Genomic DNA, 121,896 nt, shown 5'->3' on the forward strand with positions numbered 1-121,896 from the left:
AAGAATGGGTAGTTACTAATTTGTAAGAGCCTCGCGGTGATTTTAAGGCTCTAGAGTAATGTATGCTGATGCCTGCTAGTCTGAAAGTCTTTAACCTGAAATGAATGAATCAAGACAATATACTTTAACAATTGAAAAAGCTGGAAAAGTTTGAGAACAGCTTGTCATTCTGTAAGTGTTCATGGCAGCAGTGTAAGTTTTAATTACAGTTCTATAGCTGCTGCATGAGACAGAGAAACCTGGTGAGATTGGTGAACATCAGCCATTTATGCAACTCAGTTGAATTCCTTTGTAAGTAAAGGAAGGTAATAAGTGGGAGTTTGGCAACTTGGAAAAGTTCTAGTTGAAGAATTTTGGAACTGTTGCACAGTTTCTGTGAACTGAGGCTGTTGTTATTTATAGATTTACTTATTGGTATTTATATACAATTTTATAAATTGTGTTGGATAAGGCTGGGAATCATTGTTTGGGAGGGAATTAGCATAGGGACACATAATTATCCATTCTTTTATTTGGGGGTAAGTTAGGGATAACAGAGTTGAAGTAAGAAGTAACGAAGTTTTTTGTGGTTAAGTCAGGGATAAGATAGGGTTTTACTTCCTTTGAGTTTTTGAGTTTAGTGCAGTAGGTTCTACAGTTCCTGGTTCCTGTTCCCTGGCCAGGGATCAACGTGATCGCTCTTCCAATGGTACCCACCGTTCACAGAGAGAGAAAAGAAGGAAAGCTGACCCTGTAAAATTTAGGAAAAGTATCCTTTTCGATTATCACAAAAGTAAGAGAAAATGAAGAGGACAGAATTGTAGAATTTATACTTACCTGAGATCCGTCTGAAGAGGAACCTGGAAGAAAAAAAATAAACAAAGGATCAACTCTTTACAGTGCACCAGTACTACGCTAATTTAATTGCATGCATGATTAATTTAGCAGTTAATTGAAGAGTCACTTATCTGATATTGATATTTTTCTGGACAAATAAACCTGGGGAGGGAATAGAAAAACAAACGTTAGAATTTTCTGGTGTTAAACCTGTGAATGTTTTATTATTAGGTAATTGAGAATAGGGGGCCTTAGGAAATTTAAGCACAGAATTTTAGGTATTAGAATGTTTCTATGAATAGAGTTATTAGTGAATTCTTATTATCTGAGCTGAAGATTAATTTTTAAATAAAAATTTTCTGTAAAAAAAATCATTTCCATCTTGATCTAATTTTTTTTTTGTATTGTTCCCTCTGTTCCTGAGAAATTTTTCCTGAGTGCCTGGCTCGACTACATTAAAGAGGCACTCAGACTTCCTTGTTCGGAGGTTAAATTCTCAGGAGGGGGCGGGGCTTACACTATAAACCAGCATGAGCCCGCTGTTCTAATGTGAGCAGGTTGTGAGATACTCTTTATTATTTTTTTTTTTTTTTAATAAGAGGCAGGAGAGGGAACTGGAGCAAATTTCAGTCAAGGTACATCAAGGCAGAATAGGAGGGGATCGATGAGGGGAGGAAGGGAGAAACCTGGAGTCACCAGGTATACACCAAGACCCTAAGCCTGGGCCTCAACCAAAAAAACTATACCGGACCTGGGGGACCAAGCCAGGAAGCTAAGCAATCCAGAGATGCACAGTTATGACCATCCACCTGCTAGACAGAGAATACTGAAGTTAAGGTGGATGCACATGGCCATATATATAGTAAACCTCTGAAGTTCTCTCTATCTCCACCAACTGGCAGAGAGACATAACCCACAAGTCTCTGGATTAATCTGTGGGACACTATGGAAAAAAAAACTTTTACAAACCAGTGCCAGACCACCCACTCTTTTATCCCGTCTAGGAGAATGAAGTAACTGATAGCTTGAAGGGCATAAATGAGGGATTACAAGACTGTCTGTTTCAGTTAGCCATGCTTCTGATATAAACAAAATTCTCAAATCCAATGAGTCTAAAAGATCACTCAATATCAATATTTTGTTGTTAACAGATTTTGCATTGACATAGATTGCCGGAGCATGAGTCAAAGAGTTCTTAAACAGATTAATATTCTTATTTTTCCCTAATTCTGAAAGAAAGTGGTTATCAGGTTGCCAAAATCGTTTGACTTGTATTTGATCAGCACTCCTCCTATTGCCGACAATCACGTCAATGCTGCGAGGACAAATCCCATTGCAAACCAACAAATTCCTGTAATTGGTATTAATCACAGCTTTAAAATTAGGTTTTCTAACAGTGGTGAACCAAAATGGTATATCACATTACTCAATGCACCACTAAAAATGCCCAAAAGAGCTAAGCTTAAAAGCAGTAACTGCTGCATTTTAAGACAATTAAAACCACTATCAATGCTAATATTACCCCTTACTAACAGTCCAAAGTTGCCCACCAAGGTGAACACTAAGGTGCGGGATACTCCCCTTAAGCATGCCCCTTCTGCGGCGCACCTGAGGCAGCGTGCCTCAGAAATGGCTTGCACATTTTAGCCCCCCAGCACCGCCACCCCCCCCCCCCCCCCGCCATTGCTGACCCCCCCCCGCCACCAACTTTGCCCCCGCCGATGACCTGCTCGACCCCCCCCCCTCCCGCTGTCAACCCACCGTCGCCTACCTTTGCTGGCAGGGGACCCCAACCCCCGCCAGCCAAGCCGAGGTCCTCTTCTTCCCAATCCCGCGCAAGGCTTTGTTCTAGTCTGACGTCCTGTACATTGTACGTGCAGGACGTCAGACTCACAGAAATAGAACAAAGCCATCTTGCAAGGTTTTGTTCTGTTTCTGTTAGTCTGACGTCCTGCACGTACAACGTGCAGGATGTCAGACTAGAACGAAGCCTTGCGCGGGATTGGGAAGAAGAGGACCTCGGCTTGGCTGGCGGGGGTTGCGGTCCCCCGACAGCAAAGGTAGGTGACGGTGGGTTGGTGGCGGAAGGGGGAGGTCGAGAGGGTCATGGCAGGGAGGTCCAGGGGCAAATCTACGGGGACCCAGGCCCCCGTGACCCCATACTGGCTACGCCACTGGAATGGAGTTTAAAAAACAAAAAGCCATGGCATCATGGCCAGGAATGAGAAAGGAAGTGGAGGATTGGGTAGGCGGCTGCCTACAATGTGCACAAGTTAAAGCAGGTCAGACCAAACCAACCCCACTTTTACACCAGAGAAGGGTAGGACCCTGGCACCGGTTACAAATTGATTTCATAGACAATTTACCAGTGACCAGAGAGGGATACAAATACCTTCTAGTTATTGTTGATGCTTTTAGTGGTTGGGTGGAAGCATTTCCTTATAAAAATCATACTGCACAGACTGCTGCTAATAAACTGTTCTCTGAGGTAATTTGCAGGTTTGGCACTCCTCAAATCATCGACTCAGATCGCGGACCAGCATTTGTCGGTGAGATTTTCACAGTCCTATTACAAGCCCTAAATGTAAAACACAAGCTTCATGTTCCATATCACCCACAGAGTTCTGGGCAGGTAGAGAGAATGAACAGGACCTCCGATCTGAAGAAGAAGGGCAACCTTCGAAAGCTAATCAAGAAACGTATTAAGTTATGTCCAATAAAAAAGGTATCATCTAATTTTCTTTTCCATGTTTTATTTTGTTTGATTTCTATTGATAAAAACAAAGCCAGAAACAGGCCAGATGCTTAAGACAAGATTCAATCTGCACAGACATCACATGAAAATAGCCGGTGCCAGTCAAGCCCCCACCCCTGTGGGCCAATACTTCACAAGACCAGAACACTGCACCAGTGATTTCACAGTAAGAATACTGAAAGGTAATTTTAAAACAATACAGGAACATAAGACCTTTGAAATAAGAATGATTGAACATTTTGACATCCAACAAACAGGACTTAATAAGGATCTGGGTTTTCTAACCCATTATAAACCATAAAGCTGTATTTCTCTGTTTATTTCTCTGTTTATTACCCTCCTCTCACCTACCAACACCCATTCTGTTAGAATATCAATGAAATGCTTTGATGTCCCCATGGATACCCCCACCCTCCCACTCTGTCAGACTAACAAAGTAATGCTTTGATGTTTCTCTTATATATACTATCTGCTACCACATTTGCTTATTTCCGATCTGACGAAGAAGGGCAACCTTCGGTGGATTCCATATTCAGTGATTCTACCTAAATAGATAAAGCCACTGAATATCTGGCATAAAGATAAGTAGATAGGTCATTCACTTTACGCGGCAGCCAAGCAGCTAAATATTGCCTCCAGTGTAGATACTATGTTAAAACTAAATTGATGGGGTGGTTTCCTAATTTACCAAGAAATTAAAATGACTTGTGGAGGGGCATAATCGAACAGAAACGCCTATCTCCATGGGCGTTTATCTCCGAGAACGGGTCCGTGAAGGGGCGGACCCAAGCGTATTTTCGAAAAAATTAGACGTCCATGTTTTATTCGCCAAGTTGTGAGCTGGGCGTTTTTGCTTTTCAGCGATAATGGACAATGAAATCGCCCAGCTCAAAAACGAATAAATCCAAGGCATTTGTTCGTGGGAGGGGCCAGGAGTCGTAGTGCACTGGTCCCCCTAACATGCCAGGACACCAACCAGGCACCCTAGGGGGCACTTTTACAAAAACAGAACAAAAGGTAAAAGAGCTCCCAGGTGCATAGCACCCTTCCCTTGTGTGTAGAGCCCCCCAAATCCCCCTCAAAACCCACTGCCCACAAGTCTACACCATTACTATAGCCCTAAGGAGTGAAGGGGGGCACCTACATGTGGGTACAGTGGGTTCGGGGGGGGTTGGACGACTAAGCATTAAGCAGCACAATTGTAACAGGTAGGGGGGGGATGGGCCTGGGTCCACCTGCCTGAAGTCCACTGCACCCCCTAACAACTGCTCCAGGGACCTGCATACTGCTGCCAGGGAGGTGGGTATGACATTTGAGGGTCAAAATAAAAAGTTGTGAAACATCATTTTTTGAGGTGGGAGGGGGTTTATGACCACTGGGGGAGTCAGGGGAGGTCATCCCCGATTCCCTCCAGTGGTCATCTGGTCATTTAGGGCACTTTTTGGGGCCTTATTCGTGAAAAAACAGGGTCCAGGAAAAGTGCCCTAAATTCTAGCTAAAAACGCATACTTTTGTCCCATTATCTGTGAAATGCGCCCATCTCTGTTCGGCAGATAACCACGCCCCAGTTCCGCCTTCGCCACACCTCTGACACGCCCCCATCAACTTTGTCCGCATCCGCGACGGAGTGCAGTTGAAAACGTCCAAAATCGGCTTTCGATTATACCGCTTTATTCGTTTTTGTGAGATAAACGCCCATCTCCCGATTTAGGTCGGAACTTGGGCGTTTTTCTCGTTCGATTATAAGCTGGATAGTGTCATAGACATTAGAAATGTAATTTTTGAAGCCATATTATTCATACTGTACCTGAATGTATACTGCTTTGATAGCTCTCGGGCTTGCAGGTGGTATATAAGAAAATTAAAACAAATAAATGGCAAAGGTCATCTTAAGCAATGTGAACCCTTTGACTGCCAAAATGTTTGTCACCAATTGGACCAAAGGAATATTGTAGGTTTCTAGTAATAACATTTTCACACTGCAGTGGGTTTTTTTTTTATTAGTAGTATTATTCCTCTTTACCTTTGCAAATCGTACTTCATGGTTTTTGGGGTCAACCTAGGTTTCTCATTGGTGCAAAACTCATGAGGCTACCATCTAATGTATATCTATAAACTCTTCATACATGGTGACTATGGGGGTAATTCTATAAGGAGCTACGAAGTTTTAGACAGCAAGGTGGCATAGAAAGGGCAGTATTTTAGTCATTTATGTGTGTGTGCTTGCATGCATAAATAACCTAGATTGCCACTAGCAGAAAAGCAGTCAACATGCTTTGATAGTGCATATGTTGCCAATAGGCATACGCATAGGTGGAGTGTGGGGGGTAGCATAGATGTACATTTGTATTACACAATACTATTATTTACACATATTCATGCATATATCTAGGACAGACCAAAAGTTCATGTGTGGGGACTTTCCAAACAATATACTCTATACTTTGTCCCAAACAACCATGTCTTCTCACACAATTATAACTTTCCTGTTTCTTTGTTATAAACTTCAACAATATATCCCTCTGTAGCAAAAAATTCTCCGACAGTGTAATCATCACTTTTATATAGTAATTTGTACTTCGGGGATCATCAGATAATGATGCTGCTCTCACCCTACAAACACAATATTCAATGTTCACTATCCATCAAGGAAAATGGTTTAGGCGCAAATCTTCATAGATCAACGCATATTAACTTTTTTTTACATTTCTACTGCTTATTTTTTTCAAAAAAAATGTTTAAACATTTTTCTTAAGAGTTGAAAAATCAGATCTGCATTTATCTTTCACACCGGCAACATTTTTAGCAACAGGAGAACCTCCGCCAACATGGCCAAGTTTCAACAAGCAGTAGAAATTTTTTAAAAAGTTAATGTGGGTTGATCTATTCAGATTTACGCCTCAACCATTTTCCTTGATGTACCTGTCCTCTTCAGGGCACAGACCGTATAAGTCTGCCCAGCACTATCCCCGCCTCCCGCCACCGGCTCTGCCCCCCAATCTCGGCTAAGCTCCTTAGGATCCATTCCTTCTGAACAGGATTCCTTTATGTTTATCCCACGCGTGTTTGAATTCTGGTTATCGTTTTCATTTCCACCACCTCCCGCGGGAGGGCATTCCAAGCATCCACTACTCTCTCTGTGAAAAAATACTTCCTGACATTTTTCTTGAGTCTGCCCCCCTTCACTATCACCAATCCTATTCAACCTAATGATGACCCCATTAGCCAAGTCCTTATCCACTCAGGGCCTTAACCCATTCATCTATGCAGACAATGTCACAATATACATCCCTTTCAAACATGATCTGACAAAAATCACCAATGAAATTAACCTCTGCATCCACATCATGAACTCATGGGCAAATGCATTCCAACTAAAACTCAATACAGAAAAAACACACTGCCTCATCCTCTCATCCCAATACAACACAAATATACCCACAAACTTAGTCACCCCAGACTACGCCCTTCCCGTTTCAGATAGCCTGAAATTCCTTGGTGTCACAATCGACCGAAACCTCACACTCGAGACCCAAGTTAACTCTACAATCAAGAAAATGTTCCACTCAATGTGGAAACTTAAACGCGTGAAACCATTCTTCCCGAGGGCAACTTTCCGCAACCTGATACAATCAATGGTATTAAGCCATGCTGACTATTGCAATGGACTTTATGCGGGATGTAAAGAACTACTCACAAAGAAACTACAGACTGCTCAAAACACAGCAGCCAGGCTTATCTTTGGAAAATTGCGATTCGACAGCGCCAAACCCCTACGAGAAAAACTGCACTGGCTCCCAATCAAAGAACGTATTACTTTCAAACTCTGCACTCTGGTTCACAAGATTATCTATGGCGAAGCCCCGAGTTATATGGCTGACCTCATAGACCTACCAACCAGAAACACAATTAGAACATCACGAACATACCTAAATCTTCACCACCCTAGCTGCAAGGGACTCAAGTACAAATCAATTTACGGATCCAGCTTCTCCTATATAAGCACGCAACTATGGAACGCATTACCAAAAGCCATAAAGACAACGCAGGATCACCTCAACTTCCGGAAATCACTAAAGATCGATCTGTTCGAAAAGGCATACCCTACTGATCCAACTTAAATGCCTGAACTCAGCAACACAATGAAACCAAAACTTGCAATGAACAATATATTACCCTTCTTCTTGTAATTCTCTACTGTGTCTGAAACAACATCACTCTGTATTTGTTTCATCATTGGAGGTGGCTAACACCTCACGGTACCATGTAATCCACATTAAGCCTGCAAATGGGTGGGAAAATGTGGGGTACAAATGCAACAAATAAATAACACCAGATGTCTAAGCCATGTTTTAATGGTTTGAATTTCTTTGAGTTTGTATTTTATGGTTTTAAGCTTTACTATTTTTATTCATATTGTTTTAGAAATTTATTGATTTAATTAAACATATATTTGCTTTTCGTTTAAATGTACTTTTGATATATGCACATATGTTTTGAGCCTTCATGGATTTTAATGTATTTTATTGGATTGCTTATTGATTTGTTTTTATGTTTCACAGTTTCTATTGCCCCTGATGCATTCTGTACTTCTGGCGAAACATGGCTATGTCAGGCCCTCGTTTGTAAGTCCTGGGAGCTTTGAAACAATCCATTAAGACTGTTTTTCTACAATAAGGTCTGCTTTTTTTTATTGTAGACCAGTTGCCTTCTTGTTTTCTTACACCAGAAGAATATAGGCCATTAATAAATCCACCTCTCCCTTACCACCACCAACCAAAACCAATAATTCAATTCCATCCTACTCCTTCATGCAAACCCATATTAGGCTCAACTCCCTCCTATAAATCACCAACATTCTATGTTCTTTCCTCTCATGACGTGACTGTACTATCACACTGTAATCTTCAGGATACGTTTCAGTCTCTCCCAACCAATTTTGGTCACTGCCAAAATGTTTATTTGTTGTTGTGCGATGATATCTGCAACAAGCGAACCTTTCCTACCAGTAAACTGTATATTCAACAGTCTCCCATGTAACTGAATATTCTCCACCACCACTACATCATCCTCTACCACTCCATCCCATTTTGGATTCGCAACCTATTTATCAAAGTTCCTAATACAACTTATACCAGTGGTTCCCAAATGCAAATCAAGACCCTAGATAGGTTCCTCTCCCTCCCTCTGGACCCCTTCTGTGACCTATACATAATAGAGACAGCCAGAATGGGGCTTGTGAGTCAGTAAATATTCACAGGCCCTGCCTGACTTCTCACATGAGCTTTGTATTAGAATGGGAAACCCTTGCAGAGTACTGGGGTCTGTTAGCACACATTGACATACAAAGCCCTGTGCTGACTGCTGTTTCCACCACTTTTGCTGCTGCTGCTTTCATTCCTTGGGTGAGGATGAAGTGAATGAAGGAGAGGAAGAGAGTAGGGGATTTTGAGAGCTGATGAGTTGCAATACAGAGGTGCAGTTTTCCCCCTGAAGCAGCTTATATATATTTTTTTTTGTTACATTTGTACCCCGCGCTTTCCCACTCATGGCAGGCTCAATGCGGCTTACATGGGGCAATGGAGGGTTAAGTGACTTGCCCAGAGTCACAAGGAGCTGCCTGTGCCGGGAATTGAACTCAGTTCCTCAGGACCAAAGTCCACCACCCTAACCACTAGGCCACTATTAGCGAAACAGGGACCTGTTGGGATAGGTAGTTTGAAGTGACCTTTAATGATAAGAAGCTGGACAAATTTCCAGAAGAGTCAAGCAGCACAAGTTAAGTGGAATTTTTAAACTACACATTAAGACAAGGGGTTTCTTTTGGAAAAGGTGGTTTTGAAACAGCTCACATCCTTTTTGGATAAAACTTTTGCACTGCATCCCAGACAGGCAGGTTTTCGTACAACCCATAGTACTGAGACCCTTCTTACTGCAATTTAAAATGAAATATGTACCTCACTAGATCAAAAATCCTTTGTCATAATAGTTTCATTAGACCTTTTTTCTGCTTTTGACATGGTTGATCACGATCGTGAATCAAACTGCTCCTGAGAGAAGTAATTTTTTTTTTCTCTTTTAATAATAATTTGTATTTTAAAATTTCATTTCACCAGCTTATTTTGGCCTCCACTGATCTATCTTTCTGCCAATTTTTTTTCTAAGCATCTGTAGAGTTGTTTCTGGTTTTTTTTATAATTTTTGTTTTCAAAGGAGCTACATCATCTAATATATTCAGATTAACCTCATCCCACTTATCCAACAAATTTGATAGATCATTTTCCATTCCCTATTGCTCAGTTTTATCCCAGAATAATTCTGGTGGTATCTTCCTCCTAGTAGCATAAGTTTTTTTATCTAAATTATATCTAGGTCTCTTATCCCTCCATTATAATGTAAAATCTAATACATAATAATCAGACTAAATAAGAGGTTTCCATAGGATATTTTCAAACAAAACATTTAGGAGACCTTTTACAGTGGTGGGCTCTACCATGTACCATTCCCAGTGCTAGAAAATATTTTCTAGCACCAGTACTCTGAGGATTGAACAGCAGTTACTACGGGGGGGGGGGGGGGGGGGGGGCACTGACAATGCTGTATTAAAATCTGAAACGATCCTGACAAAGCCAGTGTGAAATAGCTGTTGAGTGTACCAGATTGAGCACACCAGATTCACTTCAGATAAGTGCCTGGGGGGGGGGGGGGGTTCCATTTTTTTGAAAGATTTAATTTATAAATGTTAAAAATTGATAAACAATTGAAAAATTAAAAAAATTGTAAACAAAGATATAATGTCAAAATAACAGGAGGTTTTTCTGGACTCATGAAGTAGGGCAAGTCATTAGTCTGAGTTTGACTCTAGACATGACCTTAGCTACTGAAGTCCCTTTCCTCCTTATATATATATATATATATATATATATATATATATATATATATATATATATATATATATATATATATATATATATATATATATATATATATATATATACATTTTTTAACAAAAGACATCCAAATGTAAGCCATCCAAAACAGAGGAGGAGTGACTTAATGGTTAGTACAGTGGGTTTTGATCCTGGCAACATGGGTTCAATTCCCAGTGCTGCTCCTTGTGACTTTGGGCAAATCAAATGCACAAGGGGCATGTTTGGATATGACATCTAAGTCTGAATTTGGATGTTTTTTGTAAAACGTCCAAAATCAGAACAGGAAAGGTCATTTTCTACCAAAAATAGTATATTCCTTTTGAAAATGCTGTTTGGAAAAATGTTTTGTGATTTGGGGGTGTAAGGAGAGGTGATCCCCGAGTCCCTCCAGTGGTCATCTGGTCATTTTGTGTGGGGTAGAGGAGTAGCCTAGTGGTTAGTGTAGCAGACTTTGATCCTGGGGAAGTGGGTTCAATTCCCACTGCAGCTATTTGTTATAAAAACAGGTCTAGCTCAAAACGTCTTGGGACGTTTTTGTTTTGTTCCATTATGGCTGAAAGACATCTAAGTAGATTTCAAAAATACTGATTTGGATGTTTTTGCGAGATAAGCTCCAAATGCAGACTTATGTCACTTTTTGGATGTTTTTCTCTTTTGAAAATGAGCCTGATAGTGGTTTACAAAATTCTACAAATCTAAAATAAAGAAGAAGATAAAAGAAAAGAAAACTTTACAATTTATTCATTAAAGAAAAGACATTTGATTCAGGCCATAACTCAGTGTAATTCACGCTCCAGCACTGTCTCATTTTTTAATCTAAATTAAAAGCTATTTGAAATTTCAAAAAAGTTTTGAATTTGGTTTTAGAGAACAAGATTCAAATCATAAATTACTAAAAATAGAATCCCAGATGGATTATAAATGGATATCTCTAAACGAAGGAACAATTAACAGGTTCTGATGAGTTGATTATAACATTCTTGGAGATGTATATCTAAAAAGAGAAGTTGGAATACCTGAGTGAAAGATCTTATGAACCAAGATTAATGTTTTAAATTTTACTTTACATAACACAAGAAGCCAGTGTTTTTCTAGGAGGAACCAAGGAGGAACAAATCTGGTGGAGGGGAAATTAGTCAAAATGAGTTCAGCAAACAAAATCTAGCCTTTAAACTATTAGCTGTTTGACATTCAGAAGAAGTTAACCAAGTTGACTTCAAGCTTCCTAATATGATTTGATAACAATATTTTCTCAGTTATTACCCAAATGCAAACATAGTTATAATGTTAATTATATGACCGTGTCTGCCTTTGATGGTAGTTAGGCTAACTCAGTGGTTGCCAAACCCGGTCCTGGAGGCACTCCAGGCAGTCAGGTGTTCAGGATATTCACAATAAATATTCATGAGAGAGATTTGCATGCAGTGAAGGCAGTGCATGTAAATATCTCTCATGGATATTCATTGTGGATATCCTGAAAACCTGACTGCTGGGGGTGCCTCCAGGACCAGGTTTGGGATTCACTTGGATAACCCATTCATACAATAGTAGCCGCTGTCCACAATTTAGTAATTGTCACAAGTTCTTTGCTTAGGTTTCCATCAGAGCCCTTTCTTCGATAGTGTTGGATTTCTGCTACTCAATGTAAAGATGTTGTCCCTTCACTTACTGCAGTTTTGTGCTCAACGCACTTCAGGGAAGAGGACTTTGAAAGAAGCAGCTTGTTACTTGTTCTTTTGCATGAAGGTGCAGTGCCAAGCATATTTAATGCTTTTCCATCTTATCTTCGAACAGTCAAAAGGACCCAAAAACCTCCAAAATCACAATCATTTAATACACCACCCAAACTAAATCCTGATAAAGAAATTCACTTTCCACTTCCTGAATCTGCCACTACAGAGACAATTGTGTTAAATAATCCAGATACATCCCGATCATCTTATACACCACTCATATCAAATCTTGATAACAAAATATACTTGTCACTTCCTGAACCTGCCACTACAGAGACAGGTCTGTTAAATAATTCAGATACACCACGAAAGCAAGCTCTAAAATGGAAACTTGAACATGCACAAACAGAACTTTCTTCAGCATGTAAGAAAATGAAATTACTGCTACAGGCCAAATGTTTGTACTACTTTGGGTCCTACTGATCTGTACACCTGATGTGTTATTTTGGCAGGTGGAAACAGTCAGGTGGGCTTATAGGGGGGAAGGGGAATATGGGAGGGGAAGGGTTCTTGGGGTATGTTCTCTGTAAATATTGTGCCATGTTGGATGGTTCACTGATTTTTCTTGTTCTGTGTGAAGCTTATCAACCAACTTGTTTTGCTTTTAATAAAGATGATTAAAACATTAAAAATAAGTTTTGAATGTTACTGAAGTCTATTATTCTGTCTCACTGTATTTCCAGTTTTGGCACAGTATAAACCATCAAAAGAACAAAACATAAGAAAACCAATGGACTGTATTAGGGGCTTAATACCCATTTAGTTATATTTCAACAAATGAGAGATGATATGTATGAAACAAAATATTTATTTTATTATTTTGATTTATAAAACCATCTATCCTTGAAACATGCTCGAACAACAGAATAATCCATTTGTGTATCTAAAATAAAATTTTCTACAAAAGAGATGAGTGGAAGATGTGATTCTGTGTTTACTTCCATTTAATTTCAGTCTATTCCACTTTTATAACAGCAGGCTTCCCAAGGCAGATTACAGCAACAGTTAAGATGAACCCATCAGAAAACAGGATATTCTCACTGAAATTTGGCCATCCGTATTGTATAGAATAGTGTAGAAAAATGAGGACAAAATGCAGAGTTTACAAGTGTTGTTTCTACCAGCTACAATAATTTTTGAAACTGTTTTAGTGATATTCCATTTTTCTTTCATGATATTTATATCTAGATATGGGAAACTTTCAAATAAATTAAAAAGCTGTCAATTAAGTTTTAAAAAAATCTTTTGTCCTCCTCCTTTTAAGGCACTGCCTATCCAACTGGAACAGCTTATGACGTTTTACCGATGGCAGTCCCTTATTTCTAATAATCTTTGGCTATTGTTTTCAGTAGTGTTTGCTATTGTTCTGGATGAACTAAAATGGCGTCAAGGTCCACCTACTACTTGGAAGCTCCGCCTACTGACTTCAGCCCATATGATGAACTAGATAGGAACACTACATCTCCTCTTTTCTTCAACCTCCTTGGGGCACACAATGAAGCTACAAAGTGGTAAATTTAAAACAAATTGGAGAAAATATATTTCACTCAACATGTAATTCAACTCTGGAATTTGTTGCCAAACAATGTGGTAACAGCAGTTAGCTTAGCAGGGTTTAAAAAAGGTTTGGATATCTTCTAAAAAAAAAAAAAAAAGTCCATAAGCCATCATTAAGATGGACTTGGGAAAATTAAATGGTTATTTCTAGGATAATCAGCATAAAATGTATTGTACTGTTTTGGGATCTTGCCAGGTACTTACGACCTGGATTGGCCACATTTGGAAACAGAATACTGGGCTTGATGGACCTTAAGTCTGTCCCAGTATGGCAATGTTTATGTTCTTATGTTTACAGAATGATTAGATGTCCTTGATATCTCATCCCCCAAGGGTGAGAAATTTCAACATATATGGGAGCGATTTTGGGCAATGTTGCAGCCAGCTGCTCATAGCAGAATCATTAACCAATAGGCCCCAGTCTCCAAGAGCTCCTTTATGATAATTGATCTGCATTGTATAGGAAGCGGTGGGTGAGTAAGGGGAAGGTTGGTATTGGGAGGGGATTATTTTTGTTTTGTGTGTGTCTGTTATTGTGACTTGAGCAACTGACAAGAGTTACTGTATTGCCTTTTGAGTTGATTACTGTTTCAGTGTTCATTGCATGTTTCATACTTTATAAAGAAGATTTAAACATTAAATATCTTTCTGTCTCCCACTTGGTTTTTTTTTACACGCAGCCTCTTTCACATGCAATTCCAACCCTTTGGACCCCAATAACCGTGGGTAAATGGGGCTCCAATATACCAGAATTCTGCTCATCTTTTGGCATGGTGCCTAAATGTTGGCACTCTCTTTATAGATGTACCCCCATGGTGCATTATTTACACATGACATTTTTGTGTGTGTGTCTGTGGACAAACCCTTTATTGAATAAAGCCTACTATTTCATGGAACTTGAAATGAAATGTGCATTACAGTTAATAAAACCACTTTTATAAAAATGATTGGCTCAATATTGAAATACCACAGTCAGAGTATTTTTAAAATGATGTTTCAGTGAAGTTATTTTTCCTTTAAGGAAAATTGAGTACCTAAGAGTTAGACAGCAGGAGAGCAGGCCATCACTGGAAGCTAACCAGGACCTCATGGCTCAGCCATGTTACGTCTTTAGTAAGATAAGGGAGCTATGGATTTGACTGGTGTGTTTTATTGAAAAATTGTATTGAATTCTGCAACTTGATCCCAGAGGTTTACAGGAAGCCGAGTATCTCTTCCTGTAAAAGTAAAAGAGACCCTCTTGCTGGTGTTTGGCAGTCTTTTTCAGATATTGGTTGCAAATATTTTATTTGCCCAATGCAGTGAACATTTTTGGTTATACATTTTGTAACATCTTGATCAGGTGTGAACTGAGCCCACTTCTGTTAAGAAAGTCACATTCAGAAAGTCTGTTTGGTATGCATCTTCTTTTGAGTAATGTGATTTTAAAATCATAGTTTCCAATGTTTAGCAATATTTCTAATTTTCAGAATCAAAGAAAGTAGCACACAGCTTTTAAAGCAAGAACGATACAGTATATCAGAATACAGAGCAGATTCCATGATGCTAAGCTGTAAACATGGTGCCACCTGCAGGCTCAATGAGGAGGCTATTACAAGTAAAGCAGCAAGAGAAAATAAATATCGCATAACAGAAACATAAAACATGATGACAGGTAAGAATCACTAGCCCCAGTTGATCTGCTCAGTATCCTTTCCTGCTGCAGGGCCACAAAATCTACTGGACCTCTGGTTATAGAATTATTTCCTCTCAAATGGGGGTCTTTTGTGAGAATCCAGTGTTTTCCTGAATTCTGATGCTGCTTCTGCTACCACAATCACTGGAAAGCTACTGCAATACATTCACCCTTATTCAATCTTTTAACATTTCTGTTTTGTGGGTAATATTTTATTAGTATATCATACTGATCCTGTAGCTCCCAATCTTCAGCCTCTTCAAATCTGTCTGTAGGCTGTGAGTGGGTGATTTAAGGATAACCATCTGGTTCTTAACATGGAAAATAGTTACCTGCTGGATTTCAAATCACATATCTCCATCATCTGCTATTCTGATTCTTTTTAATGTTCTCCAGTCACCTGCGAACTCTTTTCAGTATCTGGAGGTTATTATCTATTCACAATTGTCATTTTCTGAACAGATTTCTTTGGTCTTGTGTTTGTGCTTTTTTGCAGTACACCAACTTCGTGCTGTTTGGCCTTTCCTCACTTCTGATATGCTACACACTATGTGTCATACATTTGTCAACTCATATCTGGATTGTAATGTACTATATGCAGGATTACCTCAATCAGATTTCAAGTGATTACAATCACTCCAAACACTGTGATCATGCTACCCCTCTTTTCCAAAATTTATATTGGCTCCCAGTCTCCTTTAGGGTACAATTAAAAGTTCTACTTTTAACCTTTAGAGTACTCCATGAAGGAGTTCCAGACAGGATTGTGAAAAATTACAAGAGGACCTTACGAGACTGGGAGACTGGGCGGCTAAATGGCAGATGACGTTTAATGTGAGCAAGTGCAAGGTGATGCATGTGGGAAAAAAGAACCCGAATTATAGCTATGTCATGCAAGGATCCACGTTAGGAGTTACGGACCAAGAAAGGGATCTGAGTGTCATCGTCGATAATACGCTGAAACCTTCTGCTCAGTGTGCTGCTGCGACTAGGAAAGCGAATAAAATGTTGGGTATTATTAGGAAAGGTATGGAAAACAGGTGTGAGGATGTTATAATGCCGTTGTATCGCTCCATGGTGCGACCGCACCTTGAGTATTGTGTTCAATTCTGGTCGCCGCATCTCAAGAAAGATATAGTAGAATTGAAAAAGGTGCAGCGAAGGGTGACTAAAATGATAGCGGGGATGGGACGACTTCCCTATGAAGAAAGATTAAGGAGGCTAGGGCTATTCAGCTTGGAGAAAAGACGGCTGAGGGGAGACATGATAGAGGTATATAAAATAATGAGTGGAGTGGAACAGGTGGATGTGAAGCGTCTGTTCACGCTTTCCAAAAATACTAGGACTAGGGGGCATGCGATGAAACTACAGTGTAGTAAATTTAAAACAAATCGGAGAAAATGTTTCTTCACCCAACGTATAATTAAACTCTGGAATTCGTTGCTGGAGAAAGTGGTGAAGGCGGTTAGCTTAGCAGAGTTTAAAAAGGGGTTGGACGGTTTCCTAAAGGACAAGTCCATAAACCGCTACTAAATGGACTTGGGAAAAATCCACAATTCCAGGAATAACATGTATAGAATGTTTGTACATTTGGGAAGCTTGCCAGGTGCCCTTGGCCTGGATTGGCCGCTGTTGTGGACAGGATGCTGGGCTCGATGGACCCTTGGTCTTTTCCCAGTATGGCATTACTTATGTACTTATGTCTTTCTAATCATACTATCCGTTATCTTCCATCACAGTTATTACGTTCTCTTAAAGATCATCAACTGGTTCTCCCTCATCTATCAAGATCTCATTGGGACTCTACAAGAGCTAGTGCTTTCTTCTTCCTATCTCCATTTTTAAGGAGTGGATTGCCTCTGGAGCTTTGGTCCAAACCCACTTCCACTAAATTTAAAACTGGCCTTAAAACTTATTTTCAAGGGTGTTTAACCTCTTTTAATTAATGCTGGGAGGTGATTGACAGAAGAGATCACTACATTCTACGTTTTACAGTTTTAGATTTTAGATTCGTTTCTTTTGTGTGATTGGTATGCTTTCCTGTTTTTAATGAAGTTCTTGTTACTGTTGTTTCTTTTAATTTTTTATTTTACATCGCTGAGACTTGGCTAGTCCAAAGTTTATGGCGGTTTATTTTATATCATAGAGGCCATGAAAAGATGCAAACCATATATATATATATATAGTTTTTATTTTAATATAGCTATTTTGCTTTTCTTGAGCTGGGAGCAGACTTAAGAATTGCAAGACAGCTGTAAATGTGCTTTTTCTGAAAACTACCCTTCTAAGGTTGTGGTTTGACATTTGGCCTATGCTAAGTTGTGATAAGTTGCTGGTCAGCAACTAAGACAGAGACTGCTATGACTAAGGACATCTGCTGTATCCAGATAAACAATCAAAAGGAGAAGTAAGTGGGTGTGGATAAAATTGTACCCATAGCATGAGGGTGGGGGTAGTAACAGGGTAACTTTACCCATTATCTAATGAAAACTTACATGGCAGGCCCTAACTGTCAATATAAAGAAATAAATGATAGAATTTGATGGAATGTGTTGGAACATGATTCATCTTAACAGGAAACAGAATATTCTGGAAAGATGCATATTCATTAGGTAGGAAGGGTAATTATAATTAAGATAATGAAGAAAGGAAGAAAAAGTATTTAAGAGGAAACAAAACTGAGGATGGCGAGCCTCAGTGTGTCCACTATCAGGTGGAAATATTGACAGCTCCCATGGAAAACTCTGTTTTTATTGGTTACATATTATTCTGTATTGGGAGTTTATTTGTTACTATTTCAATAATTACTGATTGGCTTTTTTGACAATTTGAATAAACATTTATTATGTCTAATACTTGTTTAGTAGCCAGAGTTTTTCTTGCCTGGAATTCTGCCTGGGGGAGTAAAGATTTACTCGAGGGTCCACCCCCCCCCCCCCCCCCCCCAGGAGACCTCCAGAAGGTTACCTCTGTCTCAGAGGCAAGACAGAAAGTAGACATTATCAAATGTTATAAATAAATACAAACGTAAACACATTTCCAGCAAAGAAAAACTTTCTAATGTTTACTTTCTGATGTTACTCCTGAGTCTACATACCATGGACCTCATATCAATGCTTTCTTGTTCTAGAATGATTTTCCACTGGAGAAGGCATGTTTCCTGTGCATTATTTATACATTTGAGGTTCTGGATAATTTATCATTGCATCATGCTTCTCTTTGTTTTGTATGGTATTCATGTTTAGGTCCATGTTTTCATGTGTGCAGTTACAAAACAACCCCCTTAAACATTCACTGACAGCTTGAGAGGTGAGCCTAGCACTTGACATGGATGCCTTTGGATTTTTTTGTAGACAAGGACAGCACTAGCTGATCGGTTATAAGAATTAGCCACAGGTGTGTTTGCATCACAGCTTCCACAATCACCTCCAGAAGAAGAGAGAGTCCAATGAATAATAAAGCCAGCCTGAAAAAATATCCAGTTTCTCTGCAGCATCAATATAGTTTATATAGTTGATAGTTTATTAAAATTTGCTATACCACCATGACTAAGTAGCAGATCTAGGCAGTTTACAATAGTCCAAAAAAAGAATATATCAGAAAAGGAAAAGAACTACAATAATAAATGAAAGGAAAGGATAACAGTCATACCAAGGGACAAATGCCTAAAGCAATAGAGGGAGTTGGTGGAGTGGGAACAGGGGCTAGTAATGTAAGATGGGGGGAAGAAAGGTAGGCAAAAAGGGAAGGGAAGGGAAGGGTAGGGGAATTTTCAGGGTAACAGTGGCCAACCTCAATGACTATAGCCTAGGGTGGGTTAAAGGCCTAGGTAAAAAGCCAGGCCTGTAATTCAGATTTAAAACTCTTAAATGAAAGATCCACATGGATATGTAAGGGGAGGGAATTCCAAAAAGATAGCACAGCAAAAAAGAAAGCACAATGTTTAGTCGACTCTAGTTGAGCAAATGTGGGAGCAGGTAAGACCAAGCAGTGGTCTTTTAGAGAAGCGAAGAATATAGGCTGGTGACTATGGGATAGTGAGTGAAGATAGATACTGTAGAAGACCAATTCTGTAAACCTTAAATGTAAGTGTCAGTAACTTAAAGATAATGCGATGATTAATAGATAGCCAATGATATTTCTGCAGCAAAGGAGAAACATGATCATAGCGTTGGGCGTGACATAACAGCCAAATGGTTACATACTGTAGGGATTGAATTCTCTTAATATTAGACTGGGTGGAACCTAAATAATATATATTACAATAATCTAATCTAGTGGTCAATAGTGACAGAATCAAAGAACGAAAGACGTCAGGGCTAAAATATCGATGAATTGCACGAAGTTGGCGAAGGATGTTTGATATTTGATATTTGAGGAACAAATGTAAGGTGCGAGTTGATGATAATGCCCAGGTACCAAAATGAGTCTACCAATTGGATGAAGGAGCCAAGAAAAGTTAAAGGGGACAGATGATATGGAGAGACTGTCTGTAAACCAACACTGTCCTTGTTGTGCACCAGTTTATGCTCAACAAGCCAACCTGAGATAAGTTTTAAGCAATCCTGAAGAAGGCTGAGGGAAGAGTTAAAGGAGTTGGTAAGGAAAAGCAACAGAATATCTTCTGCATAGAAATGAAATAAAACACCAGTAGAATGAATCAAAGTTGAAGAGAAGAGGCGATAGGCCAGAAACTTGAGGAACCCTGCAGAACAATGGGCATGGAGAAAACTTAAATGAAGTAGCGATTACTGTATAAGAACAGTTGGCAAGGAAAGAAAAAATCAAAAGAGGACTGACCCCGTGAGACCAAGTGAAGAAAGGTGATATAGCAGAAGAGCGTGGTCTACAAGATCAAAGGCAGCAGAGAGATTGAGAGAAACAACCAGAACAATATTGTATCTATCCAAGTGAGTATAAATTTCATTACATACAGCAGTAATGACACTTTCAGTACTAAAATGTGCCCTGAAACCTGACTTTCGGAAGAAGAGCAAGTGATTTCTCAACAAATGAAGTCAATTGTGAGAAAACAATTCTTTCCAAAACTTTGGAAAGAAAACACAGATTGGAGAATGGCCAGCAGTGGGCAGGGATTTGTGGGATCTGACAATGGCAAATTTACAAAGCTGTGGAACCTGTCCTGAAGAGAGACTATTATTAACTACAGAGAGAATCTGTGGGGAAAGATTCAACTCTTGAATCTTCAAGCAAGAAGGAGAAAAAGGATCTAAATCACAATATGCAGATTTGGTGCCTAAGGGGTCCTTTTACTAAGGTGTGCTGAAAAATGGCTTACAGTAGTGTAGGCACGGGTTTTGGGCATGTGCCGATCCATTTTCCAGTGTGCCTGTAAAAAAGCCCTTTTTAAAAATTTTGCCGAAAATGGACACGTGGCAAAATCAAAATTGCCGCGCGTCCATTTTGGGTCTGTGACCTTACCGCCAGCCATTGACCTAGCGGTAATGTCTCACGTGGCAACCGGGTAGTAATGACCTACGAGTGCCAAATGTCACTTGGCACGTGTCCAATTGAGCGGCTGAAAATAAGAATTCTTTTTCGGTCACGCGTATTGGACGCACGCCAAAAATGAAATTACCGCAAGAGCCACATGGTAGCCATGCGGTAACTCCATTTTGGTGTGCATTGGGCGCACATAGAGCCTTACGCGGCTTAGTAAAAGGGCCCCTAAAAGAGCTAAGAGTGAGTGAAGAGGCTGCAATTGGAATAAGCCCAAGAAATAGTACTGGAGAAAGCAAGCAGTGTTGGTGGAGAAGGAAGTGATGAAGGGACAGGCACAGGACAGAAATATATTCACTAAGTTTTGAACATTACTAGAGAAGTATTGGGAGAGACATTCATCAGAAAGAGTAAGGAGAGATCCTCTTTGATCAGTAGGGGAGGAAGTCAAGTTATGGAAGATAGTAAATATTTCTTTAGTCAAATTAGGAGCTTTCATAATATGATCTGAATAGTATAATGCCTCAGCTTTACTCATACACAAGGGAAAATATCCCAGAGAAATGATAAATAGTAGTAGTAGTGTGATAGTACCTTGTGACAGTAGGCATGGGTGTAGTATCAGTAGTGCATGGTGATGCATGTACTTCATCAATCAATTGCAGCAGTAGCACCTCTCCCCTTCTCCACCAGGACTGGCTCAGGAGCTAAAAATCAGGTAATGAAAGTAATACCCACTTGCAGTAGGTGCTGTCATGCAGGAATAGCATCTACTGCAAGTGGGAACAGCAAGCAACCATTCACTGTCTATGCAACCTGAGGACTCGAAGGCTGGAGTCTGCCTACTTACTATGGAAAACCCTTCCAGTGCAGTCATGGCAGACAAAGAAATGAAGGCCCTTCTTCTGAAGCTGCCAAGGGAGAGAGAGATTCACCCACTACTGCTCCTGTCCTAGCTACCTGCAAATAGGCAGTCAGCAGAGAAATGCTCCAGAGACTCATGGCTGCCACAGAGGGAAGGAGAGGAATCTGGAAGGCAAATAGAAAGTCAAATTAGGCTGCTAAGAGAAGAGGAGGATATTAGTGATGGCCTGGGGGGTAGTATTAGGGAAGACAGGAGAAGGGGATGTTGATCTAGATGGGAGAGGGAAAGGAAGGGGACATTGATGGTGGCTGACAGGAGGATATTGATGATAGCTATGGGTAGAAGCAGAACCATAGATGGAAATGCTCTGCACTGCATGGGTATATCAGGGGGAATATTGATGCTGGGGGTGATAAAGAGGGCAGTGCTGGCTGAAGGAGGAGGAGACAGAGATGGAGATACTAGGAAGGGTGAGCAAGAAGGGGGATACCAATGCTGGGAAGGGAAGGGATGAGGAAGAGATACTGGGGAGGAATGAGAAAAGCAGACGCTTGGTTCTGGATAGGTGGAAAAGAGAAAGAGAAATGCTGGCAGAAAGTGTTGGAGCAAGAAAGAGACGCTGGGAAGTAGGGGAATGTGAGGCAGGGCACATTTGGCAGGCTTTGAGTTACAGAGTCTGCATATCCACAAGACAGGAATAGAAGTGTTCATCTCCAGAAGAGGGGAGACAATGCACTCTGAATCACGCAACGTGTTCAGGGTTGCTTGTACCTATGGATGTGAGACAATACAGCAGTCTTTGTCTGCACAAGTCTATGTCTAATCTATGTCTCTGTATTTAGTGAGGGTTTACTTTCTGAGGTCAGGTATTGTACTAGCAGTAGATTCTGTATAGTCTGGTTTATTCTATTTTCCCAATAGGTGGTGATTGATATATTAGGTTTCACTGAGGATTTTGAATTCTGGGAACTAGTGTTGGCTGACTTTGCAGGGTTTTGTTCTACTTCACACAAAGTGTCTGGTGATAGAATCAGTGAGTGAGTGTCTATGGTAATTGAACTCAGTGCACATTTTTGAAAATCAATTCATTTTATTTATGTTGAACATTCTGATATATAGTTCATTGTTTTAATAATCCTGTTGGTGTGTGGGTAGACCATGCAGACAGTTCAAGTCCATTATAGAGAACATAGCTTCAGTAGAAAAAATTTGAGATATAGTCCAAATATTACAGTCTTGCCAAAGTTTCCAGTTCAAATAGGAATTATTAATCTTTATTCCTGAGTTAAACCACAGAGAAGCATCCAATGGTGTTTTAATAGGAAGCTTAAGAATTTTCTTAATCTCATTAATCATAGACACAGTGGCCTGAATGAAGTAAAAAATAGCAGGGTGGGAGTATTTATCCATGGAGGAAAAAAGATGAAGAGGATAAAGATACGTCAGGGTGGATTAAAATGTTAGCCATCTTGAAAGATCTAATAGGTCAGATATTTGGAACCAATAGACAGCTTGGGACATCCTAAAGGCAAGAAGGTACATTTGGAATCAGGCAGGTTAACACCACTGTTTGTTTTATTCATTTTTAAGTTTTGGAATGGTATGCGAGGGGTCTTACTTTGCTATATAAAATTACTGATTTTACTTTCAATTCTTTTAAATAGATTGTGGGGGGGGGAAAGAAAGGGATCATACTAAGAATTAAATTTAATTTGGGGGCAAGTACCATTTTAAATGCTTCTGTCCTACTCCACCAAGAGAGAGAGAGGGGTGACCATTTATCTAGGGTGGAACTATGGATAAGTGGGTAGTAGAGTTTAATTGTAGGGTTTATTCTATTGAGTTACTGTATCATATTCCCAAGTGTTTAATTTTATTTGGTTCCCATGCAAAGGGAAATTCTGATAAGTGATGTTTGAAAACCTGAGGTACCAAAGGCATTACAGCTGACTTGCTCCAGTTGATTTTGAAACCACAGATGGCTGAAAGGGATTCTATGCATTTGAATATAGGTGGTAAAGTTTCAATAGAAGTATAAAGAAGGATATCATTGGCATATATCGAAAGTTTGAATTCCTCTTTACCGAAACATACGCCTTATATACTGGAGTTAGATCAAATTGACATTGCGAGGGTTTCTAAGGCCAAATTAAATAGGAAGGGGGGGAAAGGACAACCTTGTTTTGTTCCTCTTTTGAGAGAAAAGGGGCATGATTTAGTACTATTGACAGAGATAGAGGCTTGGGGGTTATCATAGAGGAGTTGAGTTCTTGCGATTCCAAACCATTTTAGAGAGTGAAATAAACAGTCCCATTTGATCCTGTCGAATGCCTTTTCAGTGTCTAGAGAAACTGTGATTAAGGACTTGTCCAAATTTTGGCATACGACAGGATATTCCAGAGAGGTTTGGAGTTGCCTTTGAGGAGTCTATGGGGCTCATTTTCAAAGCACTTAGCCTCCCAAAGTTCCATAGAAACCTATGGAACTTAGCCTCCCAAAGTGCTTTGAAAATATGCCTCAATATGGTGTAAATCCATTTTGATCCTTATGAATGAGCAGTTGGAAAATGTTTTGTAATCTAGAGGCCAAACTTTTAGTGTAAATTTTGTTATCTATGTTAATTAAAGATATAGGTCTGTAGTTCTTGACTTCGTTGTGGTCCTTATCGGGATAACTATTGTAGTGGATTCTAAAAAGGAGCCTTTACTAGAATTATCTTTAAGTAGTAATTTGTATAATTGCAATAGTTTAGGAACAAATATATTTGAAAAAGCTACGTAGAATTCAATGTTGAATCCATCACTACCAGGGCCTTTACCCTTAGGTAAATCTTTCATAGCCAGGAGAATTTTCTGTTCAGATGTCTAGGTTAACTAGAAGATGAAGAGGGACTGATGGGGAAGAGATGAATTTTTTTAAATTCTTGACAAAGAGAGGTGGAAATAGATACTTCAGAGCTGTATAATTTTGAAATCGTTGAGCAATCGCAGGATCTGTAATGTGGGGGTTATTAAAGGAGTCTATTATTTGAGAGATTCTGGATCTATTAGTTTTTGATTTCAAGTACTGGGCCACAAGATGACTCAATTTGTTGTTTTCAGCATAAAACCTACCCTCCCTGTTTATTAAGTCGTGTTAGTGGCTGCCTTGCGCTAATGCCAACACAGCCCACTCGCTGTGTCAGCATTGCTGTATGGCAGCTGCTAACATGGCTTAGTAAACAGGAGGGCTAGACTTTTGAGAATGTATATGAGAGATAGCATCCTGTGAAAGTAGAGAGTTAAATCTGCATTTTAGAGACTGTAACTTGGAGTACAAGCGGGGGGTTTTATTGAGTAGGTATTGATTTCCTAATTGTTTAATATATTTTGTAGGTCTGTAATTATTTATGCTCTTTATCTTTTCCTGTTGAGTAGTTTATAATAGCACCTATGACAGTGGTTTTGAAGGCATCCCACCAGCTGCTAACCTAGACATCTGAGAGTTGTTTGCAAAATATTCTACAATCACTTGTTATTTGTTCTATAAATTTGTATCTTGTAGGAAGGAGTTTTGAAATCTCCAAGGAGGCTTACAGTTGTCAGTGGGAGTAGAAATAATGAGATTGCAGCATGGTTGGAGATGGTGGAGAACCCTATATTTCATTTGGGGCAGGACAGAAGACACTAAGAAAAAGCCAATCCGGGAGAAACTGACATGCAGGGGCAAATAAAATGTACTTTCTCTCTCAACAGGGTGTAAGAGCCTCCATGGATCAACCAGACCTAATGTGATTTTCAACAGTGGTGGCAGATTTGGTTTGCCTAATAAAAGAGATTGTCTATCGAGGGTACAGTCTTGAATCTGGTTGAAATCTCCACCAATAATAATTTGAGTAGAGACGAATTTAATACGTTCAGTGATGATTTCTTGAAAAAATACCGGGGAGTCCGAATTGGGGTCATAGACATTAAGAAGAAGGTATGAAGCATTAGATATAGTTAGCTCCAACACTGACCAGCGACCCACACCATTGGATGCTTGTCGGATTATAGAAACAGGGGGCTTTTTTCACAACAGGATAGCCACCCCATTATATTTTTGTTGCACAGCTGAGTAAACATCCACAACAGAAAGGCTGTCATTAAGTCTTTTATTGTCCACTTCTTTACGGTGGGTCTCTTGTAATAAGATTATATCAGCATTTAAAAGTTTGAGATAAGCAGATAATTTTTTGCACTTTATAGGGTTGTTTAACCCTCTAACATTTAGGGAAACTACATGCACTTTTTTTTTTTAGTCAAGTATACTAATCAGCAACTGTATTGAAATAGAGCATCATTATAAGTTCTATGTAATAAAAGGCAGTCAAGGATTTTCAGTGTGACAGCATTAGTGAGAAGAAATAAAATCCATTATACAAATATAGAGAACCAGATAACACATAAACAACAAAGCTAAAAAAAATACCTTAGCATGAAAACCACAGTAAACAGCATCAAGATAAATCGTGGGTAGTGGAGATCCAAGGCATGGAAAACCAACCTCCCCCTATCTACATACAAGCTCTGAAGAGAAAGCAATCACCTTAAAAATACAGAAGTTATAAAGCTTAATATCCCATATAATACAGACTATAAAATGAGTCAATAATAAGTGGAAAAAGGAGGCACAACTGCCAAAAAGCTGTATCATATATTGTACTAGAAAAGAGAATAATTATTCCCATATAAGTGTTAAAAAACAGGAGTGGGATATCATAAAAGTATACATTTATCTGGTAATACCATAAGAGATAAGACTACATATGATAGTAGATCACAATGCATGTATATATGGTACTTGATTTATGATCTGGACTCAGGTTTTTAGAGAGTTGAGAAAGGACTGCAGGACTTCAGGCTCATTGAAGGAATGAGTAGAGTTATGGATAGTGACTCTCATCCTGGCAGGAAGCCAACTGCATGCCAAGCTCTCCAATATTCAAAAGCATTTAACCAGCCAGGATCAGCACTTGGCCGGTTAAATGCCCCATAACCGGCTATCCAGCAACATTCAGCGGGAGTTAGCTGGCTATCTCCCGCTGAATATCACCAGCTAGCAACTAGCATACCTGGTTATATCGGCCAACACAACCGTCTGTCTGTCAATTTTCAGCCCCACTTTAGTAGCTATACTTGGCTGCATGAATATGTGGAAAATCTTTGGCCTGTTAGAAGTTAACCAGCTATGTCTGAATATCAACATAGGTCAACTTCCTGCTGCTTACATGATGTATATGTCTCTCTGTAATTTTTTTCTTTTCTATTTTTTATTTTTTTATTGCACTTAGTGTAAGTACTGACACTTATCTTTAAAGTTGGTACTCATCAATGTTTTGGGCCGATGATGAAGGGAAGATCTTAGAGATCTGTTCAGCTCCGGTAGATCTATGGAGCTCTTTGAGGCCTTTTTCCTTCCTGCTTGGTGCTGCACAATTTATAGATAGAGCAGCACTTCTTTTTACACAACTTCACTAGGTCATTTTTGGTGAGTGGAAATTGTTGGCACACTGTTGTCTAGCGAATTTTCCACACCCCACTAGTTTTGAGTTTTAGTGAATATCAACATAGCCAGTTATCTCCTAACCGCCCAAAAATAAACCAGATATTCAATGCCAGTCACAGGAAATGGCCCAGCATTGAATATGCAGGTTTAGTAGTGACCATGGGAATTAGATCTGAATATCAGCCCCTGGTGTTTAAGGCAGTCTCGGAGAGAAGGAACTTCTTTCATTTCTGAACCATGGTTTTATTCAGGTCCAGAAAAATATGAATTTTCATGCCATCATACAGAAGAGGAGCTTTTGGTTTAGGTTTTTGTAGGATAGCACAGTTGCGTAGCTATGGGTGGGCCAGGGCCCATCCAATTTGGATTCATGCCCACAAAAAATTGTGGCACTCTTGCTATGGATGGTGGGGATGCCCAAACCCTTCCAGCTGAAGATTTCCTCCTCCTTGGGCAGGCAACACTCCTTCAAATAGCAGCCAACAACACTTGCCTCAAGCTGATGCTGACACCGGCCCCTCTGCACATGCTCAATTGTCACACATGTGCAAGCACTGAGTATGCACAGCCTGCCGCCGGCAGAATCAACTCAAGGCAAATGCTGCTGGCTACCGTTTGAAAGAGCGCTGACTGCCCAAGGAGAAGGAAATCATCAATTGGTGGGGTTAGGGATCCCCCACTAGCTCAGGTATTTAATATTTTGGATTTATGGGCAATGGGAGGGATGGAGATGAATTCTGTGCCCACCCAGCCACATTGGGCTCAAGCTCACCTAAATTCAGCCATCTGGCTACACCCCTGGGATAGCGATGCCCTGACAATCTAGTAAGAGTTTGAGAAGTATCGGTCTGAGGAACGGCTGATTGTCAGACTGCGTGGAAGGGACTCAATGAGGGGCATAATTGAACAGGGATGACCATTAACTCTGCTCTGCTGCACAGGTCTTTCTTCCTGTTGTGTCCCCTCCCATGTTTGCTGAAACAGGAAGTATTTCACACAGGAGGCGGGATGAGTCAGGAAGAAGGACCTGTGGCTGGCAGAGCAGAGTTAACATGATAACTCAGCACTGTGGCACATAGGAGCAGGAGACCAATCTCAGCCATGCCAGCGCCGGGCTGGTCCCCCTTGGAATCTGGGCCCTGGGGAATCTTGTCTCCCTCTCTCAGCGGCCCTGCAAATATGTACCCCAGACAAATTTATATGAGCTTACTTGAACACATAAAGGGGCAGATTCAGTAAATGGCCCTCAATTTTAGGTATTGGGAAAAATCTGTGCGAAGCATTATTCTATGAAGGGTGCTCTGGGCTGAGCATTCTTTCTAAAATAGTGCTTGGCGTGAGTATTTAAGCCTGCTAAAACCTGGCGTAAATCCTGGTGGAGAAGTTGGGCATAGAACCCTGGCATTCTATAATACTTTTCCTTAAATTTTAGGAACACCCCTGACCAGCTCATGCCCCTCCTATATCCAAGCCCCTGGGTTGCGCAGAATAGAATACCGTGCAGGCAGGTGAGTGTGCAAATCCAAATTAATGCCAATTAACATCAATAATTGATTGTTGATACCTTGTTAACTCATTCATTTGGTAACCTTTATAGAATCTGGGGGAAAACGTTGCTCTACATGCTCTAGTCCCTTACAAAATACCTCCTACGTTGAACTATGGAACAACCATCCACAAAGTCAATAGGCAAAATTGTATTCTATCTATAAATACAAAAATTCTGTCTTAACATTGTTATTTGTTCTTTACTTTTTACATCAAAATAAATGTAACCACTGCTACAAGACAAAGAAGTGCTGACTGGTGTTCTAATGAATGTAATTGTGTTGGTTGTACGAAATGGCATTCCTCTGAACAAGTACATTTTGATGGAAATGAGCAGTTAAAGCTTTCAACAAATGCACAGAGAATTTTCCACAAATACTGCCAGACTCTATAGAGCACGCCTAGAAATCCGTAACAAAATCAGCATAGATTTTATAACAATGCACATAACTTAACAAGCTTAACAAGCTAATGAGCGCTGATAACAGCAAACAAGCAATAATGAGCACTAATTGGCAGTGATTAGAATTTAGGCACTCAACTTGCTAAGGGCCCTGCTTACTAAGCTGCATTATAGGCGCATTAGCATTTTTAACGTGCGTTAACCATGTATGCACCTACAATATCCCTATAGGCACCTACACTGTTAGCATGCATGCTAATTGTAGGTGCGTTAAAAATACTAACGTGCCTTAGTAAACAGGGCCCTAAGTGTATTCTGTAATAATGTGCACCGAATTTCTAACAAAATGGAGTGTGGTTATGGGCGGGGAAATGGACATTTCATGGGCGTTCCAAAATTTACACACCTAATTATAGAATATGACCCAGTGCGCCTAAATCTATGTTTTGGGATTTATACCATGTTTTTGTTGGTGTAAATGGATGCATGGCTCTTAGGCGCTGAGATAGCAACTAAACATCCTATATAATAAAAAGCACCTCCAACGGAAACAGGAAATGAGGGCGGGACCAGAGAGAGAGAGAGAAGGGCCGAGCTTGCATGCCTTTTATCGCTGCTGACGGCCGCCATAACCCCGACTTGGTAAGTGAAGATGGCTTCTAAAATTCGGAGGGAGGGGTGCTGGAACTGGAAGGGAGGGACGACGACCCTGGAACTGGGAGGGAGGGAGGGGAGACCCTGAAACTCAGAGGGAGGGGGGACCCTGAAACTCGGAGGGAGGGAGGGAGGGAGGGAGGGGGAACCTGAAACTCGGTCCCCTGGAACTCAGAGGGAGGGGATGACCCTGGAACTCAGAGGGAGGGAGGGGACGACCCTTGAACTCGAAGGGAGGGAGGATGGGGATGACCCTGGAACTCAGAGGGAGGGAGGGAGGGGGGACGATGACCCTGGAACTCAGAGGGAGGGAGAGGGCTGACCCTGGAACTCGGAGGGAGGGAGGAAATGACCCTGGAACTCGGAGGGAGGGAGGGAGAGGGAGGATGACCCTGGAACTCGGAGGGAGGGAGGGAGGGGGACGACAACCCTGGAACTCGGAGGGAGGGAGGGGGGACGGACGACCCTGGAACTCAGAGGGAGGGAAGAGACGGACGACCCTGGAACTCAGAGGGAGGGAGGGGACGACCCTGGAACTCGGAGGGGGGGAGGGGGGACAACCCTGGAACTCAGAGGGAGGGAGGGGGCCCATGGCACAAACTCTCATTCTCACACACACACACTTGCACCCAGTCTCACTCTCTCTGTCACATACACACACTTGCACATTCACTCTCTCTCTCTCTCACACAGTCACTCTCACACACACTCTCTCAAACATACACACTCCGAGGAGAACCTTGCTAGCGCCCGTTTCATTTGTGTCAGAAACGGGCCTTTTTTACTAGTATTCTATAATCTGCGCCTAAATCTAGGCACAGATTATAGAATATGCTTAGTCAGCACTGATTTTAGGCATCATATATATATAGAATCTCCCCCATTGTGCCAAAACAGAGAGATTAGATACATTTCTATTAAATTGCATTTAAAGATAGAAATATACCCCTGCACCTCTTTATTCTATAGATGCTTCCATGAGCATCGTAAATTTATCCAGGTCACACCCATTTATGACAAAGGCTTTGTTTTTGTTTTTCAGGTAATCAATCATGTCTAACACCATCATCCCTCGAGTAAACTTTCCGGTGGTTTCCACTGTCACTGCGCATTCGATGTATGATGTAATAATACTTTCATCTATGGCAGCTGCCATAGCATAGGAGTCACAGGGCAGAAATCCAGGTTCACCGATCAGACCTTTGTCCGCCTCATCATATCGACAGAACTGCAAACTGAGAGCAAAGATTTTCTTTATGAAGTCAGCTTTCTCTGTGCCCTTGTTAACCCACTGATCGTACCACTCCTGCAGGTATAAAGTAAAAGAATGTTAAATAAAAAGGGACAAATTAGATTTCATTTCTTTAACTCTTTCATAGCCAATGTGTTTGCAACCTCCAGGGTCATAGAAATTTTACAGATTTTTTTTAATGCAGAGCATAATTGTATAACAGGGAGCATATGCAAGCTATCAGCACAGATTGATTCCAATAGAGGAGCAATCAGTAATATTAACCATATATACATTGTCTAATCAAGTCTACTCAAGTATATCAGACCTTCTGATGCGCCATCAAACATGCACTAAAGTCATCATCGGTCAAAACTATTTTTTAGTTTTAAATTTTTTTTCTAATTTTTAAAAACATATGAATCTTTCTAATCTTCTAGTTTGACTTAAGCAGTAATTATAAATATATATAAAGGGCAAGAGATGTGCTCATCTTTCATGAAGTGTCAGAGGGGACCACTATCCAACATAAACTTATGTTTTGCCCATAGGCTGTATCAAGGATGAGTCCACTAAAAAGAAAAAGTATGAATAATAAATCTCAATTACCATAATATTATAAAAATTGACAAGAAAAGATATACAATAAAAGATGGTTTTACATTATATCCAACATACCTACTATTTTATACCATGTTGCATCCATAATCTTTCAAAGGGGCAAACATGGCGACTGCATTTTCTAAGTCTTAAGCAAAATCACATGACAATCATGTGGTACCTAAATGGTCATATGAGCCCCTAGGCCAATCACAGAGATTTGCTAATTCAAATCAGAGAAGTCAAAGTTCAGCATTCAATCCAAAAGGAATTAAAGAATTTAAATAAAATATCCATCGCTGTTCTTTATAATACAAAATTTCAGTAGATGACCACCCTCCAACTCTAGAGTTACAACTCAATGACTCTCCATCTAATATCATGTATTGTATGCTTCTTACCCTGCCAATGTTAAACCAAAGGCACCTAAAGGTTACCTGTAGTAACCTGTGATTTATGTTCATTTAAATATAACTTAATTGGACAAATACTTCTCCCCATGTACACTAGATTATGTGGGCATAGAATACATTACATTGCATTACATTATATAGGACTTATAGCCCGCAAATACCTTAAAAAGCTCACTGTGGGTTACAATATAATGTCAATAATTGAACCAGTCGTTCAAACTATTAACAAAATAACAGGAAAAAATATGTACATACATCAATTAACCAGATTTTAACTACAGCCGGATACTACATATTTCCAAAATAAAATATAAATCACCATTGAGCTATTAATAACATGATGTAACCGCTGTTGTTTTAATAGTCTTTTTTTTGCTTGTGGATCAATCCAGACAGGTCCAGTAACAGAATATTGACACTACTGACAATGAGCACAGATGTCATGAGTAGCTATAAATGGGATAACAGTCTCCATTTAACAGACATATTTCTGTGATGATAACAGTTCATTAATATTTTTCCCTTACTGATCAGTTATTACAGGAAATTCATCAAATACCAAATGTAATTGTAAAACATGCCAGTGTTTCCAGAGATTGTACAAAATATTTTGAAAGAGTAGAAAATGGAAGTAAACAAGTCAGTAATTCCTAAGTATTGATATGAGTTCACTGCAAAAGTAGTTCATGCTGAGCCTGGCCTAAGGCACGGTTGTCCAACCTCGGTCCTCAAAGGACGCAATCCAGTCAGATTTTCAGGATTGCCTCAACGACTATACATGAGATCTAGTTGCATGCACTGCCTCTATTGTATGGATTTCATGCATAATCTTTGGGGAAATCCTGAAAACCTGACCTGGCGAGGGCTGTGGTTGAACACCTCTGGCCTAGGAACACATATGACCATTTAGATATCACATGACTTTGCGTCAGACTTAGAAAAATGCTTCTGCCATGTTTGCCCCTTTGAGAGCTTATGGGTGCAACATGGTATAGAATAGCAGGTATGCTGGATATAACTTAAATAATTCAAACAACCTTGCTCAACTTGCTGACATATATGTGACCACTACACAAAACCAAATAAAGGGCCAGATTCTGTATAAGGCGCCTAAAAAACCCACACAGTAAACATTTCTGCCTAAGCGTATTCTATAAGCAGTTTCTAGATTTAGGCATGGTATATAGAATACGCTTAGTTGATATCACAGCACCTAACGGTAGATGCATCCATTTACACCAATGAAAATGTAGCGTAATTCCCTGTGCATACATTTATGTGCACGGGGCAATATTTTATAACTAGGTGCGTAAATTTCAGAACGCCCACAAAATGCCCATTTCATCACCCATAACCCCTTTTGAACTGCACGCATTAGAATTTAGGTGCAGAAAGTTACTAAATATGCTTACTGAATTGTGCGGATAAATTCTAAAAAGAGGAAAGGATTTGATATACTGCTTTTCTGTGGTTACAATCAAAGTAGTTTACATATTATATACTAGTAAAAAAAGGCCCGTTTCGTAAACAAATGAAACGGGCGCTAGCAAGGCTATAGAGAGAGTGAGAGTGTGTATATGTATGTGTGTCTGTGTGTGTGTGACACAGAGAAAGTGTGTGTGTCTGTGTGAAAGAGAGTGTGCACAGGTAGGGTGAAAATGAAGAGACAGCAGTGAAATTTTACATAGGACAGCTGAACCATTTGAGGCATGTTTGTGTGTCTGTGTGAGAGAGTGTGTATATATGTGTGGGTGCGTGTGTGTGTGAGATAGAGACAGTGTAAGTGTGTGTGTGTGCGTCTGTGTGAAAGAGAGTGTGAAAGGGTAGGGTCAAAATGAAGAGATAGCATTATAATTGTACATAGCACAGCACAAACATTTGAGGCAGTTATTGCCTTATCTCCCCTGCCGCCCCCTCCATACCCAACAATTCGTTCCTTGTCTTCCATCCCCTCTGTGTCCCATGTGTATGAGAGAGAGAGAGAGAGGTGCTAGCAGTCCCTGTGATAGTGGCAGGTCAGTTGCTCATTATAGCCAGTTAAGAGTAAGAGTGTGTGTGTATGTGCTGTTTTTTTTCCTTCCCTCATATGCCCTCTGTGTCTGTTGTTTGTGTGGAGAGCAGAGATCTATATGGTCCTTTTAGCGTTGCTGTTGACGTCGCGTAGCAACTGTGTGCTGCTGGTTTTCATTGTTCCGCAATGTGTCTTATGTCACGTTCCGTTGCTTAGTAACGGGTTCACGATGCGATTGGTTGAGTGTCATTGGTCCGCCCTCGACATCATGACATTTTACATGGGGGCGGGGCCAACACTCATGGGTGAATTCCTGGTTTCACCACCATGCATTTAGAACGTTGGGACTTGTGGAGGCTTCAGAACGTTGGAGGTGCGCTTCATATAGAGAGATAGGGGCAATGGAGGATTAAGTGACTACCCAGCATCACAAGGAGCTGCAGTGGGAATCAAATCCAGTTCCCTTGCTTCTCAGGCCATGAAGTTATTTATTTTAATTTGCTTATTTAAAAACGTATATTCCACTTAATCCTAAAGGGCCCTGTTTACTAAGCAGCGTTATAGGCGCGTTAACATTTTTTTAACACGCTCTAACGATGTATGTGCCTACAATATTCCTATAGGTGCCTACATGGTTAGCACGTACGCTCTAAGTGTAGGTGCGCTAAAAATGCTAATGCACCTTAGTAAACAGGGCCTTAAATCCTTAGCGGATCACAATTATACATACATAATCAGCACAGTTATGCATACTACAATCAACAAAATTCAATAACAAACAGTGTAAGACATCACCAGCTTATATGATTCATCATTATCATTATCACAAATAAATATGCCAGTGCTACTATTTGATCAGTACTGCTTTTGTCATTCATTCTTCAGTTCTCTGTTAAGACTGAGTAGACAAAAAGGTTTTCAATTCTTTCCTAAACTCTGCCATGTTCCTGATTTTTCTTTAATCTTAATGGTAGCCTATTCCAAAGTAGACGGCCTGCAATGTAAAAAATGGAATTTCTATGTTCATTCAGTTTCATAACATGAGTTGGTCAGCTAATCTCAATAACTGATTGGGCTGGTAAATATGAAAACAAACAAAAAGTACAAGAAGCCTTCAAAAATGGGGGCGTCTCAGTTTCACTTTATTTCAACTGAGAAGCCCCCATTTTTGAAGGCTCCTTGTGTTTTTTGTTTGTTTGCTTTGACCTTTGTGCTTTTGGATTCCCTCTCCTTCTTTAGCTGGTAAATATGAAGCCTTGTAGCTAAGATCTTAGAAGTGTGACCATTTATAAAGACCATAAAGGCGATTTTATATTGAATTCTGTACTCAATCGGAAGCCAGTTTAGTCCCTTTAACACCAGAGTAATATGATCGTATCTACTTCCACCACACAGCACCCTAGCCACTTCATTCTGGGCTACTTATAGAGCTTTCACATGGGTTTTCTGAATCCCCATAAGCAGAAAATTACTGTAATCAAAACATGGCAATACTGAACTTTGCACCACCATTCAGAAATTATCCAGTTTAAGCAATGGTTTCAACTTATGAAATACATCTTTGATGATTTTTTTGTACATGGTCTCTGTGAGACCCTGTGACAAAACAGAGGGTATTAAGCCTATAAGCTGGGGGGGAAAGGGCCCTGCCCTAGGGGCAGGGGCCGTTTTTCACCCGCACCAGGGACCTTTTTACTGCAGCAGATTAAAAAAAGCCCCCAGCACACATGGCCATGCAATAAGAGAACTCTTACCGCAGGGCCTTGCAGCAGGGAGCCCTTACCGCCACCCATTCAGGTGGTGATAAGGGCTCCCATGTTAACCTGGCTGTAATCAGGTAGCTCACAGCGATGCCCTATTACTGCCAGATTATCGCCATGCAAGCCATTTCCAGGGGTTTTCTTTTTCCCCCGGAAATGGTGTGCACTCAAGGTGGGACTACTGCTGGTGGCCGCATTGGGCCAACAGTAGTCCCGTAAAAGCATGCGTTAAGCCCGTGTTGGGCTTGCCGCCACTCTGTAAGAGGGCCCCTAAATTGTATTGAATATTTCTTGAAGTGTATTTCTCTAGTTTGGCCAGCAGGTGGCCCCTTCTGCACGTGCTCAACTGTCACACATGTGCAAGCACTGAGTATGCACAGCCTGCCGCCGGCAGAATCAACGCAAGGCAAATGCTGCTGGCTACCGTTTGAAAGAGCGCTGACTGCCCAAGGAGAAGGAAATCGTCAATTGGTGGGGTTAGGGTTCCCCACTAGCTCAGGTATTTAATATTTTGGGTTTATGGGCAACGGGAGGGGTGGAGATGAATTCTGTGCCCACCCAGCCACCTTCGGCTCAAGCCCACCTAAATTCAGCCATCTGGCTACACCCCTGGGATAGCGATGCCCTGACAATTTTGTAAGCGTTTGAGAAGTATCAGTCTGAGGAACGGCTGATTGTCAGACTGCGTGGAAGGGACTCAATGAGGGGCATAATCGAACGGGGATGACCATTAACTCTGCTCTGCTGCACAGGTCTTTCTTCCTGTTGTGTCCCCTCCCATGTTTGCTGAAACAGGAAGTATTTCACACAGGAGGCGGGATAAGGCAGGAAGAAGGACCTGTGACTGGCAGAGCAGAGTTAGCATGATAACTCAGCACTGCGGCACACAGGAGCAGGAGACCAATCTCAGCCATGCCAGCGCCGGGCAGGTCCCCCTTGGAGTCCGGGCCCTGGGGAATCTTGTCTCCCTCTCTCAGTGGCCCTGCAAATATGTACCCCAGACAAATTTATATGAGCTTACTTGAACACATAAAGGGGCAGATTCAGTAAATGGCCCTCAAATTTAGGTATGGGGGGCTATTGAAATGGACGATGATAAAAATTCAAATAGTAACCGCTGCGAAGAATCTGTAGGATCCAAGCGTCTGAAGTGATTGTTGTCCAAGCTGCATAAAACCTCTGGAGTCTGCCCCTCACCAGAACGGTCTATGAGGGGAAAATGTAAAAAGCTAGGTACAGGCTTCGTCTGATTCCGAGATGGAGTCTTCTGTGTTTTTCGTTCCCTTCCTGCGTGATTAAAGAATTGTTATCATTGACATACCTCATTGCCTGCATACCCCTGTCGTGTATTACTGTAAGATTGTCATGAGCTATCCTGATCATTTGTTTTGAGCAATCCTCCAAATTCAACATAGTTGTTTGAAAAAGCAGAACCTGATCCACTGGTAAAAATGAAGAAATCTTTCAGAGTTCATTCATTATAGTGTACAAGTATTCAATGTGATAGAAGTAGTGAATGGAAATTATAGTGGAAAGCATTGATGTTTGGAAAAAATGCCTTGCCGTGATATCCAGCATCTAAGATCTTTAGGGGGAGGGTGGTTGGTAATAGCTGAGTTCTATTCTTATGCATTGCAGACTTGACCACAATGGAAGCATGAGTTAACTGAGATTTACCATGACCCAATATTTCTTGAACTTTGTATTTATTATCTAATGATCTTTGTGTAGGGTGTGCCAAATAGGGTGTCTGCCAAACCTGTCTATGATGCTCCTGCAAGACTGGTATAATAGGCAATGCTATAATCTTCTTTAGAAACAATTAAATATTTGGTACAGTTCGCTTGTCTGATGGTTGAGAAGACCAAGAAGGGAGAGACAACTGCAAAGTCTGTGCCAATTTTACAGAAATTTGAAATAGGAAATGTCCTCCAACTGAAGCTGTGCCTGTTTCACAGGAGAAGGTTTTTAGGAAGGCTGTTTAGGAGTACAAGAGGTTTGTCTATCCAGTGAGTGGCGAGGAGATGGCAGCTGAAGATGAGGAGATGAATTTAAAGATTGTGACATCGATGCCGCCTGGTGAGGAGAAGACAGAGACCAAGAGTGTTGTCTGTGAGAGTGATGTGACTCAGATTGTAAAGAAGCCACCAAAACCTAAGGAAAGGCAGATACTGAGGAGATTACAGTCTGCTGTGGGAGAGTCTGCTGCTGCAGAAAATGAGAGAGCAATTGCAGCAAATCTTGTGGGATTTGTACCTGTTTTTGTTACTGCACAGGAGTGCCTGAAGTAGTCTGAGAGTGAGAGCATGACTTAGATCTCAACACAGTCAATGGCACTGTGGAGCAGTGGCGTTCCTAGGCTGGCTGACACCCGGGTCGGATCGCTGATGTGCCCCACCCCCAGCGAAATTACACCCCCCCCCCCGGGTGCAGCGTCACACACACACACACCCCGGGTGCATTTTTACCTGCTGGGGGGGTGCCGCGCGCCTGTCAGTTCCGAGTCCGCTCGTTCCCTGCTGCTCCCTCTGCCCCAGAACAGGAAGTAACCTGTTCTGCGCAGAGGGAGCAGCAGGGAGAGAACGAGCGGCACCCCCCCCCCCAGCGGTGGGCGGACCACCCCCCCTTGGTACGCCACTGCTGTGGAGGCTCATGAGGAATGATGATGGAAAGACTTACTATGCCACTGATGCTGTTTAGGTGAAAGTCGGTCCCCATGTGGGGAAGAGTCCAACGAGGAAGAAGAGCAAAGTGCCCATGTTTAGAGAGAGATTTTCTCAAAATTTGAAGAGGGAAGCATGCTCTTGGTGAAGTGTGTGGCGTTCGCTTGTCCCCGATGTCAGCACTGTGACTAGTGATGTCATTGAAGATATCGGCTCCTATGAGTTCTCGCACCACTGAGAAAGCTGATTCCTGATCCCCGGACTGTGAGGCAAGGGGGAGAGCAGGCAGTAGCGGAACCTGATCCCTGGGCTTAATAGCAAGGGGGAGAGCAAGTTGAACATCCTCTGTCAGGGTAGTCAAGACCATGTTAGATGCTTTAGATGTACCTGGATTCATAGAAGAGCCTGAAGAAGAAGTGCCAGATATCGACGATCTGACATATTCTTTGAGTTTGATAGGTCTAATGCCTAGCACCTTTTGAGTCATACCGTGACAGTGCATACAGAGAGAAATCGTGCTGAGGACCTAGACACCTGAGACAAAGCTGATGTGGATCTGTGACATAAAGTTTTCTGTTACATTGAGAGCAATATTTAAAGCCCGGTTTTGGGGATCTTCTTAATATAAGGGAAGCAAAATCAAATTCCTTTGTCCTAACAAAAATAAACCTATAAAGAAAAATTTAATAAGAGTCTAGTGAAGGGACCAGAATAAAAACACCAGCTCCTACCGCAACCGAGCCGGAACACACGGACTGGAATCCCCTGGACTTGAGGACACAGGACTGGAACACAGGACTGCAATCCCCCGGACTGGAGGACATAGGACTGGAACACACACCGGACCGGAACACACTGGACTGGAGCCCACTGGACTGGTCCGTACAGCTTCACCTGCACTTGGCCACTACCCCCCCCCCCCCCAAGGGTTGAGCCCTTGGGTTTGAGTGGCCGGCAGGACTTACCGGATACCAGATGACACAGGGACCAGGACTGGAAACAGAAGAGACAGCAGTGCTCCAAGGAACTGGACTAACCAGGGCACTCCTAGGCCTACACTAACAAAAGGACTTCCTAAGCCCTAAACTAACAGAGCAGGGAACTAAACACAAAGCTAACACAGGTGCTACTAAGCACCAAGCTACAAGCAGAGCTCTACACTAACAAGCTAAACATAAAACTAACAAGCTACCTAAGCACTGCACTAGCAAGCTAGATACAAAACTAACAAGGAGTTTCCTACAGCACCAAAACCCAAACAGCAAAGACTGCAATGCTCCCAAAAGCACAAACACCAGAAGTACTTCTAACAGCAAAATCTGTAGTGTTCCTAACAACACCAAACCCTGAAGTACTTCTAACAGTAACAGAGCTTCCAAAGCCCTACACACAGCAATGCTTCCAAAACCAAGAGGGAAAAGCAGGGGAACCACAAGGGAAAAGCAGGAAAGCTAAACACACAGACACCAGTGCACACTGCACTAACACTAACCTGGACCTTAGCAAAAGCAAGCAGGGAAACTAGACACAAAGTCAAAAGTGCACACTGCACCACCCTACCTAAAGCAAACACCACCATGAAGCACTTGAAGCCAGTACACCCAAAGAGAGTTAGAGCAACTCAGACTACACCCACAGCTGCAGTGACGTGAGACAATTAGCCCCATGCTGGCAGCAGCCGGCACAGAGAGAGAAAGAGCTAGCTCAAACAGGACAGAAAAACAGAACAGAAGCCAGCTAAAAAGCTGACCCCCAGGCAAAAGGTAAGTTTGAGAGGGGTTCTGACCACGATCATAACAGCACTGGCTTTTGCTCCAGTTTCAGCCCCAGAGAAGAGAGAGAGAGCTCTTTGCTGAAGCCCTGTAAAACAGTTATATTTGATAACTGGTGAGCAGCAATATGTCCTGATCTCCCCAGGTACTTTCTAGAAAGTAAACAAATGTTTAGTTAGTGTTATAATTGATCCACATTTCAGTTACCTGATATTGTTTGCTGAACCTCTGTGTCAGGGATGTCTCACAATTATTCCAACCCACTTTCACAATAACCAAATCTTACTCAATCCAGTCACACTCTAGAGCTCCTGCTCTTCCTCTCCTGGACCTATCGGGGCCTTCTGCTTATTCCTTCTCTCAGGGAGTCTCTGTATCGAGCCTCTCTTTCTCAGCACTTTCTCTGGGCTTTTTAACTTTCTTCTGTACATTGAGGAGGCACACCCTCCTGTCCAGGCAGCCTACCCTTCCCACAATGCACTCTCTCTCTTAGCTCTACAGTTCAGCCTCTGACCAGCAGGTTTAGTGCCCTCTGCTGTCAGGGGGCTGAACTGCAATTCCCAACCAGGAACGCTTGCACTGTCCCTCACTGCCTCACAGTCTCTCATAGACAAACTGAAATCCACCAAGACCCCCAGATGGGGATGCTCTCATTTCCAAATGTAAAATTCATAGACATTTCTGATGAAAATCATATTGGAAAAAGCAGCAAAATCTTATTTTTATTAACATTCAATTTTAGGCAATTTGCATTCATTCAGTGCTCACAAATAGCAATATAAACTGGATGTTGTCTGCATATATTCTAAACTGAATGTTAAAACAATCGACCAGCTGACATAGGGGTAAACAATACTGCTGACCCCTGAGGAAACAGCAGCACTGCATATACAGGCAGACCACATACCACCAGCAGCTCTATGTAGAAAGGACAATTCTATAACTAGGTGCTCATGGGTATATACCCTTTTGCACGCATAACTGCAGAGAAAAGTAACACTTAAATGTGTAAGTGCCCTAAGCGCTCTTCTGCCAGGTGCAAGATAATGCACAAATACAAAGGGGTGTACACATGGGCAAAGCATGGGAGCAGGATGGGCGCGTCTCCCCTTACTGCATTTTCATGCCCAGTTACATCAGGTCAATAGCTGGTGTAAGTGCAGATATGTAAATTTTAGGGGCACCAATGCTGATTTATGCTAGTATTTTATAACAGTATCTGGGTGCCCAGATGCTCGTCTATAATAGTCGCTCCCCACACTGCATCAGTGTGCCTAAAAAGAGGTGCCCACTTACGAAATTGCTTTCACAGAGGGCAATTCTACAAAGGGGTGCCTAGATAGTACCTATTCTATGAAAGAAAGTAGGCATCTATAAAGAGGGACAAAAAATAGCACAGAATTTGCATATATAATTGTGTATGCAGATCCAGTCACATTCCTGCTCTCTCCTTCCTCCCTCCCCCCCCCCCCCCCCCCCCCCCCCGCTCATAAATATTTTGCCTGTTTGGGAGAGGGTTAGAAATAGGGAGGTCATAATAGCAAGGAATGTTGACTTTCTCTCCCATCCTTCTCAGACTGGCATGCATTGAGATAGAGAGAGGAGACAGAGATTTTCAATTCTATCACAGACCATAACTGGAAGACTCTCAGGGAAGATTAGAGGGCAGGATGTGGGGATGCCCCCTGTAAACCTAAGAACAGGGAAAGGCATATGCTTTAAAATTTAAAATCTTGTTAGTTGTTCTGACAAATCAGCAAAGGTATCTATATATATAGACAATCATCAACCCAGCTGTTAATATCTTTAACCTGTTTGTAACATCATAAATACTGAACTGTTTTACAGGTTCACCCTTCATTGCAGGAAAGACCGTTGATTGCGTATCATAGGGGTAGAACAATTGGTGAAATGCTCTCTTATAAACGGATAGAGTATCTACATAATCAGGATGATCTTATTGGCCATGCTCAATGCGGAAAGTGTCAATGGTGTGCATTAACTATTCAAAGGATTGATTGGCAGGTCACTGAGCACACACAAAGCTTTACAGCACGACATAACACCAATTGTAATAGCAGTAATGTGATTTACATGATTCAGTGCCCGTGTCAATTAATATATATGGGTAAATCTAGGAGATCAGTGAAATATAGATTAAATGAACATAAATCAAGGATTCACACCGCCACCCTAACAGCTCCCATTGTAAATCACTGGTTGGTTAAACAACATGATTGGTCGGACATTAAGTGGCGTGTCATTGACCAGATCCAACTTGGGAGGGACGGGTGTGACGCAGACAATGGTGGATTTATACTTTAAGAACACTGACCCCTGGGGGCTTAAATTTACAGATAGATTGGGCAGCCGCAGTGTAACTGGATGTAATGACATCAGGGGGTGTGGCTATGATCCATTGGCGCTCTGAGCCTTAAGCGTTATATATACAGATTTTTAGATTGTAAGCTCTATTGAGCAGGGACTGTCTCTCTATGTCAGGTGTTCAGCGCTGCGTGCATCTGGTAGCGCTATACAAATGTTAATAATAATAATATACAGAGCATTGCGCATGGGTGGAACAAGCACAGAGATGGCAGGCACCGATGTAATGTGGAGAAACTTTCTTGTACTTCAGGTATATGATGTTTTATGAAATGTTTCTCACCAACAAAAGTATTTAAAGCATTCTGAATGAATGTTTTATTCTTTAGTTGACTGGACCACACCCTGAGGCCGCAATTTGCGAAACATGCTGCATGTAGGTGGAGGCGTCCGTGCACTGCACTTTATGTAACTTTGTATGGAGGATATGCAATGGATACAAACTGAAGCTGTAAAGCGTTTTAAAGATACGTTATAAATGATGAAAAATATTTTCTAAGAATAAAGTTTCAAGACGGTTGGAATACAAAAAGAAGTTGGGCTTAAATGATGTTACAATCAGTTTCAAGATATTAACAGCTGGGTTGATGATTGTCTTAAAATTTAAAATAGCATAGTATTTGAATGATTAAATAACAATGATTTTCTGTGGACATCAGCTAAAAATCATATGAGGAAATGCTTAAGAGGTTAGGACTCTTCAGCTTGGAAAACAGAAAGCTCAGAGGGGGATATGATTGAGGTCTATAAAATCATGAATGGCATAGAACGGATAAATGTGAATCGATTGTTTATTCTTCCAAAAAGTACAAAGACTAGGGGTACACTCAATGAAGTTTCGTGGTAATACATTTAAAACAAACAGGAGGAAATATTTTCTCACTCAACAAATAGTTAAGCTCTGGAACTCACTGCCAGAGGATATGGTACCAATGGTTAACATATCTGGATTTAAAATTGGTTTGGACAATTCCTGAAGAAAATGGCCATAGTCTGCTACTCTTAAATATAATCTCACCCTAATCACACACTGTGGGGACCAAAAACTATAAAAAAATAAATCTATGTCCCAAACATTTCATCTCATCTGCAGGATACTGATAACCTATTAATTTTTATACGGGGAGAATCAGATCAACTGCTTATCACAACCATATGAATAATTTTATTCTTTCGCACAGGCGAAATGGTGTGTAGCAAATCCTCATATACTTCCCCTCCTGTCTTTCAACGATCTTTTTATAAAATTTTGTTCTCAAAGGCTGTGCAAATATGCATATCACTCCCAAAAACGATATATATATGCTTAAAGCATTCTTTTTTCTTTGTACAAGCATTCACTTATCTGTAAGACGGCAATTTAGCAGTAACAGGGAACCCCCGCCGACATGGCCAAGTTTCGCATAGTGCTTTATCAAGGAAGAGGCTCTCTTTACATCCTGCTTTTAACCCTGTATACCAGTAAAATGGCCGCACTATGCGAAACTTGGCCATGTCGGCGGGGGTTCCCTGTTACTGCTAAATTACCGTCTTACAGATAAGTGAATGCTTGTACAAAGAAAAAAGAATGCTTTAAGCATATATATATCGTTTTTGGGAGTGATATGCATATTTGCACAGCCTTTGAGAACAAAATTTTATAAAAAGATCGTTGAAAGACAGGAGGGGAAGTATATGAGGATTTGCTACACACCATTTCGCCTGTGCGAAAGAATAAAATTATTCATATGGTTGTGATAAGCAGTTGATCTGATTCTCCCCGTATAAAAATTAATAGGTTATCAGTATCCTGCAGATGAGATGAAATGTTTGGGACATAGATTTATTTTTTTTCATAGTCTGCTACTGACATAGGAATGGGGAAAACCACTTCTGTCCCTGGAATTAGTAGCATGGAATCTTGCTGATCCTTAGGATTCTGCCAGGTACTTATGGCCTGGATTGGTCACTGCTGGAAACAGGATACTGGTCTAGATGGATAATTGGTCTAACCAAGTATGGCTATTCTTATGTTGTTTTCATTTATACAGCAACCATTATTTAAATAACTTGGGCCCATAAGATTCCCTCCCCCCCAAATTTTGATAATTACATTCAACAAAATTAGTCCCTCTCCGTTGAGAGCAGTCCTAGAAAAATATTATTAGCTGAATTTTCAACAGAAAACATAGGCTGCTATGTTTGACTGAAACTGGGGAACAAATTTAAGCACTTTTACAAGCTCAGTTTCTTTGAATGTCAAGTTCTTATGTTAAAAGCCCTCTAGGGACACCTTGAGCTACTACAGAAAAGACATGTATTAAATTCAAATAAATGGAGAAATTAGTTTTTATCTGCTCATTTTCTTTCCTTTAATGCATCAGATCAAACCAAGACTTGTGAATTATGCCCATCTGCCAGTAGATGGAGATAGAGAACAAAGAATTGTACTGTGACAACTATAGTATTTCAATAACAAAGCAGTGGAAACCCCAATAGTGAAGCCTTCTTACCAGAAAGATCTTCTTCCTCTGAACTATGAACAAAGAAAACAAATGCAGCAAAAACTGACAAACAATGCTGATGAACATCAGAACAGAGAAGTCTTCAGAATGTAGAAACAATAGTGGGACATACAGCGAGGGAGGATTCCTGGATTGATCTGTTGCACTAGAGAAAAGAAAAAAGCATTGAAGCACAAAAACCAAGGGTTCCCAAAGTCCATCTATCGAAGATTCTCAATGCAATTTGTTGAGAGGACTCGACGCGGCAACTTGTGTCTGCATTAGGAGTCTTCATTGAGAAAAGATAAAACTAAAAGACAAATTGTTGCAAGTAGGGAATGTGAACAAAGAAGCCTTGTGATGTAGGCATGCAGTGGCGTAGGAAGGGGGGCAGTGGGGCGGTCCGCCCCGGGTGCACGCCGCTGGGGGGGTGTCGACTTCGCTGGTTCACTGCTTTCTGTGCTCCGTAACAGGTTACTTCCTGTTCCGGGGCAGAGAGAGCAGGGAACCAGCGGAGCTGACGCAGCTCCCAGCGACGACGTGCACTCGGGGCGGAGCGCCAGTGGTAAGAATGCGCTCCAAGGGGGGGTGCGCGTGCCAAGTGGGGGGTGCACCGCGCTGCACCCGGGGGGGTACGCAGCGGCGACCCCCCCCCCCCCCGGGTGTCAGCCGCCCTCGCTACGCCACTGCAGGCATGAGTTTCCAAAACACAGCCATGTCGAGTCCTCTCAAAATATTGTACTGAGAATCTCGACTATAATAAAAGGCACCTTCAACGTTCTGAAGCTGACTCCGTGGCTTCAAGTGAAGGGTTCGTTAGGATCGTTAGGTTCGTCGCTCTGTCACCATCTCTCTCGGCCCCGCCCTCGCGCCTCTGATAGGTCCGCCACCCCGACGTCATCACGTTTTGACATCCTCAACGTCATCACGTTTTCACGAGGGCAGCGGACCTATCAGAGGCGCGAGGGCAGGGCCGTCAGAGATGGTTACAGAGCAACGAACATGAAGAAAAAAAAACCTCTTCACTTCAGCCACGGAGTCAGCTTCACCACGTTGCAGGTGGGTGGCTGGAGGGGAGGGAAAGAGAGGGGGCAACTACCCTGGAACAGGGAGAGAGGGAGAGAGGGGGGCAACGACCCTGGAACTGGGTGGGTGGGCGGCCCCTGGAACTTGGAGGGGGACCGACCCTGGAACTTAGAGGGGGGCCAGGCGGACCCAGAAACTGGGATGGAGGGAGGGAGGGGGGACCCTGAAACTGGGAGGGAGGGGGAGAGGGGGAAAACGACCCTGGAACTGGGTGGGAGGGAGGGACAGCGGACACTGGAACTTGCAGGGGGGGCGGACCCTGAAACTGGGAGGGAGGGGGCCCATGGCACACACTCTCATTCTCACATACACACACACACTCGCACACAGCCTCACTCTCTCTGTCACACACACTCACACATTCACTCTCGCTCTGTCACACACACTCACACATTCACTCTTTCTGTATCACACACTCACTCACACACACTCTGTAAAACACACACACTCCGAGGAAAATCTTGCTAGCGCCCGTTTCATTTCTGTCAGAAACGGGCCTTTTTTCCTAGTCTTCACTAAAGAATTGATGGACTTTAGAAACCCTTGCTTTTTGTGCATCACTGTTTTTTCTTTCCTGCTGCATTCATGAGGCTCATATCTCCTTTTTGTGTACTGCACTAAGGAGAAGAAAATTAGCAGGAAAGAACTAATTTCTCCTTCCTTAGCTTAGCAACAGATCAATCCAGGACTTGTGGGATATACAAAAATTTAAAGCTCCTGCAAGCAGAACCAAAGCCGCATTGAACCTGCTATGAGTGGGAAAGCGCGGGGTACAAATGTAACAAAAAAAAAACAAAAAAAAGTCCCAAAGACGACATCCTTCCAAGCAGCAATGTCAAGATGGTAGTGCTTAGAGAAGATACGCACTGAAGACCAGGTAACTGACCTAAAATTTCACCAGCGGCACTGCACGAGATTCTGTGAAGAATGTAGCAATACCTCTGAGGGAATGAGCCTAGAAAACTGTAGGAGGCTGCCTCCCTGATAAAACATAGGTAAAAGAAATTGCTTCTTTCACTCAATGAGAAACTCAGGCTCATTTTCAAAAGAGAAAAACGTCCAAAAAGTGATGCAAGTCTGCATTTGGACATTTTTCTCACAAAAATGTCCAAATCAGTATTTTCGAAACCTCTTTTTAGATGTTTTTCTCTGAAGTCCATCAGAAGTCCGTCCAAATCTCAAGGGGGTGTGCCAGGGGTGTGTTCAAGGCAGGACTTGGGCATTCCTAAGACTTAGACATTTTTCAGCCATAATGGAATAAAACAAAAACGTCCAGGACTAAAACTTAGACGTTTTGAGCTACACCTGTTTTTATAAAAAAAATAGCTGTAGTGGGAATGAAGGGAATTGAGCCCACTTCCCCAGGATCAAAGTCTGTTGCACTAATCACTAGGCTACTCCTCTACTTCACAGAATGTGCCCAAATGACCAGATGATCACTGGAGGGAATCAGGGATCACCTCCCCTTACTCCCCCAGTGGTCACTATCTCCTCCCACCCCAAAAAATATGTGATTAAAAATATTACTTGCCAGCCTCTAATGTTATACTCAGGTCCATTAGAATAGCAAGCAGGTCACTGGAGTAGTCTAGTAGTGATACAGTGCACTGCAGACAGGTGGACCCAGGCTTCTATCTCCCCCTACTAGTTACACTTGTGGAGGAAAATGTGAGCCCTCCAAAACCCACCAGAAACCCACTGTACCCACATATTGGTGCTCCCTTCACCTGTAAGGGCTATGGTAGTGGTATACAGTTAGGGGTAGTGGGTTTTGGGGGGGCTCAGCAGACAAGGTAAGGGAGCAATGGTGAGATATGTACCTGGGAGCATTGTATAAAGTCCACTGCAGTGCCCCCAAGGATGCCCTATTGCTTTCCTGGGATGTTACTTTTCCACTATTCTACCTGATGCCAAGCTTTCTATTTTTTTTCATAGCCTCTGAACCTTGTGTCTATTGTTTATCAGTAGATTTGGGCTTTGAATTCAGATCTATTGATGACAAGGAGGTCTCATTACATATATCTAAATATCAGAGTGCTATTTTTCCATACTTTATAGCAAGAGTGTACATTCTCTAATTACCTGTCCCAATGCAACTGAATCTTTTACCTCCTCAGTGCATGTAAATGGATTCATCCCTGTGTGGATTCTATGATGCCGTGTGAGGCTTTCTTTCCAACCAAAGCTTTTACCACACTCAGGACATGTAAATGGTTTCACTCCTGAGTGTATTCTCCGGTGTATTGTGAGGTTTACCTTCTGACCAAAGCTTTTACCAGACTCTATACATGCAAATGGTTTCTCTCCCGTGTGGACTTTCTGATGCACTTTGAGATTTACATTACAACCAAAGCTTATGTGAATGGTTTCACTCTATTGTGGATTTTCTTGTGTATTTTGTACATTTTGCATTTGGATATTTTTTGTTAGGAAATGGACCAAAAAATAAAACATCCAAATCACAAAACGTTTTTCCAAACAGCATTTTCAAAAGGAAAAGAGAGATGGGGGTTTTTTTTGTAGAAAATGACCTTTCCTTTTCTGATTATTGGCACTAGCAGGCTCCGTTACTCAATTAAATTGTGTGTACAAATTGGGTGTGCACCCAAATTTGCATGCACAATTTTAAGCACCATTTATAGAATTCCCCTGTAAATGTATAGCATAAATATTCATAATTACATGTCAACAGATAAAGACCTGCATGGTCCATCCAATCTGCTGTGTGTTATACATCATAGTCACTGTACATATAGCGTGGTGTTTAATTTAGGACGACATACTTCATTTGCCAAAGAGGACCGTACTAATGATCATGACATGGAGACTGAAGAAGATAAGAAAAACAATGATATTATGAAGACGAGCTATTCAACTAGGGTTGAACCTCCAGCTATTGTCTGAGTGAGGAGTTTATTTTTTGGTATTGTTGCCTTCATATGATAATAGGAACATGGGTTTCCAGCCACCGAAACCTAGGGGAGAAGGAAAATATGTAGTATGCCAGTAGAAGCCCAGTACCCTGTTTCCAACAGTGGCCAATCCAGGTCACAAGTACTTGTTAAGTAAAACAGATTTTATGCTGCTTATTCTAGGAATAAGCAGCGGATATTCCCAAGCCCATCCTTATAATCACTTATGGACTTTTAGGAAATTATCCAATCCTTTTTTAAACTCTAAGCTAACTGCATTTACCATATTCTCTGGCAATGAATTCCAAAGCTTAATTACTCATTGAGTGAAGAAATATTTTCTCTGATTTGTTTTAAATTTACTACTTAGTGGTTTCATTGTGTGCCCCCTAGTCCTAGTATTATTGAAAAGAGTAAACAAGTGATTCATGTCTACCAGTTCCACTCCACTCAATATTTTATAGACCTTTATCATATCTACCCTCAGCCATCTCTTCTCCAAGGTGAAGAGCTCTAGCTGCTTTAGCCTTTCCTCATAGGGAAGTCGTCCCACACCTTTAACATTTTTGTCACCCTTCTCTGTACCTTTTCTAATTCTGCAATATCTTTTTTGAGATGTGGTAACCAGAATTGCACTGTCACGGATTCAAGGATAGTAAGCCCTTGGACCACAGCCGGAGCTGCGGCAGACAAGTCGCCTGGGCTGGCACAAGGCAGGAATCAGAACAAAACAGGGCTAGAATAAACCTGGAGACTAGACAAGACAGGACAGAGGTAACAAGGCACAGTAGAAAAGGACCAGATCCAGACAAGGGAAGGAAAGCAAGGCAAAGGGCCAGAACTGGAACCCAGGCAGGACAAGGCAAGACTCGGAACTGGATTAAAATTGGGATTGAAACTCAGGCAATACAAGGCAAGGCAGAACAAGACAAGACACGGAACTAGATTAAAATTGGGTCCAGAAAAAGGGTAAGACAAGGACAAGGGAAGGACTGGATCCAGACAGGACAAGATGAGACAAGGCAAGGCTAGGCATAACTGGACAAGACAGACAGGCAAGACAGAAGCTGGATCCAGACAAGGCAAGAAAGCAAGACAAAGGGCTAGAACTGAACCCACACAGAAACACACAAGACACAGAAAGAAGGCTAGAAATGGGTTCAGACACGGCAAGGCGAGTAAAGAACTGGATCCAGACATGGACTCAGCAAACAAAATAGGACAGGAGCTAGGCAACAGGAACAAACAGAAGCAATACTATAGACAAGGCAGTAGCCAGACTTGGCTTGGTAGGTACAGGAACCAGGAACAGACTTGACTTGGCAGGAACAGGACTCAGGAACAGACTTGGCTTAGCAGGAACAGGATTCAGGAACAGATTTGACTTAGCAGGAACAGGACTCAGAACAAACTTGGCTAGGCAGGAACAGGATTCAGGAACAGACTTGGCTTGGCAACAGGATTCAGAGACAGACTTGGCTTGGCAACAGGAACAAGGTTCAGGTACAGACTTGGCTTAGCAGGGACAGGAACAGAGCTTTGGCAATAGCAGAACGCAGGAACAGGGTTTAACTGTAGCAAGAGTCAAGAGAAGGGCTAAGTCTAGACTAAAAGCAAAAGCCAGAGGTAGTCAAACTGTAACAGACACCAAAATCAGGGTTTGGCTACAGAGCCAGGCTTTCAGGAACAAGGTTCAGAAATAAGACACACAGAAACAAGGCTTTCAGGAACAAGACTTTTAGAAACACAGTACGCAGGAACAAGACTATATAGGAGTACAGCTTCAAGGTTTACAAAAGCAAGGCTTTCAGGAACATAGTTCAGAAACAAGACATTCAGGGACAAGACTCACAGGAACAAAGCCAGGCAAGAAGCAAGGCATTGGAATAAAGCCAAGCAGGACTTGGATCCAAACAGGGAACACAAAGACAAGGTTAAAAGACCTGTTGTAAAGGCAAGGCATTAGAGTTCCAAGGTGCTTTATAAAGGACTTTGCTGATGATGTCACAACTTGGAATGAGGCTTGCATAGACTGTAATGAGACTTGGATAGCAGGAACACCAGGCAGCAGATGCATCAATGCAGGGACAAACAGTCTTGAGAACCCACAGAGCCAGATCACTGGAAAAAGGTGAGTCTAGATGTAGGAGTACAGCCACAGCCGTGACATGCACACAGAATTCCATACAGAAGTCGCACCATGGAGCAATACAAAGGCATTATAACATTCTCTTTTTTGTTTTCCATTCCTTTTCTAATAATTACTAACATTCTATTTGATTTCTTAGCCGCTGCTTTACACTGAGCAGTGGGTTTGAACATATCATCAATGATGACATCTAGATCCTTTTCCTGGGTGGTGATTAGGATAGAGAGATTAGATTAGATTATGATAGATAAATTAGATTAGATTAGGGTAGATAGATAGTTAAGATTAAATTAGGATAGATAGATCAGATTATATTAGGATAGATAAGATTAGATTAAGATAGATAGATTCTACACTTTCTCCCACGGAGGTGGCACTTGAACACATTTGGAAAATGATACAAAAGCTGGACTGGCAAAACTTTTGGAGAGGCAAATGCTTTAGGGAAGAACACCAAAGTTGTACAGCAAATTAAATAGGATTTTTCAATGTAAGTTAATCAGATACAAAGAGATTTGAGAACTTTCCATGATTTCAAAGAGTCTATGGTGAAAGATAACCTTGTATTGCATAGAAAGTTTGAAAATATTGAGAACTACAACTGTAAGCTGAATTTTAGGATTCTTAACTTTCCAAAGTCCCCAGGAACACCTGCTCTTGATTTATTCAAAAGATATCTCATTGAAGTATAGAAATATTCCTCTGAAGCTACTCCCCCCATTAATAAGGTATATTATGTACTGTCACGAAATGCCTAGCCACCTACCTGGGATTACCCCGCGGCCACTTGGAGGGTCTATCCCCAGCACAGTTCAGGTCCGAATGCAACTGCCGCTTGTGCTCTACACTAGCACCTTCCTCCCACCAACTGGGTCACAACCGCCTCTGGGTGTCTAACACTACCAAATTATCCCCAGTGATTTCTAAGTTACTGAGGCCACACTCCCAGTGGTCCCACAGTTCCCAGAAAGCACTCACAGACCCAACACATAAACCACCAGGATTCTTTATCAGTCCAGAACAATAAACTAAATATTGTTTATTGCGTTTTAAAAATTGTATAGTGGAACAAAATAGTGCAAATAGCAAACAATAACAGGTAATTAAAATATGGATCAATTATAACACTAACTAAACATTTGCATACTTCCTAGAAAGTAACTGGGGAGATCAGGATATACAGCTGTTCACAGAGCTTCAGCAAAGAGATCTCTCTCTCTTCTTCCGGGCTGAAACTGAAGCAACAGCCAGCAACAACTGCTGGGTAATTGTCACGTCTGTGGTCGTGACCACCCTCAGACTTACCCTGTTTCTGGGAATCAGTGTCTGTGCTGGTTTCTGTCTACTTCTGAGTTGGCTCTGTTTCTGTCTCTGGGTGCTAGCCACTTCCAGCATGGCACTGATTGCCTCAGTATACTGCACCTGTGTGGGTTTAACCTCTCTGTGCTTCAGTATACTGTTCCTGAGTTAGCTCTATCTCTGTCTCTGTGGGCTGGCTGCTCTAATGGCTTCACTACTCTACACTTGTGTATATTGGGCCTCTCTGTACTTCAGTGGGCTGTTCCTGAGGTAGCTCTGTCTCAGGCTGGGTGGGCTGGCTGCTTCCAGCCTGACACTAATTACCTCAATAGACTACACCTGTGTAGGTTAGGTCTCTCTGGGCTTCTGTATCTGTATGCTCCTTGCCTGTGGCCTGAAGGGGTGACCTCATCTGTCAGGGCCTTCTTAAGGAACTGATGTTCTGGTCTTCAGTGCCTTTGCATTGCCAATGCCTTTGCAGTGCCTTAGGTCCCAAGGTTAGTGTGCTGTTTGCACAGTTAGCTTTCCTTGTCTTTTCTTGTGGACTTCCAGCCCTTCTGCTTTGCTAGTTACTATCACCTGTGGGCCTTGCCTTCTGGCTCAGGGTATTATTGCTCGTAGGCTTTCTGCCTAGTCTATTACTTACCTGTGGCCTTCTTGCTTTCCTGCTCTGGGTATTATTGCTCTGTGGGTTTTCAGCCCTTCTGTGTCTATTGTTCTGTGGGTTTCCAGCCCTTCGGTGCCCATTGCTCTGAGGTCCTCCAGTCTATCTGTGCATATCCCTTTTATCTGTGGGCTTCCAGACCTTCTGGCTGTATTACTGCGGCCTGGGGGGTTTCCAGCCTTTCTGTGGGCTTCTAGCCTTTCTGGGTGTATCTCTCTGACCTGTAGGCTTTCAGCCTTTCTGTGTATATTATTCTCGGTGGGCTTCTAGCCTTTCTGTTATCCCTGTGCAGTGGCTCTGCTCCCTGTCTGAGGTTGGTTAGCGGCTGATGCTGCAGCCATTTCTCTCCTTTCTATCTGTTAGCTACTGTAGCTCCAGTCTAACCCTTCCTCTGGCAAGCGTATCTGTCATTCCCATTGCCTTGAGCTTAGCTTGTATGTAGCTCCTGTATCCTGCTTCTCAAGCCTGAACCCTGCTGTAGGACGTTGTTCCTGGATTCCTTGTTGCTTGCCTCTTCAGCTCCAGCCCAGCCACTCCAGTCCTGTCTACTTCAGCCCGTCTTAGGGTTGCCTGGCTCCTGTTGGGTGGTTTTGCCTGCTGCTGCCACCTCCGTGACAGCGGCCCAAGGGCTCACATTTCCCCGAGAGACGCGACAGTAATTTCAAACTCCAGGCCAATCAAAGCCCAGTCAGCAAGTTTTAAAAGTATACTGCTCACAGTACTGTAGATTCATGTCTTCACTAAGTGAAAGTAAAAGAGGGCATGCACTTTTCTATAACAGCTTTGGCCAAACAAGAGTTAATAAAGGCAATTTTATAGGTTTAAAACACACTGTTCTGTCACATGTACCAATATCCTCAAGGAATTCCAAGGGTGAAATAGAAGACTAACGTGATCAAAGAATTCAGTTGGATATGAATAATATATCTACCATTTTAGAGGAGTCTTTGACTGAATCTTCTGAAAGAGCTACTTTTTGGTTTCTCTGGTATTTGATCAAGACCTAAATGCAATAAATTGAGATTGCACTTTCGTCATTCATCTGAGTTATTCATGGGAAAAGGATTTGGATTTACCCTGTTACTAAAGTCATGCAGGAATGAAGAAAATTGTTTTTCGCCATGAGGAAAGAGACCAAAGATCTGGGTGCAACATTTCTATTGGCTTATCCATGCAAATGCATGGTTAAATTTGGAGGGACTAAATACGTCTTCTTTACCACAGAGCAGTTAAGGGCTTTTCTAAATATGAAGAAGATTGTTTGAATGTGTTGCTGGTGGACTTTAAAGGAATTAATTGGGGGGAAGGGTAATATCCTGCTAAGCCTTTGCTTTCTGTTGTTTCAGAATAATATAATTTCTTCTTAGTCTTTTCCTGATATATGGGTCTACTTCTTATTATGGTGTTCTAAGGAAAATTTGTATTTGTTGCTACATAAGAGTTTATTCTTTTTTTTCTTTTCAATTATTCCTGTCTGTGTTGCTTAACCAAGAGTTAATCTTGTGACTGTACATTTGAAAATGTAAAAATAAAATTAAAAAAGGATAGATAGATAAGATTAGATTAGGATAGATAGATTCAATTTGACTAGATTAGATTAGGATAGATTAGATATATTAGATTAGATTAGGATAGATACATAAAATTAGATTAGGATAGATCAACTTCAATGGGCCCTCATTTGCAACACACGAGGGCAGAATAAACAGATAAATCTCATATAGCCCGGTGTCTTATATTTCCAAAACCAGAATCAGAGCAGGTTTTTTACGGTAAAAAGTCATAGACCTCAGTGGCAACTCATTTCATAAGAGCCAGATCAACTCTTGGCTCGCCTTGCCTCTTCACCGGTCTATAATGACTTTAAATTTGAACTCACTTTTGCTATTTTATTATAATTTATTTTCATTTTTTACTTTTTTTGCTTTAACTGAAAGATGCTACCCCTATTCCATCATCAAGAAAGCCTACTTAAGAGCAAAATTTGCTAATCGTGAGCTTTTGCCACAATATAAGTCAAAGGAACCTGCGAATTTAATGATTACGGTTTTGCTCTATAATAATGCTTTTGTTACTTCAATGATTCATAAATTTTGGGATGTCCTTTCTGTTCATTCTTGCTTTTTGGCTTATTGCCTTTCGTAGAGACAAAACTATTCGGGAGATCCTTTCATATAAATGACTGGATTATGACACTGCTTTTCAGCTGATTGGCCATACTACATGCACCCATTGTCAATGGTGCACATCAGCAATTACTGGTATTTCTTGGACTATACCAGGTAAAAATAAGACTTTGGTTGCCCGCTCTAATTCAATGTGTGAGACTATAAGCTATAATTTGTCCTTGTGACCTGACTTACGTGGGACGTTCTTCACGCCCTATAAAATTGAGACTAACTGAACACAAATCTCAAATACTAAAATGCTGACAGCTCCTATTGTACAGCATTGGTTGGATAAAACGCATGCAGTATCAGATACATGTTGGAGAATTATTGACACTGTGACACTGGGTTAGGAGGGAGGTGATATTTGTAAGTTCCTTAACTATAAAGAATAACGTTGGATATATACTTTAGACACTTTATCCCCTAGGGGACTCAACAGCCAATTAGATTGGGGATCCTTATTGGTCCTTTGATTGGCTTTTCCTGTTTTCTTTTTGATTGTTGGGGAACTGTGGTTTTAGCTATTTAAATAATTTGCTTTGCCGCCATGTTTAGAGAGATGTATATCATTGTGTGCATTGTGGTAAGTAGGCTATAAATGCATATTATGCTAATTTTGAGTTTGTTTGTTTTTTCTCTTATTAATATATACTATGTTTTTGATTTTTTTTAGTGGACCGGACCCTGATGCAGCATAAGCGAAACATGCCACATGTCAGCCAGCAGTCATATCATCTATAACAGGAAACAAAAGCTATGGTACATATTGCTGTAATGCTTTATGAGATATGAGCTAAGCAATTCAATGTTTGGATGCTAATCCATTTTAAAGTTATAAAAAAGCAAAAACAAGTCAAAAATGAAAATAAATTATAAGTGAGTTCAAATTTATAGTCATTATAGACCTGTGAAGAGGCTAGATTAGGATAGATACATAAGATTAGGATAGATACATAAATAGATAATATTAGATTAGATTAGATTAGGATAGATACATAGATAAGATTAGGATGAATAGATAGAATTTGATTATGATTGATAGATTCGATTAGATAGATTAATAAGTCAAGTGGAGGAGTAGCCTAATGGTTAGTGCAGCAGGTTTTGGTCCTGGTGACCTGGTTTCAATTCCCACTGCAGCTCCTTGTGACCTAGTGCAAGTCATTTAACTTAACCCTCTATTGTCCCAGATACAAAAACTTAGATTTTTGAGCCCTCTAGAGACAGAGAAAGTACCTGCATATAATGTGTACAGTGCTGCATACACCTAGCAGCACTATAGAAATAATTAGTAGTAGTAGATTAGGATAGTCTACTGGAAAGAATGGGGTTAAAGAATTTATATGGTAGATTGTGACTCTTTAATTTGGGCAACCAAACAAAATTACACATAGATGCCATCTTCAGATGTAGCAGATACAGTGAAGGTAGGATATGCTGTAGGATATTATAAGAGAGGGTCTAAAGCTAATGTACAATCCTTTGTATAAGTAAGCTCTTGTGATTGGTCCAATAAAAGATATATCAGTCTCCTATGCATGCCATCCTTCATGGAACTATGGCAACAATTTTTCTTTTCTCTTTTATAAAGTCAAGTGCATTATTTTAAAGGTAGTATGTTAAACTTACCCAGGGCAGTTTAAATCGACATGTATGTTCCCAGGTAGCAATGTAAGTGGGACAGTGGAAGTCATTCAGAACAATGTAAGCGCCTTCGGGATCAGCTACAAAGTTAAACTCTCCACAAGGTGTTGTGTTTCCTCTTGCTGGATAAATGGGAAATATTTTTAACATGATCATAAATGGAAATAAACATACTGTAATCAATAGTCAAAAAGCATTTATGCAGTTAACATCGGGTGCTAATCACAAGTATTTTATTTAAAACTTCTGTGCTGGCCAACGCTTACATTATTACTAGATAACTCAATGTCTGGCCACAGTTTATCCATATAAATGAGGAGGAGCCAGGAGCATCTCAGGGGTAGAGCCAGAAGTTATCCAGATAGCAGTGATATTCCGTGGCTATTTGGAATGAGATCACACAAATAGCAGTTCTTCCTTCAATGGATTCCACATTCAATGGAACACAATGTTTGACTAGTGTGCAGCATATACATATAGATGGCTACAGTTACTTCTGCACATCACAAATTGCATCAAAAGGAAAGCAGACTGCATGATAACCAAATAAAATGAGCATTGTCTTCCTATGTGATGTCTATCTAGTTTGTTGTCTAGACTTCTAGCCTAAGCATATGCTTACAAACTCCTGACGTAGACCCTGTCACCGAAACATGGTCCATGTTGGATCATTTTAAAGAATTGCTTATTAAAGACATCCTGCCATTCTCGTCAACTTCACCATTTGTTTTTTTGTTTGTAGGTTTCTTGTAATAACAATTTCACTCCATTGTGTTTTTTCATTATTCCTCTTAACCCAGGCAAATTGTATTTCATGGTTTTTTTGGTACAACATAGGTTTCTCATTGGTGCACAACTCTTGCGGCTACTATCTAATGTATATCTATAAGCTCTTCGTACATTTATTTATTTGTTACATGTGTATCCCACATTTTCCCACCTATTTGTAGGCTCAATGTAAATTGTAGGCTCAATGGGACTATGGAGGTAATTCTATAAGGAGCTACCAAGTTTTGGACAGCAAGGTGGCATAGAAATGGCAGTATTTTAGTAATTTATGTGTTTGTGCTTGCTTGCTTGCTTGCTTGCTTGCTTGCTTGCTTGCATGCATAAATAACCTCATCTAGATTACTGCTAGCAGAAAAGTAGTCACCATGCTTTGATAGTGCATATGTTGCCAACAGGCATACGCATAGGTGGATTGTGGGGGGTAGCACATAGGCATGGGCATTTAGACCAGGACTGGTGAAAGTGGTTGCGCCTAGATGAAAATGCATCCTCTGCCCATTGTGCTAGTACTTCTCCAAAGGAAAGCAGGCACTTTAATAGAAGTGCCCTAACCAGCGCCTATAAGCACCCTGTAATAGACTTACTCCAGCCCCCTGATATTCAAAAGCATTTAACCAGCCAGGATCAGCACCTGGCTGGTTAAATGCTCCATAACTGGCTATCCGTGAATTTTCAGCAGAACTTGGCCGACCATGACCCTCTGAAAATTCGTAGTTAGCCTCTAGCAGATAGCCGGTTATATTGCATGATATAAGTGGCTATCTGCTAAGTTTCAGTCCATTGTCGGCTAAGTTTGGTGGACCATATTTGGTCACATAAATACCAGGCCTATCTTTGGCCAGGTCAAATGTAACTAGTCAGCACTGAATATTGGCTTGGCCAGTTAAGTTTTAACAGACCAAAAATAAAACAGATATTCAGAGCTGGTCACCGGACATAGCCCGGCATTGAATATCCGGGCTGAGCACCTGCGGTCTGAATGCTTTACTTCAAGAGGAATTAGGTGTAATCTATTATGTCAACAGCAAGAACAGCCATCCATTTGTGAAAACTCTCATGTTTACTATGTGATGTGTTGAAGGATTTGCTTCTGTAGGTTCTCAAGAGCCTCTAGGTAAATTATTTTATAAAAGAGCATCTCGACTCCTGGCTACAAGTTGTTATTTTATCTTAAAGATTTAGAACCCATATCTACAGTACATTATGGTTAGTTTTTGAAACATAAAAACATATGTACATTAACAATGGTTATGTCGCTATCTGATTCACTAACCTTCTTTTGCTTGGCCACTTTGGTACAGCCTGAAGAGGTTTAACTAGTAATCATCTGCATTATCACCTGCAAATGCTTTTTGCTCTGTAATTGCTCACAAGCATCATTCTGCCTCACATATTTATTCACTAGATATCTTTTTGTTGATGTTCCTACATATTATTGGACCTAGTTGTAGACTGAATAATTTCTATGTACAACAAACATTTTCAGTAAACAAATTTTAAGAAAGTGTCTCCCCGAATGGAGCAGAGCTGACTCAGTGATTAGAAGGTAATATCATTGTACTGTTGTGGATTGATTATGAGGGAGGAGTAGCCTAATAGTTAGTGCAGTAAACTGAGATCCTGGAAAACCAGGTTCAATTCCCACTACAGATTCATAACCCTGGGCGAATCACTTAACCTTCCATTGCCTCAGGTACAAAAACATAGAGCCCTGTTTACTAAGGTGTGCTAGCATTTTTAGCACGTACTAATGCTGGAGACACCCACAGGAATATAAGGATGTCTCTAGCATTAGCGTGCTAAAAACGCTACAGCGCCTATAGCGCGACTTAGTAAACAGGGCCATACATTGTTAGCCCACTAGAGACAAAGTACCTGCATATAATGTGTACAACAGTGCATACATCCAGTAGTGCTATAGAAATGATGAATAGTAGTATTGAATCAATATCTACTAGATATTATACACTCCAGATGTCACCATAACAAATTATGAATAGGACGGCATATAATTTGGAAACCATAATCTGCATCAGCTGTTTAGAGACGGGTATCTATATTCCATTTAATTAAGTTCTTCACCCTTATAAATGATTTAAAGGAGAAATAAATTATCAATTCACACAATGATGAACAGCAATAAAATATTATAGGTGTTATGTATGTAATACCTCTGCTATAGGGGTGATCAAGCCTTACTTTACACAAGTTAGTAGTCGTGACCCTTACCTTAAAAGCCTGTCACCAATTTGGAGGAGTGTATTCAGTTTCACTAACCTCTTACACTCAACTAGAATTGAGTGTAGGAAAAAAGTAACTGCAGTTCAGAATTTTTCATAGACAAAAAACAATCTGTGATAAATAAGTTCTTTATTATAACTTTGGATTGCTACTCAGATGCAACTGTGAACATTTACTGAACACATGTATAAATTTCCTTACATATATCTTCAATATAGACTAATTTCCAAAAATCACATGTAGCAAACTTTTCTTTTTAAGATTACTTAAACTGTTTTTCCCTCCTTTTAAATAGAACTGACAGGTTCTTCAAGACACCAAACCAGGCTTCAAACTTCAAAAACACAGTCAGATAAGTATTAGTGAATATTCTTTCCCAAATTTTTTTCCTTAGTGATAAAACCCCAACTTGGTTTCCCAAGAAATGATTCTTTTTGTATTTCTTTTCTCGTTTTCAGATTCACCCTTGTCCCCCTGAACCTCAAATCCAGATTCCCTCATGTAAATATTACTTCACTATCAACACCTCCAACTAAAGCAGTTTCCCCTCTATTCCTCTGGAACAGTTTTCCCCTAAATTAAAATCACATAGATGTTGCTGTGTGATAAATTTGTCAATCACTTAGCTGTAATCTGTCTTGATTTGGCCTTTATTCTTCCTTGTGATGGGGCCCATCTTCAGCGTCTAGCGTTGATCTCTTCAGGCTTTAGGAAGCTACTATCCTTCTCTTGAAAATACTCAAATGAGAGAAGCCCTGTCTTCCTGCTACCTTATTCAAGAGACACCCTACACTTGGACGCAAATAAATTTGAATGGGTATTCTAGCTGTTTAAAAGAAATTCAAATTCAAGCTCCCCAACTATAAAGCCTATGCTTATCACTGAATCCTATTCTACAGAATAGCACTAGGATTAGCACCCACTCCAATATTAGTACATTCACAGCATTCAAATGCAGGCACCATGCACAGATTCAGACATTTATAGACCTCAGCACACTTCACTTACAGAAGCCTACAACCAGATTTGATCATTTTTAAAGAAATTCTGGTTTAAATGAAATAAACATCACACAACTCTCAGTATGTAAGAGGAAAATTCCTATCAAACTGCACTCACAGCTCACCACTTAGATACATAAAGAAGAAGCAATCTCTGGCTTCAATTAAAGACTTTCATTCATGATCATCCAAAACTTAAGGAAAACCCCAAATTTTAAATAGGAAACCACACTAAGAAATAACTCAGACACACTCCACCACCCCCCCACCACCCATATTCAGCCAGGAGTGTTCAGCATTTTTTTATATGTTTACCGTCGATGGCTAGAGTAGCCACTAATATTCAGTGCCAGGCCATGTCCGGCCACTGGCACTAAATATTGGGGACTGTATGTGGGCAAGATGACTGCCAGAGCCTATGCAGGTCCCGGCCACTATTCTGCTGGGGCCCGCATAGGACAGTTACATGGCCCTGGCAGAATACTGGACCCAGACCACCATGACTCACCACCTTAGAACACCTAATGACGCTGACCATCAAAAAGAGATTTTTAAGTAATCCCTGGGACTCCAGCATCCATGGACTTAAAACAATATTTAAAAATAAAAATAAATAAATCAGAGGCACAATGGACTTCTTACCTAGCTTTCCATTTCCTCCTCAAGCTTCTTCTGGTCTCTTGATTTGGTCCAGATGGACCTTCCTTATTGTCAGCAGCTGCCTGCAATTTCCCACAGCAGCCTGCTGAATATACCTTAAAATTTAGTCCCCAGCTTCATTTGGGCCCTATAGGAGCTCCAGAAACACATGCACAGAAAAACATGTATATGCAAGAGCTCCAGTGACCTAGGTCCAGACCAGACAGTTTTCTGCTTCTACTACTACTACTATTTAGCATTTCTATAGCGCTACAAGGCGTACGCAGTGCTGCACAAACATAGAAGAAAGACAGTCCCTGCTCAAAGAGCTTACAATCTAATAGACAAAAAAATAAAGTAAGCAAATCAAATCAATTAATGTGTACAGGAAGGAGGAGAGGAGGGTAGGTGCCAGCCCTCATTCCTAGTCCACACAGCGTCACTGCAGATCAAGCCTGCTGTGACTGGGCCTGAAGACCCCCGGAAGCAACCTGTACCCCAAATTAATCCCAACACTGGCCACCAATGCTGAGAATAAGCCAGTGATGGCCCGGGACAAGCCCCTACTCCTCGGGACCCAGGTAAAATTTTACTATTCTTTTAACCTTCGAGTTCCATAGTAACATAGTAAATGACAGCGGATAAAGACCTGTACAGTCCATCCAACAAGATAAACTTATTTTACATGGCATGTGATACTTTATATGTATACCCGAGTTTGATTTGTCCTTGCCTTTCTCAGGGCACAGACTGTAGAAGTCTGCCTAGCACTGTTCTTGTACTACGTTCTGAGGCTAACATCGAAGCCCCTTAAAATTTACACTCAAGCCCATCCCTATCAATTCAATCACGATCAGGGCATAGACCGTAGAAGTCTGCCCAGCTCCCATTTTGTTTCCCAATTACTGGCGTCACCACCCAATCTCCGCTAATATTCCGTGGAACCATCCCTTCTAAACAGGATTCCTTTGTGTTTATCCCACGCATGTTTGAATTCCATTACCATTTTCATTTCCACCACCTCCCGTGGGAGGGCATTCCACATATCCACCACCCTCTCCGTGAAAAAATACTTCCTGACATTAGTCCTGAGTCTGCCCCCCTTCAACCTCAATTCAAGTCCTCTAGTTGTACCACCTTCCCATCTCTGGAAAAGGTTCATTTGCTGATTAATACCTTTCAAATATTTGAACGTCTGTATCATGTCACCCCTGTTTCTCCTTTCCTCCAAGGTATACATGTTCAGGTCAGCAAGTCTCTCTTCGTACAGTTTGCAATGCAAATCCCATACCATTTTTGTAGCTTTTCTTTGCACCACTTACAGTCTTTTTACATCTTTAGCAAGATACGGCCTCCAAAACTGAACACAATACTCCAAGTGGGGCCTCACCAAGAACTTGTAGAGGGGCATCAACACCTCTTCTATTCTGCTGGTTATGCCTCTCTCTATGCAGCCTAGCATCCTTCTGGTCACGGCCGTCATCTTGCCGCATTGTTTCTTCACCTTCAGATCCTCCAACACCAACACCCCAAGGTCTCTGTCCTGAGTCGACCTTACTAATCTCTCCCCTCCTATTCGGTATCTCTCTTTTGGGTTTCTGCACACCAAGTGCATCACTCTACACTTCTTGGCATTAAATTCTTCTAAGGTTCGGAGATCCTTTCTCATCACTTCTACTCCCTCTAGGGTATCCACTCTATTGGCTATTTTCATGTCATCCGCAAAAAGGCACACCTTTCCTTCTAACCCTTCAGCAATATCTCCCACAAATATATTAAACAGAATAGGCCCCACTACCGACCCCTGAGGAATTCCACTGCTCACCTTCCTTTCCTCTGAGCGGATTCCATTTACCACCACCCTCTTCCACCTGTCGGTCAACCAGTTTCTTATCCAGTTCACCACTTTCGGTCCTAAATTCAACCCGTTCAGCTTATTCACGAGTCTTCTGCGGGGGACCGTATCAAAGGCTTTGCTGAAGTCCAAGGTTATCAATAGAAATCAAACAAAATAAAACATGGAAAAGAAAATAAGATGATACCTTTTTTATTGGACATAACTTAATACATTTATTGATTAGCTTTCGAAGGTTGCCCTTCTTCCTCAGATTCCAAAAGTTTGTTCATTTGCTTTTTCATGCAGCTGTATGCGGTATCTTCCATCTTAAGTACAGGAGTGTGGTAGCCGTGTTAGTCCACTCTTAAGGTTATCAATAGAAATCAAACAAAATAAAACATGGAAAAGAAAATAAGATGATACCTTTTTTATTGGACATAACTTAATACATTTCTTGATTAGCTTTCGAAGGTTGCTGAGGAAGAAGGGCAACCTTCGAAAGCTAATCAAGAAATGTATTAAGTTATGTCCAATAAAAAAGGTATCATCTTAATTTCTTTTCCATGTTTTATTTTGTTTGATTTCTATTGATAACCTTAAGAGTGGACTAACACGGCTACCACACTCCTCTACTGAAGTCCAAGTAAATTTCATCTAGCGCATGTCCTTCATCCAGTTCGTTGTGGTCACCCAGTCAAAGAAGTCAATAAGATTCATTTGGCAGAATTTTCCTTTGGTAAAGCCACATTGCCTTGGGTCCTGTAACCCGTCGACTTCTAGAAAGTTAACTATCCTTTCTTTCAGCAGCAACTCCATTATTTTTCCTACCACCGACATGAAACTTACCGGTCTGTAGTTTCCCATTTCTTCCCTGTCTCCACTTTTGTGAAGAGGGACCACATCCGCTTGTCTCCAATCTTGCGGAACCTCTCCCGTCTCTAAAGATCTATTAAATAAATCTTTAAGAGGTCCCACCAGGAACTCACTGAGCTCCTTCAGTATCCTGGAATGTATCCCATCCAGCCCCATAGCTTTGTCCACCTTCAGATTCTCCAGCTGTTTATAAACTCTTTCTTCCGTAAACGGCAATATATCTGAAAAAGGTCTTGTCACCTCTCTTTACATCTTTAGCCATTTTTTCTTCCACTCATGCTTTCACTAGCCATATTTCCCTCTCTGCTTCTTTGATAATCTTTTCCGTGATCCTCTTGTTGCGTTCTTTTGTATTTCTTAAACAAAGCCTCTTCTGCTCTTATTTTTTCAGCTACTTGTTTGGAGAACCATATAGGCTTCCTGCTTCTCTTGTTTTTGTTTACTTTCCTCACAAAAAGATCAGTCACCATATTTATAGCAGCCTTTAGCTTCGACCACTGTTTTTCCACATCTCCTACGTCTTCCCACGCCAACAGCTCCTTCTTCAGGTATTCCCTCATTTTATCAAAATCAGTACGTCTGAAATCCAGTACTTTGAGTTTTGTGCGTCCACACTCCGCCTTCACCCTTATATCAAACCATACGATGCGAAGATCACTATTACATAGGTGGGTACCCACCTGGATATCGGAAACACTACCTCCATTTGTGAGAACTAGATCCAGCATCGACCCTTCCCTCGTGGGTTCCGTCACCATTTGTCTGAGCAAGGCACTTTGACAGGCATCCACAATCTCCCTACTTCTTTCTGATTCCACAGACAGGATGTTCCAATCCACGTCAGACAAATTGAAATCTCCAAACAGTAGCACCTCCCCTTTCATACCAATCTTTTGAATATCTTCTATCAGATCCTTGTCTAACTTCTCCATCTGTGCAGGAGGTCTGTAGATAATCCCCATGTGGATACAGGTTCCATCTTTTTCCAGGACGATCCATAAAGCTTCTTCCTTTCCCCAGGGTCCCCGCATTTCAGCTGCTCTGATATTGTCTCTCACATACATCGCCACTCCTCCACCTCTTCGGCCCTCTCCATCCTTCCTATAAGGATTATAGCCCGCTAAGGTCACATCCCATTCATGGGAATCGTTGAACCACATCTCCGTAATAGCAACAATATCCAAGTTTTCTACAAACATCAGGGCTTGCAAGTCTTGAACCTTTTTACTTAGACTATGAGCATTTGTGCACATTGCTTTCCATGTGCTTAGTGAGTTTAGGTGGTTTTCTATATTTACATGACCTTTCCCTCTACCATCATGTTTATTCTGGGGGTGACTTTCCGAAATCCCTTGTTCCCTTTTATCAGGAAGATATTAAGGAAGATATTAAGAGCAGGACACAGGTAACCTCAGTTACCAATCAAACCAAGTCTGAAAATGCCCAGTGTAGCTCACAGTTCACAAGGTAAACAAGTTCTGTTTTTTTTTCCTTTTACCAAACAAAGTGCCCCTCCTCCAGCGCTATGAGTCACCAGATGCTATGTAACCAAATTGATTGAATTAAGTCTCTGGCAGTGTAGATTCAACACACAATTCTAAAGAATGTACCTTTAAAACAGTCACCAGATTCTATGTAACCAGATTGATTGGTATAAGTCACAGGTTTAAAACTCTTGGCACAGGTTAAAACACAGTTCCAATGAAAATACCTTTAAGACAGTTCAAAACACAGTTCTATAAAATCCCTTTAAGACAATACCACGTAGATAACCTTATTCCAAGAAAAGGGAGGTCTCTGTGATTTTCCTGTAAGGTTAACTGTATTTCATGTCATGATCTCATATTAAATATCTTTGAAAAGAAATTATTGTTCATTCATTTAGTACTTACATTCCATGTTTCCTCCCATGATATACAAACTCTTAAGTTTATTGGGAAAAGTTAGATCCATTCTCACAGCCATTGCCAGGTTAGTCAAGGGACCTGTAGCTACCAAAGTTATCTGGAGAATAACAATTGTGTTAATTCAGACTGCTATTTAAGTATGTCAGGTGGTCAATAAGTATAGTACAGGAAGTACACAATACGAGCACATAAATCCCCATATTAATAAGCCTGAAATATAAATACAAAATCCAATTGCAGTCTGGTTCCAACATAAAAGTGGTAATCATGGTGGCTTTAGATGAAAATAGGCAGACTAGGTGTTTGCCTAAAGCAGTGGCATGACAAGGGTCTTTGGCACCTGGGGGACAGTGCCTGCATTTGTGCTACCCCTGCAGCCACCCAGTGGTAATAGGTCTAGAGAGGGAAAATGCAGATCACAAGAGAGGGATAGAGAGAAAAAAAGACACTGTACATGGGGGAGAAAGGGAAGATGCTGGATATGGAGGATGGAGAAGAAAGAGGGTACATGCTGGACAAAGGAGAATGAGATGGAGAGAGGGCATGTCCTGGGCCAGACACAGCGGAATGGGGTAGGCCACAGAGGCCATAGCCCAACCATTTTTTATCCCACACTAGGGAGCTTGGGGTCAGGATAGAGGTTGCTTTGTTTGGCTCCACCAATCACAAAGGTGTTCCACTTCCCCTGCCCTGAGCGCAGGGGGGGATGAGAGAAGGGGGAGAGTTAGCAAAAGGCTGGGGAAGGACTGAGAGTGGTGGGATGGGCTGGAAGGAAAGTGAAAAGCTGTAGGTTGATGCAATAAAACGAGGGAAATTGTGGACTGGATGATGGGAAGGAGGAGTTCTTCTCCCATTTCTCCTCTCAAGGCCATTCCCATACCATTACACTATATATTTGCCAGGGCAAGTGGTACCCCTGTAATACAAAGCATATTGAGACATCAACAACACAGTTAACACTGAGGCAAATACATTAATTACTAAGGCCATAATGACAAGGGTCACACAAACAAGAGTGGCTCCTCTGGGAACTTCCTATGTAGGCACTTTATCAAGTATCAACATGTTAATTTGGTCTTCTTTGAACCTTCCCAGCTTTGTTTAATGTACAGTGCTGCATAAGTCTAGTAGTGTAGTATTTTTCTCAGTGATAAGCTGATGACTCCATTATTTATATTTATTTAATTCAATTTATTGAGTGAGTTACAGATTCCAACATTAAAATTATATATTCCCATAAAGCCACAAAAATTCAAATCAATTATACAGTAACAAAATCACAAGCTAAAACATAAAACAAACTAAGACAAAAAACAACAGGTTTCATTTTCAGTATCACTGCTCTGGAAAGGAGCAGCTCCTACCTGGAAAAGTGCTGCTCACTGGGGCCAGCTACTGGTTTTCAGAGCATGAGCTGGATAATGATTCTGTAAATCATTACTGACCACTTTGGCACTATCTGGATAGTGTCTGCGCACTGCAGGACACAGCCAAAGCAGAGCTATTTTGCTATCCTAACACCCAGATACTTATTTGGGTATCTGTACTGATTATGAGCAGTACCAGATTTCCAGATCCACCTTGGCTCCATACCCAACATGCCCCAATACTATCCAGATAATGTCGGGGTGATCAGTAAAGATTTTCAACTGCATTATCTGGATAATTCCTCTGAAAATAGTCACTGATTTCGGTGAGTGGCATTATCTGGGTAGGCGCTGTCCCAACTTACCCAGTTCAACTTCCAGCAGCTACCTTATACCCGGATATTCAGTACCAATAGACGGGTACAACCCAGCACTGAACATCAGAGTATAAATTTAAACACCGCAGTCAGTGTTTGAATTTTGAAGTCCGTGCTAACCACAGTACTTAAATATTAGGGGAGAATATGTTAGCAAAACTCTCAGAAGCTGTCTTTAAAAATGCTCTCCTAATTCAGTTTTATTGTAACAATAAATTTCATAAAATGTAATAATCCCAGTATAACACCTTTCAAATGAAGTCTCTTGAAATAAATATGTTTTCAGCTCATGTCTAAATGTCATATAATCTTCCATCGATTGACTCTTAGCTGGTAGCTTATTCCCTAACTTTAAGGCTATACGTTGAAAATCTCAAATTCTCATGACTTCTTAGGATCTTCTTTTGAAGGTGCAATCAATAAGGCCTCTTGAGAAGGATACAGGGGCTAGATTCAATGAAACCAATATAAAAATGACCTCAAGTATCCTGCACCCACATCCCTCAGTGACTTAAAGGTTAAACAAAGACTCATAGATTCTCTGCTCTACTGGTGTGATAGGTCATGTTAGCTGTTGTATTAGTCTCCATGATTCCTCAAGGACCTGAAAGGTGTACCTGGATGAACCCTGCAACTAGCCTGATGTGTCTGAAATACATTACGTGGTGTCAGAAGTAAATTAGCAATGGAAAGTTACACATCCATTCCAAATCCAGTTCCACTGCTTGGTAAGTGCACTATGAATTTTAAGCATTTCAAGAGCCGTGGCATAATTATGAAATTGCCACTGACCGATGATGAAATTCATTGCTATTCTCCCGGCATGCATTGGCATGGAGGCATATCAACTTCAAGAGTGATGCCAATAGAACTAATATGAATAAGATCCTTGATGCTTTTGAAAATTAATGCATCATAGAAACAAATGTGACTTATGAAAGGTATGTCTTGAATAACAGACTGCAGAAACCCAATGAATCTTTTGACACATATCTAACAGAAGTTAAGCATTTAATTGGAGAGTACATAAACATAGTGGATTTGATCATTCGCGTACAATTGTTATCGGCATCACGGATGATGCTACAATGTGAACTGAAAGAGGATATAAGAACCAAAAGAATGGAAAAAGGATCTGAATGAAGAAAATAAGAAGCAACATTAGCACTGGCAAGCTAGATGCAAAGCACTGAAAAAGAAGGCTAAAAGAGAATATGAAGAGAAACTTGCCACAGAGGTAACAACTCACAGTAACAACTTTTTCAGGTACATCAGAAGCAGAAAGACTGTGAGGGAATCTATGGGACCATTAGATCATGAAGCAGCAAAAGAGGTACTCAGGGAGGACAAGGCCATAGTAGAGAATACTGAATGAATTCTTTGTTTCAGTCATTACAAAAGAAGATGTAGGAGATCTACCTGTATCAGAAATGTTTTTCAAGGTTGGTGATGATGCAGAGGAACTGAAAGAAATCTCAGTGAACCTGGAAGATGTACTGAGCCAAATCGACAAATGAAAGAGTAGTAAATCACATGGACCAGATGGCATTCAATCTAGGGTACTGAAAGAACTCAAACATGACATTGCTGATCTGCTGTTAATGATCTGTAACCTATTGTTAAAATCGTCTGTAGTATTAGTAGTAGTAGTAGTAGTAGTAGTAGTACCTGAAGATAGGAGGGTAGACAATGTAATGCCGATTGCTAAAAAATGTTCCAGGGATGATCTGGGAAATTACAGACCAGAAAGCCTGGCTTCAGTACCAGACAAAATAGTGAAAACTATTATAAAGAATAAAATTACAGACTACATACATAAACATAGTTTAATGGGACAGAGTCCCATTGCTTAATTTCTTTGAAGGTGTGAATAAACATGTCAATAAAGGTGAGCCAGTTGAAGTAGTGTATCTAGATTTTCAGAAAGCGTTTGACAAAATTCCTCATGAGAGACTCCTGAAAAAAAAAGAGCACTTAACTTAAGTTCTACGGTGCCATCTTAAAAAGAGGATCTTTATAATTTGAAAAGGACTGATGTCCTGAATAAGTTTCTATCATAACAGCACAAGTTCCTGAAGAAGCCACACCGGGTGAAATGGTAGCCCCATAGAACTTAAGTGCTGTGTTATCAGATGTTGTTAAGTGTTTTGTTTACTATTATTTTGGACATTTTTGTTAAATTATTTGATTGAAGCACAGTTTAAAAAATTCTTTGCACGTTTTCAAAAAAAGGAGTTTTGTGCAGATCGATGAAAGAAACCAAAAACCAGCACGACATTCATAAGGTTGGTTATGTCCATGGGTTGCTCCATAAGGACATCTGAGGTCTCCTTTTCTCCTTAAAAAACACATGTTTTAACTATGAAACACGTGTGATTGATAGGTATTTATATTGAGTTTGGTATTGTTTTACTTTGATATGACATAAACAGTCCCTGTTGGGAGCTGCGGCATGCCAGAGTTTACAGCTAGTCTCAGTACATACCGACCATGTGTTCACCCTCAGCATGGCTGAAATAAACACTAAGGGCCTGATATTCAGCCAGTGGTGATCTGTGCAGGAACGTCCACTCTCTACCCTCCTGACACGCCCCTCAAAAATATGTATTTTTTAGCACACAGTTAGCCGGTGCACATTTGGCAGCTACCGCAAGACACTTGAGCATGTCCCGTGGTATGCCATTTTCAGCTGTGTTAGCACCTAATGCAGCTTAGTAAAATGGCCCCTTGGTTATGGAGAATTGCAACCAATTAAGAAGACAATTTTTTCTTGTATAATCTATTTTTAGACATGAATTAACAATTTCTCTCTCTCCTTTGTTCTTTACACAGTTACAGAGACTCACTAATGCTTTTCTTCAGAATCAGAAGAAACCTAAAGTACCAAATTAGATTCTTTCTCTAGGAAAGAATTATCAATAGAAATCAAACAAAATAAAACATGGAAAAGAAAATAAGATGATACCTTTTTTATTGGACATAACTTAATACATTTCTTGATTAGCTTTCGAAGGTTGCCCTTCTTCGTCAGATCGGAAATAAGCAAATGTGCTAGCTGACAGTGTATATAAGTGAAAACATTCAAGCATTACTATGACAGTCTGACAGGGTGGGAGGATGGGGGTGGGTAGGAGGTATGCATGGGGACATCATTGGAAGATGAGCAAGTGAATTTGTTACATTTTTTACACTGAATGATATATACCACATGTGGTATATATCATTCAGTGTAAAAAATGTAACGAAGGATGCTATATTGGAGAAACAGGCCAGATGCTTAAGACAAGATTCAATTTACATAGACATCACATGAACAATACAGCCAGTAGGGCCCCCACCCCGGTGGGACAGCACTTCACAGAACCAGGACACTGTACCAGTGATTTCACAGTGAGAATACTGAAAGGTAACTTTAAAACCATACAAGAACGTAAGACCTTTGAAGTCAGAATGATTGAATATTTTAACACCCAACAGAAAGGACTTAACAAGGATCTGGGGTTCCTAGCCCATTATAAACCATAAAGCTGTATGTCTCTGTTGATCACCCCACCCCTCACCTATCCACACCCATCCTGTTAGAATATCAATGATATGCTTTGATGTCCCCATGCATACCTCCTACCCACCCCCATCCTCCCACCCTGTCAGACTGTCGAAAGCTAATCAAGAAATGTATTAAGTTATGTCCAATAAAAAAGGTATCATCTTATTTTCTTTTCTATGTTTTATTTTGTTTGATTTCTATTGATAACCTTAAGAGAGGACTAACACGGCTACCACACTCCTCTACTCTAGGAAAGAGTGAAAGGGGTTGGGAATTCCCAATTTCAGATTGTATTACAGATCAATTCTATTCAAAGCATCTTCTATTGGAATATAAATACCGGGCAGGACTTTTAATTCTCTTTTGAAAACCCTTAACACAGAAAATTGTGCACCCCAAATAGCAGGTGTAGATGTAAATATTCCTGGAGTAACTTTCAAAGCAGAAGTACATATAAATTACTCTGAAAATCCTGTAGAGTCTGCCTAGTGAAAAAGTAGCTTCCATTAATGCAGGTGGTGGTGGGGGGTACATTGTGAGCATTTTCTCCAGAAGTATAACATTTTTTAAACTCCTTTCAGGAAGAAATAAAATATTTCATAGGGGTATGCATGGAAAACCTTTGGTTCATTTTCAGACCATTTTTGGACTTTATGATTAATTTTCAGACCTTTTTTGTTGTTGTTGTTGTTGTTGTTGTTCACTTCAGAAATTAAGGCATGTAAAGTTTGATTAATGCACATAAAAATGTTTACCACATGTTAATCAGTTTTATGTACAACAGTTAAGAGGTTTTATATGCATGAAGTCAATTTACAAATGTTCTTTCTGTGCATAAAATTTCCCAACTGAAATCTCAAGTCTGTTTGAGTTTGACTTGTTTTATACTACTTAATTTTACTTTGTAAACCACTTTGCTTTGCCTTTTTGGCTTTAAAAGTGATGAATCAAATACTCATAAATAAATAATAAACAAATATACACCCTAATATTTTGCTTTTTAAGTATCTCACCTGATGATTGTACTCAGTGGCTAATCTTATCATGGCACATACTGCATGCTCATTCTGTAGAAGTTCCAGTCCTGGAGCATCTGGATCATTAATATCACCCAGGCCATCTTCCCCGTGGCAGTAGGGAGCATGTAAGCGTTCTCCAAGAATTGGAGTGCCAAGTCCTCGGTATACAGGAATCTAAAAAGTATATTAGTAAGAAACATTTATATCTAATGTCAGTGTAGTATGATATTGAATTACTAGTAATTAGTTACAGTAGTTAATTACTTATTCACTATCCCAGTAACTGTAATTACTTTTGAAAAGTAACTAGCACATGACATGACAGAGGATGCGGTAGGCATCAGTTGGTCAAATCTCCTTGAAATAAGTATCAATAGATGAAGTTATGCAAAATTCACACTGGGGCTATTTATAAAATGGATATTTTACCTCTTCATATACCATAAGGCTTTTACTATAAGTATTCTTGGATGTGGTATTGGTAAAGAAAAGCAATTAGCTACTTCGAGCAGATAACTGTAATCAGTAATCAATTACTTTCCTCCAAGAGTAATGTAATTACTGTATCTAATTACTTTAAGCTGAGAACAAGTAACTTTTTAATTACTTTTGAAAAGTAACTAGCAGAACACTGTCTATTATATATGCTTTCTGAAAATAAGTTCTGTAACTTTAGATATATTCTTTTAAGGGGACATTATTACCCCCACCCCCCAATTCATTGTTATAGGGAAATTGGCAATATATATTGTGTACTTTAAGTGATAAAGCAGACCTACAAGATCCTGGTTTGTTTATGTATTTATTTATATACCACCTTTAAGGCCCAAAAAGCATAAAAAACAGTTAACAATTTTAAAATATACCAGTCACTATTCACCCTGCAGCAGTCTGTGTTTTTTTTTAAATGCAGGCTGCAGCAGGCAGAATTAGTTCTGGATATCAATGCCAGACCATGTTTAGGCACTGGCACTGAATATCAAGGGCTAATTTCTTAAGTGCTAGCTGCCAGGTCTTATGTGGGTCCTGGCCGATATTTAGCCAGGACCCATATAAGACACATATGCAGGACCCAGCTGAGCATTGTCTTATTTTGCACTGGGTATACTGGAGCTGTAACAGCTTACAGAAATTATTTATAATGAAAAAAAATCACAAGTTATTTTTTTTCTCCTGCACTGGTATAATATTTTCAGTGATGCCTGTTTATATGTGCTATAGCTGGTAAAAGGGGTGTGGCTAAGGTGAGTATGGCTACAATGGGGATGAAGCCATAGATGGTGACCCCACCCCTAAGGTTACCCGTGGAGGGACATAATCAAAAGGGGTGCCCAAGTTTTCCTGAGGACGTCTTCGCAGGACGTCCCGGCGAAGGGGCGGAGAAACCCATATTATCGAAACAAGATGGGCGTCCATCTTTCATTTCGATAATGCAGACGGGGACGCCAAAATCTCAACATTTAGGTCAACCTTAGAGATGGTCGTCCTTAGAGATGGTCGTCCCCGATTTTCGGCCATAATGGAAACCAAGGACGCCCATCTCAGAAACGACCAAATCCAAGCCATTTGGTCATGGAAAGAGCCAGCATTCATAGTGCACTGGTCCCCCTGACATGCCAGGACACCACCCGGGCACCCTAGGGGGCACTGTAGTGGACTTCACAAATTGCTCCCAGGTGCATAGCTCCCTTACCTTGTGTGCTGAGCCCCCCCCCCAAAATAAACCCCCAAAACCCACTCCCCACAACTGTACACCACTACCATAGCCCTAAGGGGTGAAGGGAGGCACCTACATGTGGGTACAGTGGGTTTTGGAGAGCTCACATTTACCACCACAAGTGTAACAGGTAGCGGGGGGATGGGCCTGGGTCCGCCTGCCTGAAGTGCACTGCACCCACTAAAACTGCTCCAGGGACCTGCATACTGCTGTGATAGAGCTGGGTATGACATTTGAGGCTGTCATACAGGTTGGCAAAAAATATTTTAAAAGTTTTTTTTAGGGTGGGAGAGGGTTAGTGACCACTGGGGGGTAAGGGGAGGTCATCCCCGATTCCCCCCGATGGTCATCTGGTCATTTAGGGTACATTTTTGTGGCTTGGTTGTAAAAAAAAAAGGACCAAGTAAAGTCGGCCAAGTGTTCATCAGGGACGCCCTTCTTTTTTCCATTATCGGCCGAGGACGCCCATGTGTTAAGCATGCCCCAGTCCCGCCTTTGCTATGTTTCAGACACGTTCTTGTGAACTTTGGCCATCCCCACGATGGAAAGCAGTTGAGAATACCCAAAATCAACTTTCGATTATGCCGATTTGGGCGACTCTGGGAGAAGGACGCCCATCTCCCGATTTGTGTCGAAAGATGGGAGCCCTTCTCTTTTGAAAATAAGCCTGATAGTAAAAACCTTTTTAGAAGCACAAATTTGTATAAGCATCAGCTGGACTGCTAGATGACTGAGGGGTAAAAGAGGCACTCAGGGAAGACAAGACCATAGCGGAGAGATTAATATAAGAACACAAGAATTGTCATACTGGGACAGACTGAAGGTCCATCAAGCCCAGTATCCTGTTTCCAACAGTGGCCAATCCAGGTCACAAGTACCTGGCAAGATCCCAAAACAGTGCAATACATTTTATGCTGCTTACAGGGCCAGTCAAACCCAGTAAGCGTGGTAAGCGCCGCAGGGGGGCGCCTGCCTTCAAGGTCGCCTCCCTCCCGGCACTCCTCCCAGCTGTTCGACGACGCGACCGGGTTGGGACGGTGCAAACCAATGGGGGGGTGTCCTCTCTGCTCTCTCTGGCCTGCCTGCCTGTCTGCCCAAGTGCCCGTGCGCCTTCCCGCTGGTTCTCTCGGCTTCCCCCGCGGTGGTGCTGCTCTTGCCCAGCCTTGTTTCCTTCGACAACGATGTCACGATGACGCCTCGCCTCCTCCCCCTGCGGCACCTTCATTTGTGCGCGCCTTCCGGTTGCAGCCCTGAGCCCTCCCCTGCTCGAAGTGAAGCCTGAAGCGTCTCGCGTCTGCGTCTCAGACATAAAAAGTAAAGTAAGTTGAAGTTGTTTTTAGCAGTCACCTTTTAAGCCTTAGCCTGCACAGTGCACAAAAACTGACCGAAACCTGGACTGGCCACTGTTAGAGGTAGTTTCTGGGCTAGATGGATTTATGTTCTTAGACAATGTCACAGGATTTATTCTGCAGGGTCTCCAGGAATACAGATGTTCATGCTGCAGCTTCATGCCCTCCAGAGTCCCCTGAATAACACACAGCCTCCTCCTCTCCGCCCAGACAAAATCCTCCTCCTTCCCTCGCAGGCACTGGAGCCTCCTTTCTCATTACCCTGCAGCACACCCAGCCTGCATTGCAACCAGGCAGCAACCATTGCAAAAAGGAAACTGCAGACCCTACTTTCTTTTCCAGTCCCAAACCACAAAATCTTGCAAGATACAGAGAGGGAGACATGGCTGCAGAAGGCTGTGTGCAGGTAGTAGGAGACTCTCATGCACCTTATCTTGGGGGTACAGGAGACTGACCCTAATAGAGAACAGTTGCAGCCCAGACAACCTCCTCCCTAAGAGATAGAAGGGAGTGAGGGGAGGGAAAGGGAATAGGATTGGGAATGATATGGCCTGCGGAATGCAGTGTGTCCGTAAGAGACTCTCCTACACCTTAACCTGGGGGTATAGAGTGATTCCAACCCAGAGACCGACCCACCCTCTGCAGGATCCTCAGAGAGAAAGAGATATGGAGCATGGAGGTGATGCAGGGAGCTGTGTTCAGGGTGGGAGAAGAGAGAATGAAGATGCTAGACGGGGGGGGGGGGCATCAACTGATAGTCTGCAGGGGGGCACCAGAGACCCTAGGACCGGCCCTGGCTGCTTATCCTAGAAATAAGCAGTGAAATTTTCCAAATCCATCATAGTAATGGCTTATGGACTTTCCTTTTAGGAAGATATCTAAATCTTTTTAAAACCCTGTTAGGCTAATTGCTTTTACCACATTCTCTGGGAACGAATTCCAGAATTTAATTACACAGTGAGTGAAGAAATATTTTCTCCAATTTGTTTTAAATTTACTACTTTGTAGTTTCATTGTATGCCCCCTATTCCTAGTATTTTTGGAAAGAGTAAACAAGCAATTCACACCTACTCGTTCCACCCCACTCATTATTTTATATACCTCTATTGTCTGTCCCCTCAGCCATCTTTTCTCCAAGAAGAGACCTAGCCACTTCAGTCTTTCCTCATTGGGAAGTCATCCCATCCCCTTAATCATTCTTTGCTTCAGTCTTCACTGAGGAAGATGTGGGAGAGATACCAGTGCCAAAAATGGTATTCAATGCTGATGAGTCAGAGAAACTGAAACAAATCTCTATAAATCTGGAAGATGTAATGAGGCAATTTGACAAATAAAGACTAGCAAATTGCCTCAACTGGATCGTATACATCCCAGAGTACTAACAGAATTGAAAAATGAACTTGAAGAGCTATTGTTAATAACATCTAATTTATCTTTAAAATCAAGCATGGCACTGGAAGATTGGAAAGTGGTCAATGTAGCATTGATTTTTTAAAAAGGTTCCAGAGGAGATCCAGGAAATTATAGACTGGTTAGCCTGACGTTGGTGCCGGGCAAAATGGTAGAGACTATTATGAAGAACAAAACTTACAGAGCATATTCAAAAGCATGGATTAATGAGACAAAGCCAACATGGATTTAGTTAAGGGAAATCTTGCTTCATCAATCTATTACATTTCTTTGAAGGGATGAACAAACATATGGATAAAGGTTAGCTGGGTGATATTATGTTTCTGGATTTTCAAAAGGGGTTTAAGTACCTCATGAAAGACTCCAGAGGAAATTGGAGAGTCATGGGATAGGAAGTAATGTCCTATTGTGAATTAAAAACTGGTTAAAAGATTTAAAACAGAGAGTAGGGTTAAATGGTCAGTATTCTCAATGGAGAAGAGTAGATAGTAGTGCTGGGACAGCTGCTTTTTAACATATTAATAAATGGTCTAGAGATGGGAATAGCTAGGTTCTATTCAGGAAGAAGATCAGACATGGCCGTTTCCTCATAGTTGGAATGGTCTGAATGAAGTTAAGGGTTCTGTGTATGTGTGTATGGGGAGGGGGTAATTAAGATGTTTTTGTTTTGTTATATATATGCCTTTTAGAGTTGCTATGATTGTTTTGGAGGTCTGGCTGCTGTATTTCTTTATGTAACCTTGGGGTTGAGTGATCACCTAGGCAGCTACCCCATGGGAACTGGATACACAAATTTAGGGGCCCTTTTACTGGTGCATAGGCGCCTATGCGCATACAATGCATGTCAAATTAGAACTACCGCCCGGCTACCGCGTGCCCTGGGCGGTAATTCTAATTTTTACGTGCATCTGATACGCACGGCAGAAAATATTTTTTATTTTATACCGCGTTGCGCTAACCAGGCGGTAATCGGCAGTGTATGTGTGCTGACAATTACCACCCAGTTAACATGTGAGATCTTACTGCTAAGTGAATGGGTGGCGGTAAGGTCTCAGGCCCAAAATGGACGCGCGTCAATTTTTATTTTGCCGCTTCTCCATTTGCTGGCCCAAAAAAGGCCTTTTTTGCAGGTGTGCTGAAACATGGACCTGCACGCATCCAATACACATGCCTACACTAACGCAAGCTATTTTTCAGCGCACCTTACTTAAAGGACCCCTTATTGATTACAGGACCAAGACTGAGACTGGAAACAGTTTAAAGTTTAAGTTTATTTGATAAACCGCTATTCCTAATATATAACACAATGTTTTACAAAATAAAATAGAACAAACAGAAAGGAACTCCAATATCAACAGATCAGAGGAAACAGAGTAGAGCATTCACACCATAAAAGATAGTGCTATAATAGTAAAAAAATAAATTTTCTACTCAATCATCCAGTACAGACCATAGGACTCCTTTTACAAAGCTGTGCTAGCAATTAATGTCGTGCCAAATGTGACAAAATCTGTTCAATTTCTATGGGCTTCATCACATTCTGCACATGGTAATCACTACTGCAGCTTTATAAAAGGAGCCCATAGAAACCTATGTAAGTCCAGGTGCTTTGAAAATAAGCCCCTGGTATGCTATGGTCTCTACTGCAACCTCACTATCAGAATGCCCTATCTTCCCTGTTTTGGTGATATCTTTTACTACTACTACTACTATTTAGCATTTCTATAGCGCTACAAGGCGTACGCAGCGCTGCACAAACATAGAAGAAAGACAGTCCCTGCTCAAAGAGCTTACAATCTAATAAATAAAGTAAGCAAATCAAATCAATTAATGTGAACGGGAAGGAAGAGAGGAGGGTAGGTGGAGGCGAGTGGTTACAAGTGGTTACGAGTCAAAAGCAGTGTTAAAGAGGTGGGCTTTCAGTCTAGATTTAAAGATGGCCAAGGATGGGGCAAGACGTAGGGGCTCAGGAAGTTTATTCCAGGCGTAGGGTGCAGCGAGACAGAAGGCGCGAAGTCTGGAGTTGGCAGTAGTGAAGAAGGGAACAGATAAGAAGGATTTATCCATGGAGCAGAGTGCACGGGAAGGGGTGTAGGGAAGGACGAGTGTGGAGAGATACTGGGGAGCAGCAGAGTACATTTATAGGTTAGTAGAAGAAGTTTGAACAGGATGCGAAAACGGATAGGGAGCCAGTGAAGCGAGGAGATACCTTGTTCCAAACCATGTGCTTTTGCGTTACTGTTGGCTTTACCCAATTTTCTAGTTTACAAACTACTCTAACTACTTTTTAAATGTTGTTGCCAGCAGTCTGATTCCACCCTGGTTAAGATGCAGGGCCACCGAGAGACACAGATGGGCCAGGGGTAGGACTGGACAGACACACGCGTGCCCCCGTTTCTCCCCCTCCCCACCTGGGTCACCACTGCTGCCGCGCCGCACCACACCCATGCTCCCACTCCCCCACACTCGGGCCGCTGCCCCTGCATCTTTCTGTCTGCTCCCTCACTCTGTCCTCTCCTGTGCTGCTCATGTCCGTGCTGGGACTTGGGACCCGGATGATTGCATTAATGCAATATTGCGTTAATGCAATCATCCGGGTCCTGGGCAGCAAGCAGGACCAGGAGAGGACAGACCTGGAAGCAGGCAGGAAGAAGCTTACTGGTGCCAGGCCTGAGCCCAGGTCCCCCCTTGGAGGCTAGAGTCGGGAAATTATGCCCCCTCTGCCCCCCCTCTCGGCGGCCCTGTTAAAATGGAGGTCATCTTTCTGGATCAGGCTCCCCTTCCCCAGAATGTTGCCTGGTTCCAAACAAATATATAACCTTCCTTCCTGTACCAGTGGCGTAGCTACGTGGGGCCTGAGGGGGCCTGGGCCCCCATAGATTCCAGCCTGGACCCCCCTCCCGGCGAACCCGCCCCCGCCGCCACCTACCTTCACTTTTGCTGGCAGGGGACCCCACTCCCCGCCAGCCAACGTCCTCTCCATCCTGCTCCTGCTGTTGCATGCATTGCTGACGTCCTGCACGTACAACGTGCAGGACATCAGCAATGCATGCAACAGGAGCAGGACGGAGAGGACGTCGGCTGGCGGGGAGTGGGGTCCCCCGCCAGCAAAAGTTAAGGTAGGCGGCGGCGGGGGAGGGGGGGCGAAAAAGACGTGGGGGGGGCGGCAATGGTGGTGGGGGGGCGGCAATGGCGGTGGGGGGGGGCAGCGCCGGGGGGAGGGCTAAAATGTGCCACCTCCCCTTGGGCTTTGGACCCCCCTCCCACAAACGTCTGACTACGCCCCTGTCCTGTACCATCACCTCATCCATGAAATGATTCCAGAGCTCTGCCTGTCTCTTGGGTCTTGCGTGTAGAACGGGGAACACTTCTGAAAATGCTACCATGGATATTCTGGGTTTCAGCTTTCTACCTAAGAGCCTAAATTTAGCTTCCAGAGACTCCCTCCCACATTTTCCTATGTCATTGGTACCCACATGTACCAAGACAGCAAGCTCCTTCCCAGTACTGTCTAATACCTTATGTAGGTGATGAATGAGGTCCACCACCTTTTTACCAGACAGGCAAGTGAGCAAGCGAGCCTCATATCCACCAGCCATCCAGCTATCTACATGCCTAATGATCGAATCTCCAACTACCCTTCTGTCACGACTGTGGTCATGATCCCTCTCTGATTCACCTTATGTCCCGATGATCAGCTGCTGTGCTGGCTATTGTCTGTAGGGTTTCTTTCCTGTGTGTTTCAAGCCTCACTTTGGGTTCTGTGTATTTCCTGCCTCTGTCCTGTAGGGATTCCACTTCCTCTGTGTTTCAAGCCTCACGTTGGTGTTCAGTGTGTATTTCCTGCCTCTGTCCTGTAAGGTTTCCACTTCCTCTGTGTTTCAAGCCTCACTTTGGTGTTCAGTGTGTATTTCTTGCCTCTGTCCTGTTTATAAGGAAGTGGTGCACTTTCATTCAGTGCCTTTGCAATACCAAAGGTGTCCAGGTTAGTCCATGTGCAGTGTAGCACTTCTGCCTTGTTCTAGTCTGTGTGCCTGTGGGCACTTCTGTCTTGATTTCTTGTTGCCTTGTTCATAGTCTGCGTGCCTGTGGGCACTTCTGCTTTGATTTCTTGTTGCTTTGTTCAAAGCCTGTGTGCCTGTGGGCACTTCTGTCTTGATTCCTTGTTTAGGGTGCCTGTGTGCACTTCTGCTTCTGTTCTTCTTGGTCTGTTTGTGTGCTAGGTTCAGCCTTCAACCATAGTTCTGTTGTTTGTCTGTGTGGATCAGCTTTGTGTCCTGCTTGTGTCTGCCCTGTTTGTCTTCGGCTCCAGTCCCCTTCCTGCTTGTCTCTGCCCTGTTTGCTTTCAGCTTCTGTTCCGGCCAAGCTTGTTTGAGTATCCTGAATCCTGTTCCAGTATCCTGAATTCTGTTCCTGCCAAGCTTGTTTGAAAATCCTGAATCCTGCTTGAGTATCCTAAAACCTGTTCCTGCCAAGCTTGTCTGAAAATCCTGAATCCTCCTTGAGTATCCTGAAACCTGTTCCTGCCAAGTTTGTTTGAAAATCCTGAATCCTGCTTGAGTATCCTGAAACCTGCTCCTGCCAAGCTTGTTTGAAAATCCTGAATCCTGTTTGAGTATCCTGAATCCTGTTCCTGCCAAGCTTGTTCCAGTATCTTGAATCCTGTTCCAGTCAAGCCAAGTCCATCCCAGCATCCGGTTCCAGCCAAGCCAAGCTTGTTAGTCCAGTCCTACTCGTCGACAGTAGGCCAAAGGCTCACATTGTTCCAGAGTTCGTGACTGTTGTTTAAAGCCTGGGACCGTGACACCCTTACCTCTTGGGCAGAAGCCCCTGGAGATACTGCATCCCCTGGGGGGGCAGGTCCTGGCTTCAGGATCACTTTGTGCCTGTCCACAGTGACACTGAATGAAATTATATAGAAATACTTTTAAAACAAATAGGAGGAAATATTTTTTCACTCAAAGAATAGTTAAGCTCTGGAACTCGCTGCCAGAGGATGTAGTAACAGCAGTTAGCATATCTGGGTTTAAAAAAGGTTTGGACAAGTTCCTGGAGGAAAAGTCCATAGTCTGCTATTGAGATGGTCATGGGAAAAGCCGCTGCTTGCTCCGAGATTGGTAGCATGAAATCTTGCTACTACTTGGGATTCTGCTAGATACTTGTGGCCAGGATTAGCCACTGTTAGAAGCAGGATACTGAGTTTAGATGGACCATCCATCTGATCCAATATGGCAAATTCTTAGATTCTTATGTTCTAAAGTTAGATGGGTAACTCTAGTTGGCCAGATTATCAGACCTAAAGTTAACTTAACACAGTACAGGCTGAATGTCCAGAAAAAGCTAACTGGACAAAGTTGTCTGGACAACTTTCCTGCTCAGTGGCTTTAAGAATATGGACCTCAGAAGAAAAACCAAGAACATGGCAGCAGGCATTCATTTCCTCGTCTAATGCAACTCAGCCTGAAAACACTAATTCACTGCAGATCACTTCTGTTTCTGGCTGTTTGAAGCGCTTTGTTCTTTTGGGGTTTTTTTCTTTTTTTTCCTCTAACCTTCTAATTTTACACTGAGTAGAAAACAGGGGAAGGTGTGTGGGGAGGGAATGAAATAGGTGCTAAGGTCACTAAAACATGTGCACACACACACACAAACACAAGTGTGCGTCCAAAGTCTAGAGAGCCAAATAGCCAACATTGGCAGCACAGCATATTCAAGGTTTAGGGATTCTGTGAACTGCTTAAAAGAAAGCCCTTAGCTTTCTATTTCTCTCCAAGCATTTATTAATTGTTTACTAAAGCATCCTTCTTGGTACAGTTACTGATTTACAAAACTCAGGCAAAAAATAGGGGGGAAAAGCTGACATGTTGATACATTTAAAGGTATAGGAACATGCTACTGTTTGTTTAACTTTAATGTATTTGAACTTTGTAAGGGGTTATAGATGAATAAAAAGTGCAACCTTGGAAATTGTTCAAAAAAATATTCATCAACTATATCATGCTAAGAATAATACATATAACAAAAATCCCAAAGACTTCTAGGTATGTACTACTACTACTACTTAGCATTTCTATAGCGCTGCCAGGGTTACGCAGCGCTGTACAAGTTTAGACAAGGGGAAGGACAGTCCCTGCTCAAGAGAGCTTACAATCTAAAGACCCTGAAAGCCTCAGCTTATCTTAAGTGGTGATAAATGGGATACAGCAGGAATGTAGAAAACGCAAACTCAAACAAGGAAATATAAATAATGCTCAGTGTGTTTTAAACTGCTCCAAAGGAAGGATAAAAATGTGCTTCTAATTGGGGAGGAATGTGCAGCATTCGACTGCAAACATATAGGAACTACAATGAAAAGAACAACAGACTGAACAATTGACTGAGAGCTGGCCCTTAAGCTTCCATGTAACACATGCTAAAAACATGAACAAATCATAACATTGAGAGACATTTTTAGCACCACTTAGCGGTTACCTAAAATGCAATAACTCTCAGATTCCCCACATTTTTTTCATTATCATTCAGTTGTTTAGCAGAGTCTGAAGGAGAGGGGCACAGACAGGGAAAACAGGAAGAGAAAAATATATTTAAAGTAAGGCTGAGATGATTGAAGAGAAGAAAAAGAAGTTATACAAAAAGCCGGAATAAGAGAGTGAAGTGATAAGGATATCAGAATAAATAAAAAGAAAAGGTAGCAAATAATAATAAAACATAATTGGGAAAGCCAATGACCCTAAAGTTATAAAAAAAAGTTTTTATGGTTTGAAAAATAATATTGTGCTGTCGGGATAGTCAACTTTCTAATCCTATTTAATGGGACATTGTGTCAGCTGCGTTCCCAAGTTCATGATTATCTAGCCCCCAGAACAATTGTGGTCCTTTTTAGATGGGAAGCGTGCTCCAGGTCAGAAGATCCAGGTTCAAGTTGAACTATGAAGAAGATGCAGAGTTTATTAGCCCTTGTTAAACCTTTACTTATTTTTTCCATTTTTCCTTAATGGGCTCTCTTTAAGTTTTCCATCCACTCCCCCAACTATTGTGGTCTAAGGAGGTTTATTTTTTTTTCCTTTTATTATACTTTGATGATGCTCTCTTTATACAATTGTCTTTAAAGTATTGCTGATTACTTCTTTGTTTTACTTTCCTTAGAGAGTCTTTAAATGTTAAGTACATAAGTAATGCCACACTGGGAAAAGACCAAGGGTCCATCAAACCCAGCATCCTGTCCACAACAGTGGCCAATCCAGGCCATGGGCACCTGGCAAGCTTCCCAAACGTACAAACATTCTATACATGTTATTCCTGAAATTGTGGATTTTTCCCAAGTCCATTTAGTAGTGGTTTATGGACTTGTCCTTTAGGAAACCGTCTAACCCCCTTTTAAACTCTGCCAAGCTAACCACCTTCACCACATTCTCCGGCAACGAATTCCAGAGTTTAATTACGTGTTGGGTGAAGAAAGCTTTTCTCCGATTTGTTTTAAATCTACTACACTGTAGTTTCATCGCATGCCCCCTAGTCCTAGTATTTTTGGAAAGCGTGAACAGACGCTTCACATCCACCTGTTCCACTCCACTCATTAATTTATATACCTCTATCATGTCTCCCCTCAGCCGTCTCTTCTCCAAGCTGAAAAGCCCTAGCCTCCTTAGTCTTTCTTCATAGGGAAGTCGTCTCATCCCCGCTATCATTTTAGTCGCCCTTCGCTGCACCTTTTTCAATTCCACTATATCTTTCTTGAGATGCGGCGACAAGAATTGAACACAATACTCAAGGTGCGGTTGCACCATGGAGCGATATAACGGCATTATAACATCCTCACACCTGTTTTCCATACCTTTCCTTATAATACCCAACATTCTATTCGCTTTCTGAGCCGCAGCAGCACACTGAGCAGAAGGTTTCAGTGTATTATCGACGACGACACCCAGATCCCTTTCTTGGTCTGTAACTCTTGGTCTGTAACTCCTAACGTGGAGCCTTGCATGACGTAGCTATAATTCAGGTTCTTTTTTCCCACATGCATCACCTTGCACTTGCTCACATTAAACGTCATCTGCCATTTAGCCGCCCAGTCTCCCAGTCTCGTAAGGTCCTTCTGTAATTTTTCACAATCCTGTCGCGCGTTAACGACTTTGAATAACTTTGTGTCATCAGCAAATTTAATTACCTCGCTAGTTACTCCCATCTCTAAATCATTTATAAATATATTAAAAAGCAGTGGTCCTAGCACTGACCCCTGAGGCAGAGGCGTAGCCATGGGTGGGCCTGGGCGGGCCTGGGCCCACCCAGCAATGGTGCACCCAATGGGCCTTCTTTCCCCTCCCTCCATCGGGCAGCGCGCGCCAGCCTAACTGTACAACAAAGCTACACGGTACTGGGTCCGTCAGCATGCTGCCGCTAGCTCCTACCTTGTCATATTTCGGCAGAGGTGTTAGTTCTGTTGCTAAATCTGCAGCGGATCCACGCGGTGCCAGGGCTGTCTCTCTGTACGCTGCTGCGACTGCTTCCTCTGCGCTAGCCCCGCCTCACCTCCGATACTCTTTCTGAAGAGGCGGGGCCAGCACAGAGGAAGCAGTCACAGCAGCATACAGAGAGACAGCCCTGGCACCGCGTGGATCCGCTGCAGATTTAGCAGCAGAACTAACACCTCTGCCGAAAGATGACAAGGTAGGCGCTAGCGGTAGCATGCTGACAGACCGGGTGCCATGCAGCTTTGTTGTACAGTTAGGCTGGTGCGCGCTGCCCGACGGAGGGAGGGGAAAGAAGGCCCATTGGGTGCCAGTAGGTGGTGCCGGAGAAACCTGCAGCGGTGGCTTGGGGGGGGGTTCGGAGCAGTGGGTAGCCAGACAGCCAATTTTGGGGAGAGGGGGGAGAGAGAAAAGTTTGTGCCCACCCACTTTGTGCTCAGGCCCACCCAAAATTGGCTGTCTGGCTACGCCACTGCCCTGAGGAACCCCACTAGCTACCCTTCTCCATTGTGAATACTGCCCATTTAACCCCACTTTCTGTTTCCTATCCTTCAACCAGTTTTAAATCCACAATAGGACTTTTCCTCCTATCCCATGACCCTCCAATTTCCTCTGTAGCCCTTCATGAGGTGCCTTGTTAAACGCCTTTTGAAAATCCAGATACACAATATCAACCGGCTCCCCTTTGTCCACATGTTTGTTTACTCCTTCAAAGAACTGAAGTAAATTGAACAGGCAAGATTTCCCCACACAAAAGCCGGCTGACTTGCTCTCAGTAATCCATGTCCTCGGATGTGCTCTGTAATTTTGTTTTTAATAATAGCCTCTACCATTTTCCCCGGCACCGACATCAGACTCACCAGTCTATAATTTCCTGGATCTCCCCTGGAACCTTTTTAAAAAATGGGCGTTACATTGGCCACCCTCCAATCTTCCGATACCACGCTCGATTTTAAGGATAAATTGCATATCACTAGCAGTAGCTCTGCAAGCTCATTTTTCAGTTCTATCAGTACTCTAGGATGAATACCATCCGGACCAGGAGATTTGCTACTCTTCAGTTTGCTGAACTGCCCCATTACGTCCTCCAGGTTTACCGTGAAGTCAGTAAGTTTCTCCGACTCATCCGCTTGAAATATCATTTCCAACACCGGTATCCCATCCAAATCTTCCTCGGTGAAGACCGAAGCAAAGACTTCATTCAATCTCTCCGCTAAGTCTTTGTCTTCCTTGATCGCCCCTTTTACCCCTCAGTCATCCAGCAGCCCTACCGATTCTTTTGCCGGCTTCCTGCTTTTAATATACCGAACAAATTTTTACTACTATGCTTTTTTGCCTCTAATGCTATCTTTTTTTCGTAATCCCTCTTGGCCTTCTTTATCTGCGCCTTGCATTTGCTTTGACACTCCTTATGCTGCTTCTTGTTATTTTCAGACGGTTCCTTCTTCCATTTTCTGAAGGCATTTCTTTTAGCCCTAATAGCTTCCTTCACCTCACTTTTCAACCAGGCCGGCTGTCTTTTGGAGTTCCGTCTTTCTTTTCTAATTTGTGGAATATGTTTGGCCTGGGCCTCCAGGATGGTATTTTTGAACAGCATCCATGCCTGTTGTACAGTTTTTACCCTCTCAGTTGTCCCCCTAAGTTTTTTTTTCCACCGTTCTTCTCAATTTATCATAGTCTCCTTTTTTAAAGTTAAACGCTAATGTATTTGACTTCCTGTGTATAGTTAATTCAAGGTTGATATCAAAACTGATCATATTATGATCACTGTTATCAAGCGGCCCCAGTACCATAACGTCCCTCACCAGATCATGCGCTCTACTAAGGACCAAGTCTAGAATTTTTCCTTCTCTCGTCGGCTCCTGCACCAGCTGCTCCATAAAGCTGTCCTTGATTTCATCAAGGAATTGTACCTCTCTAGCGTGTCCCGATGTTACATTTACCCACTCTATATTTGGATAATTGAAGTCACCCATTATCATCACATTGCCTATTTTGTTTGCGTCTTTGATTTCTTTTATCATTTCTGCGTCTACCTGCTCATCCTGGCGAGGCAGACGGTAGTACGCTCCTATCACCGTCCTTTTCCCTTTTATACATGGAATTTCAACCCACAATGATTCAAGGGTGTGATTGTGTCCTGCTGATTTTGTAATCTATCTGAGTGAAGGCTCTCATTAATATACAATGCTACCCCTCCACCAGTCCGGTCCACCCTATCTAAACAAGCGGATACTTGTTTATTATAATTTGTTGGCAGTCATAAATTTGCCAATGACACAAAGAGGGGGGCTTAATCGAAAGGGACATCCTGGACGTCCTCACAGAACATCCCGATCCAGGGGCGGGGAAACCCATATTTTCGAAACAAGATGGACGTCCATCTTTTGTTTCAATAATACCATCAAGGACGTCCAAATCCTGAAATTTGGTCATCCCTAGATATGGTCATCCCTAGACTTGGTCGTTTCTGATTTTCAGTGATAATTGAAACCTAGGATATCCGTCTCAGAAATGACCAAATGCAAGCCATTTGGTCATGGGAGGAGCCAGCATTTCTAGTGCACTGGTCCCCCTGACATGCCAGGACACCAACTGGGCACCCTAGGAGGCACTGCAGTGGACTTCATAAAATACTCCCAGGTACATAGCTCCCATACCGTGTGTGCTGAGCCCCCCAAAACCCACTACCCACAACTGTGCACCACTACCATAGCCCTTACAGGTGAAGGGGGGCACCTACATGTGGGTACAGTGGGTTTCTGGTGGGTTTTGGAGGGCTCGCTGTTTCCTCCACAAACATAACAGGTATGGGGATGGGGCTGGGTCTGCCTCCCTGAAGTGCACTGCACCCACTAAAACTGCTCCAGGGACCTGCATACTGCTGTGATGGACCTGAGTATGACATCTGAGACTGGCACAAAATATTTTTAAAGATGTTTTTTGAGGGTGGGGTTGGAGGGGGGTTAATGACCACTGGGAGTGTAAGGAGAGGTCATCCCCGATTCTCTCCAGTGGTCATCTGGTCAGTTCAGGCACCTTTTTGTGCCTTGGTCGTAAGAAAAACATGACCAGGTAAAGTCGTCCAAGTGTTCATCAGGGACATCCTTGTTTCTTTCAATTATGGGTCGAGGACGTCCTAGTGTCAGGCACACCCAAGTCCCGCCTTCGCTACGCCTCCGACACGCCCCCTTGAACTTTGGCCATCCCTGCGACAGAAAGCAGTTAGGGATGTCCAAAATCGGCTTTCAATTATACTGATTTGGACAATCCTGTGAGAAGGACGGCCATCTTCCGATTTGTGTCGAAAGATGGGCGTCCTTCTCTTTCAAAAATAAGCCCGAAAGTTAGTCAAAGCTGTTAAATCGCAAGAGGATTATGATCAATTACAAGAGGGCCTTATGAGATTGGGAGACTGGGCATCCAAATGGCAGATGATGTTTAATGTGAGCAAGTGCAAAGTGATTAATGTGGGAAAGAGGAACCCGAACTATAGCTATGTGATGCAAGGTTCTACATTAGGAGTCACCGAGTAGGAAAGATGATACGTTAAAACTCTCTGTTCAGTGTGTGGCAGCAGCTAAGAAAGCAAATAGAATGTTAGGTATTATTAGGAAAGGAATAGAAAATAAAAATGAGGACATTATAATGCCTTTGTATCAGTCCAAGGTGCGACCGCACCTCGAATACTGTGTGTAATTCTGGTCACCCCATCTCAAAAAATATAGAGTGGAATTAGAAAAGGTACAGAGAAGGGAGACAAAAATGATAAAGGGGATGGGATGACTTCCCTATGAGGAAAGGCTAAAGCATCTAGGACACTTCAGCTTGGAGAATATGATAGAGGTCTATAAAATAATGAGTGGAGTGGAACACGTAAATGTGAATCAATTATTTACCTTTTCCAAAATTACTAGGACTAGGTAGCATGCAATGAAGCTATAAAGTAATAAATTTAAAACAAATCAGAGAAAATATTTTTTCACTCAATGTGTAATTAGACTCTGCAATTCATTGCCAGAGAATGTGGTAAAAGAAGTTATCTTAGCAGAGTTTAAAAAAGGTTTGGCTAGCTTCCTAAAAGAGAAGTCCATATCCCATCATTAAGATGGACTTGGGGAAAATCCATTACTTATTTCTAGGATAAGCAGCGTAAAATGTATTGTACTGTTTTGGGATCTTGCCAGTGCTTGTAACCTGGATTAGCTACTGTTGGAAACAGGATTTTGGGCCTGATGGACCTTCAGTCTGTCCCAGTATGGCAACGCTTCTGTTCTTATGTAAAAATATAAAATAAAATGCTAGCTTATTTTTTTTTCTGTTACATTTCTACCCCGCGCTTTTCCCACTCATGGCAGGCTCAATGCGACATGGAGCAATGGAGGGTTAAGTGACTTGCCCAGAGTCGCAAGCAGCTGCCTGTGCCTGAAGTGGGAATTGAACTCAGTTCCTATGTTTTTAAAACCCAGATATGTTAACCGCTGTTACCATATCCTCCGGCAAAGAGTTCCAGAGCTTAACTATTCGTTCAGTGAAAACATATTTCCTCCTATTTGTTTTAAAAGTATTTCCATGTAACTTCCTTGAGTGTCCCCTAGTCTTTGTACTTTTGAAATGAGTAAAAAATCGATTTACTTCTACTCGTTCTACACCACTCAGGATTTTGTAGACCTCAATCATATCTCCCCTCATCCATCTCTTTTCCAAGCTGAAAAGCCCCAATTTCTTTAGCCTTTCCTCATACGAGAGGAGATCCATCCCCTTTATCATTTTGGTTGTTCTTCTTTGAACCTTTTCTAATTCCACTATATATTTTTTGAGATACAGCGACCAGAACTGAACGCAATACTCAAGGTATGGACGCACCATGGAGTGATACAAAGGCATTATGGTATTTTCGATCTTATTCACCATCCCTTTCCTAGCATCCTGTTTGCTTTTTTGGCAGCCACTGCACACTGAGCAGAGGATTTCAGGGATCTGATTGCTAAAAAAAAATATTCTTTGTTAACCATATAGGGGTGAATTCTATATATGGTGCCAAAGAAAGTGCCATTCTATAAGCCACACTTAAAGTTAGGCACGGTTTAGAGAATAGTGCTTACGCCCAAGAATCACGCCTAACTTATCTTATGCAGTTAAGGATTGAATATTGGCACTGAATATTTGCAGTTAGCCTCAAACAATTGATTTAAACGGCCAGAAGCTTCTCCAAGCCATTTAAATCGCTTTCAATATCAGCGGTTCATTTCTTTGTTGGTAGCAACTCATACTTGCTGCTCATTTCGGCCCTGAGCCTTCCCTCTGACGCAGCTTCCTATTTCCACATAGGCAGGACCAGGTCAGAGGGAAGGCTCGGGGCCAGCATGGTCCGAGGGCATGAGTTGCTGCTCCCTGCCAACAAAGAAAGCTTTCGAAGATACAGAGGAGCAAGAGTTGAGACACTGAGACACCAGGTCACCTGGAGGGGGGGTGGAGGGAGCTATGCTGGTTGGAGGCAGGTTTCTCACTTTGGACCCAAGGCCCACCAAAATTAGTGTGCCTGGCTACATCCCTGATCCACAATGAATATTCATGAATTTGATTGGCATACACTGCCTCCATGGTATGAAAATCTATCTCCCACATATTCTTTGTGGATATCCTGAAATCCTGATTGGCTGGGGTTCTCCCAGCACAGGTTTGGAAACCCCTGGCTTAATGTGTTGGCCTTCTTGACTTATAAACAGTGTGAGTATTGTGAGTATTCAATTGTACCTGTTTCAAGTCATGAAAGTCAGTAAGCTGAGCCCTACAGTGACATGTAGATGAATAGGTGCTCTCTCTTGAGACTCAGGAAGCTTCATTGACATAAAGGTTTGTGTATGTACTGCCCAAGCCCTGATTCTGGATTCCATCTTTTACCTGGTTTGTATATATATTATCATGCACAAAAATAATACAACATATTTCCAATAGCTTTTGGAGGAAAAGAAGTTCTGGCTCAAGAGAACAACCTCAGGAGTAACATTAGAAAAGATTTGTTCTTAAAAAGGTTGGTGGATATGGAAACTTAGAGAATGCTTCCCCTCATCTCTCCAACACACATGGAGGGGCATAATCGAATGGGGCCAGCCATCTCTAATGATGGCCCCATCAAGCGGCGTACCCGACTGTATTATCGAAACAAGATAGCCGGCCATCTTTTGTTTTGATAATACGGTCAAGGCCAGCCAAATCTCAACATTTGGGCCGCCCTTAGAGATCGCCAGCGTTAGAGATGGCCGGCATTGGTTTTCGCCGATAATGGAAATTAATGCCGGCCATCTCAAACCCGGCCAAATCCAAGCCATTTGGTTGTGGGAGGAGCCAGCATTTGTAGTGCACTGTTCCCCCTGACATGCCAGGACAACAACTGGGCACCCTAGGGGGCACTGCAGTGGACTTCATAAAATATTCCCAGATACATAGCTCCCTTCCCTTGAGTGCTGAGCCCCCCAACCCCCCCCCCAAAACCCACTACCCACAACTGTACAACACTGCCATAGCCCTTAAAGGGTAACAGGGGGCACCTACATATGGGTACAGTGGGTTTCGGGTGGGTTTTGGAGGACTCCCATTTACTACCACAAGTGTAACAGGTAGGGGGGGATGGGCCTGGGTCCGCCTGCCTAAAGTGCACTGCACCCACTAAAAGCTGCTCCAGGGACCAGCATACTGCTGTCATGGAGCTGGGTATGACATTTGAGGCTGGCACAGTGGGTGGCAAAAAAATGTTTATTCATTTTTTTGGGTGGGAGGGGGTTGGTGACCACTGGGGGAGTAAGGGGAGGTGATCCCCGATTCCCTCTGGTGGTCATCTGGTCAGTTCGGGCACATTTTCGAGGCTTGGTCGTGAACAAAAAGGGACCAAGTAAAGTCAGCCAAATGTTTGTCAGGGCCGGCCTTCTTTTTTCTAATATCAGCCAAGGCCGGCCATCTCTTAATCATGCCCTCGTCCCACCTTTGGTACATTGCCGACACGCCCCCTTAAACTTTGGCCAGCCCTACGACGGAAAGCATTTGAAGCCAGCCAAAATCGGCTTTCGATGATACCGATTTGGCCGGCTTTAGGCAGTGGCAATCCTAGCCGGCATGACACCCAGGGCGGATCGCCGATGCGCCCCCCCCCCCCCGGGTGCAGCGCCTCCCCCCCCCCCCCCCGGCGATATGACACCCCCCCTGGGTGCACGCCACTGGGGGGGGTGCCGCGGGGCGTGCCTGTCAGCTGAGTTCGCTGACTTCGCTAACTTCGCTGCAGCTCCCTCTGCCCCGGCCAGAACAGGAAGTAACCTGTTCCGGGGCAGAGGGAGCTGCAGCGAAGTTAGCGAAGTCAGCAAACTCAGCTGACAGGCGCGCACCACGGCACCCCCCAGCGGCGTGCACCCAGGGCGGACCGCCCCCACCGCCCCCCCCCCCTTTGGTACGCCACTGGCTTTAGGAGAAGGCCGGCCATCTTCCGATTTGTGTTGGAAGATGGCCACCCTTCTCGTTCAAAAATAAGCTGGACAGTAAAAAGAACCTGGCAGAATAAAAATTATGCAATAAATTTCCAGCAATTTTTGCATGATTGATCATCTAAGATTTAACAGTACGATATATCTCCTTGACTCTTGAAGCATATTCACTTTGATGGTAGATGTACTGTACTTTATAAGGGCAGTATGTTTACAGTTACGTTCTGCTCTGTTCTTTCACAAGATGTTGCCATGGGAAACGAAATTATATTTATTTACTTATTTTATTTATTTAGGATATTTACTACCTGCTCAATCTACCGTTCTAAGTGAAGTACAGTAAAAGCATACATAAAATACTCACGGGCCCTTTCACTAAGTGGAAGAAAGTACTAACATATGCTTACCACAGGGAGTTTTCGGATCAGTGCGCTTCCCACGTGCTAAAAAATACTTTGTATTTTCTAGCATCAGGGCATGTTTGGGGGCAGAGAGTAGGACTGCCCAGTGCTAATCAGTTAGCACAGGTACATACTACTACTACTACTACTTAACATTTCTAGAGCGCTACTAGGGTTACGCAGCGCTGTACAGTTTAACAAAGAAGGACAGTCCCTGCTCGAAGGAGCTTACAATCTAAAGGATGAAATGTCAAGTTGGGGCAGTCAAGATTTCCTGAATAGAGGTGTAGTGGTTAGGTGCCGAAGGCGACATTGAAGAGGTGGGCTTTGAGCAATGATTTGAAGATGGGCAGGGAGGGGGCCTGGCTTATGGGCTCAGGGAGTTTATTCCAAGCACGGGGTGAGGCGAGGCAGAAAGGGCGGAGCCTGGAGTTGGCGGTGGTGGAGAAGGGTACTGAGAGGAGGGATTTGTCTTGAGAGCGGAGGTTACAGGTAGGAACGTAAGGGGAGATGAGGATAGAGAGGTAAGGAGGGGCTGCAGATCGAGTGCATTTGTAGGTACATCGGCATGTAATTAGCATGGAAGTAGCGCAGGAGCCCCTATTGCCTCAAAAATAGGTGTTGGTGTTTCTGCGCTAATAGGCACACACTAATTGAGAAATTAGTACACAGTCATTAACAGGGAGTATAGGTTACAGCTGTGCTAAAAGTGACCTCAGCACATGGGAAACTCACGTGCTAGTAACAGTGCAGATCCCCGAGGGTTGAGCCCTCAGGTTCGGGCGGCCGGCAGGGCTTACAGGAAAAACCGGAACTGGAACTTGCAAGCAGGAACAGCAGGAAGAGGATCCAGGAGTGCCCCTGGCACCTCGGCGAAGGCAAGGCAGCCAGGCAGGGAATGTCCGGGTTCTGGCAGCAGGGTTAGACACAAGGACTAGTAGACTGTACCCAAGCTAATAGGAAAGCTATGCCCAGGCAAACCAGTCATACACAAGAAACATACACTAGGCAACTCAGGAGACTAGTAAAGCTATACACCAGCTAACAACAAAGCTGTGCCCAAGCTAACAAGTCATACACTGGAAACAAACTCAGAGCACTAGCAAAGCTATACACAGGCTCACAAGCCAAGCGGTGCCTAAGCTGGCTAGTCAACCCTAGGACCAAACACAGAGAACTAGCAAAAGCCCTTCCACACCAGAGGCACAGCTGCAGCAATCACCTTGACCACATTTTAGCACAGATCATTAATAGGGTCCCTTAAACAGGCAATAAAATCATAATAAAAACAAACTTTAAAAAATACAGTAACACAATAGTAAACATCACTTAAATCAGCTGTTTCCATTTTAAATTAAGCTATCCACTCTCTGAAATCATATTTCCAATAGCTTTTGGAGGAAAAGAAGTTCTGGCTCAAGAGAACAACCTCAGGAGTAACATTAGAAAAGATTTGTTCTTAAAAAGGTTGGTGGATATGGAAACTTAGAGAATGCTTCCCCTCATCTCTCCAACACACATGGAGGGGCATAATCGAATGGGGCCAGCCATCTCCAATGATGGCCCCATCAAGCGGCGTACCCGACTGTATTATCGAAACAAGATAGCCGGCCATCTTTTGTTTTGATAATACGGTCAAGGCCAGCCAAATCTCAACATTTGGGCCGCCCTTAGAGATCGCCAGCGTTAGAGATGGCCGGCATTGGTTTTCGCCGATAATGGAAATTAATGCCGGCCATCTCAAACCCGGCCAAATCCAAGCCATTTGGTTGTGGGAGGAGCCAGCATTTGTAGTGCACTGTTCCCCCTGACATGCCAGGACAACAACTGGGCACCCTAGGGGGCACTGCAGTGGACTTCATAAAATACTCCCAGATACATAGCTCCCTTCCCTTGAGTGCTGAGCCCCCCAACCCCCCCCCCAAAACCCACTACCCACAACTGTACAACACTGCCATAGCCCTTAAAGGGTAACAGGGGGCACCTACATATGGGTACAGTGGGTTTCGGGTGGGTTTTGGAGGACTCCCATTTACTACCACAAGTGTAACAGGTAGGGGGGGATGGGCCTGGGTCCGCCTGCCTAAAGTGCACTGCACCCACTAAAAGCTGCTCCAGAGACCAGCATACTGCTGTCATGGAGCTGGGTATGACATTTGAGGCTGGCATAGTGGGTGGCAAAAAAATGTTTATTCATTTTTTTTTGTTGGGTGGGAGGGGGTTGGTGACCACTGGGGGAGTAAGGGGAGGTGATCCCCGATTCCCTCTGGTGGTCATCTGGTCAGTTCGGGCACATTTTCGAGGCTTGGTCGTGAACAAAAAGGGACCAAGTAAAGTCAGCCAAATGTTTGTCAGGGCCGGCCTTCTTTTTTCTATTATCATCCGAGGCCGGCCATCTCTTAATCATGCCCCCGTCCCGCCTTTGGTACACTGCCGACTCGCCCCCTTGAACTTTGGCCGGCCCTGCGACGGAAAGCATTTGAAGCCAGCCAAAATCGGCTTTCGATTATACCGATTTGGCCGGCTTTAGGCAGTGGCGATCCTAGCCGGCATGACACCCGGGGCGGATCGCCAATGCGCCCCCCCCCCCCGGGTGCAGCGCGGCTCCCCCCCCGGCGATATGACACCCCCCCCCCGGGTGCACGCCGCTGGGGGGGGGGAGCAGCAGGGCGTGCCTGTCAGCTGAGTTTGCTGACTTCGCTAACTTCGCTGCAGCTCCCTCTGCCCCGGCCAGAACAAGAAGTAACCTGTTCCGGGGCAGAGGGAGCTGCAGCGAAGTTAGCGAAGTCAGCGAACTCAGCTGACGGGCGCGCGCCACGGCACCCCCCAGCGGCGTGCACCTGGGGCGGACCGCCCCCACCACCCCCCCCCCCCCTTGGTACGCCACTGGCTTTAGGAGAAGGCCGGCCATTTCCCGATTTGTGTTGGAAGATGGCCGCCCTTCTCGTTCGAAAATAAGCTGGACAGTAAAAAGAACCTGGCAGAATAAAAATAATGCAATAAATTTCCAGCAATTTTTGCATGATTGATCATCTAAGATTTAACAGTACGATATATCTCCTTGACTCTTGAAGCATATTCACTTTGATGGTAGATGTACTTTATAAGGGCAGTATGTTCACAGTTACGTTCTGCTCTGTTCTTTCACAAGATGTTGCCATGGGAAAGAAAATTATATTTACTTATTTTATTTATTTAGGATATTTACTACCTGCTCAATCTACCATTCTAGGTTAAGATCAGGAGGCGGGGCTGGTGGTAGGGAGGCGGGGATAGTGCTGGCCAGACTTATACGGTCTGTGCCAGAGCCGGTGGTGGGAAGCGGGACTGGTGGTTGGGAGGCGGGGGTAGTGCTGGGCAGACTTATACGGTCTGTGCCAGAGCCGGTGGTTGGGAGGTGGGGATAGTGCTGGGCAGACTTGTACAGTCTGTGCCCTGAAAAGCACAGGTACAAATCAAAGTAGGGTATACACAAAAAGTAGCAAATATGAGTTATCTTGTTGGGCAGACTGGATGGACCGTGCAGGTCTTTTTTCTGCCGTCATCTACTATGTTACTATGTTACTATGTAAGTACAGTAAAAGCATACATAAAATACTCACGGGCCCTTTCACTAAGTGGAAGAAAGTACTAACATATGCTTACCACAGGGAGTTTTCGGATCAGTGCGCTTCCCACGTGCTAAAAAATACTTTGTATTTTCTAGCATCGGGGCATGTTTGGGGGCAGAGAGTAGGACTGCCCAGTGCTAATCAGTTAGCACAGGTACATACTACTACTACTTAACATTTCTAGAGCGCTACTAGGGTTACGCAGCGCTGTACAGTTTAACAAAGAAGGACAGTCCCTGCTCGAAGGAGCTTACAATCTAAAGGAAGAAATGTCAAGTTGGGGCAGTCAAGATTTCCTGAATAGAGGTGTAGTGGTTAGGTGCCGAAGGCGACATTGAAGAGGTGGGCTTTGAGCAAGGATTTGAAGATGGGCAGGGAGGGGGCCTGGCTTATGGGCTCAGGGAGTTTATTCCAAGCACGGGGTGAGGCGAGGCAGAAAGGGCAGAGCCTGGAGTTGGCGGTGGTGGAGAAGGGTACTGAGAGGAGGGATTTGTCTTGAGAGCGGAGGTTACAGGTAGGAACGTAAGGGGAGATGAGGGTAGAGAGGTAAGGAGGGGCTGCAGATCGAGTGCATTTGTAGGTGCATCGGCATGTAATTAGCATGGAAGTAGCGCAGGAGCCCCTATTGCCTCAAAAATAGGTGTTGGTGTTTCTGCGCTAATAGGCACACACTAATTGAGAAATTAGTACACAGTCATTAACAGGGAGTATAGGTTACAGCTGTGCTAAAAGTGACCTCAGCACATGGGAAACTCACGTGCTAGTAACAGTGCAGACCACATTTTAGCACAGATCATTAATAGGGTCCCTTAAACAGGCAATACAATCATAATAAAAACAAACTTTAAAAAATACAGTAACACAATAGTAAACATCACTTAAATCAGCTGTTTCCATTTTAAATTAAGCTATCCACTCTCTGAAATAATATTTTCCAATTCATCCGTGTGCTAAACATACTTGTAAGCTAATTCCACACAAATAAAAATGACCTGCTCTGGGTTTTAACCAACATGTAGGTATTTAGAGCGGGCAACGTAATAGTCTGTCAGTTGCAGAACACAATGGCCTTGCTGATAAATAAAGTCATAAACAAAGAATAAAATAAAAAGGGACTTCTCCTACAGCTTGAAAAAGGAAATTCATCACAACTGTTGAGTTTAATTATCAAAATCTCAAGTGAGGCCCATTTGAGCCTAAGTTGCAGTAGTTAAAGCAGGATATAAATGCTGAACTTCAATCAAATTACATTAAATTTGGATCTGCTGATGCTGTTAAATAAGCCTGAATGCCTAAGATAGTTGCAGCCATTTTGTTTTACTTTTTATTTTGAAACATAACTGCATTCACAAATTGCATGAATAAAAGGAAATTTGGCAAAAGGTAAGAAAAAAATGATAATCTCCAAATAAAGAGAAGGAAAAAAAATATTTATAAGCCAAAATTCATCCATTGGGCCAAGAATCAAAATAATAAATCTCTATGAAAGACAGAGAAAGAAAAAGAACAATAAAAATTAAGCAGACAGGGAAATCTAACAATCACAGCAGACATTTTCATCTTCATGCAGGTGCATTCCCAGATCCTCTGCTTCCTCCTTCCTTTGCAATTTTAAGTTCAAGCAGTTTTTTTCGGGTCAAAGAAAATATAATGAACCCTATTTAGATCTACAGGAAAAAAAATTGTAAGAAACATAGCTCCCAGGGAAAGAACTCTTGGCTTAGGAGCCAAGAATTCCTTCCTCCTTTTCTGAGTGCTTCTGGAGAAATCAGAAAATATTTGTATTTAGAACCCAAATATTCTGCATTAATTTGATGAAAAAACAAATGTAACACATTGTTTCTATCAGGTTCTAGAGCAAAAGTCACAAGTAAAGTGTTGTGTTTTGTTACCACTGCTAAAGAATTTTCTAAGAACTTAGATTTAAACTTATTTGTGGTAGGGACCCCATCAAATACTGAGCTTGTACCATAGGAGGCATGCCCTCAGATGTGATTCCTAATATTTATTGAAAATATTTTTCAGTATTTCCACTGCTGGTATCAAAAGAGACTTGGAAAAATTAAAGAACTCAGATTATTCTTCCTGGTCTGCTTATCCAAATATTCCAATTTATGAGCCATAATGTACCTATCTTTAATATTTGTTGCCTCCGCTAGTGCATCAACTGTAGTGCCCTATCATTCTCAAACTTCCCATTCAATATGTCCACTTCTTCACCAAAAGAACTTGAAATAGTATAAAAAGATAAGCAGGCCCTGAATTGCATCTCACCAACAGTCCATAGTAACAACAGCTGGTCTTATCAAAAACACCAGGGCCACTGGAAACAGATTCTTCTTGTGCAAAGGCAGACTGAAGAACAGATGGCCTCAAAGTTGGTACCATGATTTTGGGAGAAGAAGTCACAGTAGGAGTAACTCCATCACTGAGAAAGTCAAGCACTTCTACCTGCCCTCTTTGCCCCAACACTGCTTCTGGGTCACAGTGGAGCTGTTTGAAGGAGAGAACTAAGCAAAACTCCCTCTATGCCTGCTGTCTGTCATAGACCAGCAGGCCCCACCAAAGCAACAGTAGCTCCTTCTGTAGTTTGAATTCCAAACCTCTCCAGCATTTTCTGATTCATTACAAGAAGACTTCCTCCAAAGCTGGGGGGATAACCCGAGACTTGCCTTCCTCTTGTCCATGTTGCAAAGACGCAAAAAAACACCAACAAACCTCAGGCAGGCAGGAGCTCAAACTCTAATGTCTGACTTAGATGCCTTTTTGGTCCTTTCCTAGTTGAGACAGGTATAATCTATTTCTATGAGACCCCTTCCTCCTTCAGCTCTGGGAATGTACAGTCTTGGCATACACTGATTCCTATGAATGATCTCCTGGGCATGAAGGAGTTCTCATTCAACAAAAAACAAAGGAGTGGGAAGCGGAAGGAGACTCAGCAAACAACGGGACTTTACGATGAAGCAATGCTAAAATTGCTGCCTTGTGAAGAGACACGCTAAGCTTGGTGAGGCGTGTTTCAACATTCTTACTTGACTCCTAACTCCAACTTGAACAGGGGATACTCTTTGAAAAAGCCTGACCGACTTGAGCTAATACATTGCAGATGAAGAGGAGTATATATAAGATATATTACAAAATTTTAATACGGAATACTGAATATTATTGAATTTGAATATGTTAAGAATTTGCATGATTTTTATGTTTAATAGGTCAACTCAGATCGATCTCTTTAAAACACTTTTGATATACTATTGAGGAACTTATCCCTTTGATTCTATATAGTGCACCTAGAAATCTGTGCCAAAATCAGCCCAGATTCTATAACAATGCGCATAACTTAACAAGCTTAGCAATCTAATGAGCACTGATAACAGCACTTAACAAGCAATAATGAGCACTAATTGGCACTGATTAGAATTTAGGCGCATAACTCGCTAAGCGTATTCTATAGCAATGCGCGCTGAACTTCTAATGTGCGCATGCAAAAGGGGCGTGGTTTTAGGCAGGGAAATGGTCTTTTTATGGGTGGTCCTAAATTTACATGCCTTATTATAGAATAAGGCCCAGTGCAACTAAATCTACGCACTGGGATTTACACCACATTTTCATTGGTGTAAATGGAGGCGCTGAAATATCAAATAAGTGTATTCTATAACCGGCGTCTAATTCTAGGCACCGATTACAGAATACGCTTAGTCGACACCAATTTCAGCGCTGACTTTTTAGACGTCATATATAGATTCTCCCCTTATATGGATAAGCATATGTCTAAAGTTTTATATGTGAATTTTCAGCAAAGAACTTACATAGCACCAGTGAAAATACGTCTAAATTTAAACAGATAACTTATTTATTTAAAGTTCGCTGGTGACCGTGCTGCTGCTTATGTTTTGGGTAAAAATGAATCCTTGACTGTAAGTGAAGATGAGCTCCTACACGTGATAGAAGAAATAATAGTCATGTATCCATATTGTTACAGAAGCATCAAAATTATCCAGGGGAAACATATCATCCTCAGACTATGAAAGACCATTTCCCCCAGATCAATAAATTACCGTGGATTGCAGCTGTGCCTCCAAGGGATCTACTCTTGTCTATTAATGCCTGTCATGTCTTAAGAAACAGTTTAAAAAGCTGGAAAAAATCTGTCTGAGAGGAGAGAAGACATAGGTGCTGGGGGAGAAACAGTGTTACAGAATTTGATGGAACCTCTTCTGATAAAGTTTATGTACATGGAAAAGTTCAGCTTCAATAGGGTCTCTCTTTTTCATTGTTGTTTGTATTTCTGTCTCTGTAAATATTTAACTTTGCTAGAAAGGCAGATGCTTGTTATTTAAGTCCTCAGCTATGGAATAAACTAAAAAGTGCCCGTGTATCCACAACCTCCATAGGGAAACTGAAAATCAGCCCCTTCATAACTACTTCCCCTGGCCTTGTTCTTCTGAATGCCTTAGCATATGGCTGGAAACCCCAAAGGGCAGGACTTCCACAACATGTTTACATCTACTTTATATAAATATTTTCAGCTACATACTATGGGGTCAATATTCAAAGTGATTCAACTGGCCAGAAATGGCTCCTGGCCCATTAAATCGCCTGCTTGTTGTTAACCACTAATTGTCAGTGGCACATAACTGGTTAGTGCCGTTCAAAATAACTAGTTAGTGCCTAAAGCAAAAGCAGCTATTCTGGAGCCACAGTCGGCATGTGGTCAGTTAAGTGTCACGATTGTGACTTTATTCCATGCCTACACTCACCTTGCCTCTGGGTGACCAGGCCCTATGGCTGCTGTGGACTGTCTTCTTCCTGTTTCCCAAGCCAAGCCAAGTCCATTCCAGCTATTCTGGAGCCACAGTTGGCATGTGGTCAGTTAAAGTGTCACTATTCCATGCCTACACTCACCTCACCTCCGAGTGACCAGGCCCTTTGGCTGCTATGGACTGTCTTCTTCCTGTTTCCCAAGACACAGTCAGCATGTGGTCAGTTAAGTGCCAAATATTCAGCACTTAACCGACCAGGTTAACCGCAGAAATAGGACCACATAAAAGTCAGGTCTATCTTTATGTGGTAACCCATAGCCAGACATGACCCGGCATTGAATTTCTGGGTTTAACGCTGGAGGCAGTCAGCAAAATGCTGATCACCGGAGCTGAATATCAAGCCAAATATTATCAGGCTTGATAACATGTAAATCAGCATTTCCTTCTCCTCTATAGGGTTTAATGAAATGAATTGTCTCATAATCCACAGTGTCTGTATGGTTCAGAGCAAGAAATATATATGGTAGAATGGGATGGGCCACTGGAGCAATGGTCCTACCAATATTTTGTCCAACACATTATCAGCTGTTAGAGAGCTTGGGGGCACAGGAAAAGATTGGTTTGTTCAGCCCCTCCAGCAAAAAAGGTATTCCTTAGCAAGAAAGCTTTAGATAATTCAGAAGTACTCACATCTAATCTCTTGCAGACTTTGAGAACGCGAAGTACGTTCTTGCATACATTGTCCAAGGATGTATTTCCCGTGACACAGGTGATCCCCAGGATCTTTACATTAGGAGCAGCCAAAGCCATCATAATCGCCTGAGCATCATCCGTTCCACAGTCCACATCAATTAAAAGCAGCTTTTCCTCAAGGTTGGCCATTTCTGACAAAAAAACAAAGGAAACAAAACTGCACTTAACAATGTTCTTCCTCTCTATAGTTTTATAAGAACTAGTCAAACCAGGCACACCGGTTGTGAAAAAACCAAGTTATTATCCATTCTTCAGCATTTCAATATTTACTGGGGGCGGTGTTTGTCTTTTACCCCCCTGTTTACAAAGCTCCACTAGCGGCTGCCGCACAGCATTGCCGACACAGCCCATTGAAGTGAATGGGCTGTGTTGGAAGTACCGCACCACCAGCCGCTAGCACGGCTTTGTAAACAGAGCCTTAGTTTGTTTTTGTTTTTGTCAGGGAAACCACAGAAGCAAATGTTCCCCATAAAAATGTCAATAAAGAATGACAGGTTGGATAATAGGTAAGTGATATTTTTTTTTATCATTAGTGGTGTGCCAGCTTTGTTTGGTTGCTGGGAAAAGTATAGGGTGATTTAAACTACAGCAGCTAGGATTCAGGGGTCGTTTTGATGGTCTGTAAAATCTGTCTGAGAATAGAGACCCCTGGGTCCGGGTTGAAAATGATTATGAGGAGCTGCCCTGTAATTTAATATAACAGTTAAATCAGGGGATACAAAAGCTTGCAGCTAGATGAAGCGTACAGCACCTAAAATAATAGTTTACTGGAAACTGAGCTAATGTTGGAATAACTTGAAATAGAAGCTAGAAATAACACATATTTCTAAATCAACAGCTGAAGCTAGCAGAATGATAGAGAACATGGAACTAAGCCATGTCCATGATCAGTAAATTTAACTATAGCTTGTTTTTGGGAAATCATAGCTTTGTCAGTATTAAGTGACCAAAGATCAGTTGCCTGGCCAGATATTTGATACGTGAATTAGAAAGATAAATATGGGTGGTGGTCAGATTTGCTACTAATATGATGAATGGACAACTGCTGACATATTCTGATATTATAACAATTTTCTATGATTCTGCTGAACTTTCATAAGAAAGGTAATAAGTGATGTTTTCCGTATGATGCTGATAACGTGATTGGTTTCTGAAAATAATGATGGCGTGGCTTTGATTGCTTACCAATAAAAAAAAAGGGCTGAAGTGTATCTCTAAGCGAGTCCTGTTCAGGAGGCTCAGGAGATTGCTCGGCATTGGCCTTTCCTTTTATTCATATTCATTCAAAGATCAGCTTGGCCCTAATGCTTTCAGTTTTACTAAGCTGCGGTAAAAAGTGGCATGCGGTAGTTTGTACATGTGAAATTGGCAAAGGCTGGGCCAATTTTTACCATGGCTGGGAAAAAAGGCTTTTTTTAATGGGGCAGTAAATGGCCATATGCTAAAATCAAAGTAGTGCACAGCTATTTAGTGCATGAGTCCTTACAACCACCCATTGACCTAGTGGAAAGTGATCACGTGCTAACCGTGTGGTAATTATTTGAGCAGCAAGCAGGTCCCTGGTGCAGCCTAGTAGCCGGTGCAGTGCACTATGGAGAAGGGGACCCAGGCCCATAATCCATTCTAACTGTTGAACTTGTGGTGGAAAGTGTCAGCCCTCAAAATTCCCAGAAAACCTACTGTACCCACATATAGGTGACACCTGCAGCCATAAGGGCTATTTTAGTGGTGTATAGTTGGATATAGCAGGTTTTTAGTGGGTTTTGGAGGGTTCACCATACAATATAAGGGGTAATGGTAAGATATGTACCTGGAGCCTTTTATGTAAAGTCCACTGCTTTGTCCCCTAGGGTGTCCCACTGCTCTACTGGGATGTCTGTGTTGTCAGTCTACTAAGAATGCTGACACTGTTCTGTCCTCCCACAGCCTTGCACTAGTTTATAGTGTGACTCTAAAATGTGTTTAATGCCTTTACTGTTATTCTCACTTCTAAGGATTTTTACTGCTGCAGTCCTCACTGCAAAGATATGTGAGCAATGCATTGTGTGTAATGTAGTCTCACAGGTAATGCAGCCACACCCGCCTGTCTGTATAAGGACTGTTACTATTGGTCTGTGCTGCTGCCTAGACCTCTTCTCTTTCTCAGCCAAGCTTGGCTCCTTTGTCTACCTGCTATCATTTCCTGGTCATTCTTACTATCTCTGTCCTGAGAGGTCAGCCAGGTATGACCTTTCTCTCCAATCGAGGGCTGTCCTCTAGGACCACATTTGCTACCTGATGGCAGGCTCTGTCCCTATTGGTCTCTTTACCTCCTCCTCCCTAGGCCTGTGTGAGCCCCTTTATGGCTTCCTTCTTTCTCTCTTTCTTCATGAGGCATTCTCCATCTTGCTTCAGACAGCACTTGTCCTGCTAAGCTCCCTGCAATGGACTCAGTTTTTACCTTGTAACATATCTTTCTAATACGATATTGCACTTTCCAGCCACCCAGTTCTGAGCTACTTCTACCTCTTCAACTATTTCCCACCTCTGCAATAAAGCTGCCTTTCTTCAGATTTCTATCTCCAACCACTGATACAGCTCTCAGAATCACAGAGCCTCTGTGCCCTGGGGCAATGTTTCTGATCATCTATGAGTAAATTATGTAAATTTATTCAAAAAGGAAATTTCAGAAAATAAACAGACTTCAGGTGTGTGCTGGTGTGCCATGGTTATACTTCAAGATATTGAGACTTTACAGGTAACAAGTCTTAAGAGGCTTGATAGACAACCCCCCCCCCCCCTCCCCAATACATCCCAATAGCTTGTTTTTGTGTGCTTTTCACTTGGATTTTTTTTTTTTTTAATGAACCAAAAAAATAATAATAAATGCACAGAGCACAAAAACATCTTGCAAGTGGCCATTTTCTGAAAAAAAAAAAAAGATAGACATTTTGCTGTTTTGAAAATCACTGTGTTTACCACTTAGATTCTGGAAGTTTTGAGCAAAACGTCCAAAGTCGGATTTAGATGTCATACTGAAAATGCCCCTCCACATATGCAGTGCAACACCTGAGAAATTGAAAGATATACATTTCCTCATGTACAGTGCAAAATAACGCCAGTAGATTCTCAAAAGTGAAAATAAAATAATTTTCCTACCTTTTGCTGTCTGGTGTTTTTATTATTCTAATGATCCTTTTCCTAGTCTCATACCGCACAGTCATTTCCTCTTTTTTATTTGCCTTTTACCTGCTGTGGTAAAAGGGGCCTTGGCACACAGCAAATGCACGTGCCAATGCAACCACAGGACACCTTTTACCGCAGCTTGGTAAAAGGGCCCCTTAGGTCTTGTAGCTATGTGTTTTTTATTTAGTGGGATTTAAGGTATGTTTTTATCAGGGGCGTAGCCACGGTTGGGCCTGGACGGGCCGAGGCCCAGCCTCTTCTGCCCGCTCTCCCCGTCTGCGTGGTCTGCTCAGTTTTACTGCCCTGAAGCGCCATTCTCCCTCCAGCACCGGCGATTTCCATAGCCAGCCTTCTGCCAGCGCGCGTCGTCAGGGCCTCTTCTCAGGCACGTCCCGCCTACTCTCCAACTTCCTGCGTCCCACCTTTGCGGAAAATAGGAAGTTGCAGAGTAGGCGGGACGCGCCTGAGAAGGGGCCCCGACGACGCATGCTGGCAGAAGGCTGACTATGGGAATCGCCGGTGCTGGAGGGAGAACGGTGCTTCAGGTCAGTAAAAATGACCAGAACTGACCATGTGAGGGGGCTGTCGTGGGGGAGGGGTAGTGGGTGGAGAGGAAATGTGGCGGCGGCGGGCGGATGGAGAGGAAATGCGGCGGTGGCAGCGGGCGGGCGGGTGGTAGTGGGTGGAGAGGAAATGCGAGGCCTGTGCCGACCCAGTCCACCTCCAGGCCCATCTAAAAATTAAACTCTGGTTACGCTACTGGTTTTTATTGTGAGTCGCTTAGTTATAAACAGTTTATAAATTTTATAAATAAATAAATGTTATTCCCAACTAAAATTGTAGTCCACTTTTTCCAGTGTACCTTCTGGTTCATCAGCCAGCTGTACTTGAGATCAGCTGCATCATATCGCCTAGGAAATGCAATGCAACATGCGACATGGAGCACTCGATGTGTTCACCAGCAAAATAAGGAGACAGCTAGCATGAAATAATCTGTACATAGGCATCCTTTCATCTTTGTGTAACAGTATAAAACAGTGCTCAAATAATGTGTGCATAATCAGTTAAAGTGGTTGATTGAATTCAAGTGACTGGATTCTCTTTTTTATTTTTATTCTTTTGTTCCACCAGAGATGCCTACCCGTGTCACCCCTACATGAGTATTATGTGGCCCCTGCACATAGTCTCAGACAAGCCCTCCATGATGTAGTAAGCATTGTTGAGTTCTTAGAAAGAAGCTGTAATCCGAGCCCTACAAATATAGCACCTCATATTCCCAGTACTGTACTATGACAGCCATACTGCTGGGTGTAATTAATGCATAATCACACAAAACACCTTGAAACTTGTTTCACTTTAAGGAAGAAAAGGTTATCAATAGAAATCAAACAAAATAAAACATGGAAAAGAAAATAAGATGATACCTTTTTTATTGGACATAACTTAATACATTTCTTGATTAGCTTTCGAAGGTTGCCCTTCTTCATCAGATCGGAAGAAAAGGAAAAGGGCCTGGTTACAAATTAACATGCATAATATGTAGCCAGAAGAGTTTCACAGTAGACTGCAAACAATGGACTTGGCAGAATCACCTCAGGGCTGCGCTAAGTTGTGCTAACAAACATTCCATTTCCTAACATAGTGCATGAGTGTATTTATTACTTAAAGATGAAGAAAATGTTAATCACAGTAGCTCTTTATTTCAGTTTATACTGTATTCTCTTTTACCAACTGAATCTCAAAATGGATCACAAAACTTGACTGAAAAATAACCAAGATATTACACACCTAAAGTTAGCGATCAGATCAATCAATAAAATAGCTCCAAAACCTGTGCATTTTTTCTAGCAAAAATGGTGCTAGTACTCAAATGCCAGGTCACCCTTCAGGGGCGGGGTCATCACTGAGAGACCCACCCCACAATAGCCAGGCCTCCTGTAACCAGTCACAGAATCTATGACATGGCAGAATTGGAATGTAGGGCCTGAGCTCTTTCATTAAAACTCAGGGACCATAGGTCAATTTTAGCAGACAATGAAAAAGGTGCTGGTACTCAGTACTCCCAAGTACCGCCTCAAAAAAAGGCTGTCCAAAACCAACCATATGTAACATGCAATTCAAATAAAATATGCTACAAAAAAGTAATGATCTAATTTGCAATCACTAATTGCAAGGAGAGACATCAGCACATACCTCCATTGTCCCAGGTACAAATAAGTACCTGTATATAATATGTAAACCACTTTGAATGTAGTTGGAAAAAACCACAGAAAGGCGGTATATAAGTCCCATTCCCCATTCCCATAAGCAGGGCATCAGTATATATCATAGACAAAATGGAAAAACCCTCCATTCCAGTGTAAAATCAAAATGAAAACAACCATATCTTCAACAGCAGTCAAAATGTCTCAGCTAATCTAAAATCAGTGGACCCAGTATCCAAAAGCACTTATCTGTATAGTGGTGGTTGTTATGTACTAAAGCGCTCTTTTACTAAAGAGTTGCTGCGGCACAGCAACCCAGAGCTACCGCCGGCCCAACGTAGGCTCGAGCAAAGGATTGCCTCAGGGGCTTTCACTTCTATAAAATAATTGGAATAGCACAAACATGTAATACATAATAAATAATGAATTTTTAAAAAATCTCCTAAAACATATGTCAAAAAACATTACATTTAAAAAAAACAGAAAAGTGTAGTTAGCATGGAAATAAACACCCACGTGAATAAGTGTTTTTCAATACACTAAGGGCCCTGTTTACTAAGCCGCGCTAGAGGCGCGTTACTACTACTACTACTACTATTTAGCATTTCTATAACGCTACAAGGCATACGCAGCGCTGCACAAACATAGAAGAAAGACAGTCCCTGCTCAGAGAGTTTACAATCTAATAGACAAAAAATAAAGTAAGCAAATCAAATCAATTATTGTGTACAGGAAGGAGGAGGGTAGGTGGAGGCAGGTGGTTACGAGTCAAAAGCAATGTTAAAGAGGTGGGCTTTCAGTCTAGATTTAAAGGTGGCCAAGGATGGGGCAAGACGTAGGGGCTCAGGAAGTTTATTCCAGGCGTAGGGTGCAGCGAGACAGAAGGCGCGAAGTCTGGAGTTGGCAGTAGTGGAGAAGGCAACAGATAAGAAGGATTTATCCATGGAGCGGAGTGCACGGGAAGGGGCGTTAGCAATTTTAGTACATACTAAGCATTAGCACACGCTAACTATGTAGATTCCCATAATATTCCTATGGGCGTCTACATGGTTAGCGCATGCTAATTTTTAGAGTGTGCTAAAAACTCTAGTGCACCTTTGTAAACAGGGCCCTATATCTACTTTGTGTACATACAACAGCAGGTGGTTTAAATAAAAGTGTGCTTTTACACTTAAAAATCTTCTGTGAAACACAAGCATAGAGGATAAATAGTGGCATCTACTATCGCTGCACAATGCAAGGACAGCATGCTAGTACTTCCATATCCATTAAGATGTAAAAAGCAAATTTGCACCAGAGCTGGCAAAAAAAAAAAACAACTGAGGGATATACAATGTTAAAATGACAATAAATCTTAAAGGCACAAAACAGAACAGCTCTGGAAAGGTAAAATACTCACTGTTATGCTCCTTCACATACTGTAGGCCTGACTGTTGCTGAAAACAGCTTTTGCTTAGCATCTGTGCTTTTAAACTTGCTAAAAGTCACATCACCTCAACAATGTCAACTATTGCTATAAAAATATGTGTCAAAGAACTTCCAAAACGTCATAAAATGCAACTCTCTAAAAAAGTGAAAATTATAGATGTTTCAAAACAAATAAGGTATTTAATCAAAAACAGACTTGGCACAGCCAAAATCAGCAGTGTCTGCAAAGACATAAGCTTTAGGTATAATCTAAATCCAAATGTGGGAAACAACTAAAAACTGAGGGATATACAATGTTAAAAAGACACCAAACAGAACAGCTCAGGGCAGATACAATACTCACTGTTATACTTGCTCACATACTCCTGGCTGTCGCTGGAAAAAGCCCTTACTAATGTTTGTGCTTTTAAACTAGCTAGAGGTCACATGACCAATGATATCAACTACTGTTACAAAAAATTAAGAAAAAAGAAAAGCAGCCAGAAACAAACCGGAGCAGCAGTGTCTGCAAAGACATAAGCTTTAGGTATAATGTGAATCCAAAAGTAGCAATGTTAAAATGAAACCAAACAGAATAGCTGAGTGTCGATAAAATAGTCACTGTTACACTTCCTCGCATACTTCTGGCTGTTGCTGGGAAAAGCCCTTGCTGAACATCTGTTTTAAAACTTGCTAGAGGTCACATGCTCAACGATGTCAACTACTGCTAAAAAAAAAACACACACAGTCAGAAGTCTACTACTACTACTACTACTACTACTACTACTACTACTTAACATTTCTAGAGCGCTACTAGGGTTACGCAGCGCTGTACAAGAAGTCATCAGTGTCTTCAAAAACATACGCTTTAGGTATAATCTGAATCCAAATGTGGCAAACAACTAAAAATGAGGGATGTACAATGTTAAAATGACACCAAAGGGAAGCGCTCAGGGCAAGTACACTAAAAAAAATATGAAAAACCTTATGAAATATCAGAAAACAAAGATTAAGCCAAGAAACCAAATAAAAATGCCTATACAGGCTACACAAACTTAAATAACAATGTTTAGAAAATGTGTAATGACTTCCTGTTCCAAATTACATTGTATATCCACATATAAATTACAATAATCCAAAAAGCAATCCAAAAATTGTAATTAATGAGCATAAAAACAATGAACCTAGAACACACTTTAAATGAAACATCCTAATTAAAAGTTGCAGACAGGTGAATAAATCATAGAATATATATAAATTATATCTTATAGATACACAATCAGATCTAATTCTTGTTTCAACTCATCAGGTTTCAGTATTAGATTAAAAAATAAATTTCTGCTCTATCCATAATAATAACTTATCTATATCGCCCCTTCGCCATGAACATTTTGGTTGTAAAAGAACACAAAAACAATATTCCTCAAAAGCTTGCCCACATTCTGCTGAATGATCTACCAAAGGTTACCTTCCACTTTGCAGTTTACAGCACTCCTATGCTCAATTATTCTCAAATTAAACTGACATCTGGTTTCCCCAATATATAGTAGATCACAGGGACACACAACTGCATATACTGCTCCTTTACTCATACAGTTAGAGAATTGTTTTAATTTACAAGTCCTCTCTTTGGGTGCACAAAATGCAGAAGTTTTCAAACTGACTGAACAAACAGAACAGTTGCCACACCTGAAATGACCTGCAGGACATTCGGTTCCTCTGATGGGCAAAGGCAAAGCTGATTTCACTAAAAGGTCTCTAAGGGGCCCTTTTACTAAAGGTTTGGTGTGCGACAACAGGCTTCCCATGCACCAACCCAGGACTACTGCCGGGCTACCACAGGAGCCTGGCGGTAGTTCCCACCCCTAGGCTGTGTCATTTCTAGCACTACAAAAAATGTCTATTTTTGTAGAACCGGTGCTTACCCGGAGGTAATGAGGAAGCACTGGGCACTACCCAGTTACCACGAGCTAGGCAGTAAGCCCCCCCCCCCCCTTGTCATGGCCGCATTGCAAGTGGTTCATATCACACGGCCATTTCTTTTCCACAACAACAGACAGCCTTTTACCTGCAGTGGTAAAAGGGTCCTCAGCGCATGCCAAAAAACACGTACTGATGCTAGGGCAGATCCCCTTTTACCCCAGCTTAGTAAAAAGACCCCTAAGATTCTTCTCTCTTTTATGTGCTATCATCAGTCATTTATCTGAGAAACCTTCAATGCCAGCATTACCGCACATGCTCAGTTGAGGCACTTAAAAATAGAAAATAAGATGATGCCTTTTTATTGCACTAGCCTGAAACATTTTTCGATTGGCTTTCAGAGGTCAAAACCTTCTGCCTCAGGTCAGGTCAGGATAGTACACTGCTATTATGGCATCCTCTCCTGACTTGAGGAACGAAGAGTTGGCCTCTGAAAGCTAGTCAAAAATGTATTAAAATGAGTCCAATATAAAGGTATCACATTTTTCCCATTTTGTGTTTTATTTATATTTATTAACCTTTATTACCACAGCTACCACATTACTTTATCCTAAATTAAAAATAAAATTATTTTTTCTACCTTAGTTGTCTAGTGATTTTCTTTTTCTAATTCTGTTGTTCCCATCCTCTGGTTTCTGCTTTCCTTCATCTTCTCATAATGCTCTTTCCAAGGCTTTCTGTCTATTTGCCATTTTTCTTTCTCCTTTTTCAGCCTCTCTGATCAGATTTAATTCATTTTTACTATCCAGTCTTTAATTTCCCTTTTTTTACTTCATCTCCCTACAGCTTTTCATCTTTCCGTTACCATAGTTCTCCCTTATACCCCTTTATCTTATTCTCATCTTTCCCTAACTCTATCCTTGCCCCCCTTTCAATCTAGCATCTCTCCATCCTTCTGTCACATCCGTCGCTCCCTCCGGCTGCTCCTCTGCAGGAGGCGGGAGCCGGTATCCATTGCAGCGAAGGCCGGCCTTCTTGAGGTCGCGGCAGAGAGCCGGGGCTCGCCGCGGCGATGGCCGCCCAGTCCAGGGCCGAGGCCGTAGGCCGGCGATCGCGGCTTCCGGGGCCTCGATCGCCGGCTATGAGGTCGGAACTTGCAGCCCAGTTCACTTCACGATTCTGGCGAGCCCTGTGTTCCGCCCTGGGGGTGGCCACCCATTTCTCCTCTGCCTACCATCCCCAGACCAACGGGATGGTTGAGAGGATTAACCAGACATTGAAGGGGTTCTTGCAGGCTTTTGTCAACAGCCGGCAAGACAACTGGGCATCTCTTCTCCCATGGGCCGAGTTTGCCTATAACCACAGTGATTGCCTCTGGGCAATCTCCATTCTTCATTGTATATGGACAACAACCACGGCTTCCTCCGCCCATTCCCTCTGACTCCTCTAAGCCCCTGGTTACTCAGACCCTTGCTGACCTGCGGGAAGTCTGGAACATGGCCCGAGAACAACTTCAGAGAGCAGCCACCAGGTATAAGTTGTTTGCTGACCGGCACCGACGCCCCGCCCCGGTTCTGCAGCCGGGGCAAAAGGTATGGCTGAGGCTCCGGGTGCCCTCTCGGAGGCTGGGACCACGGTACATTGGGCCATTTGTGATCCAGTCTCGGATCGGAGCGGTGACATACCGCCTGCAGTTACCTAGAACTCTGCGGATCCATAATGCCTTCCATGTTTCCCTGCTGAAGGTTTTTCGGGGGTCTAAGTGGCATCCACAGAATAAAGAGTCAGTTGTTCCAGAGGCTGACCCCGATCCCGAGTATGAAGTTGAAAAAATCGTAGACTCCAAGAGGCGCCGGGGAAAGTTGCTTTACCTGTTATCCTGGAAGCATTTTGGTCCCGAGGACAACTCCTGGGAGCCGGCTATCAATGTACATGCCCCAGAGTTGGTAAGGGCCTTCCATGATCGCTATCCTCATAAACCAAGACCCAGGAGGAAGGGGGCATCCGGGGGGGATACTGCGGGAGGCGGGAGCCGGTATCCATTGCGGCGAAGGCCAGCCTTCTTGAGGTCGCAGCAGAGAGCCGGGGCTCGCCGCGGCGATGGCCGCCCAGTCCGGGGCCTCGATCGCCGGCTATGAGGTCGGTACTTGCACCAGCGGGGAGAATGGCGCCGAGACGCGATGGCCGACGTCTCCTCCACTTTTGGGCGCGGGAACCCGAAGCTCCGCCTCAGAGGAGTTAGATTGGGAGGCCGGTACTGTTGTCCCGCCTGGGAGGTCGGACGGGACCAACCAGAAGGATTTCGTCAGTAACCGGGTTCTGATTGGCCGGCCATGTCGGCTGGGGTTGGGCGGTTGAATGCTGACAGTATTTAAGGAGTGGGCCTGAGACAGGACATTGCTTCAGGTTCTGTTTCCCGAGGCCAGTCTCCGTGTGTTCCAGTTTCAGTTTGTTTTCCGTGCTCTCCTGGTTTTGACCTTTGCTTTGTTTCTGGACTACTCTGCTAGCTGCCTGCCTTGACCTTCTGCCTGTTTCGACTACACTGTGAGCTGCCTGCCCTGACCTGTTGCCTGTTTTTGGACTCCTCTGTTTCCCACCTGCCCTCTTGGTTCCTGGTTCCAGTATTTGGTCAGTTCGTTAACCCCGCTGTTCCGGAAGTCCCATTGGCCGCCTGCAGCTGGGGGCTCAACCCTCGGTGAACGGCGGTCGCCGCGGGTGAAGACTTGGGGTTGCACGGCTGTCCTCTGAGGTCCTTCGGGGCCTTGTGGAACCTAAGGGCTAACTTTCTCTTCAGACAAGACACCTTCTATCTAGCATCTCCACTCTTTCGCTCTCCCTCCCTCCCTCCCTCCCTCCTTCTATCCAGCTCCTCTCCTCTTTCTCACTCCATCCTTCTCTCTCTCTCTCTCTCTCTCTCTCTCTCTCTCTCAGTGAAAAAATACTTCCTGACATTATTCCAAAGTCGGCACCCTTTCAACCTTAATTCATGTCCTCTAGTTCTACTGCCTTCCCGTCTCTGGAAAATGTTTTTTTGCGGATTAATACCTTTCAAATATTTGAGCATCTGTATCATATCACCCCTGTTTCTCCTTTCCTCCAGGGTATACATGCTTAAGTCAGCTAGTCTCTCCATATATGCCTTGCTAATTAAACCTCATATTATTTTCATCACTTTTCTTTGAACCACTTCAAGTCTTTCTACATTCTTAGCAAGATAAGGCCTCCAAAACTGAATACAATACTCCAAGTGGGGCCTCACCAATGACTTGTACAGGGGCATCAACACCTCCTTTTTTCTGCTGATTATACCCCTCCCATGCAGCCTAGCATCCTTCTGGCAGTGGCCACCGCCTTGTCAGAACGTTTCATCACCTTGAGATCTCGGACACCATCACCCCAAGATCTGAGCCGAACTTACCAATCTCTCCCTTCCTATCTGGTACATCTCTTTTGTTTTTCTACACCCCACATTTCTTGGCATTTAAAAGAAACCATTGTGGAATGGCAGGGCCAGAAAAGGAGAAGGGACACCATCTAAACATCTAAGCCAAAACTGTGGGACCAGCATATTTTGAGGAGTGTTTTTTCCTTTGGACACATACTGTGGAGGACAGAGTTGTAAGACAAGTGTAAGCGTGTTTCGATCTTGGGAGTTTCCAAGAGTGATAGTGCATTACACTGAGGCAAAGAACTGTGTATATGAACCTACACATTTTTGAATGCAGGTTGATTAAAAATTGTGTTAAAAATTGATTAAGATATTGTAATCAAACCTACCGTATTTTTCGGACTATAAGACGCACCGGACCATAAGACGCACCTAGGTTTTAGAGGAGGGAAATAGGAAAAAATAAATTTTTCCTTTTTCCCTCCTCTAAAACCTAGGTGCTCCGGTGCGTCTTGTCCGAGTTCGGGATCGCCCTCCCCTACTCACGTCAGCGATGTTCCCTGGTGGTCTAGTGACGTCGGGGCAGGAAAGAGCCCCACCAGGGTTCCCACCAGGGAACATCGCTGACGTGAGTAGGGGAGGGCGATCCCGAACTCGGGGGGAGGGCGATCCGGAATCGCTACCTTCGGACTATAAGACGCACCCCCCATTTTCCTCCCAAATTTTGGGGGAAAAAAGTGCATCTTATAGTCCGAAAAATACGGTACATGTTCTGTATGGTTGAATATATAGTGCAATAACATTGTATGTGCTAGGTCATTTCAGTTAAGGTGGTAAATAAATAATTATGTTTATAAATAATTACGTTCACAACCTCATTCAACGTGGATGCTCATTTAAATGAAATTGATGTTTAATATGGTATATAAATCCAATCAAATAGGGTGTGGAGATATGAAATCGTGAGATAATTACAAAAACTATGAGATATCTCCACTGAATGAAAATAAAACACATATCCAGTAGTGTTACAGCTGTAAGTATAATTTTTTAAGGAAAAAAGGCCTCACAGAGCTCCTAGATGGTACACATCAAACAGAGCTGAAACGGGTCTTAAAAAAGATCCTCTGTTCATCATAGGCCAAAAACCTGAAGTGTATTGCAATAACTATAACGTTCTTCACACACTAGTCATAACTGATCAAAAACTTATGAAAACATACCACAGCAAAAACACTGCGAATATATGTATGAGGTTTGAAAGGAATACTTAGCTTTCAAACAAACAGACTTTATTCCGACTCTGTTACCAAAGCAGTTCTGCCACCAAGACCCTGACGCAGCTAAACAAAACGCTGGTCATCGTTGGCTTGGGGCGAGTGAGTGAGGCTTGGGGCAAGAGTGTTAAAGAACTACAGCGCACTGTGGAGCACCTGAGTGCTGTTTGTTTGAAAGCTAAGTATTCCTTTCAAACCTCATACATATATTCGCAGTGTTTTTGCTGTGGTATGTTTTCATAAGTTTTTGATCAGTTATGACTAGTGTGTGAAGAACGTTATAGTTATCGCAATACACTTCAGGTTTTTGGCCTATGATGAACAGAGGATCTTTTTAAAGACCCGTTTCAGCTCTGTTTGATGTGTACCATCTAGGAGCTCTGTGAGGCTTTTTTTCCTTAAAAAATTATACTTACAGCTGTAACACTACTGGATACGCGTTTTATTTTCATTCAGTGGAGATATCTGGGAATGCCATATATCCCCTATTTATCGATTTGTGGAAACCCAGGGTTTGAACCCGGGAATAGTTATGTAGCATTTAGAAAATGGAAAAACAAGGGGATGGAATATCTATATCAAGTGCTTAGAGACAAAGGGCACATTAAAACATTCCAAGAGCTAAGACAGCAATTTGAGATAAACCCTGCAGATTTCTTTCACTACTATCAACTGCGACATTACGTGGCAGGCCTACCATGGACAGACCTCACAGAAGACATGAGGGAGAAACTGGCCTCAGCCGTGTCATTAGGAGCTCAGCAGAAAGTACCAATGGCCTTCCACCATCGCCATATTCGAGACACAATACAGGAATTGAATTATGCAGGATATGCCACGGAGTGGAGCCAGGACCTACAAATATCATTGCCAGCAACGATGTTTAAAGAACATGTGCTATCCATCTGGTGGACATCAAAGCTGGCAGAGCACTGGGAAACACAATATAAATTTGCATTGAGGATTTATGTGGCACCCAGGAGAGCGTTTCATATGGGGGCAATCGCCGGATGGAGCGTGTGGGAAATGCCACCAAGAAGGGGCTACACTGGCCCACATGTTTTGGAAATGCCCGAGGGTGGCCCAGTTTTGGAAAAATATTATCGGACAGGTGTCATCACTGTGGTCTCAAACATGGAGCTATGACCCCAAACTGCTTTTTGATCAACCAATTCTAGGCAAACCTACACCGAAAGGGTTTACAGACTTTGTAAAAAGAGCCACTGTGGTGGCGAAGAAAGCAATATTGCAGGAGTGGTTGGGAAGCAGGCCACCCTCGCTGCAGTATTGCTGAACTCAAGTGACCTTGCGAACTGAGCACTTGGATGTGAGGCACCAATCACAGGCGATAAAATAGCAATTTGAGAACAGATGGGCACCATTCTGGGAAACTCTAACACCGACAGCCCAGAGTCAGATATTGAATTTATAAACTAAGTGTGATTCTCCTTCTGCCTGAGAGACTGATCAGTATTGTGGGGAGGGAAAGGGGGGGTGGGGGGAGGTTTGGGGGGGGAAGGGAATAGATTTGGTGGAAGAGAAATAAAAATAAAAATGTGATTGGTTGAAAAGTTGGAAACGGGGTATGGAAAGTGTTAAAAAGTTGTGAAACTTGTGATAGAACCTGTTTGTGAATGAAACATTAATAATAAAAATGATTGAAACATAAAGAACAAAATTACAGAGCATATTCAAAAGCATGGATTAATGAGACAAGCCATCATGGATTTAGTGAAGGGAAATCTTGTCTCATCAATCTATTACATTTCTTTGAAGGGGTGAACAAACATGTGGATAAAGGGGAGCCAGTTGATATTGTGTATCTGGATTTTTAGAAGGCGTTTGACAAAATACCCCATGAAAGACTCCAGAAGAAATTGGAGAGTCATGGGATAGGAGGTACTGTCCTATTGTGGATTAAAAACTGGTTAAAAGATAGAAAACAGAGAGTAGGGTTAAATGGTCAGCATTCTCAATGGAGAAGGATAGTTAGTGGGGTTCCTCAGGGGTCTGTGCTGGGACTGCTGCTTTTTAACATATTTATAAATGACCTAGAGATGGGATTAACTAGTGCGGTAATTAAATTTGCTGACGACACAAAGTTATTCAAAGTCGTTAAATCACGGGAGAATTGTGAAAAATTACAAGAGGACCTTACGAGACTGGGAGACTGGGCGTCTAAATGGCAGATGACTTTTAATGTGAACAAGTGCAAAGTGATGTTTACGCTTTCCAAAAATACTAGGACTAGGGGGATTCAGCCGCTCAACTCTAGCACATCGGCCACGGCGGACGAAGAACTTGAAAGACGTCACCTCGGGTTGGCTGGCAGGGGTCCCCCGCCAGCTGAAGAAATATTTTTAAAGGCCCAGGAGGAAGCGGACCTCGGCACAAAAGTAAGAAACGGCAGCGGGGGAGGGCTGGCGGCGGGAGGGGGTGGAGAGAGTTGTTGGTGGCGGTGGGGGGTCCGGTAATGGCGGCGGGGGGGGGTCGGCGGCGGCAGGGGGGGACTAAAATGTGCCCCCTCCCTCTGGCTCTGGCCCCCCCTACCGCCGGAGGCCAGATACGCCTCTGGCTCAGGTGGTAATGGCCGCACTCTAATTTGGAAACGAGTGTGTGGCCATTACTGGCAGAAATAGAAATTCAAAGAAAACCACCCAAAGGTGGAGGTGCGCTAGTTCCCTACGTCAGAAGGATGTGGAAGCAAAAAGTAGGGAGAGTAGGCTCTTCTCAAACACCGGAGGAGACGTAATAATGAAAACAGAGTCATTGAAGCTATTTTGATAGCCCGGTAAATTTCATCTCTAACTTTGGGCTTGATTGATATCTTTTGTGTGTATTTATTTAATAAAGATATCTCTTTTTCCATATTCAGCCATACATCATAAGACTCCTGAGGAAGGCGCTTGGGCGCCGAAACACCGCTACTGTGTTGAGTCGTTTCTGTTTTCTTGCAATAAAGACTGTTTTCATTATTACGTCTCCTCCGGTGTTTGAGAAGAGCCTACTCTCCCTACTTTTTGTTTCCAGAAATAGAAATTCAGCCATTTTAGAGCAGCGCTAAAAAGTGGCTGGAGCGTGCGGGAAACCCAGGTGTTAAAACTATTGCAAGCCGCTTTTTAATACGGCTTAGAAAAAGGACTCCATAATTGAGCTATGGGACCCCACAACTTTTCCCATTTCCCCAAAGCCTTCAAGCACGTATTACTATTGTTAAAGAGAGAATATAGGTCTGTACAATAATTTGAAAAACTGATCAAACAAAAAAAAAACTCTTCCTGACTGTTTCAACTGACATAAACTTCCAAAAGCTTTTCTAACTGGAGAATTAACCTGAAGGTCCATAGCTAATGATGAATCCAACATAATACGTAAAACTTTCAAAGAAGATTCAAAACAGATATCGAAGTCTCATACTGACATCAGTGCACAGATCATTTAAATCCGATAGTAATTAAGCATTAACTATTAAACCCAGATTCAAAGAAGTGTACCAAAAGACCTGAAAGCTCAGGGCAGGGTTGTTTTTTTTTGATTGTTTGTTTTTAATGCTGGGGCTTTAGCATGAGGTCTGAGAAGTAAAAGTTTAGCTTGTCCATCTGCATTTCACGCCAGCTCTTTCTCTTTACTGCAAGCATGAAGCACCCACAACGTTTTCTACTTTTCTCAAGGTAACGGGTTAAAAGAAAAATAAAACAGCAGGGGATGAGGAGCTGAGGATGAAGTGTGCTGGAAAACAGACAGTAAAGTGCTGAACCGCTGGCATTATAACACGATGCAATAATATTTCTGTGTAGAATAATAGTGATGATTACGTGCCAAATAGCATTCCAGCAAATGCACATAATGTATGTGCATTAAAACCCTGTACCCAGCTAATATTTTCACCAATATTGATGTCCAAACTAGCATTCAAGTACCTATATATACATTTTTTGCACAAACTATAGCTGCTGATACCATACGCCCAGGTATGCATGCTTCCAGTGTGCTCTCCCGTGCTCGTGCAAATTTTACTCATGTAACATATTTACATACTATTTAGTTACTGTTGAGAGAGCAAATGCTTTCTTTATGCTTAGGTTAGAAAACCATGGTTTAGTGCAGAACTCTAACACAAGGTTACTACATCAGCCCCAGAGTAGAGTCGTTACTGTATATGTGCTTCTAGGGGATCTATTGGTGCTCCTTTTGGACAGGGAAGATCTTGATAGTGAAAATCCTACAGCAGACACTAGCTTATCATTCAAGCGGCAGTGTGCCACAAAAGCAACATGGCTTATAGGACCACAAATCTAAATTTTATTATTTATTTGGATCTTGTGCACACCTTTTTCAGTACTAGCTCAAAGAAAGTTACATTCAGGTACACTGGGTATTTTCCTGTCCCTGGAGAGCTCACAATCTAAGGGGCTCTTTTATAAAGGCGCATTAGGCTCAACGTACGTGCAGTGCACGCCAAAATGAGACCACCGCCAGGCTACTTCACCACCTGGCGGTAATTTCAGATTTGCCGCATGCCCATAATGCCTGGATGATTTATTTATTTCCTCCCATGTGCAGCATTTTCCGGCGGCAATCGGCATTTGGTGTGCGCCAACCAGTCACCATGAGTGTAGTGCATGAGCCCTTACCGTTACATCAATGGGTAGCATTAAGGGCTCAGGATGGTTTTAGGCATGCGCTAGTTTCAGTTTTACCGCATGCCCTTTTCCTGTCCCATTTTTTAAAAATCCCTTTTTTGCAGACACGGTAAAAACTGACCTGGTGCGTGCCCAAAACACGCGCCTACACTACCACAGGCCACTTTTTACCACTGCTTAGTAAAAAGGACCCCTAAGTTTGTATTTAAGGTAATGGAGAGTTATGGGACTTGCCCAAGATCACAATGAGCACCAGTGGGAATTAAACTGGACACCACTGGATGTCAAGACTGGGTCTGTAACCACTAGGCCACTGTTCCACTCTAGTTTACTGCAGATGCAAGGTTCACCAGATACTGTACTTGCAACACAGAGAAAAAATGCATACTCTTAAGACATTATCTTTGAATAAGTTATAGCTATTTAATCTGAAGCATTTTATAAACATGATCCTTTCATATAAACCTATTTTTAAATTTAACATTCCCACAACTTAAAAGGTCATGTTTGGTTCTAAAATCAAATCAAAAAGGAAAGGAAGAATATTGTCCAAACATACCATACCTTTTTTGATGACCTGAGATAAAAGCAGCAACAGCTCAGAACAGTAGTGGAGAAAGAAATGCGTCTGTGGTGTTATATCCTGAAGCCAGTGTCATCAGACTGGAGACGCACACCCACTCTCACAATATGTAAATGTCTCTCTCTCTCTCTCTCTCTCTCTCTCTGTGTTTCTGTTGCAAATCCACACTTTTACTTTTATGAAAATGAAAAAAGTGGATGAATTCTGCAAAAAGAATGTAAGCTACTGCTACTATTTAAACAATTATGTAGAGTTACAAGAAATGTACAGCACTTTACAGATATACATTAGAAACAGTCCCTGCTCCATGCAGCTTGCAATCTAGTGAAGTTGGACAGATGGATAGACAAGACAAGTAACTGGGTAGAATCAGAGATAAGGGGCAGGATTCTAAAAAGAGTGCTCAAATGTATGCGCGATCCTGAAATGCGCACGCAACTAAACTGGGCAATGAGCCAATTAACATCAATAATTGGGCGCTAAAGCGAATGCTACATACCTGTAGAAGGTATTCTCCGAGGACAGCAGGCTGATTGTTCTCACTGATGGGTGACGTCCACGGCAGCCCCTCCAATCGGAACACTTTAATAGCAAAGTC

At 42.3% G+C, this 121,896-nt stretch overlaps 1 protein-coding gene across 3 annotated transcripts; it reads right to left on the bottom strand.

Moving 5' to 3' along the window:
- Positions 1-30,747: 30,747 nt before the first annotated feature.
- Positions 30,748-121,312, bottom strand: LOC115472937 (pyrimidine-specific ribonucleoside hydrolase RihA-like). Of its 3 annotated transcripts, none has more exons than XM_030207487.1 (6): positions 121,280-121,312; positions 102,649-102,842; positions 72,759-72,938; positions 66,440-66,551; positions 57,153-57,289; positions 30,748-31,230 (listed from the first exon to the last, which is right to left on the bottom strand). In XM_030207487.1, exons 2-6 carry the CDS (start codon positions 102,838-102,840, stop codon positions 30,883-30,885), a joined length of 969 nt encoding a protein of 322 aa, XP_030063347.1. In that variant the 5' UTR covers positions 102,841-102,842; positions 121,280-121,312; the 3' UTR covers positions 30,748-30,882. The 3 variants fall into 3 exon arrangements, with proteins under 3 accessions (XP_030063347.1, XP_030063339.1, XP_030063330.1); XM_030207479.1 differs by lacking the exon at positions 121,280-121,312 and adding an exon at positions 109,852-110,090; XM_030207470.1 differs by lacking the exon at positions 121,280-121,312 and adding an exon at positions 107,301-107,332.
- Between the last annotated feature and the right edge of the window lie 584 nt (positions 121,313-121,896).

This window comes from Microcaecilia unicolor, chromosome 1 (genome assembly GCF_901765095.1).
Source record: "Microcaecilia unicolor chromosome 1, aMicUni1.1, whole genome shotgun sequence".
Classification (NCBI taxonomy): domain Eukaryota; kingdom Metazoa; phylum Chordata; class Amphibia; order Gymnophiona; family Siphonopidae; genus Microcaecilia; species Microcaecilia unicolor.

Excerpts from the sequence above, each read along its gene's own strand:
- LOC115472937 (XM_030207470.1), bottom strand. Across the intron at positions 66,552-72,758 it reads CCACTGAGTACAATCATCAG|ATAACTTTGGTAGCTACAGG; the intron begins GTGAGATACTTA and ends GTTATTCTCCAG. Across the intron at positions 57,290-66,439 it reads CATGGGAGGAAACATGGAAT|CAAGAGGAAACACAACACCT; the intron begins GTAAGTACTAAA and ends CCATTTATCCAG.